Here is a 134,705-nt window from a genome sequence, read left to right as displayed (position 1 = left end):
TGAACGCAGAATTCAGAGGGCATTTGTTTTTTGTTTCCTGGTGATTTTAGGCCTGATCCTTCATTCAGTGAGGTCTGGCCTAATCCCTGAATTGAATGGGAGCAGGATCAAGTCCTTTGTGGAATACTGACACTGCATTAACAGAGTTTTCTGCATTTCTTTTCTTCGGGTGTTTTCAACAAGAACACAAAATGTGCTTATGGAGTTGATGTAAAAAAAAAAGTAGAGCAATCCAGGTTGTTCAGGTTACAAACTTCACAATCTCTATAGCTGGTGCTTAAACCAACCACAGTCCAGAAAAAGATTGAAATCTCCTCCCTAACAGTGAAACCCTTAACAACAATTTGGCCCAGATTTCAATCCAACTTCTATATTTGTTCAAACAGACGAGTGGGTAGGATGTGGTCTACTTCCGGAATGGTAAACAGGAAGCAATGATTTAGATACTGTCTCTGAGTCAGGGTAATTGTGCATCACATTGCCTGGCTAGCTACTCAAGAGAACCATGTTTCATTTCATGCATTGACCCCAATTTATTCCCTAATTCACAAAGGGCCCCTCACCTGTTGGTGTGAATTAAAAGGCATTACTGTTAGGGACAGAAGACATATCCTGTATGAAAGACTGTATAAACTTACCTACTGATGTGGATGGAAGTTCCTTGTCTTGAGAGGGAGTTTGTGAACCTGGATTAAGATGAGCAATACAAACAGAACATACATACAATTTGCTAAATATACACTTTACATTTAATAGAGGATGCGGGGTGTTTCAGTAAAAAAACCTACTATATTAGAACATTGGCTACTTTAGTGGATCACATATTTGTAGCTGGACTGCTGTGACATACTCCATTTCTGCTACACGCTGAAACCAGACAGAAGCTGTAGCTTGCGCAGAATGCAAATCCCTACTTTACATCAGTGCTCTGTAGTCTACGTTGACTGTCAGTATATTTCCAGGCGAATTTCAAAGAATTGATTTGAATCTAAAAAACCCTAAGGGACCTGGTTAACTAACCCACTGCCTGCCTGCTTGTGTCCTACTGTTGCTGTTGTGATCATAGGTTTAAAAGGTTGCAGTCAGGGCATGCTCTGTGAGGAGTCCTCAACTTTTGAGTGTGCCTTGGCCCGTGAGAGAGAGGATTGATAAGCCAGCTATCTGGGAAATGTGGTGTTTAGGTTTGGCACTCTGTACCTCAAAGCAGCACCCTGGAACCCCCATATTCACCCCAGTCATATAATTATGATATATTTCATACAAAGCATGCCATGTAAGATATCATATGACAAGTCATGATCTGCTGAAACCCATTGTTCTATCAAAATATGTATCTCATTAGTGTATATGAAGTTATGAAATTTTGCTGTATGATTGTTACTGAAATAGGTTGAAAGTTTGAGAGTCTCTACTGCTAGTCCCCCAGTGACAACAGGGGGGGTGATCCCTGCCCAGGATGGTGTTAAGTGACTATTAATCAGTAGGGGAGTTGTAAACAAGGGATTTATAATACTGTAAGAAGGCTGCACAAGCATCACACAATGTGGGTGGGGGGAGGAGGAGGGGATTGCTCAACTCTGTGACTCAGCAAAGCCCACCAGGACATGTCTGGGTCTGGGCTAGTGTTTTCTAGGCACATGGACTGAGGACATATAATGGGTGACAGTGGCATCATGCTTTTGCCTTTCTCCTCCCCCACCTATGCTGGAAGCAACAAGAACGCTGGGAAGAGCAAGGCTATGTCTACACTGCACTTTCGTCATTCAAACTTTTGTTGCTCAGGGGTGTGAAAAAAACCACAGCTCTGAACGACAAAAGTTTGAATGACAAAAAGCACGAGTGTGGACAGTGCTTCATTGGCAGGAGATGCTCTCCCAGCAACGAAGCTACCGCCCTTCATTCGGGGTGGTTTTATTTTGTCACAGGGAGAGCTCTCTCTTGGCGACAAAGAGTGGCTACGCTGCGCACCTTACAACAGTGCAGCGGCACAGACTTGAACTGAGGAGACTGGTCCCAGGCTTAAATGGGAAGCCTGTGTATTAAGAACTGTAACATCTAGTGGCATGAGAAAACTGCTTGACCCAAATTCTGCCTAGTCTAATAAGGTTTAAGATTTAGACTGTGCGCTTACCTTTTATTTTCTATGATCTCTGACCTTTTGTGCCTATCACTTAAAATCAAACTTTTTAATCAGTTAATAAATCTGTTTTATATTTTACCTAAAACAGTGTATTTTGGTGAAGGGTTTGGGAAACCTCAGCTCAGTTTACAAAGGCTAGTGTGTGTCCTCTCCACATTGAGGGGTGTGTGTGTGTGGGCTGGGTAATGAATTTATACTGGTTAGGCTTCTGACTAGGGCAAGATGGTATATCCCAAGACCTTGCTCTCCTTTCCCTCCCCGCACACTTCTCTCTGCCCCCTCCTGCATCGCTCGTTCTTACAGCTGGAAAAAGAGATGGGGCCATGGCTTCCTGCCCCTCCCCTGTGTTTCGGCATCCCTGCCATGGGTTTTAAAACACAGTAAGTGGCTGGTAGGACTGTGTGCTCTGCCTTTGTTTCTCCTGCAGTGAGTTAGCAAGTGAGGGTCATCACCCAAGTCAGAAGCTGCATTTGCTATCTTTTCTGGTCTTTTCTTTCCCCTTGTGTATGTTTTTGACTTGGTTTGACGTCTAGGAAATAGTATTGGACTTTAACAATAGCAGCAACAAGAAGAGCTCCAGCCCATCTCAACTAACTTTTTCTCTTTTCCCAAAATTATTATTATCCCTTATTCTGTGATTCCACTGGAATAATTCCTGCATATTTCCATTCAGATCACTTCTTTCTGAAGTAGAAAAATGTATCTGCTAACAGTTACAAACAAGCCAAAGCCCATAATAAAACTGAAGCTCCACCATTGTTAGAAATAACAGGTTATTCTGAATCCATGTTGTTGGGCATCAGATCATTTTAATTACATGTGCGTTCACAGCAAGAATCATTCTCAGTGCTTCCAGATTCCTTCCACTCAGAAATTGCTCCTTAAATAAGTGTCTCATGGTCTGTACAGATTTCTTCATTTACACCATCAGACTGATCATGCAGCAAAGAAGCCTCTGGAGTTTCAGGTGCTGCCATGCCTGCATGTTCTTCAGCATCATTTGTTTTAAAAAAAAACCATCATCACTCAGTAAGCAGCTAGTGACAGGGAGAATTATTTCATCTGAATGGGCAGGGCAAACACAGACAAGTTCCAAGTGATAGTTTGTGCAAACAAGATGAATGGAGAGTTGCTATAACTGTAAAATCATATGTATTTGTTTTCAGCTATATTTAGGCTCTGATCCAGAAGCCCTCTGAAGTCAATGGAAAGACCCATTGATGACAGTAAATTTGAATCAGTCCCTCAGAGAAGTAAAGTGGATCGCCAAAGCTCACGCAGGAACTCTATGGCAGAGCCAAGCAGATTAGTTATGGTTGTGGTATAAATGAGTGCACAGATTATATAAGCGGCAAAGAGTCCTGTGGCACCTTACAGACTAACAGATGTATTGGAACATAAGCTTTCGTGGGTGAATGCATCTGACAAAATGGGTATTTACCCACGAAAGCTTATACTCCAATACATCTGTTAGTCTATAAGGTGCCACAGGACTCTTTGCCGCTTTTACAGATCCAGACTAACATGGCTACCCCTCCGATACTTGACAGATTACATAAGAACAGAGTTCTCCCAGGGAAAGTAAGAGACAGAAGCCAGTGGGTCTGACTCCCTTATTACTTACACTGTTTTTACCATAATATAACTCAGTTGGGAACTGTGACACTCTCTACACCCTGGAGTCCCCATATTCACCACAGTCTTATAATTATAATATGTTTTGTGTAAAATATACCTTTAAAGTCTTGATCTGTTGAACACTGATATCTATTGGATTGTATGTGCTACCAGTGTATGTACAGTTATGAAGTATTGCTGTATGTGTCATTGATATACGTTGTGAGGTTCGGAACACCCATAACCAGCCTTTCAGTTACAACAAAGAAGTAGCCATCAATAGCCAGACAGCACTCTCCTGCCAACAAAGCTAATGCCGCTCGCGGAGTTGGAAGTATTTTGTCGGCAAAAGAGCTGATAAAATACCAACAGAGAGCGTTTACACACCCTGACTTTTAGCGACAAGACTGTGTCGACACAGCCTTGTCGCTAAAAGCTGCGTAGTGGAGACAAGCCCTAAAAGTTTAGGATTTAGAAAGCATGTTTCTATTTTTATTTCTTAAGGTAACTATCTCTGATCTTTAGCCTACCGTTTATAATCACTAAAAAATCTATCTTTCTGTAGTTAGTAAACTTATTTTAACTTTTTATCCTTATCAGAGAGATTTGTCTAAAGTGCTTAGGAAATCTGCTCAGGTTACAAAGGCTGTCCACTTTCCTGTGAAGAAGTGGTGAACTAGGTAACAAGCTTACACTGTCCAAGCTTCTGACCAGTGCAAGATGGTACAGTTCTGGGGTGCAAGACTAGGGAGCTGGGGGAAATTTGCTGGAGCCTCCCTATTAATGGCTCATGAGTGGCGGGGAGACCATTCATGTAACTCTGTTGGTTGTGACCCTGACTCTGGATATCTGTGTAAGTGCAGTGCCTGTCAGAGGCTTGTCGCTGGACATCAGCATCACAGCGTGAGAGACAACCCATGCTGGTGGGTTTAGGGGGCTCAGTGGTCCCACAGTCCAGGTTGCACCCGGGAACCCCATTACAGGAGGTAAAGGTTTTTACCATTATTGGTAAAGCAAAAACCCAACCCCAAATCAAACCCATCCCAAATAGCAAACCAAACCAATCCCATCCCAAATAGCAAACCAAACCCAACAGCTTAATTTTAATTCCGTTCTACTCCGCACTAATTCAGCCTCAACTGGAGTATTATGTCCAGTTCTGGGCACCACATTTCAAATGTGGACAAACTGGAGAAAGTCCAGAGAAGAGCAACAAATATGATTAAAAGTCTAGAAAACATGACGTGTGAGGGAAGATTGAAAAAATTGGGTTTGTTTAGTCTGGAGAAGGGAAGGGAACATGATAATAGTTTTAAGTACTTAAACGGTTGTTACAAGGAGGAGGGAGCAAAATTATTCTTCTTAACCTCTGTGGATAGGACAAGAAGCAATTTTTAAGAGTAGGTTAGACAAACCCTTGTCAGGGATGGTCTAGATAATACTTAGTCCTGCCATGAGTGCAGGGGACTAGACTAGATGACCTCTTGAGGTCCCTTCCAGTCCTGTGATTCTATGATTTTAGTGGAAAACTCAAGTTTAATTTTGGCTACAAAGCCATTTAATTAAATGCTGAAATGAAATCAGAACAGAATTTTTCTTACCCATTTTGCAACAGGACTGTAACATTGCAACTAGACATAACGTTAATTCAGTGCCCACTTAGGACCTGATCCTGCAGCCCGATCTGTGTGGATTATCCTACGTAGCGTCCTGCTAAAGTCAATGGAAAGATTCCCATTAGCATTAATAGGTGTTGGCCTGGGCTGATAAAAAGAAGCACAGGAATGACCAGCACAGGTTGCTCCCTCTAAGCTGCACAGTTGGCTGCTAGTCAGGTACAGTGATGCTGGGAAGGGAGTCCCGGTGGCTGGTTTTAGTGGGATGCTAGCTTGGCTCTGCCTGTGCAGATTATATTGCAGGCTTGAGGTCTTTATCTTTAAAATGCCTGGTGTACTTTATATATATTGTTGTACACATACATTTATCCTGCACAATGGATGAAACACACACATTTAAAATGTGAAAGGCTTGTTTTATTGACCATGCCAACCTCATTCCCACTGATCTTCCAACAGCAGCAGTGTGTATCTCTCTGGCCTTTAAATCCTGGCTCCTCCTTCCTTCCAGAATCAGAGTCTTAAAGTACTAGAACGGTTTTCATAACAAGTCGTACATGCCAGGGTGATGGTGGTGATGGAGTTGCCTTTACTATCCTATTACTCAAAAATTGCCCTGTTATAAAAATTATAACTTGCTCTTGAGTAATGAATATCAGACTAACCATGAATGTGCCTACATCATGGGATAGTGGAATTGGAAGAAGTATGAACAGCAGGATTTCTGAAGGACCCTCTTGACTTCTTATAGCTCTACCTTCAAACCTATAATTCATATACGGGAGAAAACGCAATTTTTGGACTCTTCTAGCAACTGAAGTAGGAATAGTCACTGCATATGGTTGTGTGCGTTGGGCAAGTGTGTGGGTGAGCGTTCCCTTGATTTCCCAGGCAGCCATGATGATACAAGCAATGAAGTGTATGAGAGATTTCATTTTTGAAAAATGTGCTTTGACAAAAAACCACCCAACAACCCACAGCTTTACATATGGAAGAGACTATATAAGACCCTATCTGCAAGAAGGGGGGGGGAAAAATCCCCGAACTTTAATTCACAGTGAAGTGTTGTCTGCTCTCATTAATAGCTCAACATTTATCTTATACATAGGGAAGCTAATACGGTTTGAAAAAACAATACAGAAGGGGCTCTACAGTGTGAGAAATCTAGTTATTGCCAAAGAAAAGAGGCTATTCAGATTGCAGATTCATGGCATCTCTAGGACAGAAATCATGTCTTCCTATGTGTTCGTACAACACCTAGCACAATGGGCCCAATCCTAACTGGAGCCTCGTTGTTATTGCAATATAAATATAAAATAACACGGGGAATACTGCCCCTCATGCATCACTATGAACAGCGGTGTGCACTGCCATTCCGCACACCACAGGTAGATCAAGGACTTCTCTTTCGCAAATGTTGACAGCATAGCTCCAGCCCATCATCCTGAGTCTTCTATAGGAAAGATAATGTACCATTCCCTAGCAAGGCATGGAAATATGGTCTACGGGAAATTACTATAAGGCAGGGTGGACAACTGATTGAAAGGCGGTAATCAGAGGAGTAATTATTAATGGTTGACTGTGAAACTGAGTAGCCGTATCTAATGGGGTCCCACAGAGGCCAGTCCTGGGTCCAGTACTGTTCAATATTTTAATTAATGATGCAACAGTAGAGTGGAAAGTATGCTTATAAAATCTGACAATGACATCAAACTGGGAGGGGTTGGAGTTTGGAGGACAGGATTAAAATTCAAAACAAACTGACAAACTGGAGAATTAGTCTGACATCAACAAGATGAAATTCAATAAAGATAAGTATAGTACTTTGCCCTTTGGAAGGAAAAATCAAATGCATAGCTACAAAGTGGGCAATAACTGGGTAGGTGGTAGTACGACTGAAAAGGATCTGGAGTATATAGTAAAAAGAAAAGGAGTACTTGTGGCACCTTAGAGACTAACCAATTTATTTGAGCATGAGCTTTCGTGAGCTACAGCTCACTTCATCAGATGTTTACCGTGGAAACTGCAGCAGACTGCTGCAGTTTCCACGGTAAACATCTGATGAAGTGAGCTGTAGCTCACGAAAGCTCATGCTCAAATAAATTGGTTAGTCTCTAAGGTGCCACAAGTACTCCTTTTCTTTTTGCGAATACAGACTAACACGGCTGTTCCTCTGAAACCGGAGTATATAGTGGCTCTCTAATTGAATATGAGTCCACAATATGCAGTTACAAAAAAGGCTAATATCATTCTGGAGTGTATCAACAGGAGTGTCGTTTGTAAGATATGGGAGGTATTATCCTGTCACTTTATTCGGCACTGGTAAGACCTCAGCTGGAGTACTATGTCCAATTCTGAGCACCGTACTTTAAGAACGATGTGCACAAATTGAAGAAAGAAAAGGAGTACTTGTGGCACCTTATGAAATGAGATGTAGCTCATGAAAGCTTATGCTCAAATAAATTTGTTAGTCTCTAAGGTGCCACAAGTCCTCCTTTTCTTTTTGCGGATACAGACTAACACGGCTGCTACTCTGAAACAAATTGAAGAGAGTCCAGAAAAGTGCTGCAAAAATGATAAAAGGTTTCTAAAACCTGTACTACGAGGAAAGGTTAAATAAAACTAGGCATGTTTAGTCTTGAAAAAAGAAGATGGGATGGCGGTATGTGAAATCTGATAAGTCTTCAAAATACATTAAGGGCTGTTATAAAGAAGACAGTGATCAGTTGTTCTCCATGTCCACTGCAGGTAGGAGGAGGAGGAATGGCTTAATCTGCAGCAAGGGAGATTTAGGTTAGATATTAGGGAAAACTTTCTACCTACAAGGGTAGTAAAGTACTAAAATAGACTTCCAGGGGAGGCTGTGGAATCCCAGTTTAGGAGGTTTTTAAGAACAGGTTGGACAGACACCTGTGAGGAATGGTCTAGGTATACTTGGTCCTGCCTCAGCACAGGGCACTGGACTTGGTGACTTCATTAGGTCCTTCCAGGCCTACATTTCCATGACCTAAAAGCCTAATCAAATTTTGCAAAAGTCACCAACTTTAGACAACTTGGGCTCCATTTTCAGACAGTGCTGAACTCCCACAGCTCCCATCAACTTCCACTCGAGTTTTGGATGCTCAGTGCTTTCTGAAAAATCAGACCCAAAGCACCTTACGTTGGGCAAAAACTGAGGCACCCGAACTGGTGACTTTTTTTATTTTTTAAAGAAGATTGGCCTAAAGAACAGAAATTTGAGCCAATGTTAGGTTATGCTGAGTTAGAGAGCTGTTATTTTGATCAGTATGAACAACAAGAGAGAATATGATCTCAGAAGTCCCTAGTGCTAATTCAAACTGTCAGTAACTTGAATAATATAAAAATAATTTGTATGAGCTGTTAATTAAATCATGACTTGCTCTAAAATGGAAAATTGAAGAGAGGGGAGAAAAAGTCTTCCTAAACCTAATATTCAGGAGCACATCACTGGGCTTTTTGCGTGACAAAGACTGAAACCCTTTAAGAAATCCTCTGATAGTAGTAGTCAGCTGGACTTAACACTAAAAACACTGCGCTTGTGGATTAAGCTACTGTTTCACGTTTTAAATCTTGTTGGTATGGTGTTCTGTTTTCACGCTGCCCCTGATCTTTTCTTCTTCTCCCAAACCTCACTAGAGCCCCAGTCCACAGGGAAGCCAAGATGCACACAAGATGCCTTATGACACCAAAACCCACTGATGTGGATTTGTGTTGTTTGCAGGAAGATGCTCAGTGTTATAGCAAGCAGCAGCTATGGATAGCAGCAACAGCTTCTTGTGTCTTCTTTTTTTTCATTACTTACTGACCCAATTTGATCTTCCTGTCATTATATAACAAGTTGGAACTCAATTTAACGTGACTAAGAAGGAAAGTTGGTCATGTGGTTAAGACACAGAACTGAGAGTTAGGAGATTTGGCTTCTGTTTCTGATTTTTTAGTGAACTTCCTGTCTGAGCATGGGTAAGTCATTTTACTGTTCACAAATCACTATAAGCAGGCCCGCCAATGGGGTGGGGGTAAAGGGGGCAATCACTCAGGGGCCTGGGCGATTTAAAAGGGTCCGGGGGCCCGCGGCTGGCTGCCACCACTGGCAGCGCAGCGAAGTTAAGGCAGGCATCCTGCCTCCCCTCACTCTGCGCCGCTCCCAGAAGCAGCCAGAATAGGCCTATGGCCCCTGGGGGACCAGGGGGGGTCTCCATGCACTGCCCCCACGCTGAGCGCCGACTCCACAGCTACCATTGGCCAGGACCAGTGGCCAATGGGAGCTGCAGGGGTGGTGCCTGTGGACAGTGGTGCACAGAGACCTCCTGGGCCCCCCTGCCTAGGAGCCACTGCCAGGAGGGCGTGCCAGTCTCTTTCAGGAACCACCTGAAGTAAGCGCTGCCCCTCTGCCCCTCTCCTGCACCCCAACCCCCTGCCTCAGCCTAAAGCCAGCACCCCACACCCAAACTCCCTCTCAGAGCTTGCACCCCACACCTCCTCCCACACCCAAACTCCCTCCCAAAGCCTGCATCCCACATTCCCTCCTGCACCCCACAGCCCTGCCCCAGCCTGGTGAAAGTGAGTGAGGGTGGGGGAGAGCGAATGACTGAGGGAAGGGGGAATGGAGTGAGCAGGGGTGGGGCCTTGGAGAAGGGGTGGGACAGGGGTAGGGCCTCAGGGAAGAGGCAGGGCAAGGTCTTTGAATTTGCACAGTTAGACAGTTGGCAACCCTACTGGGTGGGCATGTGGAAGCCCTGGCCCTGCTGGAAGAGCGCTCCCAGCAGCGCAGCTGGCAGCTCACTGGGCACCAGCCAGCACAGGTGCAGCACCGCCCAAATGTCAGGCGGACCACGTCTGCCCCGGTGCGGCTTGTGCATGCGTGGGGGCCCATTGACTGTTCTGGGGCCTGGAATTGCTGTTGGCAGGCCTGACTATGAGAGCTTTGCATGGAAGTTGCTATAGAAGGGCAAAGTATTACCATAACAATGAATATTGTGATTATTAATCAGCAACATGGGTTGCTTCAGTTTCATACACAGCAATGAACTTTTTATGCAAAATTCATAGTCAAAATCAGCAGCCTAGGGAACACTTTTACTGACTCCTGAGAAAGTGTGGGAATTGTGGGGCCTTTATATGGTAACATTAGCAGGATCCATTCTTCTGAATTTGTACTTAATCTTCATCTTCCGGCAGTTCTTCTGTGCATATTCTGCATGGTACTGTGTCCTTCTGACATCTACCAGGCAGTCTCTCTCTCTGCTGGCTAGGAGGCCGACTTGAGGAATGTTTAGTTAAAGAAGGAATTTCAAGATCTAGGGATTCCCTTTTATAAAAGTACAAACAACTTTGCCTAATTTTACATCACAGGCAGATAAAGGTGAAGAGAAAACAGGGATATAGTAAAACACAGTATTGTAAATTGCCTTTCACAAACACTAATGAAATAAGCCTCATAACACCACTGTTAGCCAGGTAACTAGTATTAATACAGTAATAAAAGGAGAAAAATAGTATATGATCATATTTATCTGTATCATAACATATATGAGAGGGGTAGCCGTGTTAGTCAGTATCCACAAAAACAATGAGGAGTCTGGTGGCACCTTAAAGACTAAACAGACTTTTCTGGGCATAAGCTTTCGTGAGTAAAAACCCCACTTCTTCAGATACATGATGCAGGCCCACTTCTTCCATGCATCTGAAGAAGTGGGTTTTTTACCCACGAAAGCTTATGCCCAAATAAATCTGTTAGTCTTGAAGGTGCCACTGGACTCCTCGTTGTTTTTATAACACATATGCACATGGTGGCCAAATTAAGGTTACACGGGCAACCTTAATTTTGGTATTTCCTAACTTTTCAGTGCATAACTTTGCTATCTTTTTGTTCTTTCAGTGTAGTTATTTTTAACGACAGGTTTCAGAGTAACAGCAGTGTTAGTCTGTATTCGCAAAAAGAAAAGGAGTACTTGTGGCACCTTAGAGACTAACCAATTTATTTGAGCATGAGCTTTCGTGAGCTACAGCTCACTTCATCGGATGCTGCGTGGAAACTGCGGTATGCATCCGATGAAGTGAGCTGTAGCTCACGAAAGCTCATGCTCAAATAAATTGGTTAGTCTCTAAGGTGCCACAAGTACTCCTTTTCTTTTTGTTATTTTTAATGTAACTTCTTAAGTTTTTTTAAACAATTAAAAATTGAAAAACCAAAAATGTAGTCATGTGGGACATCTCCATACCCAAGAGTCATCAACAAGGTTGGTTTTGAGATTCACAACAGTCCTCTACCACCTGCACTAATGGAATAACTGGAATAACTGCTAGCAGTAGAAGGCTATTCTTTTCTGTGCGCACCTGAATAAGGAATGGAGAAAATTTGCCAGTGGGTTTCTCAGCTATTTTACTAAATGGCAAAGAAATGTTGAGACTCAGGAAAAAAAGAGATCAGTTCCAGGTTCTGTAGGGGAATGTGCTCTTGTGTTTATAGGTCCTCCCTCCAGCCTCTCCCTGTCCTATTTTGCTCCCATCTGCCCTTCAAACCCCTGCCTACTCCCACCCTGTTCCTGCTCCTGTCCCCCACCCCTCCTCAGCTCCTGTCCCATTCCTCTTCCCTCTGGTCCTGCTCCTGTCCCCAGCTTCTGCTAATTTCCTCCACCGCACCCCTGCCATCCTCCCCAATCCCTAGTTCCTAGCCCTCCCACATCAGCTGCTCCTGCCTCTACACCCTGCCCCACCTCTCCGCTGGTTTCTGCTCTTCATAGCCTTACCTCCCCCTCTCCTCTGAACTCCCAACCTTCCACCTTGCATCTTTTCCCTCACATCTCTGCATAAGAGTTCGGCTGCTCCCTCCTTCCCCACACGGCTGGCATGTCTGCAGGGGGCATGCCGAGAGCACAGGAGAGAGAGTCTGCTGGCTCTCAGTCACTATGTCCAGCTACTGTCCCCCAGCAACTTGGAGGAGCAATTGCTAGAAAAGTCCTACTCAGGCCCTGCAGTCCCAGGCTGGAGGATGTTGTCTCTCTGTGGGGATGGCCTCTGTGCAGTCCAGTGGCAGATAGGAGCTGTGAGGGGGTGGAACATGCTCAGTGAGAGAATTTAGCTGCCAAAGTCCGACAAGTCTAAGCTTCTACTAAGCATGTGCAGATTTGTCAGTGGCTTATAACTTAGCCAAATGTGGGCAGTTTTACATGGGAACATCAAAGGCATAGTGCTGGCACCAAGATGGACCTCCTGGCAAGTTTTAGGTCCCTCTTCTGAAGCATAGAGGCACTAGAGCTTCTCAGCAGAAGAGTTAAAAGGATTTTCTATACAGGCAAAACACTTTCCTGTAACCTCATTTTTGGAAGGGACTGAGCCATTGTAGCTGAAACTTAAGTTGTTGGTTGTTGTTTTTTCAAAGCCTGAAACAGGTACCCAGCTTGGGAAATTCAGTGGGAACAGCTTAAATCCGGCAGTTATAAGCAACTGAAAACAGGATCTTACAATGGAAAATGTAATAGACACCACAGGTTATTATAGGCAGCGCTACCTGTCTGGGTTTTTTTTTAATTTTCAGAACTAACCGTTTAATGGAGAGTCATTAGCAAATCACTTGCACAGGCACGGACTTTTGTTTTTGCTGGTGGGTGGTCCTCCCCCGCCCCGGTGCAAGTGGCAGCCGGAGCCTAGGAGGGAAGAGGCCAAGCATGGGCAGGGCCTCAGGGCAGAGCAGTGGGTGGGGCCTCGGGGCAGAATGGTGGGCAGGGCCATGGTCTGGGCACCCGAAAAGGCCACAAAAGCTTAATCCAGCCCTGTGGGTGCTGAGCACCCCCGATTTCTTTCGGTGGCTGCACAAGCCCCGAAGCACCCACAGAGTCGGTGCTTATGATCAGGTGTCACAAGCATATTGTAGAAAGAGGTCAGCAGCAGATGTTAGGAAAAACAGCTGCCTGTGGATTGACAAGGTTAATGATTTTAAAAAGTCACCGCTGCCAAATTGTCAGTTGCTGGGCAACCCAAGATTGAAAAGAATGTTTGTTAAAATGTAAATGTCAATTACTCACCTTGTGTGTGAAGCTTACTTCGGGCTAATGAATATGTTAAAGATGCACTTTTTTTTTTAAAGCCACCATGGATAGAGAAGATGAAGCAAGGAGCTGTGGGCCAAATTCATCCTTGAATGAACTCTCACTAGAGTTAAACACCATCAAGGACAAATTTGACCTTATGTCTTCCACCCCAACTCCCAATTATTTGTGTCTGTTAGAGTCTAAGCTTTAGTCCTGCATCCTGTCAGTCTGCTTTTTTTTTCAGTAATAGGCATTTTAGAAACATCTCAGCCCTTGACTATAGCTTATTTTTAATAAAATACACATGGAAATTCAGTACCAAAATGGTATATTAAAGCAGTCTTCATACTGAAAGTTTAAAAGCACAAAAGTCAGGTGTCTGCACAGGCATTGCACATACAGTCAACTTCAGTGCTGACAATTCAACTCCATTTAGGGTAAATGAAGCTATGCCAGGCCTGCATCTGGTCACCTGTATATGAGTGCATGGATGTGTGAAGGATTAAACTCCATTGCTGATGTAATAACCTGGTCTATGGATTTGTGTACAGGCCCAAAGTCCAGAGTTCGGTCAAGAGGTCAGAGGCCTAGCAATAGCTAAGAGAAAGCAGAATAACCAATGGATATCTTGCTTTTGCTAAAATATGCCTGGTCAGCACAAGGCCAGATGTTGGGGGCAATAATTGTGTCTTATTCAAAGTTGCAAATAAAACAAAAAAGCCCTGTTTCTGATGTGTTCGTTTCTTCTGTAGGGAGATGTTCTTCCCACACATCCAACCTTGAGTTTATGAAAGGTTCAAGCATGTCAGTATAAGATATGGCCTCCTCCCACCTCCCTTTCCCAGGGATCAATGCCTGCCTTAAAACACAAATGAACAACTTGAAAGACAATCTCTATTGCCATATACTTTCACTGTTTCTTTGCTTTTACCCCTAGATATGTATCTGTTGGACAATCAAAGGAGCTACTTCATTCCTATGGACCCCAAATCAGAATTCAACATATATATTTTATACTAATACATTTATTAAAGTACTAATTAAATGTTAAATGTTAATTTGTCAACTTGAGACCATGGGTGGAGACATCATGTAACCTTTGACCATTGGCTACTGTGCTATCATGTCTTGCTGCTAGACCTATCTGGGGAAGTGGGACTGCCTACCCCGTCACTTTCCCCTGCCCATGGAAAATCCATATATTCCATTGTAATCAATTGATTGAGTGTGTCTCTGAGCCTAATAAGCAAGGTGACACTCCGGCAGTGCTGTACGTAATAAACTCCTGTGCTTGACCTCTACACGTTATGGATTTATGTCCTTCAATGTGAAACCTGGGTGACTTATCGACAGCACCTCAAGAGTCTGGAGAGGTGCCTCCAATGATGCCGCCCCCCATGATGCCTCCGGAAGATCCTTCGCATCGTGTGGGAAGACCGCCACACTGACGCCAGCATCCTCACTGAAACCAATGTGACCAGCATTGAAGGAATGACCCTCATGCATCCACTCCACTGGGCTGGACATTGTGTGCAGATGCCAAACTCTTGCCTCCCAAAACAAGTCCTCTACTCTCAGATCACCCATGGTCAGAGATCCCGTTGTGGTCAGAGGAAATGCTACAAAGACACACAAAGCATATCTCAAGAAAACTGATGGGGACATTACAAGCTGGGAGGAGCAAGTCACCAACTGACCCCAATAGCAACATATCCTCCGTCAGGCAGTGGCCTGCTTCGAGGAGAAGCGCTTTGCCCTTGAAGCTGAAAAGAGGGAGAGAAGGAAGGAAAAAGAAAGAACTTACTCCCAGCAGGCAGCTGACCCTCTGGGAAATGTCTATACATACTGCAGGCAGATCTGTGGTTCCAGGATTGGACTGCTGAATCATCTCAGGACCCATATGTACATCCATGGTTGAGATCATCCTCGAATCAAGGGATCACTGATGATGATAAGTGCAAGAATGTAACGGCATATACCAGCCCTTTAAATGATCCAACCAGATGCCTGATCTATGTACACTTGTATTTACACTACACAAAATATGAGGGGAATAGGGGTGAGAGGAGGATGGTTGAAACTTACTGGAAGTCCCAGACATAGTATTTTGGAGGGGTAAAGCCAATTCCTAGAGACAGAATTGAGGGTTAACGTCCCATAGGTATGATAGGGGAGAAGGCACAATTTTGGGGGCCAATCCTGCCTCCCTCCTTTGTGGCAAGAAAGCACTTTGCAAAGAATGGACATGATTTAGGGAGATATGCCTCTCCTCCATACCACATAGACCAGTACCATGATGGAAGCCTCCCGCCATCCACTAGCCATTCACCCCAGTATAGCAAGCAACACAAATGCTTCTTCAGCTTTGAGATTGGAGTAGCAGCCACAGAGCAGTTATACTGCTGTGGAGATATGTAGGGGAGGAGGAGATTTCTTCTGCCCCAACTCCAGAGGCACTCCTTGGCAGTGTATAGTCTAGCTGCTCAGCGTGTGCACTGAGGCCTTAGGCAGTTCAGACCTCTTTGTTTTAGGCTGTTTCCAGACTCAGGAAGACAAAACTGACCTTTGGTTCAAAGATGAATGGGCTTCTTCATAAAAAAAAGGTTTACTAAAATGGAAAGGTTATATTAAGCAGAAATTGACAGAGAAGCCCCTTACTGAGAGTGAAAAATTTGAGAGACAAGGTGGGTGAGGTAATGTCTTTGATCGGACCGTCAGTTGGTGAGAGAGACAAGCTTTCGAGCTTACACAGAGAAGTATCGGACCGTCAGTTGGTCCAATAAAAGATATTACCTCACCCACCTTGTCTCTCTAACATCCTGGGACCAACATGGCTGTCAACACTGCATACAACAAACAACAATGGAAAGTTTCATATTTGCACATGGATTTGGCTATCCCCAACATATAGAGAAATAAAACATGTTTACACTGAAGCCCCTTACACAGCTCTGGTAGTGTAAAGAGGCCTTTTTATGTCCCCTTTAAGGTCCTTTTACACTGTTAAGTGCTGTAAAGCAGCTTAAATGTAAATGAGAAATCAGGCCCAGTCTATGCAAGCCAGTTGAGTCATGATCAGGCCTTTTCAGCAAAATGTTGCATTAAGTAGCTCGTTATGCTGAATGCTTTTAAGCATTACACACAGGCCTGTATGTTTACTGGGCCCAGTAGTCAAGAGAAAGAAGATGGACTGTCAGCTGGGGAAAGCAAAGAAACTTTTTGTTTCCTTGCTTAAAGCTAATTTTAAAAAAATGTCACAGGCTTATTTTCTTCTCAGAAATAAATAAGGCAGAAATTGTTTACTAATTTCTGTAACATGGTTAATGCAGCATAATGATGGACTCCAATTTACACACATTCTGCCTTAATGAGACATGGTGATGTGTAGCCTGGTATTGGACTGCATGGCTAATGCATAAAGCTGCTTATTTCTGTGTAGGGAAACACAAGAAGTGGCTTTTACTCCATTTATTTACAGTAAGCTGACTGTATAAGGCATTTTAGGATTGATATCTGATGAGAGGGAAGTTAATAGGGCTAATAAATAAAGAGCAGTCACATGAAAACCTGCTGTAGTGACTCTATATTTAATTTATTTTTATTATAACAAACATTTCTATATCGCCCTTTGTCGAGCTTGTTAGTTGCACAGCGACCCCTCTCTCATCTCCCTCAGGTGTTGGGCCTTAGGGTTAGGGTTACTTTTCCTGGGATGGAATCATGATTCTCCTTCTCTCAGACTGGGCCTTGGGCTGCAGTACCCTGTCTGTCACAGGTCCAACTAGGTGCGGTACATGCAGTTCTTACCTTCCCAACTGGCCAAGGTCTCCTGGATATGGTGATCGAAGTATTGTTTAACCTTAATAGGCACAAAGCCTAACACCACAGAAAAAGGATTTTAAAACAGTCAACATGGATTTTGTTCCCTATGAGACCCAACTGGATGATATTTGTAAAGCCTTATAAAGACTGAAAAAGTGCTACGTGTTGGCAAATTGGCTCAACAAATGCAGTGTAAATTTGAGTGCCAGCCTTTCTTTGTGATCTGTCTAGCCTGCACACGGCAGATGTGTCTCTGCAGTGACTCCAGGCACATAGACATGAAGCATTCAACGTGCTCACACAAGATATATAATATAGTCCTTGCCTATGTTCCAAATTGCTGTTCAGCAGCATATACAGACTAGCTTGGGGCTTGTCCTCAAAATATCCTTGATTCATCAATGGCTACCAAGAGAACAGCAATTGACATTTACATAAACTCCACAAACTCAGTGAATATAAACAGGATTGATGTCATCCTCCGCTGAAATGCAGCCACCTCTGGATAAGCAGTACATAGCAACTCCATGCAGCAATTCCAGCAAAAAGAAAATGAAAAGTATGTTATCTAAACCGAGCTACAATGGGAATTTCAGGTAGGTAGAAAGTACATTGAGCAACTGGAATGTATTCCAGGATTAATACCCTACTCTTAGAGTGCTGTGAAATTTTTAATCAGCAGAAGAGATCAGGAAATCAGTTTTGTTACACCAAAGGCAGCACTTAGAATCATAGAATAACAGAGTTGGAAGGGACCTCTGGAGGCCATCTAGTCCAACCCCCTGCCCAGAGCAGGACCAATCCCAACTAAATCATCCCAGCCAGGGCTTTGTCAAGCCTGACATTAAAAACTTCCAAGGATGGGGATTCCACTACTTCCCTAGGTAACACATTCCAGTGTTTCACCACCCTCCTAGTGAAAAAGTTATTCCTAATATCCAACCTAAATCTCCCCCACTGCAACTTGAGATCATTACTCCTTGTCCTGTCATCTGCTATCACTGAGAATAGTCTAGATCCATCCTCTTTGGATTCACCTTTTAGGTAGTTAAAAGCAGCTATCAAATCCCCCCTCATTCTTCTCTTCCGCAGACTAAACAATCCCAGTTCCCTCAGCCTCTCCTCATAAGTCATGTGTTCCAGACCCCTAATCATTTTTGTTGCCCTTCGCTGGACTCTCTCCAATTTCTCCACATCCTTCTTGTAGTGTGGGGCCCAAAACTGGACACAGTACTCCAGATGAGGCCTCACCAATGTCGAATAGAGGGGAACGATCACGTCCCTCGATCTGCTGGCAATGCCCCTACTTATACACCCCAAAATGCCATTGGCCTTCTTGGCAACAAGGGCACACTGTTGACTCATATCCAGCTTCTCATCCACTGTCACCCCTAGGTCCTTCTCTGCAGAACTGCTGCCTAGCCATTCGGTCCCTAGTCTGTAGCGGTGCATTGGATTCTTCCGTCCTAAGTGCAGGACTCTGCACTTGTCCTTATTGAACCTCATCAGATTTCTTTTCATAGAATCATAGAATATCAGGGTTGGAAGGGACCCCAGAAGGTCATCTAGTCCAACCCCCTGCTCGAAGCAGGACCAATTCCCAGTTAAATCATCCCAGCCAGGGCTTTGTCAAGCCTGACCTTAAAAACCTCTAAGGAAGGAGATTCTACCACCTCCCTAGGTAACGCATTCCAGTGTTTCACCACTCTCTTAGTGAAAAAGTTTTTCCTAATATCCAATCTAAACCTCCCCCACTGCAACTTGAGACCATTACTCCTCGTTCTGTCATCTGCTACCATTGAGAACAGCCTAGAGCCATCCTCTTTGGAACCCCCTTTCAGGTAGTTCAAAGCAGCTATCAAATCCCCCCTCATTCTTCTCTTCTGCAGGCTAAACAATCCCAGCTCCCTCAGCCTCTCCTCATAACTCATGTGTTCCAGTCCCCTAATCATTTTTGTTACCCTTCGCTGGACTCTCTCCAATTTATCCACATCCTTCTTGAAGTGTGGGGCCCAAAACTGGACACAGTACTCCAGATGAGGCCTCACCAATGTCGAATAGAGGGGAATGATCACGTCCCTCGATCTGCTCGCTATGCCCCTACTTATACATCCCAAAATGCCATTGGCCTTCTTGGCAACAAGGGCACACTGCTGACTCATATCCAGCTTCTCGTCCACTGTCACCCCTAGGTCCTTTTCCGCAGAACTGCTGCCTAGCCATTCGGTCCCTAGTCTGTAGCTGTGCATTGGGTTCTTCCGTCCTAAGTGCAGGACCCTGCACTTATCCTTATTGAACCTCATCAGATTTCTTTTGGCCCAATCCTCCAATTTGTCTAGGTCCTTCTGTATCCTATCCCTCCCCTCCAGCGTATCTACCACTCCTCCCAGTTTAGTATCATCCGCAAATTTGCTGAGAGTGCAATCCACACCATCCTCCAGATCATTTATGAAGATATTGAACAAAACCGGCCCCAGGACCGACCCTTGGGGTACTCCACTTGATACCGGCTGCCAACTAGACATGGAGCCATTGATCACTACCCGTTGAGCCCGACAATCTAGCCAGCTTTCTACCCACCTTATAGTGCATTCATCCAGCCCATACTTCCTTAACTTGCTGACAAGAATACTGTGGGAGACCGTGTCAAAAGCTTTGCTAAAGTCAAGAAACAATACATCCACTGCTTTCCCTTCATCCACAGAACCAGTAATCTCATCATAAAAGGCGATTAGATTAGTCAGGCATGACCTTCCCTTGGTGAATCCATGCTGGCTGTTCCTGATCACTTTCCTCTCATGCAAGTGCTTCAGGATTGATTCTTTGAGGACCTGCTCCATGATTTTTCCAGGGACTGAGGTGAGGCTGACTGGCCTGTAGTTCCCAGGATCCTCCTTCTTCCCGTTTTTAAAGATTGGCACTACATTAGCCTTTTTCCAGTCATCCGGGACTTCCCCGGTTCGCCACGAGTTTTCAAAGATAATGGCCAATGGCTCAATCCTTTTGGCCCAATCCTCCAATTTGTCTAGGTCCCTCTGTATCCTAACCGTACCCTCCAGCATATCTACCACTCCTCCCAGTTTAGTGTCATCCGCAAACTTGCTGAGGGTGCAATCCACACCATCCTCCAGATCATTAATGAAGATATTGAACAAAACCGGTCCCAGGACCGACCCTTGGGGCACTCCGCTAGATACCGGCTGCCAACTAGACATGGAGCCATTGATCACTACCCGTTGAGCCCGACAATCTAGCCAACTTTTTACCCACCTTGTAGTGCATCCATCCAGCCCATACTTCTTTAACTTGATGACAAGAATACTGTGGGAGACCGTGTCAAAAGCTTTGCTAAAGTCGAGGAATAACACATCCACTGCTTTCCCTTCATCCACAGAACCAGTCATCTCATCATAGAAGGCAATTAGATTAGTCAGGCATGACTTGCCCTTGGTGAATCCATGCTGACTGTTCCTGATCACTTTCCTCTCATGTAAGTGCTTCAGAATTGATTCCTTGAGGACCTGCTCCATGATTTTTCCAGGGACTGAGGGGAGGCTGACCAGCCTGTAGTTCCCAGGATCCTCCTTCTTCCCTTTTTTAAAGATTGGCACTACATTAGCCTTTTTCCAGTCTTCCAGGACTTCCAAGGATCACCATGAGTTTTCAAAGATAATGGCCAATGGCTCTGCAATCACATCCGCCAATTCGTTTAGCACTCTTGGATGCAATGCATCCGGCCCCATGGACTTGTGCACGTCCAGTTTTTCTAAATAGTCCCGAACCACTTCTTTCTCCACAGAGGGCTGGCCACCTCCTCCCCATGCTGTGCTGCCCAGTGCAGAAGTCTGGGAGCTGACCTTGTTCGTGAAGACAGAGGCTGTCATAAAAATAAAGGGAAGGGTAAACCCCTTTGAAATCCCTCCTGGCCAGGGGAAAGCTCCTCTCACCTGTAAAGGGTTAAGAAGCTAAAGGTAACCTCGCTGGCACCTGACCAAAATGACCAATGAGGAGACAAGATACTTTCAAAAGCTGGGAGGAGGGAGAGAAACAAAGGGTCTGGGTCTGTCTGTATGCTGGTCTTTACCAGGGATAGACCAGGAATGGAGTCTTAGAACTTTTAGTAAGTAATCTAGCTAGGTATGTGTTAGATTATGATTTCTTTAAATGGCTGAGAAAAGAATTGTGCTGAATAGAATAACTATTTCTGTCTGTGTATCTTTTTTGTAACTTAAGGTTTTGCCTAGAGGGGTTCTCTATGTTTTTGAATCTAATTACCCTGTAAGATATCTACCATCCTGATTTTACAGGGGGGATTTCTTTATTTCTATTTACTTCTATTTTTTATTAAAAGTCTTCTTGTAAAAAACTGAATGCTTTTTCATTGTTCTCAGATCCAAGGGTTTGGGTCTGTGGTCACCTATGCAAATTGGTGAGGCTTTTTATCCAACATTTCCCAGGAAAGGGGGGGTGCAAGTGTTGGGAGGATTGTTCATTGTTCTTAAGATCCAAGGGTCTGGGTCTGTAGTCACCTAGGCAAATTGGTGAGGCTTTTTACCAAACCTTGTCCAGGAAGTGGGGTGCAAGGTTTTGGGAAGTATTTTGGGGGGAAGGACGCGTCCAAACAGCTCTTCCCCAGTAACCAGTATTAGTTTGGTGGTGGTAGCGGCCAGTCCAAGGACAACGGGTGGAATATTTTGTACCTTGGGGAAGTTTTGACCTAAGCTGGTAAAGATAAGCTTAGGAGGTTTTTCATGCAGGTCCCCACATCTGTACCCTAGAGTTCAGAGTGGGGGAGGAACCTTGACAGAGGCAAAAAAAGCATTGAGTACATTAGCTTTTTCCACATCCTCTGTCACTAGGTTGCCTCCCTCATTCAGTAAGGGGCCCACACTTTCCTTGGCGTTCTTCTTATTGTCAACATACCTGAAGAAACCCTTCTTGTTACTCTTAATATCCCTCGCTAACTGCAACTCCAGCTGTGATTTAGCCTTCCTGATTTCATTCCTACATGCCAGAGCAATATTTATATACTTATCCCTGGTCATTTGTCCAATCTTCCACTTTTTGTAAGCCTCTTTTTTGTGTTTAAGATTAGCAAGGATTTCACTGTTAAGCCAAGCTGGTCGCCTGCCATATTTACTATTCTTTCTGCACATCGGGATGGTTTGTCCCTGTAACCTCAATAAGGATTCTTTAAAATACAGCCAGCTTCCTGAACTTCAGCACCCAACGCCACGCAGGGGCTGTAACGACGGAATCAGAAGTGGCCCAATGGCTGGAGCACTGGACTGGGACTCAGAGTTTATTTCTGGATATGCCATTGGTCTGCTGGGTGACTTTCAGCAAGTCACTTTAACCTCTTGCTGCCTCAATTTCCCCATCCGCAAAATGGGACAAATTATACTTCTGTCCTTTGTAAAGTATTTTGAGATATATAGCATTTTTCATCAGTATAAGAGCTATGTATTAGTATGGTCTCACCTGGAATGGCTGAAGGCTACACACTAACTGAAACCAGAGAGAAATCCATCAGTCTGAACCTTGCAGTTTCTAAAATACGTGCTAAAAATGTGTGCAAAACAAGTTACTCTACCGAGTTTCCCTGAGCTCTGTTTACATCTCCTGGAGGAAAAGCAACAGTGTCTCATCAGAGCGTGCGACAGGCAGTCCTCCTAGGAAGAAACACCAGGTAATGGCTTGAGACAGTTCAGACAAAGGCCACAGAGGCTAAGTAAATGTCCTACTAGCACCTGTCCTTAGCAAGCTCCTTCAGCTCAGCAATATTGAGGAAGACATAAAAAACAAAAAAGCAATGTGTGCTTGCGTGGCTGATTTGCTGCAGAGCCACCATTAGGCTATGCTTTGTTGCTAAGTAGCCTTTGAAAATGTAATTTCTTCTGATCGAACAAGTCACCTCATTAATAGTCCTATATAATATGAAGTCCTTCCTACTCAGTGAAAGCTTCAATCACTTCTATTGTTCTACCCAGCAGCCATTTTCACAAGGCAAAAATGATGGATGAAAACATGTTTTGCACTTATATTAATGAAATCTGCTTAAAGCATTCTATTTTTTTGTGTGCTTCCTGTTAATCTCAGAAAAAAAACCTGTAATGTCTAATCGAATGTCCCTTGTGTATTTTTCCTGTATTTTTTTTTAAAGTACTAAATTAGGATGGAATAATCTAAATTTGAAGGAAAATGTGTAAACAAACAAGGATCGGGGAGATCTTGGCTTTATTTGGTGTAAATGGTTCCCTGCTTGCAGAGCTTTAGCTTTACCCTTTTCCATTATTTCTACTTTCTTCGGCAGTGATTTTTTTGCAATGATTATGGCGCAGCCGTGGTCAGGCTGTAGTTAAGAGTTGAAGCCTCGCTTCTTCTGATTATGAGCCCTGGCTTCAACCTTGTTGCCCTTCCAAGTTTCTGAAAAAGAAACCAGTCCCACTAAAAGAGAGACTGGGGAAATTATGAAGATACAGAATAAATAGATTAATAGAATATCAGGGTTGGAAGGGATCTCAGGAGGTCATCTAGTCCAACCTCCTGCTCAAAGCAGGACCAATCCCCAATTTTTGCCCCAGATCCCTAAATGGCCCCCTCAAGGATCAAGTTTACAACCCTGGGTTTAGTAGGCCAATGCTCAAACCACTGAGCTATCCCTCCTCCCTAAATGTGAATGGGGAGTAGCGGGGAGAGGAGATTGGATAAATAGTCCCAGTATTGGCCTGTTTGTTTCTGTTATCTTTTCCAATAATCCCAGGCCAAATCACTATTTATAGCATCTTCCTTTGGCCACATCACATCTGAATCCTGTTTCACAGAGAGGAAAAGATACACCCAGCCTTAGTATTTCATTTGTTCAGGAAGATAGACTGAAGGTAGGGTGCCTAACAGCCCTGTGTTCCTAGCGACATGGATTCAGGCTGGTAACAAGAGGCTGGTCAATATCCAGCTGCAGGAGAGCTGGGCATTGAAGAACTCAGAACTAATGTCACAATTTACACTTTGAGCTCTACTGAAGTTACTTATTTAGCCCCCATTACCAAAGTATTTAGGTGCCTACAGATGCAAATAGTGACTAGTGGGACTTTAAAAAGTGTCTAAGTAGTTTAGGAGTCTAATTTTCATTGAAATCAATGGGAATTAGGCACCTAACCTGCCCTCACACTTCTGAAAATCCCACTCGAGGCCTATCTGCCTCTTTAGGTGCCTAAATATGTTCTGAAGAACCTGATCCCAAGCAACTTGCCCAGGGTCATCCAGGAAGTCTGTGGCAGAGCAGCAAATTGAACCCTGGTCTCCTGAATCCAAAGATAACCCCTTAATGACAAGAACTCTCTCAAATAATATGGCAATGGGTGTGATGGAAATGCATCAGCTCTGAATAATTTATGAATACTCTATGTTGCCCTGGTTATTGGGAATTTTACTGTATGACCATGTTGGTTTAGTTAATGCATGCTGTTGGAAGCCACCCTGCTACTAACACTTAAGAGGGATTTACTTTTGTTCTACTTCCCAGCCCCTACTGAGCTCAATGGATGAGGGCCTTGTCCACACTACACCATGAATTGGCCTGTGTTAGGTGGATGTACAGCCATCGCAGTAATTACTGTGGTTTTTTTCATGTCCACACTCTCTTCCTTCTGTTGGTGGTGCACATCCTCACCAGGAGCGCTTGCACCAATTTAAGTTGGGCAGGGTGCAGAGCTGACAGCTCAGGCTCCTGGTGCTGGGCTGACAGCCTGGGCCCCCCATGCAGTGCTGACAGGTGATGTAAATAATGCAGTGTCTACACAGACATTGTGTTGCTCTACCTACATCAACCTAAATGCTACACCTCTCGTCCAGGTCGAGTTACTAGGTCAGAGTAGTGGGGGGATTTACACTGGCAGAAGCCACGCTATAGTGTAGACACTTACAGAGTCGATTGATTTAAGCTGCCTGATGATGTCGTAACTCTGTTGTGTAGAGCTGGCTTAGTTTGTCTCCTACTGAACACAGGGGAGCAAAGAGACCCTAGACTAGACACTCCCTTGAGCCGGGAGAGAGAAAGCTAAGGTGTCATAAATATAAAGGGAAGGGTAAACCCCTTTGAAATCTCTCCATTCCTGTTCTGTCCCTGGCAAGAGCAGCATACAGACAGACCAGACCCTTTGTTTCTCTCCCTCCTCCCAGCTTTTGAAAGTATCTTGTCTCCTCATTGGTCATTTTGGTCAGGTGCCAGCAAGGTTACCTTTAGCTTCTTAACCCTTTACAGGTGAGGAGCTTTCCCCTGGCCAGGAGGGATTTCCCCTTCCCTTTATATTTATGACATAAGGAAAACAGACTGACACCCAGAGGTTAGAGGTGACTGGGTAAAGGAGGCTTGCCTAGGGTTTTTGCCAAAAGATGGCAGGATTCGAGGTAAGACATTCACATAGACTGTTTGCAGTGTTTAGCTGTGTTTGTCCTGGGCTATGAGAGAGACAAGGTGGATAAAGTAATATCTTTTATTGGACCCACTTCTGTTGGTGGAAGGGACAAGCTTTCAAGCTACAGAGCTCTTCTTCAGGTCTGGGGAAGGAAGTAGTGTCTGAGCTAAATACAAGTTGGGACAGATTGTTAAGCCAAAAGGGGTAATGCATGTTGGAGGCGGTGACTTGAAATGTAGTGAGCAATTGGGAGTTAGATTGTTCTGCATAAAGAGTTTGAAAGTTGGTAATTAAGGGTAGCAGGCAGTGTGGTGTGTTATAAGTTGGTATAATGAGCCATAAACCCAGTGTTTCTATTAAGTCCATGAGTTTTGGTGTACAGCAGAGTTATGAACTTATGGTGCAAGGCTTGTACAGGTTTCCTTGAAGGACAAATATTGAAAGACCAGTTATTAAGTGCTCACTTTATGAAAGTGACCTGTGTGATATGATTTTTTTAATCTTTTATTTTTCTGTGTAAGTTTGAGTGCAGTGATTATGTGGGTGAAAGTTATGGGCAGTTGATGCACTGGAGGAGGTATACCACATGGTGTGGTAAACACATGTAGGACCTAAGAATCTTGAAAGGTATTGATCACCATAGCAGCAGGACGGCAAGTTTTGCATCTGGTGGGCTGCAGGGTCTGGTACTGCCTTGAGTTGGTGGGTCCTGGTCTGGGGGGGCGCTTGAAGCAACTCTGAACCAAGTTTAAAGTACAAAGGTCTGATTCCCCACTGCATGGTCAGCTTGTGGGGTCAGTGAATGCAGAATGAAGTGCTTCCATTCTGACCAGATAGCACTTACAGTTCTCAGGTTGGCTACAGTGAGAAAAGAAAAATTTGTGCTTGCTAGTTATTCTTCATGCATTATAGTATCTCTTCTATCATCTCCCCCAGATGCTCCTGGGACAATCTGCCAAAGGAGATTGTAAGTGTCTCATTGAAACAGGCAGCTCAAGCCACCATAAAAGGTGATGTAGCTTCAAGGACAGGAGAAGATTCTGGAGGCCAGAAAGAAGAGGATTTAAGGATTACCACCATTTTTGTTATATTGGGTGTGATTTTGAATCATTTAACCTTTTATTGACAAAAAAATAATTGTTTCTGCCTTTCAGTTGCCCAGATATGGGAAGAGATGCCTGGTATTAACAAAGGAATGTGCTTCTGCACTGCTAATGCAACCCTGCAAAGAACTCTCATACACACAACAAAAAGGTGTGAACTCATTCTTCCCACCCTTTTGCTCAGTGTAACGTGATCCTCAAAGCCCGATTTGAGCCATTTAGGGAATGTAACATTACCTAGACTGGGAATCCCTCCTCCCAGTGGCAGACAAACTTTTGCTAGCTCAGCTGGAGTTAGCATGCTAAGAACAGCAGCATGTGGATGCTGCAGCACTGGCTGGCAGCTCAGACTAGCCAGAGTCCAAGCCTGCCTGACCCCCTGAATTTAAGCTTGGCTAGCATGAACCAATTCCAGTGCTGCAATGTCCACACTATCATTCGTAGCGGGCTAGCTCAACCTACTGAGCTCCTGGGGGCCATTAGTAATGTACTAGCACCAGTCTGTTTACTCCTGCATGTAACCACACTGCACTGTAGCTATACCCTTAAATGCTTATTAAATCACAGCATTCTTCTTTAAAATTGTCTATTAGAATTCTTTGAGGGTGTCAGCAAGCATATGGACAAAGGCGAACCAGTAGATGTAGTGAACTTGGATTTTCCGAAAGCCTCTGAAAAGGTCCCTTCCCCAAAGGCTCTGAAGCAAAGCAAGCAGTCATAGGATAAGAGGGAAGGTCCTCTAGTGACTCAGGGCTTGTCTACATTTATCTGGGGATCAACGTGAGGCGATGGATGCATCAGTGGTCGATTTAGTGGGTCTAGTGAAGACCTGATAAATCAACCACCAATCGCTCTCCCATCGACTCCTGTACTCCACCGGATCAAGAAGAGTAGGGGGAGTTGATGGGAGAGCGTTTCCTGTTGACATAGCGTAATGTGGACCCCGCGGTAAGTAGATCTAAGCTACGCTATTCACGCAACTCAAATTGCGTAGCTTAGATCGAATTTCTCCTGTAGTGTAGACAAGGCCTCAGTAACTGGTTAAATAGGAAACAAAGAGTAGAAACAACTGGTCAGCTTTCCACAGTGCTAACGCAAAATGACAGATGTAATTCAGTGTTGATAAATGCAAAGTAATGCACATTAGAAAAGAAAAAAACTTAACTACACATATGAAATGCGGTCTAAAATAGTGTTACTACTCAAGAAAGATCTTGGCATAATTGTGGATGGTTCTCTGAAAACATTTGCTCAATGTGTAGTGGCAGTTAAGCTACAGCATGTTAGGAATAATTAGAAAAGGGATAGATAAGAGAAAATATCATAATGCCACTATATAAATCCATGGTACCACCCACACCTTGAGTACTGGGTGCAGTTCTGGTCACCCCATCTCAAAAAGATGTTAGAATCAGAAAAAAATACAGAGAAAGGCATAAAAAAAATTAGGGATTCATATGAGGAGCGAGTAAAAAGACTGGGACTGTTCATCTTAGGCTAGATGACTTGGAGAGGGGAATATGATAGAGGTCTATACAATCATGACGGTGTGGAGAAAGTGCAGAGACAGTGTTACTTGCCCCTTCACATAACACAAGAAGCAGGTGTCGCCCAATGAAATTAATAGGCAGCAGGTTTAAACACAAACCAAACAAAGTACTTCTTTACACAATGCAGAGAATCTGTAGAACTCGTTGCCAGGAGTTTTGTGAAAGCCAAAGCTATAAACGCGGTTCAAAAAAGAACTAGTTATGTTCATGGAGGATAGATCCATCAATGGCTATTAGCCACAATGGTCAGGGATGAAACCCTTCAACCTCTGACTGCCAGAAGCTGGGACTGGATGGTAGGGGATGGATCACTTGGTAATTGCTCTGTTCATTCCCTTTGAAGTTTATGGCACCGCCCACTATCAGAAGACAGGATACTGGGCTGGCTGGACCATTGGTCTGACCTAGTATGGTGGTTCCTGTTTTTAAGGAAATTAATTGCTTAACCTGTGAAAGTGTAGCATTAAGATTGCATGGTTAAGGGAGATTAAGTTCTAAACAGCACTGTGAATTCATGGCTGTTGCACATTCTGGACAGTTGAAGCTATTAATTTTAACATAAAGAGGACCGGTTCAGTGGTTATAGCACTAACCTAAGACTTGGGAGAGCTGGATTCAGGTCCCTGTTCTGCCGCATACCGTCTATATGACCTAGGGCAAGTCACCTGACATCTGTGCTAAAGCTCCTCATCTGCAAAATGGTGCCCTCCTTCACTGCTGGTGTGAGAATACCCACATTAAAAATTGACTTGGATACTATGGTAATAGGGCTACATAAGATAAGTATATTCAGCTATATTTTTAAAGAGGAATTCATAAAATCATGAAAATCTCCACACAAAAAAAGAAAAAGGTCTCATGGCATTAGCTTTAAATCACGAGATTTGAAAATCTGATACATTTGGGGTTCTTTGCCTTCTGGATCTTGATCTTTTAAGGTTCAGACATTCAAGCTTTTCTCCATAATGAGACTTAGAATTTCTCTCTCCACCCCCATCACTCCCCAAAACTCTCCCCCACCCCCCAACACATACATCCCAAAGCTGAAATTCTGCTGTAATCACAGAACTCTAGGAACTGGGGCTGTAAGAAACCCCCACAAATATAGTGCGATTTGGCAACACGTAGAATAGAAAATACTCCATGGGCCTGATTTTCAGAGTATCCACAGCTCCAGCTGAAGTCAGAGAGACTTATGGGTGCTCAGCCTATCTGAACAGAGCCTCCCCATGTGAAAGGAGGCTAAGTTCACATTGTTTTAGCGATCCAGTTTGTATTATGATGGAGCCTGGAGCCCCCCCAACTAAGATCAGGGCCCTATTGTGCTTGAGAGAATCCCTGCCCCAAAGAATTTACCATCTAAGTAGATAAGGACAGATGTAGGGTGGATGAAAGTTATCATCCCATCTGAAACATGGGAAATTGCCCAAGGTAACAAAATAAGTCTGTGCCAGAGCAGGAGATTCAGGATTCAGTCTTTTAAGCAAGATATGATCCTTCTCTTTAGGCTAAATTCTGCTGTTACTTCACTGTAATAAGTGGATAATATACAAGCAGTTGTGTGGGACGGGCCTGAGGGGAAGAAGGGTGTGTGTGGGGTGTTTTTCGAACGATCTCCTGAGGACTAGTCTGAAACATTTAAAACCCTAGGGAAGGTTTTAGTGGTTAGAGGGCATTATTTGACTCTTTTCCTTTATTAAGCTAAAAGCACACCCACCTAGTATGTGATAGCCTAAAGTTGCACTTGGCATTTCTAAAGCCAGATGATTCTTTTCATATTTCTCATTAAGTCCTTCTCTATGGAAGAAGAGAGACATAAATCTATACCAGCAAACAATATCTGAGCACTGTCTGAACACAGAAAGGAAGGATTAGAAGCTATTGTGTGCACGGGAAATGTATTAAATATTGAAATTAACCTACCAGTCCCACCAACCAAGAACAAAAGAATGGTGGAACATATTAGTTGGTTGCAAGTTAATTCTGCTGATGACAGAGGGGCTGATCCTCCTGTTCTCACACCTTGAGATCATTTACACCTGTGCAAAGTGAGCATAAAATGCTACCATATCTGAAAGCTACAATTTACGTCCATGGTGCACAGGTGGAAATGGTGCTAGCTCAAGGTGCTAGGCAGTGATATTCAGACAGAGCGTATCTTTCAAAATAGAGGTGTGGGAATAGATATATAAAGTAACTGAGCACTCACAGCTCCCATTAACTTCAGGAGAACTACTCAAATTGGTAAGGGTGACAAAACTGGTGGTCTAAATAGCTGCCCTTTTAAAAGGCTGAGAGCTAGCCTCCCTTTTTCTTGTGTGTCCAATACGCTGACAGAGACAGGAGATGCTCGTTCCCTTTGGGATCAGTGTTTCTGCAGAATTTCCTACTCCTGCTGTGCCTGGGGATCAAGAATTGGCTCTCTCTCTTAGGGGACACAGGTACACCTCCAGCTCTGCAGCATTCTTAACCCTTGCTGTGCCTGGCATCCAAACTTGTCTTTTTGGGGCATGCATGTACCTCCATCGTGCTCTTTAATGAAGTTTTCTGTCAGAGGAAACCACTTGCTGCATGAAACATTTCAGCTCTGATGACGATCCGTGTCCCCTGTACCACTCCTGCTTTTCAACGGGCCATACTTTGCGGGAGGGAGATTTTGTTTGCTGGACACATTGCTCAGTAACATGTAGGTCTCCAATACTTACATGGAGCCAGTTTCAGCATAAGTGGGGTAGGAGAAGAATTTTGCCCCATAGTAGGTGATTTGTAACCACTAAGTAGTTCCATGATTTTTGTTTGTGTGTTTACTGGCTTTTAGTTATCTTGTAAAAGGGCTAGCACCTCAGCTATGCCAGGGCATTACTCAGTGCAGCTACAGGTACGAGGGCAATTTTACATCACCTTTAATACCCAATACCTATCCAATACTAGGTTTGACACCAGTTTGACTCAACATAATTTAGAGCTGAGGGGGGACGGGGAAGAAGAAAGACAGGGATAGCTAGAGTATCAGCATACCAAAACATACCTCCTCTACAGGTGACAGAGAGGGTTGGTCTTTCTAGAGAAATCCCCATGTAGCCAGTTAAGCTACTGGATTTAACAAGGGAACAAGATCTGGAACTATATTTCTTGAAACAAATTCAGTCTCAGAATCACAGCAGACTTATTCTTCCCTTCCTAGATGGAACTAAAATAAATGAACAGAACTCACATACTAAAACAATTACATTTGTTCCTTGCTTTGTCCCTCCATTTCCTCCCAGGTCAAAAATCGAACCTGGTTATTTTGTCTATTTTACAGCCAACAGGAAAGGCTTTGTAATTCCCCTCATTTTCCTGCTTCTCAATCAGGTGGGGAAAAGGCTGCTTGTTATATTTTTGGGCTAATGAAGACAACAAAATGGGCTGAAAGGACAAAGGATCCAGTGGAAAGTTATAGACTAACATTTTCAGGAGCCTGATTCTTCTTGGATCCTTCTCTAATTTGCCCAGATGGAATGTCCCCAGCCTGAGAGGTTATGCCTGAATGGGTGAAAAAAGCAAAACACAAGACGATGAACACATTTTTGTAAACCTGATGGTCACTGGAGGGATGAAGGGTCTCAAAGCAGCGAGTGGGCAATGCTGTTGCTAGAACCTCTAGAGCCCTTCAGGCCCATGTAGCTTTTAACACATTCTCATTGGGAGTGGGAGGAAGGGAAGCGGTTTCCTTGAAACTTAAAACTAAATGGAAATTTAGGGCAAGAATTAAAAATAAGGAGTCATTGCACAAACTTTTGGGTGGCAGTTTTGTAGAAAAATACATTTGTTTTTCTGCTAGGTTAGAGGTGTAAGGGCTTTACTTTGTAAAAATAAAAAATGGAAGTGGAATGGTCAATAAAAACAGCTCTAGTATTACAACTATTGGATAGTCAGACTTCTAAAATTGACATCCAAACAAGGCCTAGGAAGAGTTCTATTTCAGGAGTTGGAAGGTTATGCCATAGCATACGATTTCAAACATACTACAAATCAAGTCCAGGTTGCCCGCAATCTAATGGGCTAGTTGAAAATGGTGTTCAAAGAGTAAAGAAATGAATAGCGATGTATATTTGCCATTAAGTTATAGAACATCACAATTACAACAAGGTTTATCACCTGCAGTTAAGCAGAAAGCTTAGAAACAGATTGCTTATTGGTTTTCTTATCCTTGTTGAAAAGGATAGATATACCTATTAGTCAAATTGACCTCAAAAGAATTATGATGATAGTTTAGCTAAACTACCTTATTTGAAACCAAATTATAGCATACATATCTATAATGGTGGGAACTGAGCTCAGAAAGCCACTGTAATAAAAGAGTTAGCATAAGAATGGCCATACTGGGTCAGACCAAAGGTCCATCTAGCCCAATAGCCTGTCTTCTGACAGTGGCCAGTGCCAGGTGCCCCAGAGGGAATTATCAAGTGATCCATCCCCTGTTGCTCATTTCCAGCTTCTGGCAAACAGAGGCTAGGGACACCATTCCTGCCCATCCTGGCTAATAACCACTGATGCACCTGTCCTCCATGACTTTATCTAGTTCTTTTTTGAACCCTGTTATGGTCTTGGCCTTCACAACATCCTCTGCCAAGGAGTTCCACAGGCTGACTGTGTGTTGTGTGAAGAAATACTTCCTTTTATTTGTTTTAAATCTGCTGTCTATTAATTTCATTTGGTGACCCCTTGTTCTTGTGTTATGAGAAGTAGTAAACAACTTCCTTATCTACTTTTTCTACACCAGTCATGATTTTATAGACCTCTATCATATCCCCCCTCAGTTGCCTCTTTTCCAAACTGAAAAGTCCCAGTCTTATTAATCTCTCCTCATACAGAAGCCATTCCATACCCCTAATCATTTTTTGTTGCCCTTTTCTGAAGCTTTTTCAATATATCTTTCTGAGATGGAGCAACCACATCTGCACACAGTATTCAAGATGTGGGCGTACCATGGATTTATATAGAGGTAACACGATAGTTTCTGTCCTATTATCTATCCCTTTCTTAATGATTCCCAGCATTCTGTTCACTTTGACTGCTGCTGCACATTGAGTGGATGTTTTTAGAGAACTATCCACAATGACTCAAAAATCTTTCTTGAGTGGTAACTATGTACCAGTTCATCCCCCATCTTGTAGTATTGGCATCTGTCTTCACGCCCTTGAAATAAGTAGCTATAATATGCTTTGTACTTGCATAGTGAATTAACCTTTTCATATCGCATTTCCATCTTTTCCACCCTACTTCATGTGTACTGCTTTGGGTTGTTAACATATTTCAATTAATATTAGTGCCTTTCACATCGTATCTGAAATGTGCAAATCTCATTTGCATGTATTATGTATTGAGGAGGTTATTTTCCATTTAGACTAGACCAAATTTAGACCTGACAGTGGTGTTGCATTGGCTTATACCAGGTTTGAATTTGGCCTGATTGCTCACTGTTTTGCACCTTGTACTGCCATTTACTCCAGTGCAACGGGAGCGTAAAGTGGGTGTAAAAAGTTAGAGTCACATCATGTCACCACTCAGCCTCAATTTTCCCATTTATAAAAGGAGGATTTTGCTCCATTAACATTTTTAAACCCCTTCAAAATTATTGGATAGAAGATCTATAGAACATTACAGTCAATTGTCGTAAGTCTTTACTATTTAACTGATGGTGATGTAGGCGTGGACAATTAATAGAAAGAATAACTAAGTCAAAGTTGCTGTGGAGGAGAGTGAAAGAATAGCCCTGACATCCTCTGACTGTACAGCATGTACTTGATCAGCATGGTTGTTAGCAGAACAGGTCCTTAATTTGCATATGGGATTCATGCAGTGAATATGTTTACAGGTACCATAACTTCTGACCTACTGAAAGTGACTTTGGTTGAGCTTTTGAGCAGTATCAGTTCAAATGCATTTGTCTTGGGTCTAATGATGAGAGAGAGGGTCTTGGAATATTCCTTTGATTTAGCTTTCCCTTGATAAATTCTTTACACACACAAATCCAGTCACTATCTTCTCCTACACAAATCAAGCTATTTCTCTTATAGGAGGAGAAGGAAGAAAGGTATTTAAAAATGGACAAAAAAAACCTGACAGGTGCTCAAAATACAGTTATGTGGATCAAAGTTTTCCAGTCTTATATTGAAAGTTATCCTAACTCACACAGACTTAACCTAAGTGACTTAGGAGCCTGTATTACACAGGAGGTCAGACTAGATGAGCATAGCCTTGGAATCTATTAGAATTTTACCTGTGCTTTGTATAAATTTGTAAATAGATTTCTTCAGATATCAGAGGGATCTTAACAGAAGCTTGGTTACGGATTGGTATCAGAAATAAACCCAAAGCTGTACCTAGCCAAAACAGTTTTGAACTTTGAGATAATCTGTCTCTGGCTCACTGGACTGGCACAAATTGTAAGCAAGACAGTTGAGTACTGAGCAATTAGGAAGCTTATCTTTATGTTGAACTTCATTATTTATTTTTAAGACACAAATTTCTCCTCATTAGTCCCGATTACACCCTTGTGTTACTCTAACCAAATTCCCCTCCTTCTTTGGTGTTTGGACATATAAAGTCATGGGGATAAATAGTGGGGGGAATCTGCTTGATGTCTTAGATATCTTTACACAAATGCAAGGAATATGGGGAACAAAACAAAGGACGGGAAGTATTAGTTCACAAGCTAAGGTTATAACTAATTGGCATCACTGAGACTTGGTGAGAAATCTCATGACTGGAACATTTATAGCTTGTTCAGGAAGGGAAAAGAGAGAGGAGGTATTGCATTATACAATAAGGCTATTATTTTTAGTAAGTCACGGACAGGTCACAGGCAAACAAAAAAAAATTCACAGAGCCCGTGACTTACTAAAACAACCATACAGGCTCCAGCCACAGCGTCAGCTGCTGACAGCTGAAGACATTACGGAGGTCCAGTAAAGTCACAGAATCTGTGATCTCTGTGACTAAATCTTAGCCTTAATCGTCAAGATTATGTACACTTTGAGGGCCAGAAGTAGGAGATAAGTAGACAAGTTGAAAGTCTCTGGCTAAAGGTAGAAGAGGAAAAACAAACTGGTGCAACATCATGGTATGTGACTATTTTAGACCACCAAATGAGGAAGTGGAGTCATTTCTAGACCAGAAATATTAAAAACCCCAAGACCTGGTAGTAAATTCCCAAGTATCTGCTGGAAAAGCAATATTAAACATCTTGTTTTGCTATAAGTTCTCGGAATATGTTGGAACAGCTTCTTGTTTCAGAAGGTGGAAGTACTAACCAGGGGGACAGCCATTTTAAACTTGATTTGACAAAGTGGGAGGAATTAGTTGCGAATCTGCAGGTTGAAGATAATTTAGGTGAAAGTGATTGTGAAATCATGGCAGGTTTCAGAGTAGCAGCCGTGTTAGTCTGTCTGCAAAAAGAGCGGGAGTACTTGTGGCACCTTAGAGACTAACATTTATTAGAGCATAAGCTTTCGTGGGCTACAGCTCACTTCATCGGATCATAGAATGGGACACACACACACACACACACACACGGTAGAAGTTGCCATACAACTGTAAGAAGCTAAATTAGTTAAGATGAGCTATTATCAGCAGGAGGAAAAAAACTTTTGTAGTGATCATCAAGATGGCCCATTTAGACAGTTGATAAGGTGTGAGGATACTTAATTTAGGGAAATACATTCAATATGTGTAATGACCCAGCCACTCCCAGTCGCTATTCAAACCCAAGTTAATGGTATCTAGTTTGCATATTAATTGAAGCTCAGCAGTTTCTCACTGGAGTCCATTTCTGAACCTTTTCCGTTGCAAAATTGCCACCTTTAAGTTTGTTACTGAGTGGCCAGAGAGGTTGAAGTGTTCTCCTACCAGTTTGTGAATGTTATAATTCTTGATGGCTGATTTGTGTCCATTTAGTCTTTTGCTTAGAGACTGTCCGGTTTGGCCAATGTACATGGCAGAGGGGCATTGCTGGCACATATCACATTGGTAGATGTGCAGGTGAGTGAGCCCGTGATGGTGATTAGGTCCTATGATGGTGTCACTTGACTAAATGTGGACAGAGTTGGCATCAGGCTTTGTTGCACGGATAGGTTCCTGGGTTAGTGTTTTTGTTGTGTGGTTGCTGGAGAGTATTTGCTTCAGCTTGGGGGGCTGTCTGTAAGCAAGGACTGGCCTGTCTCCCAAGATCTGTGAGAGTGAGGGATCATTTTTCAGGATAGGTTGTAGATCTTTGATGATGCATTGGAGAGGTTTTAGTTGGGGGCTGAAGGTGATGTCTAGTGGCATTCTGTTATTTTCTTTGTTGGGCCTGTCCTGTAGTAGGTGACTTCTGGGTACTCTTCTGGCTCTGTCAATCTGTTTTTTCACTTCAGCAGGTGTGTACTGTAGTTTTAAGAATGTTTGAGAGCGCGCTTGTAGTATTTATCTCGGTCTGAGGGATTGGAGCAAATGTGGTTGTATCTTAGACCTTGGCTGTAGACAATGGATTGTGTGGTGTGTCCTGGATGGAAGCTGGAGGCATGTAGGTAAGTATTGTGGTCAGTAGGTTCCTGGTATAGGGTGCTGTTTATGTGACCATCGCTTATTAGCACAGTAGTGTACAGGAAATGGACTGCTTGTGTGGCCTAGTCTAGGCTGAGGTTGATGGTGGGATGGAAATTGTTGAAATCATGGTGGAATTCCTCACGGGCTTCTTTTCCATGGGTCCAGATGATGAAGATGTCATCAGTGTAGCGCAAGTAGAGTAGGGGCGTTAGAGCAACGCTTCCTTAGCTCTCATCCCCTAAGTCAGCCATAAAAAATGTTGGCATACTGTGGGGCCATGAGGGTACCCATAGCAGTGCTGCTGACTTGAAGGTATATATTGTCCCCAAATATGAAATAGTTGTGGGTGAGGACAAGTGTTGCTTCTGGTATGCGGTCATTTATTTAGCTTCTCATCTGGTAATATAAATTGCCTCTGCTTGTCTTTCTGAGGTGCTGGGGCCATGGGTCTGCTGTGTTTTTTCTTATCAAAAGTTCACATTCTTGAGCCAAATGCCATTAATCCTCTGACAGTAGCTTTTACCTCTCTTCAAACCTGGTATTTTTCAGAAGCGGATGGCATATGCCATGTCTGGGATAACTTTGGCATCTCTGTTCCCAGTACGAAAAAGGAAGAGTGCTAACCTGTGGCTTAGGAGACTCAAGTTCAATTCCCCCCTGTGCTACAGGCAGGGCCAGCTCTAGGTTTTTTGCCACCCCAAGCAGAAAACAAAAAACCCCACACCTGGAATGCTGCCCCTAGAATTGTGCCTCCCCAAGCACGTGCTTGGTTTGCTGGTGCCTAGAGCAGGTCCTGGCTTCAGGTCAGGTGGCTCTCTTGGCTGACGTTGACCAAATCATTTAACCTGTCTGCTCCCTCAGTAGCACTTCCCTGCCTCACAGCTGTGAGGATAAATACACTATTGCAAGGTGCTCAGATACTTTAGGGGGAGTGCATATAAGTACCTGAGGTAGGTTATTTGTATTACAATAGTATCTAGAGGCATCCTGTTTGCAAGGGCACTGAATACACACATACAAATAGATAGTCCCTCCTGTGAAGAATTTACAGGGTCAACAAACAGGTGAAAGAAAGGATACAAAACACAAGAAGATGGGTAACTGAAGCACAGGTACATTAAGTGACTTGATCAAGGTTGCAGAGGAAGACTGTGGTAGAGCCAGGAATCAAACCCAAATCACCTAAGTTGCAGGTTAGTGCCTTAACTACAAGGCCATCCAGCCTCTCCCATTACTGACATCTATGCAGGTTGAGCTTGTTAAGTCTCTGGTAGAATTATTGCCCTGAGTATATGGTCTGCTGTGTTGACTTTCTGGCGGAAAGTCTCTCTCGGATGATGTTAAATACATCATCACAATAAATAAAATGCCCAGAAGACCAAAGGCAGGGAATGGATAGGTTTGCAAACTTCTCATGTTTGTCCTTTGACCTCTAGTGGAGGTCATTGTACTCACAACCTAAAATTAGACAAGACAACACAGACTGGAAATGACTACAAGGGAAGTGTAATGGAGGAAAGGCTCAGGGTAAAGAAGATGAACACATGCTAGCTTCGATGAGCTGTGTGTGCAATTTAAAGGCACTTTATATCCATTTCTTAATGGGGAAAGGGGGGGTGCTACTAGATATGCTAATCACTATTTTACAGGCTCCACCCATGCTAACTTATAGCACAGTTAGACACCTTATGGTGGTAGCAGCTACTGTGTCAGAGAGAGGATACCAGACTAAATGAACCACTGATCCTCCGATACAGTAGTTTCTAGGGTTTGTCCCCCATCATGGGGTTGCAGAGGTGGACTCCAGCCCAAGCCCCAACATCTACACTGCAATTTTTTGCCCCCTCAGCCTGAGCCCCCATCAGCTAACCCAGGCCAGCCGCAGGCATTTTATTACAGTGTAGACATAGACTAAGTACAATTGCAAGGAGAAATCTGTTACTGCTAAGATCCTTCCCGTATGCGGTTAACATTTGGAGACAGAAGACCACAAGAAGAACGTGCAAATATTCATTTAGAGCACAAAACAAGCTGAGTTTGGTGGTAGCTGCCACCCTTTTAAATTCATTTTCCGCAGATATCAATCTGTGCACTGGAACGTTCAGGGAGAAATGAAAGTCTTCTGACTACTCATGTGACTACGTGTGTGCGCAGGCTATTTTGAAAACAACTTCAATTCTGGTGACTTCTTTAAGCGGTCTTCTGTTTATAAAAGCTTTGGGTCCCTCACTGAAATGCTCCACCATGACTTTGGCAGCCAAATCAATTGAGTGAAGATCAAATTATGAAGATCCAATATTGAAAGGCACCAACACTAAGCATCTTATCCTGCCACCAATCACCCGAGCACTTTCCATGTAAAATAATTTGCAATAGCAAGTTCCCTAGTAAACTTCACAGTTTCTGGCACTTTTCCCTTTATGGGGTCAAAACCATGCTTGGGTAGGGTTTATTTCTGCAGGTTGGTGGGAATAAAAGTGTTCAAATGGTGTACATCTCTAACAGGAAGGTTTTGCAATGTTTCCTGAAGATGGGCAGACTCTGGATTTGCCTGTTCTCCTCTGGAAGATTGTTCCTGTCACAGTGCAGCCCCACCTGGAGCACCCTCCAGCATTAGGCCATAGCAGAATGGAAATCTCCCTCAGCGTCCCTTCTTCAGAGGGAGCCCCATGCAAGCTTTCTTGACTCACTAATATCCTCCTGAGAGCCAGTTTATTACCATAAATAGTACAAAGAATCCATAACGAAAGTCCCAAACAGTCCATTTCTCACATCCCATGGATATAATCCTTAAAATCTCACATCCTGTTGTCCATCAACATAGCTCATACCATGCTCCAGCATCTTTCAGCACCACCCAGGCTCTTCTTTGGCCTTCTCCTGTCTTTTTTTTTTAGGACCTTCAGCCCTTACAGGTGGAGGGCAACCCCACTCTTCCCAGTGGAAACCCCATAGCCTCTCAGCTGGGGATTCATCCTTACCAGGGGAGCATCCACCATTCCCCCAGGCCCTCAGCCCACTCCAGCTCTCCAGCCTGGAGGCATCAGTGCATAAGCCCCTCAGCTGCTCCCTTGCTATCACATTTCAGGGGAACTGCACTTGTATTTCCCCCTTGAGGCCACCCACTCTAGGATCCTGGCTCTCCAGCCATCTACTCTCTTTGGCAGAGACCTGTGTCTCCATCCTGACTGGGGTTTTTCCAGGCTGCACAGTTCCCTGCCTACACTGCGAGTTCCCCAGCAAGTCAGATGGCCCAAGCAGGCCTGCTTTCCCCACTCCTCAGACGCTATAAACAGCATAATTGCCCACAGTTATAAGTGCCCACACTTATTCTTCAGGTAAAAGCATAACAGAGAAAACATCAGAATAATAAAAGAACCTACATGTTTGCAAAAAGCTTACCTTAGATCACCCTGACCTCAGGCTCTGGCAGATGTCAGTCCTTCCCAACCTTCCCTAAGGATTCCCCCCACCCATGGGCAGACAGTCCTGCCCATTTGCTGGATCAAAAAGAAAGCCCCTGAGTCAATTTAAACTCAAGCTATTTATTCAGAAGTTCTATCTTTGTCTGTTGGTCTATTGGACTCAGCATAGTGAGCCTCTCCCCATGGTAGTACCTCTCTGGAGAGGTTACACAACTCAGGTGACTTTGCCTAATCACCCCCCACTGTTCATAGTTCCTAGAAGGCTGTGGTCACCCTCCTCCACATAATTACACACAATCCCTGGCCCACAAGGATACATACACTTAATGCAGTAAAGTTTCCCCATGTAGTACGGAATTGCCACATCTGCTTCAGCCCTCTCTGGCCCACAGCTTCAACTTTCCAGCTTTGAAGTCAGCAGGCAACTCCTGCTGCATTGGGGATATTAGCTAGCAAACCACTCTTGCTGCTCTTCAGCCTTCCCCAGGAACCAACTACAGCTTCCTTCGGGGACTTCCTGCAGGCTTCCAGTCTCTGGCAGCTCTCACCTGCCACTTTCTTGTTCTCAGGCAGCTCTCACCTATCCCTTTTCCTAACTGAACCCTGGACTGGCTCAGTCTTTCTCCATTTATATGACCCAGGTGATTGGAGGTCAGCTGATAGTCACAGGTGCACTGAGCTCTTCCTTCTTAAAGGGACAGTGTCACCCTGTGAGAGTTCTGTAGCCAAATCCCCCTGGACAGAGAACACTTTGTCCCCAGTTCTCACATGCCTCATCCTGGGCTTTGTGGCCTGCTGTGGGCCAGAGGAGCACAGCTGTCATGGGGGTTCCAGACTGAAATTAAGTCTTTGATGAAGCTGAGGCTTGAGCCGTTAGTTGTTTTGAAAATTAGCACCAAGGCCTTGAACTGATATCAGAAGCTGGCTGTGCTCCTGGCGGGGAGAGCAGGGACCAGATGCTACATTCAGCCACAAACAGCTACATTCAGTTGCGGCTTGTGCATTGTCTTCACGGTCCGCTTCAGATACGATCAACTACAGGAACCCAGCCTGGGGGTGACAAATGCATGTTGCCAGCTCCTCATCTGGGAGGAAGGGACAAAGTTTCCTAGCAAGCCAGAGATGAAAGAAGGCATTTCTAGAAACTGATGCTACCTGATCAAACGGGCTTAGCAGGGAGTCAAACAGGAACCTGAGGCTTTGCACCACTTTGTTGTGGCAATATACCTTCATGGAAGTTAGAGACAAGCCTTGGTAAGCTCTTCAAAGTGCTTCCCTTTTCCTACCAGCATTACTTCCGTCTTGCCTGGGCTTAGCTTGAGCGAGCTGCTCTTCATCTAAGAGCTAATTTCCTGTAGGCATTCTGCTCCCGTTTTCAGGACCCCCCTGCTGGAGCTCCGTGGGTCACTTTGCCTTTCAAGAGAAGGGAGGCACAGTTTCATGAGATTCTGTACAGGAGAGCATCTTTGGTCTGATCCTTGAGTAGCTTTAGGGTTTCTTGATGACAGCTCTGCTTTAAAAGGACAACTTTGTTTAAAAAGGGTGTGAGGCTTGCATCAGTTGAGAATTAAATATATAGGTGAGTGTCACCAGAATACTGTAGGCAGCTGAGAACCCGGCATCTCACTCTCTCTCCAGTGGTGTCATGGGGATATTAAAGAGAAGAGGGGATAGTACAGATCCCTGTGGGACCCTGCAGATATGAGCCTTTGGAGAGGAGGAGCAGATACCTGTCACTCCACCTGCTTGCTCTTCATGCATGGATACCCGGATTCACATCTGGTAGAGTCCCTTGAGGGCAGTGCCAGAGGCTAGACCAGTGGTCCCCAAACTTTTGAAGGTTGCCCTCCCCTGCCCTGCCCTGGAGGTGCGGCCAGGAGCAGAGATGTAGCTCGGGAGGAATGCGGACGGGGTAAGGGGGCTAAGGCTGGTGTCACAGCTGGGTGTGGGTCTGGGACCAGGAGCAGGGCTGAGGATGGGGGCTGGTATGGGGCTGCCCTTCCCTGAGTCTCTGCCCCTTCAAGGCCCCCCCTGCTCACTCCATCCCCCCTCCCTCCATCGCTCGCTTTCCCCCACCCTCACTCACTTTCACTGGGCTTGGGCAGGGGGTTGGGGTGTGGGAGGGGGGTGAAGGCTCCGGCTGGGGGTGCGGGATCTGGGGTGGGACTGCGGATGAGGGGTTTGGGGTACAGGAGAGGGGTCCAGGCTGGGGCCAAGGGGCTCAGAGTGCAGGAGGGGATGTGGGCTCTGGCTGGGGGTATGGGCTCCGGGGTGGGGCTGGGGATGAGGGGTTTGGGGTGTGTGTGGGCTCCAGGAGGGAGTTTGGGTGTGGGAGGGGACTCCGGGCTGTGCCGCAGATCAAATTTTTACTGGCCCGGTTGGTGGCGCCAACCGGAGCTGCCAGGGTTCCTTTTTGACTAGGCAGTCTGGTTGAAAACCGGATGCCTGGCAGCCCTACTGGGAGCGGAGCTGTGCCGAGCCTAGGGACAGGACCAGATGCAGGGCTGGCAGCTGGGGATGCAGCTGGGGGTGGGACCAGAGCAGAACTGGGGGTGGGGAAGGGCTGGGTGGTGCTCCCACCCCACCCCCACATTGGGGTTGGCCCAGGCCCTGCTGTGCCCCCCCCGAAGGTTCCGCCATGCCCCCCTAAGGTCATGCCCGACACTTTGGGGACCTCTGAACTAGGCTAACCTCCCCTGTCCATGGCAGAGGCCAAATCTGCAAGTAGAAGGGATCTTTAGACCACCTTCTAATTATCAAAAGTGCCTCAATTCATTCTCCAATTTTACACCCACAAATACCTGGGCTCTTTCATAGCACTTATTATTTGATGTCCATCTACCTGGCTACCCTCACACATCTGGTAGTCAGACACCTAATAAGTGCTATAAAATGTACCTGCAAGATTGATATTTAAAATGCATGTACAAAATCAGAGGGTTCTTCTGAAAAATCAGGACCTTCATATATAAGTGACTAGGCAGGAATCCACTCTACAAGTTTCGGATCTGGAGCCAAACTTCTGCCATATTTATTCTGGTCTGGGAATCTGGAGTTGAGGTGCGGACTATTATAAAGAGGAGCCAGCTGCAAAATGTGGACGTGATGCTAAACCCCTCGTGGTTTGGGGTTTTAGATCTGGGATTTCAGTTTGGGCCCATTCCCAGTAATTACACACCTATCCAGAGCGACTCAGAACAGTTAGTTCTGTCCTGGGTCTTTGCTGCTACATGCACTGCACAATCCTTGAATTGTGCTCAGACGTTCTATAACCAGCCTCCGGAAGCCCTGCCTGCTGGAGTGGGACTGCGACCCCCATGCACTGCAGCCGTACCCTGCCTCTTGTAACAGGGCAGAGCAAAGAGAAACCTCCTCAGCCCTCTTATCTCCATGCCTCAGACATAAAGCAATAAAAAGCCCCCTGCTCCAGAGCGTCTAGTTCCCTAGAGTTGCTGTTGGATGAGCTGCAATTGCTTTTTGCCCACTGCAGTGCACAGAGAGGGGATTTGCACAGAGAGGTTGCTTGACAAGCCAGAGAGCAGAGCGGGTGTGGGTGGAGGGAGGCTCTGGTAGCCAGTCAGGCTGTGAGTGTGCCGAGCTCTGACACTCCGTAGGGAGGAGCGCTTTCCCCATCTCCACTCTCCTCATCTCCTGCCAGGGAGCACAAGGGAAATGGAGAGATGAGAATGCACAGGGACCCTTCACATTGACTGCACCCCACCTCTCTGCCGGCACCTGTGGACAAATGCCACACACACCATGAGGAAGAGCCTCTTCACCGTCCCTACTAGCATTGCTTTGCCTTTGATTTAAATCTTTACCTACTGTACTTCCACAAGGGGCCATGGAGCAGCAATATCTCTCCAAACTCCACCCCACAGTGGATTACGGAGCAGGAGTGTTTCTTCTGATCATAGGTGAGTTCTCCCTCCTCAGTCACCGATGCTTGTTTAGGGAACAGGAACTGCCAGATTGAATCAGACCCATGGTCCATCTAGTCCAGTGTCCTGTCTCTGACAGTGGCCAGCACCACAAGCTTCAGAGGAAGGTGCAAGAATAGGCAGACGGGATAATCTGCCCTTTATCCCACCCCTGGTCTCATCCTGGTCTCTAATAGTTAGAGATTGGCTTGAGCCCTGATGCGCAATGTTTACTATCCCTTCCAGAATTTGTTGCCCATAATTTTGGTAAATTAACTTTTGCCAGCAGAAGGTCTCCTCTGCAGAACCAAGATTGTAAACCACCTGCCTCCATTTCAGCATCCCGGTGCTGGAGTTCTATGGGTCACTTTGATGATCAAAAACAGAGGCAGTTTTGTGGGGGTCTGTACAGGACAGCATCTTTTGTCTGATCCTAGAGTTGCTTAGGGGTATCATTTCTTTTTAAGAACAGCTCTGCTTTAATAGGACAAGCTTGTATAAAAGGGCGGGAGGGTTTTCAAATAGCATGTGAGTTTTATATAGCTGGCTATTTGTGTTTTTGAAGGTAGATTTACAATGAAGTACATGGGTACACCATACATATGTACCACACAGAGTGTGGCTTCAGCTCACGATCCTTATTACTTGTGGGTTTCTTGCACGCTTCCGAATAGCATCTTAGTGATCTGTTCGTTAAGGCTGGGATTTTCCAAAGAGCCTAAGGGTGTTAGGCACCCAACTGTCACTGAATTTCAATAGGATTTGACTGCTTAGCTCCATTAGGCTTGTTGGAAAATCCCAGTCTAAATTCCTAGCCGCAAAATAGGAGAGAGAGGGAAATAGCAAATCAAGGTGTATTTCGGAAATGATAATGTGAAGTGTTACAGAGGAGGGGGAAATATGTTCCCCAGCTGGGGATCTATGGAAAACAAGGAACACTGTGTATTTTTCAGAGGTTGGAAATTTCCCTGACGACTTCCCCTACAAATACATCACTGCATCTTTTTCATGAACACACTGCTACAGTCTTGCTTTTACAGCTAAAGGGAAGGCATTGTAAATAATGAGAATCTGTTGTTTCCTCTTTTCATTGCTGACTTTAGAGAGCATGTTCACAGTAAAACTTTAGATTAAACTCGTTGCTACAGAACCGTACTTGCTTGAAAAGAAAACAGACCCAATTGTTTGCTCTTGGTATTTTGGGCAGGCTTTAGTGATATTTTGGCAAGAAAAATGACACTAGAGTGTAGCAGTTTGCTAGGTGAAAACATCCTCCAGGAAAGAGGGGACGGCTTTGTTACTTCTATCATCCCCTGTGCTCCTCTTAGGCTTTTATAGGAATTTGCAACTTGTAACTATTTTCATCATTAAAATAGCCTGTCCCTTAACAATAGATTCTTAGTTCAGCCTAGGATTTAACTGAGTGAGGTGCTCAGATACTACCCTGATGTGGGTGGAATAAGGACCGATATTGGATTGAATAGAATGTTAGTTAGCTCAGTCTGACACCTTGTGAAACTCCAGTCCAAACAAGGTTAGTTATACTTTTGCACGTGCTAAGCTGGTCCAGTTAAAGCCTGTGCTTCCCTAACAGTTTAGCACATACTAAAAGTACAATTACTTTGCTTGGCTAGAATTTTCAGTGTCATCTAGCTAACTAACACCCCACCCTTAGCTCCTAGTCTAGCCATAGCCATAGTGCAAAGGAACAAACTCTGATGTTAAATCATTATTATGGGCTTGGGAGAAATATGAAGCATGCCATGTGGACATAATGGACACCATGCTACAAGGTGTTGAGTAGCATCCAATCTCAAGGGGTGTTGAATGCACTCTGAATAACCCAGGTGGCACTTAGCATAATGACCAATCAGGCCAGCTAGAGTTACCATATTTCAGGTTCCCAAAAAGAGGACACTGCTGGAGTGGCAGGAGCTGGAGGGGGTACCTGCGGTGGGGGTACTCACTGGGGGTGACGGGCAGTGTCACTCCCTTTCATGGTGGCAGGGTGGCTGGTGCAAGCCAAAGATGCTGTCATAAAAATAAAGGGAAGGGTAAACCCCTTTAAATCCCTCCCGGCCAGAGGAAAAACCCTTTCACCTGTAAAGGCTTAAGAAGCTAGGATAACCTCGCTGGCACCTGACCAAAATGACCAATGAAGAGACAAGATACTTTCAAAGCTGGAGGGGGGGAAGAAACAAAGGGTCTCTCTGTCTGTGTGATGCTTTTGCCGGGAACAGAAAAGGAATGGAGTCTTAGAACTTAGTAAGTAATCTAGCTAGATATGCGTTAGATTCTGTTTTGTTTAAATGGCTGATAAAATAAGCTGTGCTGAATGGAATGTAGATTCCTGTTTTTGTGTCTATTTGTAACTTAAGGTTTTGCTGAGAGGGATTCTCCATGTTTTGAATCTGATTACCCTGTAAGGTATTTACCATCCTGATTTTACAGAGGTGATTCTTTTACTTTTTTTCTTCAATTAAAATTCTTCTTTTAAGAACCTGATTGCTTTTTCATTGTTCTTAAGATCTAAGGGTTTGGGTCTCTGTTCACCTATGCAAATTGGTGAGGATCTTTATCAAGCCTTCCCCAGGAAAGGGGGTGTAGGGTTTGGGGAGGATTTTGGGGGGAAAGACATTTCCAAGCGGGCTCTTTCCCAGTTATATATTTGTTAGACGCTTGGTGGTGGCAGCGATAAAGTCCAAGGGCAAAAGGTAAAATAGTGTGTACCTTGGGGAAGTTTTAACCAAGCTGGTAAAAATAAGCTTAGGGGGTTTTCATGCAGGTCCCCACATCTGCATCCTAGAGTTCAGAGTGGGGAAGGAACCTTGACAGATGCAATGACAGACGTTAGTCAGCACCTCCCTGCGGGACCCCCTCCTGAGGGCTGAGAACTGGGTGGGTGGGATCCAGCAGCTGTGGCTTACAGGAGAAAGGACCAATCAGCTGCAGATGCAGGGGAGGGACCAATTGGGAAGTGGACCAATCAGGGCTCTTTTGGAACGGCAGATTGTCTGCTCTGCAAAAACTGGGGACATTTCCTGTTATTTTAAAAATACCGCTGGACAGAGAAAGGAGGCTCAAAAAAGAGACGTATGGTAACCCTGACTCAGAGCCCAGTCCTGCAGCTCTGCATGTAGAGGCCTGGGAATGTTGGGTCCTGAGTTCAGAAAAGAGAACTTTCTGATGATGTCAGCAGAGCTATTAAAGCTTCAGAAAGGAAGTTTATTCAGCGGAGATTTTCACTAAAAGAAGCATTGCAAAAACTGAAGAGTCTTATTAGGTGAAGGGTCAAATTCTGCTCTTTCTTCAGTAAGGTCACAGAATAAAGCAAACATCTGGCCCCAAAATCACTGTGTTTTGAACATCACAGGCCCGATTCATTGGTATGTCTTGGCAGCTTTGGGTGGCTCCAGCAAGGACCAATGAAGCCAGGTTTGTGGCTGCTTTGCACTGCAAGAGCTGTGCAAATAAGCCAGACCATATCAGGGAATCTGGCCCTGTATATTTTAAGCCAAGTGCATTTCTGTGCACTAGTTGTTTAGTTTTTTAAGATCTCACACAAATCCTATACAGATGGATCAGCACAGATCCTCTAGGCAAAAACAGTGCTTCTAGGTACCACAGGAAGGTCTGGGTTTGACTCTTAGTTCATTCTCACTGCTTTTACACCGACTCTAACAGACTGACACCACCCGAGAGAAGAGACGCAGCTGCAGGCAGGTCCCAGCAAGGACTGGGGGCAAAACAAAATGCCAGGTGCCTGGCTGCAGCAAAACAATGAGTGCCGTGATCAATTCTGCAGCATCCTTCACTAACAATGTCTGTTCAAGTCAGCTGCAGGGACTGACCCTGGGTCTGCCTGCACAATTATGAGGATAAATGCATTCAAGACTGTGAAGGGCTTTGAGATCTACTGATGAAAAGCTCTACATAAGAGCTAAGTATTATTATTACTACCACATGAACTTGATGACCAGGCCTGGCAGCTTACAGTAGCAGATGCAACCCTCTATGTTGTCTAGCCACTAGAGGGAGCAAAGAGCCACATCGTTAGCCAAATGCCTCCAAGTCTCCCAGCGACCTTAGTTCTGTGTCTGCAGGGACGTCCTTTCAGAAAAGTTCTTGTGGGGGAGGTGGGGAAAGCACAGTCATGTCCGCATCTAGAATATTATATGTGATTATTTTCATATCCTGCAAAGTCTGTGGAGGAGGGAGGGGTGAAAAGCGGAAAGACATCATGGAGAATATAGACCTATGAAAAGTCAGTGGAGCAAACCAAGGTTTTGGGGGAGGGCAACTGCCCTCTTACAAATGACTGGCACTGGTTGTGTCTTTCACAGCATCAAGCATATTACTGGCATGTCAACAAATACATCGATAATTATTACTATCTACACTGTTTTCTCCCCTCTCAGGGATCCTGACGATTCTGGGGAATTCAGCAGTCCTTGTTACTGCAGTGAAGCGCTCTTCCCATCTCAAGTCCCCCGAGCTGCTTATAATAAATTTAGCCGTAACGGATCTTGGAATGGCCATCAGCATGTACCCGCTGGCCATTGCCTCAGCATGGAACCATGCTTGGCTGGGAGGAGATGCGTCCTGTATATATTACGCCCTGATGGGTTTCCTCTTCGGCGTCTCCAGCATGATGACCTTGTGTATGATGGCTGTGATCCGGTTCCTTGTAACCAACTCATCCACATCTAATAGTAAGTAATAAAATACAACACTGAAGAGTGTCAAGGCTGGGTCATAGGCAGCCAGACTAGGGTGACCAGATGTCCCAATTTTATAGGGACAGTCCCAATTATAGGGGCTTTTTCTTATATAGGCACCTATTACCCCCCATCCCCTGTCCCGATTTTTTACACTTGCTATCTGGTCACCCTAAGCCAGACCTAGTGGTCAGAGCTGGAGTCCACAGTCAAGAGTTGAGAGTCAGCTGGGTCAGGATACTGGGAGATCAAAGGCAGGAGACAAACTTGGGATCAGAACCATGAGTTGGTAACCAGAGTCAGGCTGGGTCAGGAGACCTGGGGGTCAGAGACAGGAGTCAAACCGGAGATCAGATGTGAGGAGCCAAGCCAGGTTGGGATGCCAGGAAGTCAGGCTGTGGGAGACGCAGGAGGAGGAGGCAGCACAAGGTGCACAGTCCAGGACAGGGTGAAACGTGTTGTTCAGACAGCTTCCTATTCCTGTTGCTGGCTTAAATAGGGTAGGCAGGCCAATTGGCTGCTTTGGGACTCTGCCAATAGGACCTCAGGGGCAGAGCTTCAAACTGTGGCAGGACTTCATAGGTCCTGGGGTCAGCAGTTGTCAGCAAGCTGCCAAGTGGAGGGCTGACGCATGGCTGCTCCTGTGGACCTGGGTCATGACGAGTCATCTGGGGACCACAATAGTAGAACATTGGGCTGTTATGTTGAGAGAGCCAGTTTCAGGTCAGAGGTGGCTCCCAGTTCATCTTGCTGGCTTCTAAGGATCCTTTCCTTAGGCGCCTAATGCAGGACTGTGGATTACATTAGGCTGCTTGGTACATAGGAGCTAGGAATTGTATCACCCCAGTACCTTTGTGGATATGGCCCTAAGTCTCTGTTCCTCAGTTCTCCATATGTAAATGCAGGTGGTTCCTTCCTCCCATCCTTTATCTGTCTCGTCCATTTAGGCTGTAATTTCTCTCGCTAAGTACATGTACAGCACCTTGGACAAGGGGGCCTCTAGGTGCTGCTGTAATACACATAATGCCATAGTGATGATTTCAGACCAGAATTTGGTGCTTATCTGTCCTGAAACTCAGACTCTTTTAAGGTTTGTCTATCCCTGTTCCCTGGTGACCTGTTAGGATCCCCACTCGTTGTGTGGGTGGAAGCTGGGCATTTCATTAAAGTGATATCTTTGAGGTCCCTGAAGGAAGAGTGCAGCAGAAGCCACTCAGAACTATAAGCAATATGATAGCCCCTCTACAGCAGGCTACTGACAGCTGTTTCCAAGTAGGCTGCACTTCATTATCTTAAAAGTTGTGTTGTCAGCTGCTTTTAGGGGGAAATGAGTAAAGAAACCATATGGTAGAGGCGGCGACTTGGCTTCAGAACAGAAGAGACAGACAATAGCCTCTGGGGTGCGGGGAAGCAGAGTGAGTCCACCACGACATGTGCCCTATTAACTAGAATGAGTTGGTTCAACCGAGCATCACTTAACAAGTAACATTAGGAAAGCACCAATGAGAGACAAAGGCCTAGTTCCTGGCATTGCTATGGCTACTTTGCATTGGCCTGGATTTCCTGGCTACAGGGGAACTGGGCTGGTCGGAACCTGCTTCCTGACTCATGCACCCCCTACCTGCAAGGATCTGGCTGGGAGAAAGGGGTAAAACCAGAATGCTGCACTCTGGCGATCCTGGGCTGCTGGAATGGCCCCTTGTAGGCTGGTACGATTCCAGAGCAGCAGCCCTGCAGCTGCTCTTAGTTGTTCCAGGGACTAGCCTGGCATTCAGGGTACATCTACACTGTGATGAAAGACCTGAGGCATCACTGCAGCTGGCCCGGGTAAGCTGATTTGGGGTCACGGGGCTCTAAAATTGCAGTGTAGATGTTTGGGCTCAGGCTGGAGCCTGGGCTCTGAGACCCTCCCCACTACATTGCAATGTTCAGCTCTGTGGCCTGAGCCCGAGTCAGCTGACCCGGGCTCAGAGACTTGGTGCTGCGGATATTTTATCAGAGCATCGATGTACCTGCAGTGAGCCAACGATCAGGGAGCTTCAGCGATAGCTCAGCCACCTTCGCAGCACCATTCCCCGGCTGCACTGGATGGGAAAAGGCCAGTTTGAGGCTCTGGCACAGAGGGCTGTGAAAGCCAGGACACCTCCATTGACTTCCGCTGTGGTTGGCACGGTACAGCAACACTTATACATCAGAGGGCAAACAAAGGGCACTGCCCAATGGGTCCCACGGAGCAAATCTTTCATTCCTTTAAACTAGCCCTGAAATCATGGGGTTAACGTGAGATTCAGATGGACTTGCTGTTCCTTTTCTTCCAGGCAATACAATCAACAAGAACGCCGTTTGCATTTTGATTGCGTTCATCTGGCTGGGCTCGCTGCTCTGGGCCATTCTGCCTTTGCTGGGTTGGGGTTATTATGGCCCCGAACCGTTCGGCATCTCCTGCACGATAGCGTGGAGCGAATTCCACAACTCCGCCAACGGCTTCTCTTTCATCCTGAGCATGTTCATTCTATGCACACTCCTGCCTGCGCTGACCATCCTCAGCTGTTACGTGGGCATAGCGTGGAAGGTTCGCAAAGCATATCAGGAGATACAGAACTCTGACAGGATCCCTAATGCGGCAAAGCTGGAAAGGAGGCTGACACTGGTGAGTTACCTGAAGAGCCAGAACAGGTCAAAGCAAGCAGGGGCCCTGTGTGATGTGACCCTTGCAGGAACCCATCTAGCCCCCTTCACACTCAGTGAGTGGGACTCTCTTGCCCACCTTATTTTGCACCTATCTGAGGATCTGTGGCATTTCTCCAATCTGATCCAGCTAGGCTGTTTTTCATGGGTGGCGCATGAACCCCCCCTATTCGGGGAGGCTAGCCCCTGGCCCTGCCCCTTCTGCCTGAGACCCCTCCCATTCCACCCCCTTTTCCTGCCGGAACCCCGAGCTTCCCAAAGCGGTCAGAGGAGCTCCGTCCCAGCCGCCCTGAGCCCCAGCCCGCCAACCCCAGCCCCCTCAGCCAGCCCAGTCTAGGCCCTGCTGGCTTTGAGGGAGAGACTGAGGGAGGGTGGGAAGACCAGCAGCATGGGCGGGACCACAGGGGAAGAATGGGCTGCGGAAGGGGGGCCTCAGGGCGGACCCATAACTTGGCTGTTAGGGAAGGCTTAGCCTCCCCTGGCCTACTATACCTGTCACCCACGCTGTTTTTATAAGAGACTCAGAGTATCTGAGAGCTTCTGATGACTCCTTTCTGTGGCCTAAGAAGCCATAAAGAATTGAGTACAACTTTCCAAGCCCCTAAGGACTCCTCCCGCATCAGCTCCAGACAAGCTGACAGGTGCACAGCTCGTACCTTTTAACCAGTGCGAAAGACCCGGAGCGCCGCCGGGTGAGTAAAAGCACCGGAGTGGGTGGCGCCTTTTCTTTGGATCGCTCCCCCTGTTCCTTCAACAGGGGGAAATTTAAAAGGCGCCAGGACATTGACAAGGCGCCACTTGTGCAGCGGCCGCTGCCCCGCTCCCCCCCTAGCTATGCTACTGCCAGCTTTAATTCCCACCTCTGTCTGACGCGGAGAAAGGATTTGTGCTTGCGTCTCCCACATGCCAGGAGAGTGCTGTAGCCACTGGGCTGTGGGTTAATGTACACTGTCAAAAAGCTGCTCTCCTCCAGAGGAAAGGTGGGCAAAGTGATAGTTTTGCCTGCTACACAAGCATACGGTGTGGTTTAACTGTTGTAGCCATGCCATGTCTCCAATGGAAAATAGGGGGTTGATACAGAATTTGGGCGAAGTTCTTTAGCCTGTGCTCTGCAGCAGGTCAGACTAGGTGATCACAGTGGCCCCTTCTGGCCTTGAAATCCATGAATTCATGTTGGAAAGTGCTTTGAAAACCTCGGATGAACCCTAGCATGGAAGGGCTGAATGTTATTTTGTAAGATTAGGGAACAAAACATTAAGTTTTCCAACGTAAAGTACTCTCCAATTCAAAGAACTTTTATTTCCTCAACTTTCACCTGCTGGTGCATAGTGTAATTTGTCATTATTTTATTCACTTGTATGCTACAGTAAACAGAAGTGCCTAGCCCAGTTTCTGAGTACTCTTTGAGAAACTACATATAATAAAATAAGGAGGCTCTAGCAATTACCCCAGGATAACACTACCCCAGAAGCAACATATAGCCAAGATTAATTTAAGGCCCAGATGCTCAAAGGCACCTAATTTCCACTGATTGGGAGTTAGGTGCCTAAATACCTTTGAGGATCTGGGCCTAAGAGAGGTACAAGGTTAGACATGTCAGTGTTGTCAATTCTTGCAATTTTATTGCAAGTCTCACAGTATTTGGTGTTTTTCTTAAAGTCCCAGCTCCTGGAGTTATGGAGTGATTACCTGAGAATCTCAGCTTTTATTTAAAAGAAAAGTTTCTAGCCTCATGGTTGCAGAGAAAAGCTGGAAAAGGTGACCCATAAAGGCTCAAGAATTAGAAGGCAAATAGAGAACCCTGAATGTGTTGTTTAGTTTTTTTTAAATTTTCAAGCTTGTAAAGCTGTTCTACTGATTTTAGGGACCTGACTCATGAACTTTTAATACTCGAGGCTGGCAGTTGTAGGAGCCTAGAGTTAATGAGCACAGATGAGAGCTCATCACTTTTGAAAAATCAAGCCACTTATTAGGAGCCTTAAAACACAGCTAATCAGGTTCCTATTTATTTAAAATCTTGGCCAAATTTAATAAACACCATTACCCAAATCACCTGCAGAACTGCCCCCCCTTCTAACCATCCTTCAGCCTCACCCATCTCCTAAGTCCCTAGAGACCAGGGAGACAGCTGGGTCTAGCAGCACACCTGGACCACTAGCGAACCTGACCTGGACATGGAGCAATAGGAAAAGCAAATTCTAAAGATTCAGGCCCTAATGGGGCATACCCTTCTAGTTGCCCTGACCCTCTGCTGACTGCAGCTGTGGCAGCCTCTCATGAGGAGAGATGTAGTCTTCTAGATAGTAATTGCTGTATTAGAAAGAAGTGATAAAAGCACTGATGCCTAATTACTCTTTGGAGAAAGTCATTACTGCGTGATTCCACCCCATAGTTCTACAAATTTACATAATTTGTTCTCCCCATCCCCAACCTTGGACAGCAAGGGTTGTTCAGTCTCCAGCTGCGTTCATTTCTTGGCCTCAGCTGAGATGGCGACCAAGGCAAATCAATTCGTGCCATTCCAAAGTGCTGGGTTTTGTGATGGGGATGCTTGTCAGCATTCATCAATTCAGAAAGGAGACCTCGTAGTTAGGTCCACAGGGGTTTGATTTATGCTCTGATAAATGATGACGCTCTGATCATGCCCTACCACTGGTAAGACCCAGCTGGCCTCCCATCCCAGGGGTAGGTGGTGCATGATAGACACACTCATGCATTGTGCGTGACTCACCGATCTGTGCACGCTCCCACCCAGGGCAGGCTCTGTTCCTCCGGTGCCTGCTGCTGACAGCCAATCTGGCATTGCGGGAGTTTGCTTCTTCTTGTGGCTTGGCCCTCCAGCCAGGTCAAGTTCAGTCTCCTTCTGGGGGAACAGAGTCCCACAAACAATGGTTGATGATGACCTCAGGCCAGGTTTTCAGCCTCCCATGAGCTCAGTGGACCCTCCATCCCTTATCTCTGGGCTTTTAATAGTTCTTACACTCACTGGGGGCTTTCACAACACTCTCCTTGGTGGCCAGCAGAGGAACCCAGGCCCACCCTGTCCTCTGGGTTCCATGTCGGGGACCCTGTAGCAAGCAGCTAAGGTTTGCTCCCTCAAGCTCCTTGCTGCTTCCCTGTACCCATTCGCTGCCTTGTCCTGTCCCTCAGCCTTTTTCCCCAGCTCTCTTCAGAGTCTGTTCAGACGCTTATATCAAGCAACTCCTCCCAGGCCTTTCTCCCTGCAGGGCCGCTTCCTGTCTTTCTATCAAGGCTCACCACAGGGCCTTGCTCTATCCCTCTCAGTATCTCGCCTGGTCTTTTACCAGAATTTCCCCAAACCTTCTCCCCTCAGGCCTGCTGGCCTCTCTTTTACTCCCCTGAAGTCCTTCCTCTCTATTAGCCACCCCAGCTCCTTCCCAGCTGGGTCAAATCCTAAATTAGGCCTGGCCCACACTCCAGGTGCAACTAACATACTCTTTGCTGGAGTGGTGTACACACCCCATCACAGGAGTGCAATGATAACCAGAAGGTGTCCTGCCTCAGGATCAGAGCCATGATTCATTAATTTGTTCTATTCATGTAACTAACACTGTGGACAGACATCCAGAGAGCACTTGGGTCCACATTGGTTTCAACAGCATGACTACACTGCCATGAATTATATACCTCATGTACTATGCTGCCCGTTAGACCTACATTATACAGCAATGCCCCTGATTTATGCTTGTATAAAAGTCTCTCCAGTCATGCTGAAATGGGTTTAGACCATATTAAGGTATCATTTTGAGTAGGGTTCTGCCTTGTAGCCCTACAGTATTTTTCATGGACATAGAGACCAGATGGTGCTGAGTAAGGCTGGTCAAAAATTTTCCATCAAAGCTTTTTTATGACAAAATTGAGGTTTTGACTAAACAAAGTTGTTCATTAAAAATTGTTTTCTCTGTATGGAATACTGAAATATTTTGAGTCAGCAGTTTCTCACGAGAGTTGTAGTTCAGGGCCCTTATACTTCCATTCGCCGTCATGGTCCACGCTCTCTGGCCATACTATACCTCCTGTGACGTACCACAGCCAGGGAAGGGGAAAAGCGGTGTTAGCTGAGGACTGAACACACTGTGCCTTTTTCAGATGGCTGTGTTTGTCAGCATCGGATTCCTCGGTGCCTGGACACCCTACACAGCAGTCAGCTTCTGGTCAATCTTTAACTCCAGCAAATCTCTACATCCTGTCATTACGCTACTGCCGTGTCTGTTTGCCAAGTCTTCAACAGCTTATAACCCTTTCATTTACTACGTCTTCAGCAAAACTTTCCGGCGTGAAATTAAGCAAATGAAGTGTTGCTGTGGCTGGCGAGCTCACTTCTTTAACACGGAGAACTCAATCGAAAACCCCATGTCGATGATGTGGATGGGTAGAGAAAACGCATGTGTTTGTCCAACTGCAAAGGCGAACAACGGGGAGGCCTCAACCCAATAAGCAGCAGAGCTGGCTTTACAAACACAGCAGAAAAGCCTGCTTCATCCTGTATTATAGGGAATCAGTACAGGAGGGCCGTCATGATGTCTGTTATGATAAATTGCTGTCGTAAATTGAGTGACATGTTGTGAAGAACTATGATTTATTTTTAAAGTTAAGCAGCAAGGAAAGAGGTGTTTTGAAGGACTTTCACTTCATGAAAATTAAAATATTAGTGGATTCCTCTCTGCCCTAAACCAAACGAAACCAGCTTTAGCTTAACTACTGTGGAAGAATAAGTACTGTGCTTGAAAGAGGATTTACTGGTTTTTATTTTTTTCCTTATGCTTTTGACTTTATGCTGGAATCTCTGTGCAGCTCATGATGGTGCCTCAAGAGAAAACAACTGATAATACTGGAAGTTGACACCCCGCTGCCCCAAATTAGATGCTTTTAAACAAAGAAGAAAGAGAATATGCCACTTCCCCAGCAATAAGAAAGGACGAACATAGCGGAACCGAGAACACTCATCAGCTGGAAGAGAGAGCTACAGGATGCAGCAACTGCTTGCAAAATGGCCATTTTAGGGCTACAGTGGCTTGCCTCTGCCAAATTTAAAGGGCCAGTCTCCAGAAAGGCACGTCAGGGCAAGGATTCTTTAAGAGGGCGGGTCTAGACTGAGGCAGCTCAGTAGGAATGAGGCAGTCTTAGAGAAAGGGTCTGCTGCTGCAGAACACAAAAAGATGTGAACCGTGAAATCATCTTTTAGGATAAGGAAGCACACAGGATACTATTTGTCAAAGAATGACCATTCCTTTGACACCGGTGCCTGTGGTGTTCCTCCTAGACTGGAACCGAGTGGTGAATAGAAGCAACGCAGCTCTGACAGTGAAATGACTCAATTTTGAGTGGAAGTCCTGTGACACACAGCAGGAGGTGCAAGGTCACTGTCTTGTAAGGGAAGGGAGAGTAGCGATAGCAGGCCGGATTCTCTGCTTATTCTAGTGTAAATAGGGAGGTACTTCATTGAAGTCAATTAGAGGAGGAGTCTCAGGCCCCTGTACGTTGACAGGAGAAAGGACAAAGGTGAGGTGTAGTCCTGTGAAGGGGAAGCAAATCCCAAGGCTCTTCGGTCTGCAAAGTTGAGGGTTGGCAAAGAATGGGTGTGTCTGAGGAGACATGGGTTTAAACACGCTCCTCCTCATGTTAATGAGTTGCTTAGCTACACTCATTCACTCTTTGCTTCACTTGTGCTACTAAACAGAAGTTACATGGGCTCAGATGCTTTCTAGGAAATGATCAGTAGAAGTTAGGAGCCTAAATACCTTTAAGGATCCAGGCCTAGATGTGCATGGGTCATATTCAAATTAGTGCAGAACCCCACTCCCTGGTGCTCCCTCCTGTCTTGCCCATCACTTTTTGTCACAGTCTTTTACACACGAAACTCAGTGGAGTTTGTCGTGAATTTACCGAAGAAACGCTGTTTGTTGGAAAATGCTGATTTGTCGAAACTGAGCCCATTCGTGGGAAATCTGACAAATTTCCTGGCTCAAAAAAAAATTTAAACCTCCTCCCCCCCCCCCAAGTTTTGAAATTGTTGAAACCTCCCACTTCCACGTTTTCTAAATGAAAAGTTCCAGTTTTTGGTTTGAAATGACTTTTCATTCCAAAATGTCAGTTAATTTATAGTAAAAAAAAAAAAAAAAAAAGTGAAAAGTGAAACAGAGTTATCAAAATAAAGTGTTTTGATTGAGGGCATCCATTTTTTTTAACGATTTTCAGATCCTAGAGCTTGGGCTCTAGCCCGACAACAGAAGTCTACACAGTAATTTAACAGGGAAAAGAGGGGTCGGGGGGGGGCAGATGCATGTAGGGGATAGGCTGAAGACTGGGGAGTGAGAGGAGCAGACTTGTTGGAGTAGGGAGGGAGAGAAGGAAGGCAGGATAGTTACTGTGACATCCTGTAATTTCCAATAATATCCTTTAAAGCCTTTATTGTATTAGTTTATATATTATTGCAGGCTGACACTGTAAGTAACCTCCTGAGTGGTGGAGATGTGACAGATGTAAGACTGAGGAGTTCAAAAGACTATATTGAAAATGTGCCTGACCAGTATGGACTTTTGGGTCAAAGGGTATTAAGTAGATTTCCTGGGGAATCCCTAAGGCAAGGTTAATGCTAGTTCCCATCCCTGGTTATGCAAAACCCCAGCCTTTCAAAGCTATGCCCTGAGGAGGAGTTCATTGCCTGCTGATTACCCATAACTGAAGACCAAGCTCAAAGGCCTGAGCTGTATAAGGAAATGGCTGATCTGCCCAGTCGACATTCTCGTTCTGGAGCTAATATGGATGATCTCGTAACCATAAGGAAAACCCAGTTGTGGATTTGAAGGACTAAAACCTTCCAGAGCCCTAAGCTGGAATAGGAAAAAGAAAAGTACTTGTGGCATCTTAGAGACTAACAAATTTATTTGAGCATAAGCTTTCATGAGCTACAGCTCACTTCATCGGATGCATGCAGTGGAAAATACAGTGGGGAGATTTATATACACAGAGAACATGAAACAATGGGTGTTACCATACACACTGTAACAAGAGTGATCAGGTAAGGTGAGCTATTACCAGCAGGAGAGCCAGGGGGCAAAAGACCTTGCGTAGTGATAATCAAGACGGGCCATTTCCAGCAGCTGACAAGACCATGTGAGGAACAGTGTGTGTGTGTGGGGGAAATAGTTTTACTTTGTGTAATGACGCATCCACTCCCAGTCTTTATTCAAGCCTAAGTTAATTGAATCCAGTTTGCAAATTAATTCCAATTCAGCAGTCTCTCCGTGGAGTCTGTTTTTGAAGTTTTTTTGTTGAAGAATTGCCACTTTTAGGTCTGTAATCGAGTGACCAAAGAGATTGAAGTGTTCTCCGACTGGTTTTTGAATGTTATAATTCTTGATGTCTGATTTGTGTCCATTTATTCTTTTACGTAGAGACTGTCCAGTTTGGCCAATGTACATGGCAGAGAAACATTGCTGGCACATGATGGCATATATCACATTGGTGGATGTGCAGGTGAACGAGCCTCTGATAGCGTGGCTGATGTGATTAAGCCCTATGATGGTGTCCCCTGAATAGATATGTGGACAGAGTTGGCAACGGGCTTTGTTGCAAGGATAGGTTCCTTGGTTAGTGTTTTTGTTGGGTGGTGTGTGGTTGCTGGTGAGTATTTGCTTCAGCTTGGGGGGGCTGTCCGTAAGCAAGGACTGGCCTGTCTCCCAAGATCTGTAAGAGTGATGGGTCATCTTTCAGGATACGTTGTAGATCCTTGATGATGCGTTGGAGAGGTTTTAGTTGGGGGCTGAAGGTAATGGCTAGTGGCATTGTTATTTTCTTTGTTGGGCCTGTCCTGTAGTAGGTAACTTCTGGGAACTCTTCTGGCTCTGTCAATCTGTTTCTTCACTTCAGCAGGTGGGTATTGTAGTTGTAAGAAAGCTTGACAGAGATCTTGTAGGCGTTTGTCTCTGTCTGAGGGGTTGGAGCAAATGTGGTTGTATCGTAGAGCTTGGCTTAAGGTCTTCCCCCATCCCCCCTCCACTATCCTGCTGGTAATAGCTCACCTTACCTGATCACTCTTGTCACGGTGTGTATGGTAACACCCATTGTTTCATGTTCTCTGTGTATATAAATCTCCCCGTATTTTCTACAGCATGCATCCAATGAAGTGAGCTGTAACTCATGAAAGCTTATGCTCAAATAAATTTAAGTCTCTAAGGTGCCACAAGTACTCCTTTTCTTTTTGTGGATACAGAGACTAACACGGCTGCTACTCTGAAACCTTTCGTTTATGCAAGGCACTCAATTTAGCCATATGGAGTGGAAATCTATCAACTTCATGAAAAAACTGGTACAGATACAGACAGACATCATCTTCCTTTCCAAATGCAAACAGATGGACATCGTACCAAAAGGATTGAAGGTAAAAAATCCATTACAATCTACATACTACACAGATTATGCTGACAGCTTGTGCCACACACTCTCAAAGAAACTGCGGAACCACCTGATCAACATCCTCTACAGCAAATAGGGAAAGATTAAGAATGAGCTCTCAAGACTGGATACTCTCATGGAAAAACCAACCTTCCATACAAACTTTCTCGTGGCTGGACTTTACAAAAACTAGACAAGCCATTTACAACACACACTTTGCTTCTCTACAAAAGAAAAAGGACACTAAACTATCTAAATTACTACATGGTTCCCTTAACCCACCCAGCAATATTGTTAATCTATCCAACTATACTCTTAGCCCAGCAGAAGAGTCTGTCCTATCTCGGGGCCTCTCCTTCTGCCCCTCTAGGCCCACGAACATGATACAGTTCTGTGGTGACCCAGAATCCTATTTTCGACATCTCCGACTCAAGGAATATTTCCAACACACCTCTGAACAACATACTAACCCACAGAGACCTTCCTACCAAGACTACAAAAAGGAGGATTCTGGGTGGACTCCTCCTGAAGGTTGAACCAACAGACTGGACTTCTACAGACTGCTTCCACCGACGTGCACGGGCTGAAATTGTGGAAAAGCAGCATCACTTGCCCCATAACCTCAGCTGTGCAAATACATTTGTTAGTCTCTAAAGTGCCACAAGTACTCCTTTTCTTTCTGCGGATACAGACTAACACGGCTGCTATTCTGAAAGCTGGAATAGGTGAGACTTCTGGTAAGCTTTCTAGCATGCATGTGGGTTCTTTTATTGTTTTAATACGTTTTCTCTGTAATGCTTTTATCTTAAGAATAAATGTGCTTGCTTAGAAAGAGCTATGTGCTAATTTATAACTGCAGGTGATACAATGGTCATAGCCTTCACAGGTGCTGGCCTGTTTAGGCAGTCTGACTTGCTGGGGATATCACAATGTAAAGCAGGGAGTTGTGCAGCCTTAAAATCGCTGTTCAGGAGGGAATGACACTCAGATCTCCGCCCAACATAGGTGATGGCTGGGAACTAGAAGCCTAAAGTGGGTGCCTTTATTGGACCATGAAGGGGAAATACAGGTGTAGTATTACCCTGAAACTGTGGCACACATCATTATCTCTGAAGCTGGACCAAGAAAGCAATGAACTAGGTTTTAGAATGAAATTCACCCCTTCCTGCTCAAAGCGCACGTAAGCAGGCATGGAGCAGGGAACTGAAGAGTAGTGTGTATGGTGGAAGCAGCAGCCAGTGACAAAGTAGACACTTGAGAACCATAACTGCTGCTCTCTGCCAGATTTAAAGGGCCAGCCCCCAGAAATGAACACTGGGGGGAAAAGAATCCCATAAACTGGCTAACATGCAGTGGGGAGCGCAGACAGTCCCTAAATAGTGCTCTGGCTGAGTTGTAGCCCTAGGACTACTCACGGTGTGTCAAGGTAAGTGCATGCATAAGGATTGGGGCCTAAGTGACTCAGGAGGACTTGGACTCCTAAATCACACAGGTGCTTTTGAAAATCTGGAGCACCCATGGAGAAAAATTAGCAGGTGCTCAGCCCCCCACCAGCAATCAAGCTCCCCCTACCCCCACCTCGCCTCCTCCTCATCCTCTCCCAAGTGCACCGTGTCCCCACTTCTCCCCCTCCCTCCCAGCGCTTCCCACCCCCCTCTGCTGCCTAACAGCTATTTGGCAGTGCTTAGGTCTTTCCCAGAGGGAGTGGGAGGAGCGGGACCACAGCATGCTGAGGAGAGGAGGCGGAGAAGGGGGGGGGACTTGGGGGAAGGGGGTGGAATGGGGGCAGAGCGAGGGCGGTACAGGGGCAGCGACAGGGGCGGGTCGAGCACCCACCGGGCCGAGGGGAAGTCGGTGTCTATGGCTAGGGGAACCCTTTGCCCTAACATGAAAGTGAAGAGCACTCAGCCACAAATATGAGTGAATAAGTCATGGTTACCCTAAATTCTGAATTACCTCAATGGGAGCAGGATACAGCCCAGAGGATGTAAAAGGTTTTGAAGAGAGATTCTATTAAAGGTCAGATGAAACAAGAGATGTGCATTAGTTAGCTGGCTAAACTCAGAGAAAAGCAAGCTGGATCATATACATAATTGAGAAGGGGGAGGGAAGTATATGCAGGGAGAAAGAAATAAAAGCAATGCAATAACTGAACACAGACGTCACAAATGCACATGGCTAGGCTTGTGCTCCTGGCCAGGAGGCTGCATCCCATCCTAAGGCAGAAAGTGGTGGTTTTTACTTCCGTCACTCGTTGGGTGTCCAGGAGCAGACATCTGCCACAGGTCAATACGCCTTTCTCGAATCAAACTGACAGAGCACATAGTCTAGTTTTTGATTGGGATCAATATTGTTAACTTTATTTAAGAAGATAAAGAAAAGAATGCAGCAGTGTTTCTGAGCAGTGGTGAGATTACATGTACACACGCACCATCCAACAGCCTATTTTAATTAAAGATCTCATCAATTTCAATCCTCGTAGCAAGTAGGAGAGGATATTGATGGGACTGGTAAATTCAGCAGGTCGTTCATCCAGCTGCGGGACACTTCACTTTACATAAAGGATGGACTTGTCAAGCCTCCCACAGAATAATAATAATAAAGAGAAGGTACTTGTAATGTCAGGGTAAGATGTGACGCAGTGTGTAAAAATGTCAAACAACAGAATGAAAGGGGATGAGGTTGGACATGGGTTGGAACAGCAGGATCTCTGCGACAAATGTGGGAATTGTCTGATTTTTTTAGGAAGTCTCTTTAGGACGCTGTACTCATCACCTTGGCCTGGTTACCCTGTAGGTGCAGAAGGGTTAAAATGCTGCTCCTGGGGTAGAGCAGGAGACCAAAGGGTTTGTGTCATGCAACTGTCTGGGATTATATGAATGAGTTCTTAAGGACTGGCTGAAACTAACCCATATCAATGGAGAATCCAGAAGACAAAGGGACCCTCAATGCCTGCATAATTAACACAGTGGGACCCTTTCAACAAGGGAACTCAGGAGGAGGAGGAAAACGGACCAAAAGGTTACAGAAGGCTGTGAGCCCAGTTCTTATCACTAAGGCCAAGTCTACAGGGGTGGGTGGAAGGGGAAGTAGAAATGCTGGAGGGTAGGGATAGGGTCCAGAGTGACCTAGAGAAATTGGAGTACTGGGCTAAAAGAAATTGGATGAGGTTCAACAAGGACAAAGTGCAGAGTCCTGCATTTAGGATAGAATAATCCCATGCACAGCTACCGGCTGGCTAAGCAGCAGTTCTGCAGAAAAGGATGTGAGGATTACAGTGGAAGAGAAGAGGAAGTTACTCACCTTGTGCTGTAATGATGCTTCTTTGAGATGTGTGTCCCCATGGGTGCTCCACTTTAGGTGTCTGTGTGCCCCTGCACCTCTAATTGGAGATTAGAGCACAGGCAAACCCCTTCTCTACCACAGAGCCCTATAGAGAACTCTGAAGTAGAGGGGAGGAAGGCAGGTTGTGGAGTACCCATAGGGACACACATCTTGAAGAACCATCGTTATTGCACAAGGTGAGTAACTTCCTCCTCTTCTTCGAAAGTGTCCCTATGGATGCTCCACTTTAGGTGACTCTGGAGCAGCACTCACCCCTGGAGTCTTTTACTACAGAGAGTGCTGTGGAGTCAAAGATGGTGTCAGCAGCCAAATCTTCAGTGATCGCATAATGTTCTGCGGAAGTATGGACAGAGGCCCCAATCATTGCTCTATAGACTGGGGAGATAGGGGTATCCCTATGGAATGTGATTGAGGTAGGAACTGATCTCATGGAGTGCGTATGGACGGAAGCAAGCTGCGCCCTTACTAAGTGATTAATGCAACTAGAGACCCATTTGGATAGTCTTTGAGGAGATATCACAGAGCTTTTGGATCTTTCTGTGGACGAAAGGAAGAGTTTAAGGGATTTCCTGAAGTCCTTAGTCCTGTCCAAGTAGAATGCTAATGACACAGATAAGGAAGAGACAACTGCTCGTTCAGTCAGAGGCTAAAGGTGGTAGAGAAGGAAGTGAGGGGGGTTCGCCTGTGCAGAGCTAAATAGCCTTGAAGCAGACCACGAGGGAGGGAGAGCACATGCACGGGCTCAACAAGACACCGCTACTAAAAATCTCAGATTAGGTGTCTGTGTGCCCCTGCACCTCTAAAGTGGAGCACCCATAGGGACACTACTTGAAGAAGCAGCTGGATATGAGTCATCGGTGTGCTCTTGTTGCCAAGAAGGCTAATGGCATACTGGACTGCATTAGTAGGAGCATTGCCAGCAGATCGAGGGAAGTGGTTATTCCCCTCTGCTTGGCACTGGTGACGCCACATCTGGAGTATTGTGTCCAGTTTTGGGCCCCCCATTACAGAAAGGATGTGGACAAATGGGAGAGTGTCCAGTGGAGGGCAACGAAAATGATTAGGGGGATGGGGCACATGACTTACCCGAAGAGGCTGAGGGAACTGGGCTTATTTAGTCTGCGGAAAAGAAGAGTTGGGGCGTGGGGGGAGATTTGATAGCAGCCTTCAACTACCTGAAGGGGGGTTCCAAAGAGCATGGAGCTAGGCTGTTCTCAGTGGTGGCAGATGACAAAACAAGGAGGAATGGTCTCTAGTCGCAGTGGGGGGAGGTCTAGGTTGGATATTAAAAAAAACTGTTTCATTAGGAGGGTGGTGAAGCACTGGACTGGGTTACCTAGGGAGGTGGTAGAATCTCCATTCTTAGAGGTTTTTAAGGCCCGGTTTGACAAAGCCCTGGCTAGGATGATTTAGTTGGGGTTGGTCCTGCTTTGAGCAGGGGATTGGACTAGATGACCTCCTGAGGTCTCTTCCAACTCTAATCTTCTATGATTCTACAGTAGAATCTCAGAGTTATGAACCCAAAGTTATGAACTGATCAGTCAACCACACACCTCATTTGGAACTGGATGTACCCGATCAAGCAGCAGCAGAGACAAAAAACCAAAACAAATATAGTTCAGTACTGTGTTAGATGTAAATGACTAAAAAAATGAAGGGAAAGTTTTTAAAAAAAGATTTGACAAGGTTCAGAAACTGTTTCTGTGCTTGTTTCATTTAAATTCAGATGGTTAAAAGCAGCATTTTTCTTCTGCATAGTGAAGGTTCAATGCTGTATTAAGTCAGTGTTCATTTGTAAACTTTTAAAATATCTCAGATTAACTCCTTTCTTGCAGAGGAGACAGAAGTGAGGTTTCAGGAGGGATTTGCCTGAGGAGAAGGGGGTGGCTTCACAGGATAGTATGGGGAAGGCAGGGCAACACTAGAAAGAGGTACCCACGCATGTATGGAAGAACTGAAAGGACCTGGAGGCTGGCATCGTTTGTGGAGCAGAGGTTGGAACTGGAGGCTGGAGCAGAGCCGTGCAACCCCATCTTCGTTCTGGCCTCCCTAAGCACGGTGGGACTACACTGGTTCTCTGCTGCATTTAGGTGTTTCCATGTCCCTAGAGGAGGCAGTGCAGGACCTGCTCCTTATGACATAGCCACACAGTACAGTGTCTGTATTTGCAGTTTATTTTCGTATACTTTTCCAACTAAAGGAAAATCAGACAAAGATTTGCTCCTTAGACTTTACTGCATTAACATCCAAATGCCACTAACTCTACTGGATTTGACCACCTCTATGCTGAACACAGGTGGTTTTACCTGAAGGTCTCTGGGCCTAAAGCATCTGCCAAATATATGACAAAAAACAAACAAAAAAATGTACATGTAAAACAGACCAATTAGGGTAGTGGAGTAAAAATCAAGCAACCCCGACACAAAATATTAGAATAGATATTTTATTTAGCTAAATTCTTGAAGCAATCTGAATACCTTTACTGAACTCCCTTGTACTTTTAGAGACAATTTTTAAATACAGTCATACGAAATATTCCTCACAGATAGAACATGACTGAGAAATTACAGCTTTCTTAGAAAGCACACAAGGCACCAGGCATTGTAACCAAAGCTACATGGCTAGCTCTTCCTAGCTGATGATTGATCATGTACTGTAAATGGTTATTATAAGGCTGATTTTGTGGCGTGATGTTTCAGTGTTACATTGATTGCTGCCTCTTATCCAGGCACTTCTCAATATCGTCAAGCACCTGTACAGCTGCCTTTGGAATCCGAGTCCCAGGACCAAACACACTGGAGACACCAGAGTCATAGAGGAAATCATAATCCTGTTCAGAAGGAGATTTAAATAGTTAAATACTGGAACATGAACTATATCCTTACAGGTTTCAGAATGCATCCGATGAAGTGAGCTGTAGTTCATGAAAGCTTATGCTCAAATAAATTTGTTAGTCTCTAAGGTGCCACAAGTGCTCCTTTTCTTTATACCCTTACAGCATCTATGAGTAATTCTCCAAAGAGCACTAAGATTGAAGGCTTGCAACTGCTCCCAGAAACAGGCAGCATTCACTGGGAACGGCAGAATAAAAGCTCAAACATACAACATAAATTCTGAACAATTTCACTGTAAGGGTTCTGTCAGTTTAATGTCAGATTCCCTGACATTTTCAAAGGGACACGGAAAGCGGCTCCGATATTCTCTCACTTCTCCATCTAAACTGGTGTGTGGTGTAGCTGTGCAAGGTTAACAGAAGCTATGTTTCACCCAAGAGCTGGCTGCATTTAATTATTATTAAATAATTATCAAAATATGCAAATTATCATTAATTTTCTGTGGTAGCACCCAATCTATGTTACGAGTTTCCCAAATGCTTAAGTACAGTCCTTACTCCAACGAGTTCACAATCTAAGGACAAAGGAGTGAGAGAAATCAGGGGAAAGAGAACAATATGTAATTTATATACTGGTCAACTTGATTCATTTCAGGCAGCATAGAAGAGGTTCCTAAAGGGACTTAAATGTGAACAGGAAAGGGGCTTAGAGGAGCTCAGGTGGGTTAAACCAGGCATTAGAGGGCTTCGTGGCAGAAGGCATAGAAGTGATTGTGTGGGAATCTGAAAAATGGTGAACAACCTCGGGAGCACCGGTGGAGTGGAGGGATGGCCAACACCAACCCTGCCAAGGGAGGACAAGTACAGAGAACCAGTAAGACTATGGGCTATGTATCTGTGTTAGTATAGTGCCTCACGCAGTGGGGTCCTGGTCTCTGACCGGGGTTCCTAGGTGCTACACACAATACAAATAATAAAGTATTCTAAGACAAGATCTGGCCTTTAATTAGCAAAGTGCTTTACATTCCTTCGGGAAGAAAGGTACTATAAACAAAATAATATTATTCTGAAGATTCCCCTCTACTCTTGAAGTAACAGGCTGAATAGATCATTCCTGCTTCTACTTGTAGTGCACGCAGTTTTGGAAAGTGACTCTTGCTCCTCCACCATAGCTTCTGGCTTATATATGAGTGAAGTACTGCTGCTTAGGAGGACTAAAGAATAGGCCCATCTAGTGGAAACATTTGCACTTGGCAGTACAGCAGCATCTGCCCCTACATAAGTCAGTCACGGAAAAAGGAAACTACTCTACACGGTTCATTTAACACCTGTGACTGGTACGTGTAACTGTGGTGAACCTTTATTTTTTCTGAGCAGAACAAAATTCCAAATCCTTTAGGGGAGAACTGAGTTGGGAGCATACATCAAATATATAGTAAGCCCAGTTGCCTGATTTACAAAGTGCAACAGCTTTCAGTGCTGAACTGAATAATTCTAATTTTTAAAAATCGGGAAACAGTTGAAAAGTCCATATGAAAACAACCCCATGCGGCTAGTTGTTTTCTGAACAAAAGCAGCTTAATGCTTTATTCTGCCAGAGCGTTACAAGTTAAGCCAGAACAGTTACATGTGACAACCCAGGGCTTAACTTGCATGAAAATTGACATCAGCAACCTTTTTCTGTGACTAGCATGAAACTTGAAACTGACCCTAACTGACTCTTGTGTAGGAAAGCCTTCAGCATTGTAATTCCCCTATGATGTTAAGAGTGCATAGCAAATAGCTAACAAAACAGAGCAGGCTGAAACTGAGTGTTCTTACGCTGTAAGGTATATTTGTTCCTGAAACAGATGCAGAGCAGTACCTGAGGGGGGATGACACCTCCACACATGACAAGAATGTCAGGCCGGCCAAGTGCCTTCAGCTCTTTGATGAGTTCAGGAACAAGAGTTTTATGACCTGCAGCTAATGTGCTCACACCCACACAGTGCACATCAGCATCTACAGCCTGCTGGGCCACTTCACGGGGTGTCTAAAGAGAGAAATTAAACAACAAACAGCAATTCGTGCTAAAGTGACTGCTGAACAAGAACTGCAGGGAAAAAAGCTGCATTCAAAATACACTTTAAGGGACAGATTTGATTAAATAATACCTGAAAGAGCGGGCCTATGTCCACGTCAAAGCCAATGTCTGCAAATCCTGTAGCTATAACCTTAGCTCCTCTATCATGGCCATCTTGACCCATCTTGGCAACAAGAAGACGAGGTCTGCGCCCTTCACGCTCCATGAACTTGTTTACTCTATTTAAAAAAGAGATTTTATTCTTCTACGTCACTGTCATTCATTAAAAGAGTCTAAAAAAAAAAAAGACAGGCTACTCGTGGCAACTCCTGCACCTTACACTACACTAGCAACCAACTTGGTTGGTTCATGCAGCATGCTCACCATTTTAGTATTTCACTTTGAATGGACAATGACAGGTTCCCTTTATAAAAGTGCTTTGAGTAATAAAATGTTGCTTAGTTTGCAGATTTGTTTTTTCATTCCCAACCCTGCTTTGCTGCTCTTAATGAAGCAAAAAATCTTGTACTATTTGGGGCGCTGATGTATAAAGCATGTCCAACTTTAAGCACGAGCAGTTTCATTGACTTCAAAAGACCCTGAGTACCACACACACAATATAGACCTCTGTTCTAGAGATTACAAGTGAAGTGGCCTATAAATATGACTTTGTCCATCTATTACCACTGCAGTCTCTAAAGCATAAGGATGCTAATCCTTTTACTCTGCTCTGTTAAATAGGAGTCATCATATTAATTCCACTAATAATGAAGTGACAGATTTAGAGCAGCTCTGTAAAAATTTATGAATACTGCTGTTTTTTAAGCTGTTTGCTGCATGAATATATTGGTTTAGTTTAAGTGTGGGCTCCTTGGGAAAAAAACAAGCAGGAAGGGAAAGAATGGTTCAAGATAAGACATCCATCATCAATCACTTGACTGTTGTTAAGAGACAATGACAGAACAGGAAAAGGCCAGGAACACAGGAGAACAAAAATACTCCATCAGGTTTCAAAAGGAACACTCTCTCTCTCTCTCTCAAGACAAGGGGGTATTTGCTCAAGGGAACAAGGCTGAGAGACATGCACCTGCTGGGGTTTCTGAAGAAGTTAAGCCCCGCCTCAGTTACCACCATGGGATTCGTAACAGTTTAGGTAAAATAGACATGCATGTAGATTGCTTGTTGTTTTAAAATCCTGCTCTCTCTAATGCTCTGTTCCTTCTGCAGAACAATGACTTTAGTTTTAAGAAGGCTGCTTTGTTCCTGGGCACCAACTATCCAAGGGAAGAACTGCAGGTGCTTGAACTCAGACCTGCAGGATAAGCACAGTGGATACACAGGGTACTGTAGTCCAGGGTTTGCTCTCAGAGTGGGAGAACTGTAAAATTACACCCTGGGACAGGTAAAGGCATGAGATCTGACACCTGAGGAGGAGCACTCAGAGTCCATAAATGGGACAGAGGTGCCTCTATGCCTGTAACTGTGACAGATGTATAATACTCATGATGTTCGTGTACAGAAAAGATGAGCAGTAGGCAAGATACATAAGGAGGTATGGAAAAAGTGTAGCTGCGTCCACTGAAAAACACAACACTACACGTAAATTCGTGCTTTTTTTTTTTTTGCCTTTAAAAAGAGATGCTTCCATCCAGCAGCAATACCACCTTCAAGTCATGCTGTGGAGATCACCAGCATGACCCAATCAGGAGTTTCCTTTTTAGGAATCTTGCAACTCTTAAGGTAAAGTGCAGGGTCTACAGCAGTTCTGAGTGGAGATCATCAATTCATATTACAGAAACACCTAATAGAGCACCTCAATCACCTCACCTAAAATGCTAGCAACAACGCCAGAAACTGGAAAAAGACACAAATGGTATCTGTTTCTCAAAGACATGTAAAATTCTGCTCTTGGTGATATGAATGTGCAACTCCCACTGAGTTTAACTAAAGCTGCCTGAAAGTATCCAAAGGCAGAATTTGGTCCTATAACATTATAGACATTATTGAGAGTGAATGTGGGTGCAAGAACAACCTGTAAAAACCTGTTTTTTATGTTTAGTCATACATATAAATTCCTGCATTGTTCTGCAAATATGCTCAGAGTCCACTATTATGGAGCCTTCACGATATGCTGTCTCATTACATAGACTGCACCATCTAGGGATTCTAGAGGATCACACATGCAACACAAATGTCTAACATTAACTATGAGGTCATTTCCTTCTTCCTGACCCAGCAGCGAACTCTCACCTATTGATAGCATGAAGAATTTCATCGCTCTCCCCAAACTCCTGGCGGTAAGCTCCGCTGACCATTCGGTCACTGGCTCTGTGCTCCCCAAACACCTTCTTCATTGCCTCGGTTATTTCTCCAACGGTACACCTAAAATACACAGAGTTAAAATGTTAGTATCCTTAGGAGACTGAAATCAAAACAATGCAGAAATCCCCAGCAACAGCCTGATGATTAATCAGAAGAGCAAATTCAAACAAACTGCTGGAATAAAAAACCTTCACTGCTGTCAGGGCCGTCCTTAGGATTTATGGGGCCCTACGTAGTATTATTAAAATGGTGCCCCTATGCGAACGGCAGCCTGGGCTCTCAGCCCAGGCGGGAGGAGGGACGAGGCAGCAAAGGATAGCGAGACGCTCGGCCCGCTTCACGGTGGCGGAGAGTCACAGCTCCCCACAGACACTCCCGTACCCTCTCCCTCATGCAGAATGGACATGCAAAAGGTACCTAATTAAAACCACTAAACTTGGGAATAAGAAATGTCAGTCACAGGTTTTTCGATATGCCCTGAAGTTTGTCAGACATTTATTTGCAAAAACTTTGTAGTAAGGGTGAGTCAGCTGTCTTGCTGAATACAACATTAAATATTATGGACTACACGATGCAGCTCTTCTCTGTTTTACATTTTCTTAATCAGTATTTCTAAGCTGATTTTATATTTTAAATGTACTCTTAAGCCTTCATAAAGTAATCATTTCAGATTACTACATATTTAACTCACTGAAATTAATCAGTCACAGTCATAACAATGTTCATTGCTTTTAGAAAAAGGGAACACTAATTTACTTTTATATGATCTCCATAGCAATAGACATGTTTATGAAATTTCACCAACTTTAAAAAATATGTTTCCAAAGATTTTAGGCATAACAAAGGATTTTATATCTTACTAAGGTACCGATTTTGCTGGAGGGTTCTCTTAAAACTAGTTCAGCAGATAGTCAGAAGTAAAGAAAGGGAAACTCTTTGTCCAGCTATCTGGAAGGAAAGGGGTGTTGTCCCTTTAAGGGCTGTCTTCAGGGGGAGGGGGGGAGAGGGAAGGGGGGATGAAGGGAGAAAGGGATGGACAGAAAGGACAGGACGACTTTGGAAGCAAGTTTTTTTCCCCTATAGTAATTAAAATGTGTATTTTAGATAAAGGGGGTCTTTTGAAGGATTTATTTAAAAAACTATGTCTGAAGATCCAAGCATTTAAGCTAAATATGATAGTGCATCTAAAAATCTATGCAAGGATTTTTTAGAGATGTGATTTTCACCAACTAACTAATGAAATATTTTTAAAGCAAATTTTAAACTAAGGTCTTGTAGACGAACATGTTCTGAGTAAATATTACAGTAATGCACAACAGCTTTTGTCAGTAAATTCAGAGACTGACAGTATATACCTGGGCATTGGCAAATGCCTGTTAAACGGCTTCATTACCACTTGACTTTAACAGTTTCAGTGTTGTGCTAATAGATCTGGCAGGCTGGAGGCTTTTTCACTTTTAAGTTACTAGATCCCCTCAGGAGTAAGAGTCACCAGGCTGCAGCAGCCAGCTGGGAGCCTGCAGGAAGGGTCAGAACAGGGATAGGAAGAGGTGGTGCCCCAAATTTTCAGGTGCCCTTCGCAGCCGCATATTCTGCATATGCCTAAGGACAGCCCTGACTGCAGTCAGTCATTAGTAGCCATCTGAAGAAAGAACATTCTGAGGTCTGAGTAAAATATGTTACACTTAATGTGCTCCGATGTTTTTCCCTGTACTATATCTTACTTGGCTACTAAGACTTTCACAAGCTGTATATATGTAAGCGGGGGAATAGTCCCGCTATTGTGGGAAACTTTCCTGGTGCACTACCCTGGTGAAGTGGGCTCGCGAAAGGATCTGAGTCCTCGCTCCCACTTCCTTTACCGAGTGACCTCCCTGCCCTTGAGGACTCCCCTTCCACTCTCCTGTCTGGCAGAGTCCCCGTAACCCCAACAAGGGTGGGCCCAGGATTCCTGGGGGTCTTGACCCCCAACCCTGTTGTGGTCACCTAGGACAGGGGCTAGGGTGTCCCCACTCCGGGGTACTCTCTCTGCACTGGGCACTTCTCTGACCCACTGACCATTACATACAAGTTAAAGCAAATGCAAGTTATTTAATCAACAATTAAATTTTAAAAAGAATAAGGAAAAATGGGAAAGGTTAAAGGAAACACATCAACCTGCTCTGTGGCAGGGAACAACACAAACAGTGTCTCTGGAATATCAGGGCAGTTCACAGTCTGTTCCTTGTAAGTCCCAGGCCTCCTGCTCAGGCCCTGGCTGTGCTGCAGGGATGCTGTGGTTTGGACACTAACTCTGGTGGTGGCCACATGCTCTCAGGCTCTAAGTGGTAGGACTCTTCTTCCCAGTGTCACCCCCGCCTGTCGGGGTTACGATCCAAGCCTGGCCTGCAGAGCCTCTTGGCTGAGGCATCTCCCTGTGCTGCGCCTTCTGCCCAGGGTCCCCCTCGCTCTCCCCAGATGCTCACCACACCCAGCTCCACCACTCTGTCTCTGCATTGCTGCTGCTGCTCTGCCTCCAGCTCCCAGGGCTGCTTCTTTGGCCCCTCTGTCTCTGGTTGCTACAGCTCTGCTCCCAGGACAGGTCTGCTCTGCAGGCTGCTTCTGTGACTCTGCTCCCAGCACTGACCTGCTTCCTGGGCTGCTTTTCTGGCCCCTCTGGCTCTGGTTGCTGCAGCTTTCTTTCCAGGGCAAGTCTGCTCTCTCTGGGCTGTGCCTCTGGCTTTGGGGCTGCAGCTCTGCTCCCAGGACAGGGTCTGCTCTCTCTGGGCTGCTTTTCTGGTCCCTCTGGATCTGGCACAGCTCTGCTCCCCAGCTCAGCTTGGGCCCCTGCTTTCTCCTTAGCTCAGCCCCACTCCGTCTGACCCAGGCAAATCCAGCTCACATGGAGGACAGGACCTCGCTGGCCTCCTGACTCTCTGATTAGCCTGCTCGCCCTGTCATTCAGGCTGACCTGGAGCATTGGCCTCTCCCCATTGTTCCTGGGGACTATCAGTCTCAGGGTCCTGATTTCCCATAGACCTTTCCCTTTTTAGTACTGGCAGTTGGCCAACCAAAACACCCCCACTGAATGTTAGTAAGGGCGCAACAGTCCCCTTACATATATTTTACTGTCCTACACACTTCCTTCTATATATTGCTCAATTGATTGAGATGTAAGCCACAGCTTCCACAGCACTGTTTTTCCTTCAGTCTCCAAGATTGTGCATCTTTTCCATCATACTTAACTTCTTATTTTTCCAAATCTTCTGATTTCTCAATCAACAGCTGCTTTGCTTTGTATGAGGACAACTCAGAAAAACAGTGCTGGTACAGAACAATGCTATTCTTAGTTTTTCTATATTATTAACAGCAACATTTGTATTTGCTGCAGCAGCAAAAAAGCTGGGGCCCACTCTGCCAGGTGCAGTATAAACATAATAAAGGACAGTTCTAGCCCCAGTGGCTTACAGTCTAGTGCAGAGGTGAGCAAACTGTGACCCGCGGGCCGGCCCCTCCTGCCCAGCCCTTGAGCTCCTGCCCGGGGAGGCTACCCCCCCCCGGCCCCTACCCTCCTGTCCCCCCTCCCCCAACAGTCCCAGCTCACCGTGCTGCCAGTGCTCTGGGCGGTGGGGCTACGAGGTCCTGCTGGGCAGCGCGGCTGTGAGAGCCGCAGGCCTGCCCTGGTGCTCTAGACTGCGCGGCGGCGTGGCTGCCAGTCCTGGTGCTCTGAGCGGCATGGTAAGGGGGCAGGGGACGTTGGATAAGGGGCAGGGGATCCCAGGAGGGCAGTCAGGGGACAGAGAGCGGTTGGATGGGGCAGAGGTTCTGGGAAGGCAGTCAGGGGATGGGGAACAGGTCGGGCTGGATAGGTGTGGGAGTCCCGGGGGGCCTGTCAGGGGTGTGGATAGGAGTTGGGGCAGTCAGGGGACAGGGAGCAGGGGGGGTTTAATGGGGATGGGGCTTGAGGGGGGGGTTGGATAGGGAGTGGGCTGTGGACAGGGGTTGGGGTGTTCTGAGGGGGGCAGGAAGCGGGAGGGGGCAGATAGGGGGCGGGGGCCAGGCTGTTTGAGGAAGCACAGTTTTCCCTACCAGGCCCTCCACACAGTTTCAGAACCCTGATGTGGCCCTCAGGCCAAAACGTTTGCCCACCCCTGATCTAATGAATTCCATTTTTCTGTGAAAAATTAATTAGTTCCCCCGCCCAAATTTATAGTACATAACCTGTGGTGATGGGACAATACTGTGCCCAAATTATAGTGGCACAGAAACCAATGGCAAGGGATTGACAGAAAAAAGCAAGCTAATTAAGAAGAGAAAGAAGCTCCTCTTCAGAAGTTAAACAGCTCAGCTATAACCACCACCTCAGAAGTGCTCTCTGACCCTGCTAGGACAAGGACTGAAACACAGGTTTGCATAATGGTATGAAGTAGGTGAGTGAGCAAGCTAACAATTATGTATTTCAAAAATATATTCACTGGCATATATTAGTATGTATTGAGATGAAAAAAAGAGAGAGGGGAAATAGACACACACACACAAAGAAATGCATATGACTTGTTGCAAACTTAGTCAAAGTAGAAAACAGACATCAAGCATGTTTCCAAAGCACAGTAATTATAAATGCACAAATAAAGACAATATCCCATTCAATTACACTGTCTTTCTACCATCTGTGCTGTAATCTTTTCTCAATTCATCAATACATATATACCATTTGGCTGTAGTTAATCACATTTAATCCTTTGGAACATGCAAATTTTGTACTATTACATTTAGCTATGAGGAATGCTCTTACTCAAAATTGTTTTTATGACCTAGTTAAAGAGTAAATACCTCTAAGTCTTAAAACAAAAAAATGTCAGAGGACAATCTGGATATCACTGCTTAATATCAGTTTAGACAAGCTGTAACTTCTCCTCCATATGCTTTTAATAGGAGATAGTCAGAGTTGGTCAGAGATGGCCAAAGTTCTAATGGGTATTATCTGTAATCCCAGCCGTCACCTTCAGCCCCCAACTAAAACCTCTCCAGCGCATCATCAAAGATCTACAACCTATCCTGAAGGACGATCCCTCACTCTCACAGATCTTGGGAGAGAGGCCAGTCCTTGCTTACAGACAGCCCCCAACCTGAAGCAAATATTCACCAGCAACCACACACACCACACAACAAAAACACTAACCAAGGAACCTATCCTTGCAACAAAACCCGTTGCCAACTCTGTCCACTTATCTATTCACGGGACACCATCATAGGACCTAATCACATCAGCCATATTATCAGAGACTCGTTCACCTGCACATCTATCAATGTGATATATGCCATCATGTGCCAGCAATGCCCCTCTGCCATGTACATTGGCCAAACCAGACAGTCTCTACGTAAAAGAATAAATGGACACAAATCAGACGTCAAGAATTACAATATTCAAAAACCAGTCAGAGAACACTTCAATCTCCCTGGTCACTCGATTACAGACCTAAACGTTGCAATACTACAACAAAAAAACTTCAACAACAGACTCCAACGAGAAACTGCTGAATTGGAACTAATTTGCAAACTGGACACCATTAAATTAGGCTTGAATAAAGATTGGGAGTGGATGGGTCATTACACAAAGAAACTATTTCCCCATGCTTATTTTTTCTCCCTACTGTTACTCACACCTTCTTGTCAACTGTTGAAAATGGGCCATCCTGATTATGACTACAAAAGTTTTTTTTCCCTCCTGATGATAATAGCTTACCTTAACTGATTACTCTCGTTATAGTCGGTATGGCAACGCCCATTTGTTCATGTTCTCTGTGTATATCTATCTATTTATATCTTCCTACTGTATTTTCCACTACGTGCATCCGATGAAGTGGGTTTTAGCCCACAAAAGTTTATGCTCAAATACATTTGTTAGTCTCTAAGGTGTCACAAGTACTCCTCGTTCTTTTTGCTGATACAGACTAACACGGCTACCACTCTGAAACCAGCCCTATGCTTGGCATCCAATATGTCCTGAAGATGACTTCCTAATGTATTCACAGGAATCCAAAAGTAAATCTCATGTAGATCTCTTGCCTCCAGCAAATCCTCAGCTATCTTTTGCTCTGTCCTTCCCACACACTACTTTTAACACATCTGTTGTATATTTGGCAGACTTAGCTATGTGATTATAAAAGGTAACTACTGAACACCACAGGCCTAAATTCCACTCTACTGTAAATGGTCACAAGTCCTACTTTGTGGACATAAGTAGGACTTGTGTAGGACCTGAGCTGAATATCACCCTTTATTGGCCTGTCTTCACTAGACAATTACACCAAGTTAGAACAAAACCTTACCTACCAGGACACTGGCCACAACTTTGCTATTATTATAAAGAGTGACAAATCATATTCAACACTGTATCAGCTGGTCATGGGTAAAGCCTGGCTAACTAATCCCAGTTAAGCATATATTTTCATGTTAGTCAAGGTGCACATCTTTTATCTTATGGATACTGCAGGTAAACCTTTCAAAAATGCCTAAGTGACTCAGGACTCTTATGTATTTTGGACAATTTTTAAAAGTGCTTAACTGGAACTTCTGAAAGCATGTTTACCCTGAAAATAAGGCTATTCTTATTTTTGTGAATTACGTATTTTATTTATAATTCATCCTAAAACTTTAAAATACACTGCAAGAAAAGCAATAGTCTAAACTGTTTCTCTTTGTGCTGTTGTAAACCAGAGGTCCGCTTAACCAGGAGATCTTCAATGATCTAAAATTCAAAAAAGAATCCTACAAAAAGTGGAAACTAGGTCAAATTACAAAGGATGAATATAAACAAATAACAGAAGTATGTAGGGACAAAATTAGAAATGCCAAGGCACAAAACGGGATCAAACTAGCTAGAGCACGGGTGGGCAAACTATGGCCTCATTCAGCCCATCAGACATTTTTATCTGGCCCTCGAGCTCCCGCCATGGAGTTGGGTCGGGGGCTTGCCCCACTCTCCCCACCCAGCGCTCCCCAGCCCCCGACTCACAATTCCCTTGATAAGCACCATCTTCCGGCACACATAGCCACACTGCGTAGACACGACTTCATCTTGCTGTTTCCAGGATCAAAACCCCGCCCCTATGTGGCAGTTCCCCGCCACGTGGCAGTGCACCCAATCCCTTCCTGGTCTCCAAGCTGGGTCAGGTTGCAAAAGTGCTTTGGAGGACAGGATTAAAATTCAAAATGATCTGGACAAACTGGAGAAATGGTCTGAAGTAAACAGGATGAAATTCAATAAGGACAAATGCAAAGTACTCCACTTAGGAAAGAACAAATCAGTTGCACACATACAAAATGGGGAATGACTGCCTAGGAAGGAGTACTGTGGAAAGGGATCTTGGGGTCATAGTGGACCAAGGTAAATGAGAGCCAAGAGTGTAACACTGTTGCAAAAAAAGTGAACATAATTCTGGGCTGTATTAGCAGGAGTGTTGTAAGCAAGACACAAGAAGTAATTCTTCTGCTCTACTCCACGCTGATTAGGCCCCAACTGGAGTAGTGTGTCCAGTTCTGGGTGCCACATTTCAGGAAAGATGTGGACAAACTGGAGAAAGTCCAGAGAAGAACAACAAAATGATTAAAGGGCTAGAAAACATGACCTATGAGGGAAGATTGAAAAAAATTGGGTTTGTTTAGTCTGGAAAAGAGAAGACAGAGGGGACATGATAACAGTTTTCAAGTACATAAAAGGTGGTTACAAGGAGGAGAGAGAAAAATTGTTCTTCTTAACCTCTGAGGATAGGACAAGAAGCAATGGACTTAAATTGAAGCAAGGGAGGTTTAGGTTGGACATTAAGAAAACTTCCTAACTGTCAGGGTGGTTAAGCACTGGAATAAATTGCCTAGGGAAGTTGTGGAATCTCCATCATTGGAGATTTTTAAGAGCAGGTTAGACAAAACACTTGTCAGGGATGGTCTAGATAATACTTAGTCTTGCCATGAGTGCAGGGGACTGGACTAGATGACCTCTCAAGGTCCCTTCCATTCCTATGCTTCTAAAATCAGAAGAACAAGAAACATAATTCAAGCACACATCTACATGGAAGATGCACCCTGCTTTAAAAGGGAGCCAGCAATCTGAAGTTAAATGTTACTAGAGCGATCTTCATCTAACCTCACAGCTTTCTTCAGAAGGAAAGAAAGGTGTTATGCCACTATCAGCCAAGAGAGTGCTTTAAAACAGAAGCGAAAAAATTGACCATTTGTATCCCAAAATCCATTTAGGTCAGGCTGCAATCTACCGAGACAATGTCTGGCGCTACAGATCTGGGTTCTGTTTTTGGATTGGTTGCTGACTCATCACATGACTTTGGCAAGTCACTTAATTTTTCAAAAATGCAGTTTACCTTTCAGCAACATTACATCTATTTTACAATGTCGTCAGAGAAATAAAATTGACAGCTTGATTTTCAGAGGGCCTGAGCACCAACAGTTCTTACTGAAGTTAATGAGAGAAGTCAGCATGCACCTCTTTTATAGATCAGGCTGTTAATGCTTGTATAGCATTTTGCAATCCTAAAAGGTGCTATAAAACTGAAAAATATTATTAAATTAATGAACAGGTCCTTGTGTCTGAACAGGAGCAGTTATTTTCTCGGAGGCATTAGTGGCAACATAAAACACAACGGAACCACCAAGTCAATTTCACATATGTGCTGATGGATACTATAGATTAAGTATTTGTGGCTGTTTGGTAGCCCATTGGCCTCATAAATTTAGGTGTGCATTTCTAATCAAACTCTGTGAGGCCAATGGACAGAAACAGATTTTTTTTAAAAAAAATCTGAATTTTCAAAATAAGTAAGTGTAGGGGGTAAATTTTAATATGAAAGAAAGAGCTACGATGCCAGCTAATCAGGATTTCTTTCTGAATGAACTAACAATTTACCACTAGATTGTCATTCTTAAATAGCTACATAATTGACATTAAAGCAGAACTGAGTAACAGACTGAAACCTGGGCTTCATGGTTTCTGAGTAAGATGCATGGAAAACTAAAGTAGATTGGTGAAATAACAAAGGAACAAAATTATTGTAAACTAGATTTGTTAAATCTGGAGAATGTATGATTAATGACATGTGACAGACTACATCTAGCAGGTCTGATATGAGTTCATTTAAATAATTGGTCTTGCATATTTAAATTGATATGTTTCTATATCCTGAGTCATGCCACATGTAAAGCACCTTTCTCCCTTTGTGTGATAATGAAGTACTGCACAAGGAGTTTACATCTGCTAGCTCCAGAAAGGAAAATATTAACCCGCAATGCGTAAGAAGTTGGTGTTCTCAAGAGTCTGACTGGAAGAAAGTATAAGCATTGACAATGAACCTTTTCAAAGACGAGAAGGAAGATGGGGAATAATTAATTCCATACTAAAGAGGTACATGAAGAGACAATGGCCTCACATTTGTGCATTTCAGAGTTGGAAGAGAAATGTAATCACTTGACAGCGGTTTTATCAAGTGTTCTCATCAGACCCTCAAATATAAAGCTGGTCTTTGGGAGAATAAAAGTATACTCTCTGTAAACTGAATGAGGATTGACGAACATATTGTTCTGGGATATGTTTTACACCTCTCTAGGATACTGACCTAAGACAACCTTTGAACTTTGGGTCAGACAAATTAAGTTTTTTGCTGAACCATAGATAATATTTTCAATACTCTAACATATGGGTATTGCTTCTGAAGCAATATATTTGGCTATAGTTTAAAGCAGCTTTTGTCACTACCTTTATATTATGCTTTCCTCTGTTACTGCAGTTTACCAACAACAGCTGATTATACTTAAGAAATCTTTACTTGGCTTTGGACTTCTACTAATTGTGTCATTTACTAATACATACTTCTGAGAGAAGCTATATCTGACCTCAGGAGACAGATGGAAGTAACCAATGTCCTCCCTATAAAGTCTGAGGAGGTTGTGATCAGCCTCCAATTGTGAGGGTCCAGTTCGTAATGTGGGGAGAATCAAATGACCTGAACACCACCAGACAGACACTGTTATAATGAACATGGGCTCCAATCCCAGTCAAGTGGGTAGAACCTTGCACTCAGTCTTACACTGTTGAGTTAAAAACTACCGTTAGGTTTTGTTGCTCAAACCATATTCCTAGTAGGTCTAGTTAGTTATTTTCAAACTATTTCACACTAACAGATCTCAGTTTTTACAAAACTTTCCATTACTTTGTAACTAAAATCCATTTAGTTTTGATTACTCAGATTCAAATGCAATATTATATATTCATTTTATTTTCTTCTACCTCCACAATTTTAAATTCCGCTAAGAGTCAAATCATCCCACATCCCTGTCAAATTTAATCTGAATGTTGAAAGGTAATTTAGATAAATATGTAGGCTCACCTAAAGCCCATCCAAGAACTGAAATCCCAGAGATAGTTTTCCATCAGCTGTCACTGACTATTTAAATCATTTTGTTCATTTCACAGAATCAATGTGTCATGTTCATAAAGGTCAACAAGAAAATGTCAATACTCATTCATCCACATTTATTGCAATGCACCCATATCAAATAACTACTGGAAAATTAGCGAAATGGAGGAAGAGGGAAACAAAGTCATTTCAGACTCTGTTTTAGAAATTCAGGTTTCTTTGACAAGGATTGTGACTCATATTTGCATCGTACTGGTCTATATTTATAACACCAGTCATTTCAACGGGTTCCAAACTGTTTAGAATCTAATCTGCTGCTTCTGCCAGGGTCAGAGGCTGGCATCTTCTTCCCTCCCCCTCTGCCCATCTCTGCAGGGGCAATCCTTTCCCTGCTGTTCCTGGGAGTGTAGGTAGCTGGGTTCTCTCTTATTCTGCATTCCAACCATCTATTGCTCTGTTAATTTAAACATTAAACTGGCCCTTATGTCCAGAGGCTTCACTGGCTAATAGGAGCAGGATGTGACTCTACTGGACACTGATTGCTGATTATTGGAAGGGTCTTGCAGTGCACCTACTGCCTATAGATAATCCTTAATTGCTAAAGGGTTTTCTCCATAACCTCTCAAAAGGCAGGGGACCCACACACATGGGGTTTGTTAATCAAAAGTAAGGTTCTATAGTGATGTGTTTACTAGTGGTACATTCATCTATTAGATGAAACATTCCAAAATATTCTTCTGCACAGGCATTAAGTAGTGCCATTGATTATCAATCTCTTATTAGTCTATCTACTTTCCAGTAAACATTTGTCCACATTTCCATACTAGTCAGTGCAGTTCTGTTCAACAGCACAGTGCTTAAGGACAAGTATACTGCAGGACAATAACAAAGCTACAGAGAACTAACTGGGGAATTATGATGATGACATTAACTCCTGTGAGGTCCAATATTACCTTCCAGTGATGTTGCCAACTCCAAGAGTTGTGATGACATGCTTCAGAGGGAGTTGTGACAAGCTCTCCTCTTTTGAAAGGAGATGTTTGCACATATGGTTGTTGCGGATGAAGTAGTGGTAGAATCAGAGTGAAGATGGAAGGCTAAAGATCTGCTCTAAGGATGTGGATATGCAATTAAGTTTGATTTGCTCATTTTTGGCCCATCCACGTTATTAAGGGGCACTTTCGGCACTGTGACTGCATTAGAAACCTCCAGGAGCACATGCAGAGGACAAACGGGAGACAGTCCAAAGACCAAAACTCAGCTTGAAATAGCAACTAAGGGTATGTCTATACTGCAATAAAAGACTTGCAGTATGGCCGCAACTGGTCTGGGCTCACTGGACTTGAGCTGCTGGGCTTTAATATTGCAGTGTAGACATTTTGGCTAGGGCTGAAGCCTCGGCTCTGAGACCCCCATGAGGGGGAGTGTTTTAGAGCCTGGGCTCCAGCCTGAATGCATGCACTGCTATTTTTAGCCCCAGAGCCCAAGCCCCACGTGCCTGAGTCAGCTGACTCAGGCTCCGAGACTCAGTGTGGTGGGTTATTTTTAATCGCAGAGTAGACATAGCCTAAACCATTGTTAATGTGGCTGAGATGAGAATGGTGAATGACTACAGAAGATGCTTTACTACTTGAGACAAAGACAGCAAGTGCTTTTGAATAAAGTAGATACGAGTTTTCTATATTAGTCAGAAATGTTTTCACACCAATTTGTGGTGCAAGGAAGGAGGAAAAAACAGAGTGTGATAAGATTTTTTTTCTCCATCCCTTTTCACATCTCAGACACTTTTCATGCTCTCTGACCCGTAAAACAGCAAAGCAGTACATCAAGGAAACCCGTTCATAGTCTGAAACTGATAAGAGCTTGAGCTGTAAACAGAATTTGTGTCAACAGCAACTTTTTAGGGGTAATTTTATTCCCAATATTGCCCTTGAAAATAAATTAATCATAGTTTTAAGAGACTGAAAAAGTAGTTGTATTTGGCTAACACCACCAAACCACAGCAAAGGGTATGCCCATCTGGGCCTCTGAAACACACACCTTCATGGTCAAGGATATTATCCTGCATTAAAAAAAAAAAAAATGTATCCCATTTAAAAGCCAAAAGGGTGTATCTATCTGTGATGTATTAAATATGGCAACTTACATATCCAAGAATTATTGGAAAAGTTGAAAGAAATAAAAGGAGTGGATGTGTCATTACACAAAGTAAAACTATTTCCCCATGTTTATTTTTTCCCCTCTCCTGTTCCTCGCACGTTCTTGTCAACCGCTGGAAATGCCCATCTTGATTATCACTACAAAAGGTTTTTTTTCCCTCTCCTGCTGGTAATAGCTCACCTTAACTGATCACTCTCGTTATAGTGTGTATGGTAATGCCCATTGTTTCATGTTCTCTGCGTATATAAAATCGTCCTACTGTATTGTCCACTGCATGCATCCGATGAAGTGGGCTGTAGCCCACGAAAGCTTATGCTCAAATAAATTTGTTAGTCTCTAAGGTGCCACAAGTACTCCTGTTCTTTTTAAAGGGAAACAGTCAACTTTTAACACTGGTTACGTTTTCCAACTTTTCTTACTCTACCTCATGCGTGCTGCTTCCACTGCCAGTGCCAATAGGTTGCCTTGACCTGTGGCAGCACATTCTGTTAGTGCAGTGAGACACTGCTGGGCTGCTGCTTCATCTCTGCTTGCTTTTACCTTAGATGAAGGAGAGAAAAATACTCAGTTCAAGTAAGCAACTATAAGGCAATCAAGGAATTCCAATATGAGCCTGGTAAGGTTCCCTGGTCGAAGATGCCTGTATTGGAATCAAATAAGAATACAGCTATCATCAGTATGTTGAAGGTTGCTACTTTATTGTTGAACCTCCTCGGTGCAGATACTACATATTATACCAAACTGAATTTTTTCTTTTGTCATCTTGACAAATATCCAGCAGAGGTCATGATCAGACCAAACTCATCTCTCTGTGTGTGAGGGAGGATTTGAACCCAAGCATCCAATGGTAAAAGGCTCGAGAATCCACTACATCATTTCCTTCTTGCTGGAAAGAGCCATGGTTTAATTTAAATTCAGTTTAACTTTTGTTTAATCTAACTAAATAAGGAGAACAATAAGCAAAATGCAAAGAATCTAGATTTCAGGAATCAGCCTCAGAGGAGAAACTGAAGTGCTACAGACAGCGTCTGTCTCTAAATTGCTGAGTTTAAGAACAGTTTGGCGCTCTTAAAAATGTTTTTTTTTTTTGGCAAATAGAAAATTCACTGAAGAAAATTTCACACAGAGCTACTTAAAATACAACAAGAATTTGCATTTTCAAAAAAGTACCACCTACCTTTTCAAGCTTCTCAATCTGCTTGGTTCGGACTGAACTGTTATCAATAGCCAAAACTTCAACTGTCTCTTCTTTTTCTAACTGGTACTTGTTTACTCCAACAATTACTTCAGAACCTGTTGATTTCCCACACAAAGATCAAGAATTTAGGCTATATTCAAAACTGCTGAGCTTTTTGGAAAGGTTACAATATTTTATATAGCTAGGTAAGTGATTGTTTGATGTTTTAAATGAAATACTATGTATTTTAGGCAGTCCTACCTTCCAAAGCATTTAAAACTTCTCTCAAGAAAGGATTTAAGTTTACACTTGTCACATTTTATTATGAAGATGATCAAATGTAAGAATATTTGACTGTTTTTTATGCTGAAAAGTGACATGTAAAAATGGCATGTTCTTTCTCCTTAAATCTACCTGCAGTCAGAATCACATCTACTTACTTTACTAAATATTTTTAATGACAGGAGCATCGTATGTAAGACATGGGAGATAACTGTTCCACTCTACTTAGCACTGGTGAGGTCCTAGCTGGAGTACAAGGTCTACTTTTGGGCACCACACTTTAAAAAAGATGTGAACAAACTGGAGAGAGAGTCCAACAACCAAATGGAGAGCAAAAAATGAGGAGGAAAGTTTGAAAGAACTGGGCATGTTTAGTCTAAAAAAAGAGAAGATGGAAGGGGGACCTAGTCACAGTCTTAATAGGTAAATAGATACACAGACTATGCTCAGAGATTGTGCCACACTCAGAGAAACTGTGAAACCACCTGATCAACATCCTCTACAGCAAACAAGGAAAGATTAAGAATGAGCTCTCAAAACTGGATACTCTCATAAAAAAAACCAACCTTCCACACAAACTTCCTCATGGATAGATTTTACAAAAACTAGACAAGTCATTTCCAACACAAACTTTGCTTCTCTACAAAGGAAAAAGAACACTAAGCTATCTAAACAGCTACATGCCACAAGGAGCCACAACAATAGTTCCCTTAACCCACCCAGCAATATCGTTAATCTTTCCAGCTATACTCTTAGACCAGCAGAAGAGTCTGTCCTATCTCGGGGCCTCTCCTTTTGTCCCTCCACCCCCACGAACATGATACAGTTCTGTGGTGACCTAGAATCCTACTTTCGACATCTCCGACTCAAAGAATATTTCCAGCACACCTCTGAACAACATACTAACCCACAGAATCCTTCCTACCAACGCTACAAAAAGAAGGATTCTGCGTGGACTCCTCCTGAAGGTCGAAACAACACTTCTACACAGATTGCTTCCATCGATGTGTATGGGCTGAAATTGTGGAAAAGCAGCATCACTTGCCCCATAACCTCAGCCGTGCTGAACACAATGCCATCAACAGCCTCAGGAACAACTCTGACATCATAATCAAAAAGGCTGACAAGGGAGGTGCTGTCATCATCATGAATAAGCTGGAATATGAACGAGAGACTACTAGGCAGCTCTCTAACTCCACATTCTACAGGCTATTATCCTCTGATCCCACTGAGGATTACCAAAAGAAATTACACCATCTGCTCAAGAAACTCCCTGAAAAAGCACAGGAACAGATCTGTGCAGACACATGCCTAGAACCCTGACCGGGGTATTCTATTTGCTACCCAAGATCCATAAACCTGGAAATCCTGGACACCCCATCATCTCAGACATTGGCACCCTAACAGCAGGATTGTCTGGCTATATGGACTCTCTGCTCAGGCCCTATGCTACCAGCACTCCCAGCTATCTTTGAGACACCACCGACTTCCTGAGGAAACTGCAATCCATCGGTGATCTTCCAAAAAACACCATCGTGGTCACTATGGGTGTAGGTAGGTGGAATATTGAAGGGGGGACAGAGGAGAGGGGCTCTGTGAGCTGCACTTTAATGGTAAAAGTTGGCTACCCCTGTTCTATACACATCTTAAATTACTACTGAGCAGAAGTTCTCAGACTGTGGCCTATAGTGCATGTGAACGCTTTCTGGGGGTCCATAAGATTCCCCCGTTTTGCCTGCAAAAGTTGTGCACTTATGAAGACTTTGACCAATTTTAGTATAGATACACACATGATTTTTTAAAAATTGGAACAAGGATGGTGGGGGAGGGAAGGGACTGGATTGCTAAGTATGATGGGTGTGGAAACTTTCATCTCTAAATCAAAGTCCTAGTCTTTGACAAATAATGTGAAGATGCTTTAAATCTCAGTTTCCTCAGAAACTACAATGTATGACCAAACAATTTAACATTCTATTTTTAGCTGACTGGGGTTTTATAACAGGTTGTGTTTCCAAAGTCGACTAACATTAACTGCCTCGCATTAACTAAAAGACTATAACCACCATTTAAAAATAAATTCATCTTGGTAGAAAAAAAAAAAAGACACAGAACCTCTGTTTGTTGTTCCTTACTACTCTGAATTAAAGATCTCCTTTAAATGTATTTTCCAAATAAAAGAGATCATATAATAAAGCTCCTTTATTTGGTGGTTTCTGTACCTTTTCTATTTTTTTTAATATTTGAAATGAGATTAAGAAAATGGAAAGTAGACATATACCAAAGGGCCGGATTTTCCTCCAATCCAAGTCAATGGGAGTTTGGCCATTGTTATAAGAGAACAAAAGTTGCTTAAAGCTCAGATAGAAATTTTGCCAGCCACATTCATTAATGACATCTGCTGGCGGTTATATTTTTACTTCAATAGCCATGATTTAAGATACACTATTACAAAATTCAGGCAAGTTCATTGCTATTCATTGTAGGATATTCCTTCACCATGTGGTCTAAAGCTTTGTCTAACCTAGTTTTAAATGTGTCAAGCAATCTGGCTTTCATCACTTCCTGTGGGAGATTATTTCACAGACTAATAGACCCTTCTCAAGAAGTTTTCACTCATATTCAACCTAAAATTTCTCATTTTATTAATTACATTCCATTATCCCTAGTCTAAGAAGTGAAAATTAATTAAAACACTGTTTAAAGCTCAGATCTCCAAACAAAAAAACATAACATTTTAAAACAGTACCTCCGGAGTTAAGTTCTCTCTCTCCCCCACTCTCTGCCCTTACCAGAATCGATCCTGGCTTGTCGTCGGGCAGCACATTCTTCAATCCGGAGTTTGGGAATTCCCTCAGCTACAGCTTTGGCCATTCCACCCATTTCTTCAATCTCATTAATAAGCTAAGAAAGGTAACGAGAATAAATTAAGAGAATGGTTAGTAGCAAGATTCATGAAACCCACTTTTTACAGTCAGTATTATCTAAATCCTTATTAGTACAATTACCTAAAAGTCTCATGCTTTAAATTAATAATCTACCTATATTTGTATAATTTAGCTTTCTTACTTTAAACACAAAAAGAAAAAAAACAGTGTATTAATGCATGTTATTTTACAAAGCAAATAAGAAACAGATTTCCTGCTCCTTCACCTCTGCTCTTGAACGGTATCCAATTTGAGTCCCACATCCTGCAACTAACTCTTCTTGGGCAGAACTTCTGCACCCATGCAGAGCCACACTGACTTTAATGGGGCTCTGTATGGAGTCCCATGATCCCCTCATATGGAGACAGTTGCAGAATTAAGGTCTAAAGCCTCAAACTTGCAAATGGTTATACTTATAACTTTACCCATCTGAGTAGTCCCATTGACATCAGTAGAACTACTTATGCAAGTAAAGGTTTCAGAGTAACAGACGTGTTAGTCTGTACTCATGTCCACGCTAGAACGACGGTTATTTGTACCACGTTATCTTCAAGTCTTGCTCTGCTATTGCTGCAGGCTGTGCCCTGCTGCTCTTCTCCCCACAGCCTTAGCTCCCACTCCGTAAACCCCCAACCTGTTACACACAGGGTGTTTAAGATGCTCTTCCACAATACACCCCCTGAGGTCTTCTGGCAGGAAGTGTATGGGGAGGGGAAGAGATGCTGTACCAAAAAACAGTTCTAATCCTTATAGTCTCAGGTAGATTGCTGCAATCTATAGACTGCAGCACCTTAGTTGAGATTGTAGACGCTTAGGTGTGCACATGGGTGGAACATCTCACCTTCATTTCCCATTGAATTTCCCTGGGAGATGCAAGCACCCAATCAGGATCCTATTAGAGGGCACCAAAAATCAGAGGTCTCCAGACTTAACAGGTCTGGCTCATTTGTCCAATGTGGAAATATTTCCCTTTAGAATGTGTTTAATTCCAAATATGTACTGTATTCTCCTAGGCCTTAACCTAGCAAACTCCTGTATTAGCAGGAGTGTTGTAAGCAAGAAACGAGAAGTAATGCTTCTGCTCTACCCTGTGCTGATTAGGCCTCAACTGGAGTATTGTGTCCTGTTCTGGGAGCCACGTTTCAGGAAAGATGTGGACAAATTAGAGAAAGTCCAGATAAGAGCAACAAAAATAATTAAAGGTCTAGAAAACATGACCCATGAGGGAAGATTGGAAAAATTGGGTTTGTTTAGTCTGGAAAAGAGAAGACTGAGAGGGGATGTGATAGTGGTTTTCAAGTACATAAAAGGTTGTTACAAGGAGGAGGGAGAAGAATTGTTCTTCTTAACCTCTGAGGATAGGACAAGAAGCAGTGGGCTTAAACTGTAGCAAGGGAGGTTTAGGTTGGACACAAGGAAAAAACTTCCTGTCAGGGTGGTTAAGCACTAGAATAAATTGCCTAGGGAGGTTATGGAATCACCATGATTGGGGATTTTTAAGAGCAGGTTAGACAAACACCCGTCAGGAATAGTCTAGATAATACTTCGCCCTGCCATGAGTGCAGGGGACTAGACCAGATGACCTCTCAAGGTCCCTTCCAGTCCTATGATTCTATAAAACCACTTAAATGCATCTGTAACGCTAGGCAGTGAGTAGTCCTACTCACTTCAATGGGACTATGCATGTTTAAAGCTATACTCATGCGTAACATGCTGTGCTGGATTTGGACTTTAATGGTAGGGAACTTAAAAATAAATGCAATACACTGTTCCCTTTTAAGAATCTACTCTCACACCAAATAGCTGCTTAAAAGGCATTTCTTAAAACAGTCAGTGCCCTGTAATTAAAAAAACCCTGCAGCACAACTGACCTTTAAAGCAGCCTCACAGACATCATTGGTAAGGGATTCCATCAAGTAGGAACCCCCCCATGGATCTGCCACTTTAGGAATGCCAGACTCCTCCTGTATAATAATCTGGGTATTCCGAGCAATGCGAGCACTTTTCACTGTAGGCAAACCCAAGGCTTCATCAAATGAATTTGTATGCAAAGACTGAGTACCTCCAAATACGGCTGCCATTGCTTCAACTGCAGTACGGATAACATTGTTGTAGGGATCCTAAAAGCAAAAGGAAATCTCTGAAGCACGAAGTGGCTGCCATGTAACTGAGATGGTTATTTTATCCTCAAACAAATGGATTGAAAAAAGTGTTAGGTTTTTGGTATAACTGGATCATAAAAATGTATATTATACAAAAACCAGCCAAATTAGAAAAAGAAAAGAGCAGTCATATGAATGCCACCAAATTGATACATATAAGGAACCTTCTATTGAAAGATGAAGATCCACAAACAAACATCCAAATTATAAAGGTATTGGCCAAGTAAATAAAACAATATCCTTCTAATCCCTCGTGGCATCTCATAGGTTTGTCATTCAAATGATCAGACAGTTTTTGATTTCACATTTCTAGGTGGATTCACTGTTTGTACTTATTCAGTGCCTTTTATCAGAGGGCCTAAAAAAGCCACTGCTTTAAGTCAGTTAATAAAGCCGCTCTTTTATTATACTTATTTTACAGAAAAATAAATGATTTGTGAAAGGTCATACACCAAGAGCTGAAAAAGAATCTAAGCAATTCCAACCCTCCCTCCAAGTTCTTTGCTCTACATACTATCCCTTACTGTTTTTTTTTTTTGACTGCTTTAGAACCTGTTGAAAGTTTTTAATCTAAATATCACTTTTTCATTTTGTTTAGAGTAATAATTTAGATGGAGAATACATTTATGCATATCACAAAAAAAGGCTATGTTACTTTTTCATTTGGAAAAGTGACAGCAACAGGATTTTGAAAAGATTGTGTTGAATTAGCTGCCACAGAATGCTCATATTAGTACAATGAATGCAAGGAACTCATTAACTTGTGCAAATAAAATTATACAAATACTACAGAATTAATAAAAACGACATTTCTCAGTTCAGTTTATCAAGTTCCACATACATAACTCATTTAAAAACCAGGCACAGCTCTACTTCTCCACAGATAATACACATACTGAGGTGATCTGAGGGGACGGTAGAATGATTAGATTTAGACAAAACTACAAAAAATGAATTCCGATCTTGTACAGAAGGATTTTCCTCTCTTTAGCACATGGGACTGGAAAGACTAAAGAAACAATTAAGGGAGGATGCCAAGATGGAAAGCAAACAGGAAAGCCCAGAAAAAAAAAAAAGTACACTTTAGGCATGAAATTAGGATTAATTTATTTGCTCATTAGGGCACTTCTTTTCACACAATATCTGCCCCAGGAGGAAGTCTGTACATTTCTCGTACATAACAAATGTGAAACATACATGGCCATATTCAGGGCAGCTGAACTTCTCTTCAGGCTCATTCACACAAGAAAGTTTAAGTAGTTTTAAAAAAAAATGATATAGTTAAACCAGTGCAAAAAGGTTGTGTATGAATGACTTATTTTGGTTTAGCTCAAATCAACTGGGAACAGGTGTATCTAACATATGCTGGATCACGTCTTGTTTAGACAAAGCCCTTACATTCTGCCCATTCACAAACATGGACATTACTGCGCAGAACAGGCTGTGGGAAGGGTTTGTAAATCTGCACTCTAGTAACACTTGGACAATATTCAAACAATAGTTTCTATTCTATCTAACCAGTAGGATACATCAGTCACCATAGTATGCAGTTGTCACTAGTTTAACCTGTGACTGGAGTTGATTTAAGTTCTGAATTCATTTGTGGTGTCTCATTTTTTTGTGGGGCTGCATCATATTAGCTGAGTCAGCATATTTTGTTGATGCTGCCCCTTAAATTTCTGATTTGGATATGGACATGATGTCAGATACAAAACATTTCCAGATGAAAGAAATACAGATATTTAAATGAGAAATGTTTTAGTCTGATCTCTTTTAACTTAGTCACAAAGTCATCCTGGGCAGCATGTAAATGAGGACATCACAGAGCCCCAAAGCTATTAGATCTGCTACACTGCTGTCTCAATAAAGCATCAGACGGGCAGGCATACAGTAAAAGCTGTGTTATCCAGACCTGTACCAACCGGAAAGCTCTATAAACTGACATTTCTAATCTTCATAGAAAGTTCAGTTTATAGTCCAGTTGGTGCGGGGCTGGCAGACCCCCTACCTGGCTCCGCGTGGCTCCCCAGAAGCAGCATGTCCCTGCTTCTCCTAGGCGGAGGGATGGCCACGAGGGGTTTGGAGTGCGGGTGTGGGGAGGGGCATGGACTCTGGAAGGGAGCTTGGGTGTGGGAGGAGGTTCAGGGGAAGGGGTTGGGCGCAGGAGAGGGTGCGGGATGCCGGACCCAGGGGGTGCTCACCTCAGCTGGCTCCACCAAGTGGCAGCCTGTTTCTGCTGTTCCTAGGCAGAGGCATGGGTAGGCAGCCCCGAGCACCGGCTCTGCAGCTCCCATTGCCCGAGAACTGCAGCCAGTGGAAGCTGTGGGGGCGGCGCCTGTGGGTGGAGGCAGTGTGCACAGCTGCCTGCCGCGCCTCCGACTAGGAACAGGTCGCCATTTCTGGGGAGCCGCCCGAGGTGAGCTCCCCCCAGATCCGGCATCCCACACCTCCTCCTGCACCCAAACTCCCTCCCTCTTAGTTAACTGACATTTTTCACTTACTGGCACCCTCTATTTCCCCAACATGCTAAATAAAAGAAGCTTTTACTGTATTAGTATGTATGAATCAGTAGAACAGTTTTACTCCTAAGAAGATCACATTTGTAGAAAAGCATTTAAAATTCAAAATCCAACCTGCTCGGTAAGGGACCATCCTGAGGTCTGACAATGAGCTCTTAGAAGAAGAGATTTGGGTTCCTTGGGCTGAAACATTTTCTCTATTAATTGAGCCCAAAGCCGTCGCCCAGCTCTTAGCTTAGCTATTTCCATGTAGAAGTTCATACCAATTCCCCAGAAGAAAGACAGTCTGCAATAAGAGCACATGTCCAGGACTTTAATTGTATAGGATAATGAGCAATATAGTTCCCAGAATTCTCCATTTTTATTGAGGAAGAACAGCAGTCTCTAGGATCACCATCTGGCCCTAAAAAGAAAAGGAGTACTTGTGGCACCTTAGAGACTAACCAATTTATTTGAGCATAAGCTTTCGTGAGCTACAGCTCACTTCATTGGATGCATACTGTGGAAAGTGTAGAAGATCTTTTTATATACACACAAAGCATGAAAAAACACCTCCTCCCACCCCACTCTCCGGCTGGTAATAGCTTATCTAAAGTGGTCACTCTTAGTTTTATTTTTGAGAATACAGACTAACACGGCTGCTACTCTGAAGGCTGTCAAAATAAATAGTAATTACCTACTTCACAGGGTGGCACAGAGACTTAATGCTTGTAAGGATTGGCTGGGATGATTTAATTGGGGATTGGTCCTGCTTTGAGCAGGGGGTTGGACTAGATGACCTCCTGAGGTCCCTTCCAACCCTGATATTCTATGATTCTATGATTTTGAGAGAAAAGAAATACAATGCATTGTCATGAAAGTTTCAGAAGTGTCAAGGATGCAATTGGCACACAGAGTTACCCTCTCGACCCTAAAAGTGCTCTCTTCGAATCAGGTTTCAGGCATTCTGACAGGGCAATGAAGGGAAGTTCACACAGTTGCTGTGTCTGTCAGTGGATGAAGGTCTTAATTTTCAAGAGAGACTAATATGGCAACTGAAACACAATTAAATAAAACCTGTCTAAATATACAAATGAGGGGACTGGAGAACTTACTTCACACAAAAGAGACAACATTACAGCTCACTGTAAGTCCTGATCTTTGAGTTCACTCAGCATGCAGAGTCTACTGTCCAAAGGTTTAAGAATCTATTTCCCAATTCAGTGAGAGTCTAACTCCAATTAGAATTAATGGAAGTCACAAACATACATTAAATATGCTTCTTCTAGGCCTTCTGATTAACCTCAAGTGTTACATTAATTTAATATTGGATACCTGTCAGCCTACATAGCGCCATCTCTATTTGTAACTTTTCATAATCTGCAGTTATGATCAGGACTTGTGATTCTGGTGTCAGTCTGACAGCATCTAGAGTTGAACAAAATCCTTGGAGCCAATTCAAATTATTACTACTAAAGAAAATTGATACCTAGGCATGCCCTCAGTTATGTGAATTCTCTTGTGATATTAACAGAATTTTTAAGAACATTTCAAACAGTGTTTTGTTGGTTGAATATAGAGAGGCATAAATAAAACTACAATATGAAGAGACACCAGAGGGCTGCAATACCTGTTGATTAGAATCATAGAATCATAGAATATCAGGGTTGGAAGGGACCCCAGAAGGTCATCTAGTCCAACCCCCTGCTCAAAGCAGGACCAATTCCCAGTTAAATCATCCCAGCCAGGGCTTTGTCAAGCCTGACCTTAAAAACCTCTAAGGAAGGAGATTCTACCACCTCCCTAGGTAACGCATTCCAGTGTTTCACCACCCTCTTAGTGAAAAAGTTTTTCCTAATATCCAATCTAAACCTCCCCCACTGCAACTTGAGACCATTACTCCTCGTTCTGTCATCTGCTACCATTGAGAACAGTCTAGAGCCATCCTCTTTGGAACCCCCTTTCAGGTAGTTGAAAGCAGCTATCAAATCCCCCCTCATTCTTCTCTTCTGCAGGCTAAACAATCCCAGCTCCCTCAGCCTCTCCTCATAACTCATGTGTTCCAGTCCCCTAATCATTTTTGTTGCCCTTCGCTGGACTCTCTCCAATTTATCCACATCCTTCTTGAAGTGTGGGGCCCAAAACTGGACACAGTACTCCAGATGAGGCCTCACCAATGTCGAATAGAGGGGAACGATCACGTCCCTCGATCTGCTCGCTATGCCCCTACTTATACATCCCAAAATGCCATTGGCCTTCTTGGCAACAAGGGCACACTGCTGACTCATATCCAGCTTCTCGTCCACTGTCACCCCTAGGTCCTTTTCCGCAGAACTGCTGCCTAGCCATTCGGTCCCTAGTCTGTAGCTGTGCATTGGGTTCTTCCGTCCTAAGTGCAGGACCCTGCACTTATCCTTATTGAACCTCATCAGATTCCTTTTGGCCCAATCTTCCAATTGGTCTAGGTCCTTCTGTATCCTATCCCTCCCCTCCAGCGTATCTACCACTCCTCCCAGTTTAGTATCATCCGCAAATTTGCTGAGAGTGCAATCCACACCATCCTCCAGATCATTTATGAAGATATTGAATAAAACCGGCCCCAGGACCGACCCTTGGGGCACTCCACTTGATACCGGCTGCCAACTAGACATGGAGCCATTGATCACTACCCGTTGAGCCCGACAATCTAGCCAGCTTTCTACCCACCTTATAGTGCATTCATCCAGCCCATACTTCCTTAACTTGCTGACAAGAATACTATGGGAGACCGTGTCAAAAGCTTTGCTAAAGTCAAGAAACAATACATCCACTGCTTTCCCTTCATCCACAGAACCAGTAATCTAATCATAAAAGGCGATTAGATTAGTCAGGCATGACCTTCCCTTGGTGAATCCATGCTGGCTGTTCCTGATCACTTTCCTCTCATGCAAGTGCTTAAACCTCAGTGTCCGGAGTACCAGATCTCACTCCTTGCCACTGCAATCTTATGCTAGTTAAAAAGTCAGCCTGTGACATGGAAATTATCTTTGTTACTAGCACAGTTAGGAATGTCAGAGTCCAAACGTGAAATTAAAACCTAGAGTTTCTATTCATTTTCCAAAAATCAGCTAAGTACTTGTGAATTTGTTTTACCTACCTTGGTGCAAATTCATCAATGGTAAGACCAGCTTGGAGTCCAGTTCTGCAGTACTCCAATCCATCAGCTATAGTATAAGCTAATTCCAATATGGCATCAGCTCCTGCCTCCTGCATATGGTACCCACTGATTGAAATGGAATTAAATTTTGGCATGTTCTGTGTTAACAAAAAAGCAATATTGCAGGGAGGGCAGAATCAGATAATTGTACTATTAGGGCTAGATTCGCAAAGAAACTTAGGCACGATGATGGCGAGTGCTCTAACCACCAGGCTACAGAGTCATTCCCATCCTTGCTCTCTCTTTGGTGCAACCATTCTTGCACAGTGGAACAGCTTCAACATTTGGCTAGGCACTTACCAGAAAGGTGGTAGATCCTGTTCAAATTCCTTTACCCACTCAGGTAGACCGGGGACTTGAACCAGGGGTCTGCCACATCCCAAGTGAGTACCCTAATGACTGAGCTAAAAATTATGAGGGAGGTCCTACTCCTCCTCACCCATCGCCATTTTATGTAAGTTTGTCTGAAGGGCCCTGAACCGGTAAGTGAGTTCTGAGCATGCTTACTGGATCAGGCCCAAAGGCAAAATAGGTTGAGGAATACCTTTGATCTGCTACTTCATTGCTGTGGGGATTACAAATTCAGCTGACTGGCATGGAACAGCATTGGCAAAAGCAGAAACAGGCACCTAGGGAACATTTACTCCAAAACTAAGATGCTGCACAAGTTTAAGGGCCTACAGGGCTCAGGGATAGCTGAGCAGGGCCTTTGTGAATCCCAGTGGGGACTGATTCTGGGATTTAGGTGGCTGAAGTGGCAAGTTGGTGCCTAAGTTCTTTTATAAATCTAGCCCATAATGCTTAAAGACAACCCCATTCATTGTAAATTACAAATCAAAAGTAAACTTGTTTCTGGCCAAAGTCTTCTACTTAGACATTTATACTCTACTCATCACCTTGATATTCTGCTGCTTTTCCTCCTTAATATAGCCAGTTTGTTTCTACTTTTCTGCCCCAACAGCTAATTAGTTGTTTGAGCTTTAATTATCTCCCACCACGATTACTAAAACCTCATCCTCTGGTCTCCTTGATGGTTACACTGTCCCCCTCAAACCTATCTAAAATGGTACAGCCAAAATAGTCTTCCGCAGCCAACATTAAAACCACTCTTTTTTAATCCCTCCACTGGCTCCCCCTTGTCCTGCATTTCAAAAATATCGAACTTCTGCTTGTATTCAAGACTCTGCAGCACTCTGGCCCAGCCTTCCCTTGTCTCCTACCTTTGTCTTCTTCCATGCTGACCTCTACGCACAAAACAACCTGCCAATCCCCATTTGTCAAGCTTTCTCCAGTGCACCACGCACATCCTTCCTAAATCTCATTTCTTCCTTGCTGTCTACCGATAGTGATTAATATCTAATTTTCCCCAAATGATCAAGATGTACATACCCCATTGCCATATGATCTTATTATTGTAAACCTTGTACTTCCCATCCTGCATTGTTTGTTACTAGCTACCATGGTATCTTTCTCTTTGTTCTGTAAAGTGTCTTGTGCACATTTGGGCACTGCATAAATAATATAACAGAAGCGAATTAAAATAAAGAATACCTTTGATGTGTACTGGAAGATGTCAGCAATGATCCTCATCGATGGTTCTGGAGGGAAAATGTATGTATTTCGAACCATGAACTCCTTGAGTATATCATTCTGGATTGTCCCAGTAAGCTTGTCTTGAGGCACCCCTTGTTCTTCCCCAGTTACGATGAACGTGGCCAAGACAGGAATTACTGCACCATTCATTGTCATGGAAACTGACATTTTCTCTAAAGGAATTCCATCAAAAAGGATCTTGGTGTCTTCCACCGTATCAATGGCAACTCCAGCCATTCCAACATCACCACGGACTCGTGGATTGTCTGAATCATAGCCACGGTGGGTTGCCAGATCAAAGGCAACTGACAATCCTTGCTGTCCAGCTAGGTTCATGAAAACAAACAGTAAAACAAGTTTGCTTTAGGAATTGTAATTAACTTTATTTTATGTAGTCAAGGTCTCAACTGATCCAATTTGTGGTGTCACAGGCTATCTTCAAACTTCTCTGGAGGTCTATTAGTTTCTGTGGAATTTAAACTTTCATTCAAAAAAAGTTTCTAACTCTTACTGTGGTAAAGATAATCATGTTTTCAATGTGCATCAATGCAGCTCTGAATCTGTGGTCAGAGAATGAAAAAATAGCTTTTTAGGGCCAATTGCTGGCACCAAGTAGGGAATAAAAGGCCCAAAACATAGTGGAGCTGCCACTGGGCAGCAGAAACAAGCTCTGTAGTGGGGCGTCATGTCATGTGTGTTATGTAGGAGGTCAGACTAGATCAGAGGGGGGCAAACTACGGCCCACGGGCCACATCTGGCCTGTGGGACCCTCCTGCCCAGTCCCTGAGCTCCTGGCCCAGAAGGCTAGTCCCCAGCCCCTCCGCCACAGCCTCAGCTCACTGCGCTGCTGGCACAATGCTCTGGGCAGCCTGGAAGCGCAGCTGCAGAGCCACGGCCTGACCCGGTGCTCTGGGCGGTGCACCTGTAGCATTGCCAGCCACTGATTCTCCAGGCAGCGTGATAAGGGGGTAGGGGGTATTGGCTAGAGGGCAGGGGAGTTCAGGGTGGTGGGCAGGGGGCGGGTGTGTGGATAGGGGTCGGGACAGTCAGAGGGCAGGTATCAGAGGGGTTGGATGGGAGAGTGGTCCCGGGTGGGCAGTCAGGAAAGGAGGGGGGGCTTGGATGGGGCATCAGGGGGCAGTCAGGGGTGGGTGGTCCGGGGCTGGTCAGGGGACAGAGAGCAGAGGGCAGTGAATGGGGCAGGAGTCCCGGGGGGGGGGGGGGGGGGCATCAAGGGACAGGGAGGTTAGATGGGGCAGGAGTCCCGGGGGAGCTGTCAGGGGGCAAGAAGCAGGGACGGAGGGGGGTCTGATAGGAGGCAGGGGCCGGGCCACACCTGGCTGTTTAGGGAGACACAGCCTCCCCTATCCAGCCCTCCATACAATTCTGGAAACCCGATGTGGCCCTCAGGCCAAAAAGTTTGCCAACCCCTGGACTAGATGATGGCAGTGGTCTCTTCTGGCCACAGAATTTATGAATGGGGAATTTAATGGTGTTACAGAGGCAGTATCATGGAGCGGCCAGTATATAAACTGCTATTTGTATCCAGAATCTTACACTCTCCACTTACCAGCTGCTGCTAAAACCCATGAACTGTACTAGTGGCAGTGACGTGGGTATATAACCTCTCCATGTCAAAGCACTAAGTTTAGAGGAGGATTCCTTTTCCTCCTGTACTTGCACTTTGTGTAGGAGATTCAACATTAAGTTTTCATAGAGATATGAACTGCCCCCAATTCATCTAAGGGGGATGTTATCTCTGAAGCCTAATGATAGAAATGTGACACACTTCTTTCACTGTTGATCATGTTTGCAGGAACATCCAGCAATTCTGGGATTGTGGATAGATAGAAAGTATCATCACTCCACCACCATGCAGTGCAATTATACAGAACTTTTCACTGAGTATTTCCAAATAATTACACAAGATTAAACATTCCTGTTAGATGGTTAAGTATTAATATACCCACTTACTGAAAAAATGTGTGATATGACAATGGCAGAAACAGGAATACCAAAAACCCTGACTACAAATTCATTTGCCAACCACTAGGTCAGACTCCCACTTAAACACTTGTATAAAAATATATTTGTAACATTCTTGCTCCGTGATAAAACTATGGTTTGAGGACAACATTTACACAAAAAAGCCTTTCTGAAGAATAAGTTGTGAAACAAATACTCTGTATTTGGAACTTTTTAGTTAATGGGACTTTCACTATTGTTTTGACTGGTAAAATTATACTGCCCTTCTCCTCAATAAAATTTTGGGCTGTATTGCGGGCAAGAAAAAAGATGTAGTAGAATGAGCCCAGGTGGCTCATTTCAACAGTGGCTGAATTACTTCTGACATCCAGACTGTTATAACAGTATATTATTTCATTGTATAGAAGAGATTGGTTAGGAAATTTAACACTTTGAAGAATTATTGGGAAATCTGCTCTCAAAAACCTGAAAATGTCATCTCTGGGAAACTGGGTTGCCTACTATGCTCTGAGCTAAGCTGCTGGATATTCCTAAAGTGTAAATTAGGGATGTAAAACATTAACCGGTAAGCATTAGTCTTACCGGTTAACCGCCTTAACTGTTAGCTCCAGCCATATCGGCTAACCGTTTAAACAAAAAAAATTTTAATTGTTTAAATGGTTAACTTTTAAAACAGTATTTACATCCCTAATGTAAATATATTTAAAATGCACTGTATAATAGTTAAATCTAGAGTGCCAGGATGAATATTAAAAGTTTAACTAAAACTGACAAAAAAAATTAGCAGGTTTTCCACAGCAAATTTGTCCCCTATAGGGCTATGACACAAGACTAAGTTGTTCCAGGATCTCTGCACTATCCTTGCTAGGCTTAACCTGGAACGCAGCCCAGCTGCTGCCTTTACGCAGGCAGAGATAGAAAGGTTAATATTAGCTTTACCCTTGATGTTGTCCTTGTAGAACTTGTTGCTCTCCTCCACTGTGCTGAAACCAGCATATTGGCGGATAGTCCATGGCCTGTAAGTATACATAGTGGGATAGGGTCCCCGAGTGAAAGGCTTCACTCCTGGCAGCTCCTCAGGAACGTTTTCTGTGTCCCTTCTGGAGTATAAAGGCTTGATGGCAACTCCTTCTGGGGTGTGCCATATCAATTCCTCTGGATTTTTGCCCTTCAGCTGCTTTTTAGCCATAGCAGCCCACTCTGGATGCAGAGGTTGCCGGTGTAGGGAGCGCCACATGATCTTGGAGTGGTGTGGCCAGAGGCGCAGAAGCCCATCCTTGGCCCTCAACATGTCTCGCTGTGTGGGCCACCAATGTGAGAAAAGCTGAGGAAACTGAAAGTATATAAATAAATACTGTGCATTGCCATGTTGTCTTTCATGGGAAGAGCTCAGGTGGGGGGAAGCTGAGTCACACAGCAGTTCAGTGGCTTGCCTAAATTCCCACAGCGAGTCACGGCCAGAGACAAAGGATGGAAACCCCTCCCCGAGGAACACTCGACCTCAGAACAACTATACAGGGAGTAAAACGAACGCCCCCCAGCCCCGAAACCAGCTGGAGGGAATTCAGTAGAGACAAGCGCAGAGCCCGGCCCTTGGGAAGGAAAATCCGGCGCGCAGCTGCAGGTCCCGCAGCAGTGCGGAAAAGGCAAGGCAAGGCAAGGCAAGGCAAGGCGGGGTGGGGTGGGGTGGGGTGGGGGGGGCAGGCCTGACGGCGGATCCCAAAGCGAACAGGAGCCGGCCGGGCGCGGCCGTGGCAGACAGGGCTGGGGCGCGTTAGCCGGCGGGCGTGGGGCAGGCGCAGCTGGGGAGGGGACTCCCGGAATTAAAGCGAAGGGCCTCGCGAGCAGCCCGGGGGGGGGGGCTGACAACAGCCGTGGGGAGGTCGCGGGGTGTTATGCAGCGGCCGGGGGCCCACAGGAGGCTGCCAAGCCGCCGGGGCGGAAGGAAAGGGGGGTGGGGGAGGGGATTTAACGGCCGGGGCCCGCTCCCCAATGGCGTCACGGTCGGGACATGCCCTTACCCCCAACCCCCGTCCTGCTCCTGCTACCCGTCAGCCCCAAACCACCCCGAGTGCGCAGGCGCGCTGGCTTGGCCTCGGTGTGCGCATGCGCGCTACAGCGCGGGAACGCTGTCTGTAACGGCTCGGCGGCGTTCCGCCGGGCACCTGGTCTGGCTCTGGGGTCGTTGAGGAGGAGTGGTGAGTCTCGGAGGGGCCGTGACGGGCCGCGCGATGGGACTTTTTTTTCGGGGGGTTGGTCAACGCGACAGCATCAGGTAGCCGTGAGGTGAGAAGGGGCGTTAAGGTGGCCGAGACTACATCTCCCGGCATGCAGTGTGCCCACTGGAGTAAACGTTCTATGGCCGGGGTGGCGATGCATGCTGGGGGATGTAGTCTTTCATAGCGTCAGGGATCCCCCTTCCAGTCATAAACCGTATGTTTATGGCCATATCTCTCTCAGCCCACCCAAAGGGGGCCCCAGTTACTCAGATTAGTCCTACCTACTGTCACGACAGTCCCTTATGTCATGACAGTCACTGCCAGGAGACCCAGCCCGGTGACCTTCTCCCAGGCCATGACTGTCACCGCTGCAAGAACATAATCTCTATGTCATGACAGTAGCTGCTGCGAAAAAGGGCAGTGACATGGTCTCTGTGAAGTCACGAGAGTCCCCCCTGCAAGGCTCTCATTGTCCATCATGTCACGACAGTCACTGCCACAAGACTCAGCGTCATGACATTGACTCCCATGTCACGACGGTTGCGGCCAGAAGCCTTGGCAAAGTGGCATCAGCCCTGTGTCACAGTAGGAGCCGCCTAGGAGAAGCGGTAGGAGGAGGATGTAATGTAAATAGTCTTTGTAACATGCATGACATTAGTGTTTATGATCACATAACAAACAAATGTTGGCTAATGGGTCTGGGGAGTAATGGGGGCAAGGGTGTCTGTGGGCACATGTAGAATATCCAATGGCTTCTACATTAGGCAGCAACTGGAGACATTTACCAAGGGAGCGATGCACTCAAATACACAAAAGGTTATGCTGTATTCAACATAGACTTCCTGTTCAATAGATGTGTGTTTTGCACTTCTTTATAGATTATAAATCTCTGTCTCTGTTGACCTCTACTTCTCTCCCCACTGCTTTAAAGATCATGAAACATCACTGTGCTCGTCCCCCTAAGGCAGGGAAGTCTGTCAGAGAAGGAGCAGCACAAAAGAGGAGCAAGTCACAGCAGCACCCAGAACCTTCCAGCAAAAAAGCAGATGGAGGACAAAAACGGGGACAAGAGAAAGAGGTCATTACATTTCAGACTAATCAGCCCAAAGAAATTAAATTATTCAAGTGGGAAGAGAGAATATGCCATCCTTCTACTAATGTGTGTGTGTGTGTGGAGGAGAGCTTTTCTTTGAATATTTGCTTAACTTGAGCAAATATCCACTCTGTTCAAGATAAGCATGCACCTCTTCTCTCTGCAACACACAGACTGACTGGAAAAGACATGAAAAAATCCTCAGGGCCTGGAGGAAGTAGCTATCTGAATTTTATGTGATTGGCCAGGAGGGGGCAGTGTAGTCCCATAGCTTAACAAAACAGAACTGACCATTCATCTATTAAAGGGATGTATTCTAGAACTCATTAGTGACTACATCGGGGTGGCCAACCTGTGGCTCCAAAGCCGCCTGCAGCTCTTCAGAGGTTAATATGCGACTCCTTACCTAGGCACTGATTCCGGAGCTGGAACTAGAGATGCTAACTTTCCAATGTGTTGGGGGGTGCTCACTGCTCAACCTTCTGCTCTGCCCCAAGCCCTGCCCCCGCTCTACCCCTTCCCCCAAGGCTCCTGCGCCGTACCCTGAGCCTGCCATGCCTTCACTCCTCCCCCCCCCCCCCCCGGTAGCCTCCTGTGCACGTGAAACAGTTGATGGCGGTGGGGGAGTAGGTGCTGATTGTTGGGGGCTGCCAGCAGGCACTGGGGAGTAGATGGGAGGCTGCTGATGTATTATTGTGGCTCTTTGGCAATGTACATTGGTAAATTCTGGCTCCTTCTCAGGCTCAGGTTGGCCATCCCTGGAGTAGGTGATTAGAGCAATAAAATCTTAGCTCAGTAATTTCTTGGAGAAAGTGGATCACTTCTGGCTCATGGTCTTCAGGGCACAAGATTGACACAGACAGCTTTCTATCTGAAAGATGTTCCTTGTCACAATCAGCCTTATGAGCATCACGGTCCCAAAAAGCTGTTGAAAAGAGATTAGGAGAAATAAGCCCCTACATTTTCTCATCTGCAGACTTGCTTCTGTAATGTGAGAGTTAAAGAGGTCTGGTTATAAGTTGCTTCCTCCTGTTTAAGACTGAAAGAGGCCTGCAGAACTTGTAAGAGATATGCTCTTATTTGAGAATGTGTGCTCCATGACTATGGCTGCACAAACCAGAAAACAAGCCTTTACTACAGGAGAGGCGACCAATGGCAAAAGGCCATTGTCATGTAAGCAAATGCCTCCACAGTCCTTACTACCAAGTGGGTCCTTGGTAGCAAGTGGATGGTCCCATACACCAGAAAACATTTACAGGCAGTCCTCGGACTTACAACACAATTGGTTCCTGAAAATTGTGTCGTCAGTCGAAGCGTCATAACTCGGAACTGCAATCCACTCCATTGCGGAACCGAGCATCGAAAAGTCAAAACCACTTGTCATAAGTCAATCAGGGTGTCACTTCAGAAGCATCGTAAGTGCCGTTAATCGTAAGTCAAACGTCGTAAAGTCGAAGATTGCCTGGACACATTTCTTTCTGTGGTGTAAATTTTCCTTTTTACCAGGTCACACAGCCAGCCAAGAAGAGAGAGAAGCGACAGAGGGAGCAGTCCCCAGAAGGTACAAATTTCCTTATTTTCTGTGCATGTCTGTATCCCATCAATATTTTAGTGCTTTGCCCATAAATCCATACTCTGAAGCAACACTGAGAACCGGAAATAACTCATAAGTTTTATCAAAATAGGATTACAAATAGGCCTCCTTTTTTTTTCTGTGCCTGACAAAAAATAAATTAGCCTCTGTATAATCTTAGCCAAGATGCATTTCTATTTCTTATTAAAATATATTATTTTACTTCCAAATAGTATGTTTCTTTTCTGTTGCCTGCTTGTGGTGGGGCCTGTGTGTGTCTATCAGGACCACAAGGGTCCTCATTTTAACTTGCTCCTGATCCCTTGATGGCTACTGGATTATTGTGTACATGGTACTTAATATACAAAGAAGTAGACAAGGTCCCTGCCCTCATGAGTAGGGCTCCATGTCTGTCACACAGGTTGTGGAAGTCACGGATTCTGTGACTTTCTGCAACCTCTATCACTTCTGCAGGAGCCAGTGTGACTGGCCCCAGGGCTACCTGCTCAGGTGGCCCTGGGATAGCCACACCACCCACTGCTTGAGCGGCCCCGGGGACAGCTACATCAGCCACTGCTCCAGCGGCCGTGGCCCCCGGGCAGGTGGCCAGCTGGAGCAACTGCAGTCTGCAGCCCTAGGCAGCGGTCCCTGGCCACCGGAGCATCCACGTTCCGTGGCCCCTGGCACTTGGAGCCACTGGCCCCAGGTACCCCCTCCCCCCAAGTAGCACTCTTCCCCTGCTCTCCCCTCCCCCCAATATCTAGTCACCGGTATTTTTAGTATATGTCATGGACAAGTCACGGACAGTGAATTTTTGTTTATTGCCCGTGACTTGTCCATTACTTTTACTAAAAATACCTGTGAATAAATTGTAGCCTTACTCATGAGTTTACCATCTAAATCTATTCCTTTTAGAACCTTTAAAACTGCTCCTTAATCAGTCTGGAGAAGTCACTGCTAAGTGACAGAAAACATTCCCTTCTCCTTCTCAAATAGAACATGCCATCTCTGCAGCACTTCCAACTTCTGCTGCATCCATCAGTTTAGAAATCAGGGCTGGAAATCAAACCTGAGTCAGTCATATATTGGTGCCTAATGTCACTAGCTCAAGTGTCACTGGGGAGGAGGATGTGTTATGGACCAGTAGCTAAAATAGCTTCTTAGGGGCTTACTTCTCAATCCTTTCACCAGTTTTATCAATTATGTTGGGAGGAAATCATAATAGAATGAAAGCTTCTTAGGGCAGGGACCACATATCTTCTGTGTGTTTTACATCACCAAACATACTGTCAGTGCTTTAGAAATAACTACTACTGACAGTGTGGACAGGGGTCTGAGATGCTGTTTCTTTGGGGCAGAAAATCTGCTCTTGAGTTGATAGCTCAGTCATTTGGGGGTCAGAGAAGTAACTGATTTACCATAAAGTTTTTTATCCAAGTCCGATAGGTCACATCTTGACTGTTTCTCCTTCTCTCTGTCTTTCTGATACCAACAGAAACAGGTTCTCGGGGCACAAAAAAGGTGAAGTTGGCCCCTGGCAAAACAGCAGCATGGCAGCCACTCCCAGCCAGTAGCATCGACCACCTGGGAGGCATGATGGATTCAGTAATATTGCAAGTATCAAGCACCACCGCATCTCATCCCTCAGCCAAGGCTTCAACCACATAAGACCAGGAATCTCATTGTTTCCTCAAGTAATTAGGAGGCTTAATGTAATAGCTAGTAAAAAAATCATTCTGAAAGTGTCCGAGCAACTAATCAGTTCTTGAGAATTCAAAACACTGTAGCACAAGACACCAGGTCCATCTGGTACTGGAACTCTTCATTTAGAAAGCATGAGATGAGATTTGGAAGGTGTTCTCAGCCTGGGGTAGAAAGAGGCCTTGAGACATTTAATAGATAGTGGGAAAAATAGACATACCCAGGTAAACTGACAACATAACTGGCTATATTTGCAGTTCAGCAATATTATTTCATGGAAGCTCTGCTAGATAGTCATGTCTTGTGTGACATTGCTGATCATATAATCCCATTCTAGGAAGTTCCATATATATATATATATATATAGGTTCTGTGGGAGAAATTAACATTTTGCTTTTTCCTTCTAGATCCATTCTAAGTAAATCAATACAAGAAAAAGATGACATTCAAAAGCACCTCAACCTCCTGAAGGAAAGGTAATGAGTGGTATGGAAGAGACCTAAGGGCTCTCAGTGACTTTGTAATGTATACCTAGAAATGTTCCTTCACTCCCGGGAGCTGTCACCTTCAGGAAATCTATCAGAGGGAAGCTGCTGTATGATCAAGAAAGGGAAATCTCAAGAGCATATTTGCTGAAGTGGATGAACAAGATTTGTTCAAAGTGGCAGAGCCTCCCTTTAACCACCTTATATAGGCAACAGGCACTCAGACAGCATTCCTGAGAGCTGCTGGAATGAACTATATGCTCTAGAACTGTATTAGAAAGTGAGATATTGAATTTGGCAATTCAGAGCCACGATCATTTTGTGACATCAGCGGTTTAAAAAAAAACAAAACCCCTCACTCAGGTTATTAAGAGCTGTGACCATTAATAGCATGCGTGGAGAAGGGTAATCTCGTGTTGGGCATAAAGTGCAGCCTTCTTGTACTTCATTGCTCAGATAGCCAGTTATACTGTGAAAGATTTGTCTTCCTTTGGAGTGGCGATTACTGGCTACTGCCAGAGGCCAATACCAGACTTGATGGACCAACATGAGACGCCATCACCTGATTTCTGGAGGTGCTGAGTGTTCGCAGCTCTGATTAACTTCAGGGAGAGTTGTGGGAGCTCAGCATTTCTGAACATCAGACCAAGCTATTTCACACTGGACATCCAAAAATCAAGGCACCTCCAAAATTAATGGCCACTTCTGAAAACAGGTGTAAAGCTCTTGCTCTGACATGTCTATGTAGTATCTTTAACAAAGGCACAGGACACTGTATAAAGTTACTCAAATGAATGGGTCCAAATTGGGAAACAGGAAGTGCTGCACATAAGCATTTAGTTAGTTTTATTTTAAATGGTGAAACCATCAGAACAGCACAGATAGTACTTAGAAGTAAGTTTCATATCCAGGAGCATAGCCACAACATAACCCTAGCTCCTAGTACCTTTATATTATATCAAGAACAATTAAATAGGGTATTGATTCTGACCTCCAGTAACTGAAAGGGGTTATAATGTTTGTCTTAAATCCAAGGCTATTTAGTTCTTTGCAAGTTAATGTTGTATTTACTGAGACGCAATGTAAATATTTTATGATGGGAATAATTTATTGACATAGGTCAGTGCTTGTAAGCATATGGGCTGTAGCACTGGGTATGAGTTCCATCCTGAACTTTTATAATTAGACATTACTGCAGTAAAGACTTACGATAATCCAGCCTTAAAAAGATGACATTTATGAGCAATTCCAGCTCCTTCTCCTCTCTCTTCCCCCTTCTCCCCCCTCAAAAAAAGAGTCTTGGCTTTAGTAGATGGTAAAAAGATGACTGAGCAAAGGTACAAAGAATTAGCAAAACTAAAGGATGAACCATTACGAATACTTGTTTTAAGCATCAGAATCCTCAGTGAAAAATCAATTCACATGTCAAAACTGATCTTCATTGGTTTAAATAATTAGAGCCCTTCACAGATGCAAAAATTTCCATCCACACCCGATCAGCATCCGCAATAATTAGCTTGTATCCGATCCGCACTCCACCTTTTATATGTATCCGCATCAGCGCCCTATCTCACTGAGAGCCCTGCAACAGATACAAACATTTGGATCCGCATCCAGTCTGCAAAGATGGTAAACACCACAACTGCATCCATGGATATAAAGCAGATATCCACAAATTTGCAGGGTTCTATAAATAATAACACTAAGCACTTCCACAGCACTTCACAAAAATTAATTAATCTTAAAGACCTGAGAATAGTACTAACCTACTTAACCTTACGGATGCCAAACTGAGCCAAAGGGATTAAGTGAGACCACAGCAGACAACACCGTCATAGCCAAGATAAGACTTCTAGAGTTGCTGGCTCCTAGTTCTGTGCTCAGGCATCTAAACCCACACCACTCTTGAAAGAGAATTTCAGCCCACTCTCCCTTTTTTCTTTCTTGAACACTTTGGGCCCTTTACTTGAGTGAGAGAAGCTCTGGGATTGGTATGTGATGAACATGTCGTCTCCCTATACAGGTCTTTAGTGGGTTACCTTATTTTTAAGGAACAAACACGTGATGCTTTTTTATATATATATAATCAAGGCTTCTGAGACGTTACAGGACCCTGAAGGTGCCTGTTGGGAAGCTAAGCAACCTGAAAAATGTGCCGAGTCTTAAGGTGGCAGAGAAAGAGAATCTCTCATTCAATGAAGAGGCTGTGGCACTACTGCAGGTAAGGGAGACATGGGGCAAAGGGGGTATGGGATAGGAATAAAAAAAAGTATAAATCCTTGTTCTGCTCCCCAATAGATTCTAGCCTTTCAATGGAAGGACCATTTACTCTAGGGGTGGGAGGGGAACTTCAGGTGTGCATGTTCTCATTCCTGAGCTTCACTTCACACTGCTGCATTGAAGGATCCCAACTGTGCACTGGAGAGACTACAGTCTCCTGGGATGAGGAGGAAATTCAGTCCAGGTTCACTCAATCCTGGTCTTATTCACCTCTTTTATCAGGCACTTTGTTTAAAAAAAAATTTCTGATGTGCATCACAGTACAAAGGGGACCAAAGACGACACAGGGAATTCTAGACCAGTCAGCCTAACTTCCATACCTGGAAAGATACGGAAACAAATTATTAAACAGTCAGTTTGTAAGCATCTATATGATACTATGGTTATAAAGAATAGCCAGCATGGATTTGTAAAGAACAAATCATGCTAAATCAACCTAATTTCCTTTTTTGAGAGGGTTACTAGTAGATGGGACCTGGAGTAGTGGGTAGGGTTAGGTCCCCCCATCAGCCACTCGGGAAGTGGCCTTAGCCCCCAAGAAGGGGATAAGACTCAGAACTAAAAGTCTTCACATCATCTCTGGGCCTGTTGAAATTATAGCTTGGAGGACATGGCTTTCACTGCTCCTTTTCCTGTGGTGGGGTATGGTTAGGATCCTAAGGCTTCCAGCAGGGAGCCTCAAAGGGCCTGATATACCCTATCACAGAATGTTGTTTGTAAGACATGGGAGGTAGTTGTCCTGCTCTACTCGGCACTAGTGAGGGCTCAGTTGGAGTACTGTGTCCAGTTGTGGGTGCCACACTTCAGGAAAGATGTGGACAAACTGGGGACAGTTCAGAGCAAAAATGATAAAAGGTTTAGAAAACCTGACCTATCAGGAAAGGTTAAAATAACTGGATGTGATTAGTTTTGAGAAAAGAAGGCTGACAGGAGGACATAAGTCTTCAAATATGTTAATGGCTGTTTTGAAGAGGATAGTGATCAGTTGTTCTCCATGTCCACTGAAGATAGAACAAGAACTAATTGGTTTAATCTGCAGCAAGGGAGATTTAAGTTAGCTATTAAGAAAGACTTTCTAACTAAGTGTAGTTAAGCACTAGAATAGACTTCCAACAGAAGGTCTGGAATCCCCATCATTGGAGGTTTTTAAGAACAAGTTGGACACACACCTGTCAGGGATGGTCTAGGCATACTTGGTCTTGCCTCAGCACAGGGGATGGACTGAATGACCTCCTTTCCAGCCCTACATTTCTGTGGTTAGGTAGTAATATTTGAGCAGATCTCTGATGTGCAGTTCCCCTTGTTATGGTAGTTTGGGATAACACAAATTTACAAGTAACCACATTGCCTGTTTCTTGCTGGGGTGGGGGTGTAAATTTGGCACATAATTGGATTCTGTGGTGGTGATCACTAATCTAACTGATTAGTAACCCAGATCCCTCATCCTTTCAAGGTCTTCACACAAGCATTCTATTAGACAGTGAGATTTCGTGCTGTGGTTACTCTGGAGGCTGAGATGCAGTGGACGGTGTAATGAGGAGGCGACAGAATTTATAGTGTGTTGTATAGTGTCGCCCCTCTCCCCGTGAAACTCCATAGTGGTGGTGAGTAAGATAGCACAAATGACCACTATGACTCAAACTGGTGACCTTAAAATCTGTTCCTGCTTCCTCTTTGTTTCTTAGACTAAGTCGAAAAATGGCTGTGGATTATCATTCCATATTCTAATGCTACAGGGAACAATCTATATCCAATTTGACACTTCCACAGACAAGCAAATCACTGTCTTTAGCTCATCTGCCACAGAGCAGGAAGGAGGCAGGGCTCTGTGCTTGATGGAAAGTTAATCAGGAAGTGCTGTGTAAGGCCACCTACCATGAAGAATCATTGTGTTCAGTTTTAAAACAAAATCCCACCAAACTTGCTGGCAGACGAGGAAGTACTGAAGATGCTGAAACAATATTTTGTTATCCACGTCTTGTTTCTATTGGATTTCTGCCTCCACTGTTCTTGCCTGTGGGTAGCAGGGAAAAAGAGGCATCCTTTCTTATGTTATGGAAGAAATCCAATATGGCATGTTCTGGGAAGGACAAGAAAAATTACAGCAAAAAGAAAAGGAGTACTTGTGGCACCTTAGAGACTAACCAATTTATTTGAGCATAAGCTTTCGTGAGCTACAGCTCACTTCATCGGATGCATACTGTGGAAACTGCAGAAGACATTATATACACACAGACCATGAAACAATACCTCCTCCCATCCCACTCTCCTGCTGGTAATAGCTTATCTAAAGTGATCACTCTCCTTACAATGTGTATGATAATCAAGTTGGGCCATTTCCAGCACAAATCCAGGTTTTCTCACCCTCCGCCCCCCCCCCCCACACACACACAAACTCACTCTCCTGCTGGTGAGTGAGTTTGTGTGTGTGTGTTTTTTGGAAAAAGGGGGGGGGTGAGAAAACCTGGATTTGTGCTGGAAATGGCCCACCTTGATTATCATACACGTTGTAAGGAGAGTGATCACTTTAGATAAGCTATTACCAGCAGGAGAGTGGGGTGGGAGGAGGTATTGTTTCATGGTCTCTGTGTATATAATGTCTTCTGCAGTTTCCACAGTATGCATCCGATGAAGTGAGCTGTAGCTCACGAAAGCCTATGCTCAAATAAATTGGTTAGTCTCTAGGGTGCCACAAGTACTCCTTTTCTTTTTGCGAATACAGACCAACACGGCTGTTACTCTGAAACCTACCAAAAACTACAGCGTACGCAGGTGACAGTCCGTGCCTGTGCCTCTCACACTTCATCTGCTTCAAACTTCCCCTTTCCAGTGTTTTGTTCTTATGGTTTACTTTAAGTGGCAACATCAAACATAACCCTGAGCTGGCTGTTCAGAGGGATTTTCCCCTTTGAGTGTCTTTTGGAGGCAGAAATAACCTTCTGAATTGGAGAGAATAGGAGCCACCTGGTCTGTCATTGAGTCAGTAAAAGAACTCAACATCTCTGCATAGAACCTGACATTCTATTACATAAATATTATTTACAATATCATTTTCAACTTCTCAGAGCATTTGTCTTCCTCTCTGATTCCCCTGCAAGAGTTCATGTAGATGCATAAGGTGGCTGTCATCATGGTATTTTAACAGGAGCTTATCTGGCTTATTTGGCTCATCTAGTCAAACTGTGTCTAACAGAAGAGCAGCTGTGGGGTTGGGAGAAGGTGAGACTGGATTCTTAATTCCATGCTGGAACTGAATCCAAGCTTCTTGTTCACAGACAAAGATCAACGACCAAGTCGTAATAGAGCTCTTTTGTTGCTTCATACAAATGCTGTCAGGTGATAGAAAAGACTTCAATCCTTTTAATTCTGTTGATTTCGTGTTCTTTCTTGAGCATCCGTGTTTGTCAGGGAAGTTAAAGATAGGACAGTTTGGGTGGGACTCTAGCACAATGTTTTGCATATAAACCGTTTTTAAATGTATTTGTTGTATTCTTTCCATTTTAACCCAGGAAGAAATAACAACAGCTGTGCAGACTGCTGAGAACACAGACGAGAATATTCAGAGCCTGCAGGACAAAATCCAGAGTCTCAGGAACCGGTTGGAGGAAGCTGAAGACAAGGCTAAGAAGGTATCTTATAACAAGATTTGCTGCATTGATCCCAGGAGGGCATATTTCTGGAACCAACCAGTACATGATCCGTCAGCAGAGGGCCTTGTGTAGGAGAGACACACCTGGGATTAGGAGTGTGCATTTTCAAGGATTTCTAAACATCAGGGATTTCTGTCTTTCAGGATTAAGAAAGTAGGAGGATGGTGGCACATAAAGAATCTGTTTGCATCTGTGATCACATTTTATTTTTCTTGCTTCTCTAGGTGTTCCAGAAAAATGGTACAGGAGTCCTCAGCCTTCCAGAACTCCCAAAGCACAGTCTGACAGCACCCACTCTGCAGGTGAGCAGGGACAGGGCACCATGTTTTCAGAGACCTCCCAGCCAATGAGGAGGAGACAACAGAAGCCATACTGCCCTTTCTAGCGGGAATTGTTAGCATTTCCCCTCTCCTTGGCAGAGCAATGTGTTTTGCGTTTGAATAGTCTGTAAACTACTCTGAATAAGAACTGTCTGCCTATCCCTGATCCCAGAGAGAAGTTTATTAAATGGTCCCTTGTGAGATATTTCCATCCAAGTGTTAAGGATCACTACCCTCATGTCACCTTGTAGACAGTTGGGACTGCACTGGAAATAAAGTCTTATTGGATGGAATTTCTCCTGGACTCTTAATGGCTTGTCTACACATAGCAGCAATGTGCAATGGGTGGGAAGAGAGGGAGGTGTGTGATTTCTAAAACGCACTCTCATAGTGCGCAGTGTTGCTCCCTGTAGACGTGCCCTAAGTGAAATGGTTAGGTCTTGTATTTCTCTCACCCATTCTCCATTTTCCTTCCTTTCTTCCTTCTCAGGAGGAGATTCTGAAAATCCAAGACCAGAAAGGTATTCTGAAGGACCTAAGCACCATCCAGCACTCAGCTGAGATGAAGAACATGTTGACCCTCCTTGAACAGGCCTATGAGAAGGTGGACTCCCTTTGAGGAATGCATACACAAAGTTATGCTGAGGCAGGCTTTATTTCATGGTCCAGCAGGTGTTGATCCTGTGACAATTTTTTTGCTTCTAAAGACTTGCCTTCTGCAATCACCAAGTGTCTATTAGTCAATCTTTTATCAGCTAGGTGTTGGCACAATATATTGATTGTTGCCTAGTGGGACATTAGTGACATGCTGCTTTTTCACTTGCGTAAAGAGCAGACATGTAGAACCTAGCTCATCCACAGAAGGACCACTTTTAAATAGTGTATATATTGTCTATTAATAAACTGGGTTATGGCTGATATTTTCCATTTTCAAACATTTTTTTTTTGTGGTTCAGAGAACTGACTGACTAGAGGGAGATTCCACTAGCTCTAATATTGCATTGAAAGGTCTGGGTTTCTTTTCTTGTCTTTTGGAAGACTAGGATTGTTTCATTATTAGGTCTGTCATATCAGAGATATGAATTTAGTACTTCTATGGACTCAACATTCACTCTAAAGAGAAAATAAAATCCTATTTGAAGTTGAATGATGTAATAGATATTTTATTTAAAGAATAGTTACTAAGCCACAATAAATACTCCTTTTTTCAAGCAAAATTAGGTCTGTCTTTAAATGTAAATCAAAACACCTATGTGGGAACCTGAAGTTAAAGGATCAACATTTCATTTGATCAGCTGGACAGTATTCCTTAGACTCTTAGTCCACTGCATAACAAAGGCACTTGCATCTGGTTCAGTAGGGCCTAGGTTTATCCTGGGAAATGGGCAGGGATAAGAAAAGTTTATGGTGCAAGTCTCAGAGTTCTGTACTCACCTCTTATTTCATTAATTCCCAGGAAACCTTTAGTTTTGGAAAAGGAAAACAAACTAACAAATGCATACAAGAGAGGTCAGAACCTGGAAGGAAATGCACATTTTAATGTCTTAACTTTTCCTGTGCTACTTACATATCTGGGGTTCCAAATGAGGAGTTTCTAGGAATGATGCTGATGATTTCCCATACGTGGCTTAAAACTTGTTGCTGCCTTCCCCTCTCTCCAGCCTGAGGGGTAAAGAATTCCACCCCCAGCAGTTTTTCCAATTTGAAAGGGTACAGCCTCCCTATTGGTTCCCCTGGTCAGGTGCCAACTCAGGTTAAGCTTCTCTTAACCCTTTACAGTTAAGGCAATTAGGGTACATCTGCTAAGGAGGATTCTATAGCTACTAACTGGCTGGGTGTCCATAAAAGGGAGCTACCCCCCTCATTTATCACAATGACAAAGTGCCTCTCCTTTTGTCTTCAGCTGGCTTAAAGATGTCCTCTCCACCCTGAAAGAAACTGGAACAAAGGACAGTAACTACAGGGGTGTAAGTGATTGCTGGACCCAGACTAGGAAGGAGCCCAGTCTGTGAAAGAAGCTTATGGAACATCTCTGTAATCAGTTTCTTAAATGTATTCGACTTAGATTAGCATGTTTTGCTGTGGTTACTTGCTTTGTTCTGTCTGTCATTACTTGGAACCACTTAAATCCTAGTTGTTATACTTTTGTTTGTTAATCCAGAGTAAGTAATACCTGGGGAGCAAACAGCTGTGCATATCTCTCTGTGATATAGAAGGTAGACAATTTGAGTTTACCCTCTATAAGCTTTATAGAGTAAAATGGATTTATTTGGGGTTTGGATCCCATTGGGACCTGGATGTCTGGGTTTTAGAGACAGGAGCAAGTCTTGAGCTGTTTTCAGTTAAGTCTACAGGTTTGGGGCACATGGTTCAGACCTTGGGCCTGTGTTGGAGCAGACTGGCTGTCTGGCTCAAGGCAGGGTTCTGGAGGCCCAAACTGGCAGAAAAAACTGGCTCAGAGGTAGTCTCAGTACATCAGGTGACCATCCCTGTCAGTGGTGTAGTCAAGCAGGATCTGTGCACAGCTGATTGCTTTGAGACATTGGTAGTGATTTTAAGTGTGGTGGCTAGAGAACAGACCAAGTGGTTACTAGTTTGTTTTCTGTTTTGATTCGGGTAAAGGACATTAGCACAAGAAAGCAGGAAAATGACTACCAGTGAGGCAGCTACAAAACAAGAGCTGGCCAGACTGAAAGCAGAAGAGAAGGCAAAGGACTGTGAGTTTCAAATGAAGCTCAAAGAAGCAGAGGCAGCCAGGGAGAAAGCTGCTCACAATAGAGCCATGGAAACCCAGAGGTTAGCCCTGGAGTTCAGACACTGGGCTTCAGTCTCAGAGGCTAGCACAGCAAGATGCTCAGCAGGAGACAGAAAGAGGCAGCTAGCCTTGTGGGACAACAAGGTGATGGCAGTGGGTGGATTGGCTGAGTTTGTAGACTCTTACGAGCAGTCACAAGCTGCAATTAAACATAAACCATTGGCAGAGGGGGGTACAGGGTTGGTGGAAAGCAGAATCACCATTTTTACCCAGGGGGGAAAGGAGGCTGGGCATTCACCTCCCCATTCCTCTGTTACTCATCCCAAATCTCCTGTACAAGCAGAGGAGCCCAAACGGTGCTATCATTGTACGTCCACTGAGCAATAAATGTCCTTGGCTGAGTGGAAACAAGCAACAGGTAACAAGTGAAGCTGCTGCTTTTCAGAGCACAGGGGTATCCCATGCTACTTCCTCTTTCCACACAGGATTTGTAAAGCTTGCTTTTACACAACCAAGCAGTGAACATATGTATGCTGTTAAACTTAATGGCGAAGTGCTCCAAGGATGGAGAGATACAGGTGCAGAAATTTCTGTGGTCAGGAGGGACCTGATCCATGAGAAGGGTTTGTTACCAGAGAAAATGGCAGAATTAGAATAGGTGGGAGGTTACCAAGTCCTTGCACCTTTAGCTAAGGTACACATGGAAACTGGTGATTTGCAGGCTGAACTGACTGTTGCAGCAGTAGCACACAATTTTGCACCATTTCTACTGGGGAATGATTTTTTTTTTTTTTTTGATGTGGCAGAATCTCTCAGGGTTTGTTAGCAGCAAGAAGGAATCTCGTGCTGAAAGCCCTAGAGAGGAGGGTAAAAGTGTCTCTTTAATTGCTCAGTGGTAGCAGCAGGGATGGTTGTAACCAGTTCCTGTAAGCCCAGGGCTCAAGGCAAGTCCCTGCGGGAGCGGCTGGATAGAGCTAGCTCCTGTCCCATGATCATCTCCCTGGGGGAGGAGAACTTTTCACCTTGTAACAGGGAGGCCTTCCCAGCTGCTGACTGCCAGGAAGTTGCAGGTCAGCAGGGGACAGGTCCTGCCCCAGGGTGCACAGACATGCACCCCAGAGATGGAAGTTGGGGTCCTGGTGACTGCTGTAGTGGGAACAGATCCCAAGGACTCTGTAGCTGGAAGCAAGCCCAACCCAAGTGAAAGGGGTTGTGGATTTTGCTGGACCATGAAGGGTCTGTCATAACTCATAGCCTACAGCTGGATCAGGGTCACCTTCCCTCTCTGGGCTCCCCTCTGAGGCAGCCACTATGTCCCCCAAAAAGGAAGTCCAGACAGAAGGTGTGTGTGCGGGGGGGGGGGGGGGGGTCAGGAGGGCCTGCCCACCTTTTGTAGGGAGGCTTTCCACCAGGAGGAGTGTGCAGAATCTGCATCTGAAATGCCAGACCTCTCACCTGTGGATCCAGTTTTAAGGAAAGACTGGGGGTCAGATCTCCTGGAGGAGAGTGTCCACCCAGCTGACCTGTTGGGATCAGAGTGGGGTGACCAGGGGGATTTTACCAAACCGAAGCACTCCATTACAGAATGTTATTCCTTCTACCCTTGTAAAAGATAACACTGTCTCTTCAAGGCTGGGGGAAGAAAAACTTTGCATTTGGGAAGCTTCACAAAGGCATGGAGTCCAACCAAAAGAAATGTACAGAGGGAGGGGCTGAGGGCAGGCATGGCTGCAGTGCACCCTTTCTTTGCCAAAGCCTCAAAGACGTGCCTGAATTGAGAGCCTCCTCCAAAAAGACACTGTCTAAACCCCTACCATGGTACACAAAGGAATTGGGGAAATGCAATAGACACTGAACAAGCTAAATTGTGTGAACAGCGCCTGTCCACCGTAGATTTGCTGTTAAATCTTGTCTTTTGCTACTTCATCTATGGGTCAAGACAAAGGTTAATACTAACGGTAAACCCTTTAAAGATGTATAACATACCTGATTTGTGGGGAAAACTTTTGTACATGCTAGGGATGGTGACAGAACAGTCCCACAAGCGTGTTGCTTTTCAGCTTATACCTGTAAACAGGCTGGAACCTTGTACAGCAACAAAAGCATAACAGGCCTGCGCTGCTGTGTGGAAGGAGAAACTAAAGCACACTGCCTCATAGCATTGGTGGCTAAATGCCAAAACACCTACACTTTAACAAATATTGCTAGCTGCATACTGTTAGCAAACGGGCAAAGAAAATGGGCTCAGAGGTAGTCTCAGCACATCAGGTGACAGTCCCAAGGGGGTCTCTGTTACCCAACCAGTCAGTGTCACATTAGCTAGCCTGTAGGCATCTGGTAAAGAAGCTGATTTAAATGATACATACCACAGTTAGTAGTTCTGCAATTTTGGATTTGAGTTCCTTCAGAACTCTTGGGTGAATACTGTCTGTTGCTGGGGACTTATTACTGTTTAATTTACCAATTTGTTCCAAAACCTTCTCTAATGACACCTCAATCTGGGACAGTTCATTAGCTTATGCTGCACCGTTCCTTGTGCAATGCAAGACAGTATAATTGTGGGTTTACGCTCCAGAGGGGTGCATGCCTGAGTAGCTGGGAAGTATCCTGACTGGAGCCTTCCTATGTAGTAGCTGGTTAGAGTGTCTGCATATGTCCCTACCTGTATGTGTGCTGGTGAAAGTGCAGGCTGGAGCCTGGAGAGAGCCTGGCAGCCTAGAGAGGGCTTGGCAGCCTGTCACGGCAGTACAGTGTAAAGGGAACCCAGGCTGGTGGGTCAGGGGGACTCAGCAGTACCCCAGTTCCAGGTGGCACCCTGAGAGGAACCATCACAGCCATGGTCACACTTTTTTGGTCATCTTACTATGCTTTTAATTTGGAGTATATATTTAATTTGAGTCTTTATTATGGTGCTTTTAAAGTTTCCATGCAGCTTGCAGGCATTTCACTTTTGTGACTGTACCTTTTAATTTCCATTTAACTAGTTTCCTCATTTTTGTGTAGTTCCCTTTCTGAAGTTAAATGCTACTGTGGTGGGCTTTTCGTTGTTTTTTTCCCCCCTCACAAGGAGAGTAATATAATTAAATATATGGCCACAATTACCCACTTAGAGGCAATTCTTGATTTAGTCCTCCCTTTGTGGGTTCCAGGACTAGTTGCTCCAAGAAAGTCATATGGTGTTTAGAAACACTATGGCTGTATCCTGTCCTGAGGTGACATGTACTCAGTCAATATGAGGATAGCTGAAATCCCCTTTTTATTAAGTGTTTTTTTGTTTTTTTTTTAATAGCCTCTCATCTCCCAGAGCATTTTACCATCACCATCCTGGTCAGGTGGTTGGCAGTACGTTCCTACTGCTATGCTCTGATTATGCAAGCATGGAATTTCGACCATTGAGATTTTTGTGGTACAGTTTGTTTCGTTTTAAGATTTTTACCATATTTGACTCTCTGTGCTTTCTTTCACGTATAGTGCCACTCCCCCCACCAGCATGACCATAGGGCTGACTCCAGGGGTGCTCCAGGGCTGGACCACCCATGGGGAGAGGGGAGCGGGGGAAGGTGGGTGCTGAGCACCCACTGGCAACCCTGCTATCAGCTCCCTTTTCGCCCAGCACCTCCCACCTGTTGCAATCAGCTGTCCTGCAGCATGCAGGAGGCACTGGGGGGAGGAGTAGGTGCGTGGCGTGCTCAGGCAGTGGCAATGTGGCCCATGCCCAGGGACCCCAGTCAACTGGTAAATCCAGTACCCCAGCATTTTTTTAACAATATTTGGAAAGCTCATTAAGTGGTCCGTCAAGACCCTCTGTGATTTTTTCAAGTGGTCTGTGGGGAAAAATAAGTTGGACTACATGAACAATCAAAGTACCTCACTTTCTTTTTTTTCTTCATCCTCCAAGTAATAGCAAGTAAATGAAAATAATGTTCTTGGCTGGGTCACAAGGAGGGCCCCCGAAAATGAAGCTGAGCACAGGGCTGGGGGGGCCCACCAACTCTAAATCCACCCCTGGCTGTCACGTCACCTGGGCTGGGGATACTGTGTCAGCTGATCCACACAGTCGCCAACCTACCTGGGCAGTACAGCAGACATGGCCCTGCCCACTGCTTCCTCTCCCTAGCCCACCCACCACTTGCGCTCTCTCTCTTTCTCTTCTCTTCTCTTCCCTCCCTGCCCCCCCATTTAGGCTTAGCCCTTTCACTTTTAAAAATAATTGCTTGCCGCTCCCCATCTCAGGCCTTTCTGGCAGCCCTGTAGAACTCCAGTAGAAAACGGAACCCGAGTGTCCAGTTAGCAGTGCAGACCGGAAACTAAAAGTCCAGTTATAGGAATAACCGCATTAGCCTCCGCTCCTCCCACTCCCAACACCCACCCCAGAGGGCTGGAAGAGAGGAGGGGCAGCTCAGTGCAGAGAGAGACAAGAGAATGGGCTAGAACCAGGTAGGTACCCGCTCTATGTGGGCGTGGGGGGATGGAGATCCTGTTTCTCCCTTCCCCCCAGCCCTGCTGTGCTTGCAGTTTGCCCCTCCCTTGACCCAGGGACTAACCCTAGCTCCTGCCCCACTGTGCTTTTGCCTCCACCCCCTTTTTACAATCCTTCCCTGGGGGGGCCACAAATATGTTTGGCGCCAGGCCCACAAGAAGTTAATCCAGCCCTGCCAATGGTGGGGGGGAACCTTGGAACAAATTTGCTGCCTAAAGCCCTGGCTGGCAGGTGGGGTAGGGGAAGCCCCTGCAACCTGACCCCAGTAGCAACACCAGGCAGGGAGGGGGGAACTGCCGCCAGGTACTGATGCCAGATTCTCTTTGAGCATGTAAAAGCCACGCTTCATCAATGGTGATTTATGGAGCGGATTAGGGGGCTGGGCTCCCTTACTACTTCTATGGGCTCCCCCTTCTGACTTATTCAAAGGCGCTGCATTCTTGCGGGGGATGCAGTGAGGGGACTGTCTGGACTCCACGGAGAGGGGGGGGCTGCTGGAGCAGTCAAGGGCCCTGGGGCCAACCCTCCAAGGGGAGGGAACTGACCACAGCTGGTCCCGCTGCCAGGGCTTGCGCTTCAGTGGTGGATTCCAGGTTCCTGTGCCCCACTCCGGAGAAGCACCTTGGTCCTGGCAGGAAGTGAGAGATGCTGCCTGGTGTCCTGGCCAGCAGCAGGCTGGGGGGGGGGGGGGAATGAGGAGAAGCGAGGTCGGGGACTGGACCACAACAGGATGTCAGGCCCCTGGGGAGCTACGGGAGGGAAGATGGTGGAGGATGGGAACTGTCATCACAGGGGATGTTGTGCGGGGGGCAAAGATACAACTCTGCCAGTCTAGAAGCTCCACATTCAGGAGAGGGGTCTGGCTGGGTGGGGGGGGGGGGTGAGAGTGGAATGGGGACAGGCAGCAGCAGGGCTGGAGGCAGTGAAGGGGATATTGGAAGAGAAGTGGAGTAAGGGAGTTAAGAGGTGATGGGGGCAGGACTAGGGGAGCTAGGAGTCATGGGGGTGGGAGATGGGCTAGGGGAGGCAGGAGGGGAGTTAGGGGGTGTCAGGGGAGGCAGGTTTGAGGTGGAGACAGAAGTCTGATTGGGTGTAAGGGGAGTGGCGGGAAGAAAGAATGTGCACACTCCAGGAGAGGGCCCTGAAGGAGGAATTATGAGTCAGGGAGGCAGCAGAAAGCATGTTTTGGGAGGGTAACTGGGGATATAGGGATAGGGCAGGAGGGGCGATTACATGTCCAGGAGGCAAGGGCAAAAGGAGGGAATTAACAGGCAAGGGAGATGTTGGGGGGGGGGGGAAGGGAGGGGAGGGGAGGGCAAAGGGTAAGTGCAGGGGGAAGAAGACCGTCCTTCTGCAGCTCAGCTCAGCAGCATAGAGGATGCCAGCTTAGGAGCTGGCCAATGGATACTCTGGCACTTTGCTCAACATTGCCTCCAGGAGCCAGGACTGTCCCCATTCGTGAAGGGCCCCCCTGCTTTTGCCCCCATAATTCAAGCACTGCATCTCATATGAGAATGTGTAGAGGAATCACTCCCTGCTCTGCAGTAATCAAGAAGTTGATGTCTAAGACAGAAATACCATATCCATGATTGAAGACTGTCCAAAAATCTTTTAGATGTTTTTCATTAGGATTAGGCTTTATGGCAGTTGAACCATAAAAGATGTGAGGAAGTTCTGTGACCACCACAACCATCTAAATCAAATTGTGATCTAGCTAGCAGTGAGCAGATATTCAATGAGCTATAACTTAGTTTTCCCAGTTATCAAGAAAAACATTTTTCTTCTTTAAACCTGTGGTTCCCAAACTTTTTAGTAATGTGGCTCTTACAGATATTTTCAAATTTAGTGGCTCCCCACAACTGAATACCGTTTTGTTTTTTTAACCAACTGAGGACAGAAGATTCTAGAGTTCAGGACACTAGATTCAAGAGGGACACTATAGCTTGGATTTTTGCAACCTTATTCAATTCCAGTTTAATTATATAATGTGATCTGATCTGGGTTTTTAAAACTGTCATTTGAAATTATGAATTTTTTAGCATGTCTGGACACAGTCTAAGATTTTAGTGAGAAAAATGGGCCTGTCTCAAATTGCATAGTTGCACGATGTTTGGCTAAATTTCTGTTAGCTGCAGATGTAAGTCATTTTCCAAGTTTAAATATTTCTGTACTTAATTTTCCCAGAATTAATTCCCAGAACATTGCTGAAAACCCAAACGTAGATATAACTTGAAGTGAATGGAAGCAGCACTTTCATAGCTTCATCACTGAGTTCTCCATACTCTTCTTTAACAGAAATCTAGAATTCCTGGTATTTTAGATATGAAACCTGGTCTTTAGCATAGTGATCACTTGACAATTCTATGAGATTTTGTTGAGCTATACTTAACACCATTCCAGCCTTAACTGTTATCAAGAATCCAACAGGTATCAGGAGATCATGTTAAACACCAGGAAAATATCCATAATGGGAATACAATCCAGACAAATGAGTAATTATTTGGTCTTGAGCATTTTGATCCCTTTCACTCTGTTCTTTTAAAAAGTCTAACAGCAGAAACATCTCAGCAACTCCCTTTTCAGTGGGGTATGTCCAAAGACAAAGTTTCTTTATGACTTCCTGGATTTTCTTTCATATCTAGTATTTGTTTTCCTATCTTGAGGAGTTTGAGTTTAGTGCATTCAATTTGCCATAGATACCCACCAGACCCTTGAAAACAAATGACCCATTGATCTCCCACCCCCCACCTCCGAGCCTCAGCAGAAGCCTCAGGGCTGAAGTCTCAAGCCTGGGCATTCCCCTCATATAAGGATACATATGGATAAGACCTATATATGTCTAGCTGTTCCCACTCAGGCCATTGCTACATGCTTTGGGAAGATGCTGGTGCTGAACTGTTCCATGAAACTGCAGATGCTGGAGAAAATGTTAATGCAGAACTTCCCCAAATCACACAAAGTAATAGATCTGATCTTCTCTTTTCTGAGCTATCTCCTTTGGGGAATCAGAATGTTGGGCAAGATGGAAGCAGAGCCGGGGGGGGTGGGGGAAGAGAAGTTTCTTTGCTACTACAACTGACTATCAAGGAAGCCTGTACCTGAGAGCAGTGGATTCACCAATGTGACGGTGTAACCCACTGCTCAGTGTGTGTCTAATGGACTTCCCTCTGTGTCTGATCAACAGAGGACACAGATCTGTTGGAGAGCCTGATTCTTTAGCTCCAGCTCTTGGAATTTGTGCTTTTAGCTCTGGGAGTCCTTGGTTCAGTCTCATGTGTGTCAGCCAAGATGGCAGGCCTCAAAATGGTCTCTCTGGTTCTTAATGTTAACCCTGCAACGTTAACTATGATGAGGATGGTATAGGCCAGCTATACCTTGCAGCTAAGTAGCAGGTTCTTAGATACTGGATAAGGGTCCATCACCCAGGGCTTAGAAGGGAAAGATAGTGTACCTCCCTATCCCATAATGCAAATGGATAAAGAAGAGAAAAGAATAAAGTAAACAGATGACAGCTTTTATTTAAAACAGAAACAGTGAGATGTGGTTTGATAGTTTGGGTTTAAAACCCAGGCCCAACCAAATAGATACCCTGGCAATAAACAAATAAACCTAAAACAAAATCCCAGATACTGCACCATTTCTAGGTGGTGGTAGGCAGTAGATGCTAAGACGCCATTGTCATGGCCAACTGATGGACCCTGAATCTCAACTGCTTCTTAGTAGGAGATCAACAGGATCTGTTGATGCTAAAGAAATGCCTGGCTCTGCAATCATCGCAGGATGAGCCATCAACAGGACCTCTGTACCTTTCTCTGAAAAGAATGTGGGGTTCAGAGATTGGTAGCACAGTCTCAGTTCTTAATGCTGTTGTCTTCAGTTGCTGCTCTTCTGATCTTCTAGTCCACGTAGCTGCGCAAATACAATGGTACTGTGGCTGCCTCTAGGATGGACAGCAACAAGGCAGCGGGTGCTCAGAGTTCATATAGGCACAAGTGCACCAAAGTTCTGAGGTAAAACTGGCAGCTCCCCTGGTGGAACCTGTTTGAACCAATTCTGACTGTTAGCTGCCTTTTCCACCATAGTTCCAAAGGGCCTGAAAACTTTAGCAAGAAGCTAAACAAAGGGCTGTTTGTCAGGCATGCCGTTTTGAATTTCAGACTCCATATCCAATACGTGGTCAAATACCTTAACCAAATGTAAAGGCATAAAGTACAACTTATTCTAAAGCACAAAACAATTTATAATCTCTACTTCATGTTACATTATCTGGCAGGTTTATGGAGCAGTGCTGAATATCAACAAAGGAAATCCCTTCGGGAAGGAAGTGGTGGTGGATTCGTGGCCAGATTTCAAAGTTGTCATCATCAGGCAGCAGATAGAGGTAGATCAAAACATTTTTTTAATCTGAGCTCCAGAAGAGCAAATGCACTGTGGAGCCTGTTGTGATTGAATCCTTTCCTTTAGCTTCTTAGGTGGTGTCAACTTGGAGTGGGAAGGGAGTAGCAAGGCTTGCACTCTCCAACACCCTGCAGAGTAGGTGACTTGGCTGATTCCTGGGAATATAGTAGATTAGATTCTTCACCATTTGAAATCCTTAAATCAAGACTGGATGTCTTTTTGAAAGATGTGCTCTCTCTAACAGAAGTTACAGGCTTGATGTAGAAATTACTTGGTGAGGTTCTCAGGCCTGCATTGTGCAGGAGGTCAGAGTAGATCATAATGGCTCCTTCTGGCTTTAACATCTATGAAATTGTGGAGAATGTATTGAATGGGGAAGAAAAAAGTGCAGTAACACAGAGGGTTTTGAAGATTTCAGATGTGCAAACAGCTTCATAGTGAATCCAAGCTTTGTTTTTTGATTTTTTTATTTCCATGTGCATTGTTTTTTTAAATGAGTCACTATTTATCTTTGCCTACACAGGGCTCCAGGGTGGATTATATGAAGCATCCAACACTGACTTGTTTAGACCTACCAATAATGTGAAACTATCCTCTTTCCAGATGTTTATCCTCCCAGACCCTGACATGCTGCCAGACGTCAGAACTCAGTATGTCCAATCACATCCTTCCTATTTTCAATAAATATGATAATACTTAGCTCATATCTAGCACTTTTCATTAGATGTTAAAACAGGGGTCTCAAACTCAATTTACCGTAGGGCTAGTACCAGTCCTCAAATCCTCCCAGCAGGCCAATAATGTCACTGAAGATGGTGTTCAGAAAAGAAAACGTTTATATTATATTTTTATTTTGAATTTATTAGCAATAAAAGGGTCATACAACGTTATACAATTCTTCGCGTGCCAGAGTTTTTAGTGTTTGCCAGACACCTGGCAACACTTCAGTTCTGTCAGTTTGACGTTTGGCCTCAGTGGCTGAGCAGTTGAAACCTTCAGGATTGCAGCAAGGTGGGCGTCAGATCGTTGTGTGTTCGATTTTTTTGACTTGTTTATATTCATGGTGGGGGCGGGGCGGGAGGAGAAGTGGTGCTGACTCTGCCCGGTGCCTAGTGATGTCCCTCTCCCCCAGCCAGTGGGAGCTGCGGGGGCAGTACCTGTAGCAGACATTGCCAGCAATGTGCCGGCGTGCATCTCCTCTGCAGGCCACAGTGGGGAGGTTCTCTGACTGCAGATGACTTTGAGACCCCATCTTAAAGAGCTTTACAGATGTGGAAACTGAGGCACAGAGAAGTGGAGTGACTTGACCACGGTTCCCCAGCAGGCCAATGACAGAGCTGGGAATAGAACCCAGGTCTCCTCAGTCCTAATCAAATTCTCTATCTACTAGGCCACAATAGGCAGAATGGTAGGTCATTGGGACACAAACTGGCTGAATGAGGAAGAGCCTGGGAGTGAGGAGGCAACTCCAGGAAGTGAGAGGCACTCTGTGTGTGTGTGTGTGTGTATATATTAAGGGTCTTAATTTTTAAGAAAAGACAGACCTTGAGGTGTGTTGGTAACCATGATTGATTTTTTTTTTTCACTCTCCAAATCAGGTCCTCAACTCCCTCTAAAGGATCATGGGTGGTGCAGTCCAACAAGCATTTCTTGTCCTTAGAACTGCTACAGTTAAAACCGTTTAAAACATCATGTGCACATATTACAGGGGTGAGCAAACTATTTTGGCCTGAGGGTCACAGCAGGGCTCCGTAACTGTGTGGAGGGCCAGGTAGGGAAGGCTGTGCCTCCCCGAACAGCCTGGCCCCACCGCCTATCCAACCCCTCCCACTTCCTGCTCCCTGACTGTCCCCAGTCAGAACCCCTGACCCATCCAACCCCCCCTTCTCCTTGTTCCCTGATCACACGCTGGTCCTCACCCCCATCCAAACCCCCCTGTCCCCTGACTGCCCTCCAGGACCCTTTGCCCCTTTTCCAACTCCCCCACCCCCTTGGAGCACCAGGACTGCCAGCCGCCATGCCACTGCGGCCAGACCCAGCCACTGGAGCACTGGCAGCATGGCGAGCTGAGGCTGTGGGGGAGGGGGGACAGCAGGGGAGCGGCCAGGGGCTCAAGGGCCAGGCAGGACGGTCCTGTGGGCCGGATGTGGCCCGCAGGCCGCAGTTTGCCCACCTCTGTATTACAAGCTTACTCCCAGGACTCAGACATAACACCTCCCTGGGCACCTGGCAGATAAGGACTGGACCTCCCATCTAGACTTCTCATGCAGCAATGGCACTAATCCTCCAATCTCTAGCCTGGCCTAGCGCTCTTTAGTTTCCTTTTCTGAAGTAGAACAGGAAAGCCATTGAACTGGGAAAGATGGCTCTAATTCTGCTTCAGTGGCTTAAGGATGAAGTATTCTGCCTAACGCATTTCCTATTCCTTCTCCCAGGATGGACCCTGCACCAAGACTGGCTTACCTTGATGTCTCTTATACCAGCCTGCTGAATGAAACCTGGTGACGGGGAGGCAGCGAGCAATGCCAGGGTACATTGCCAACCTCATTCACTGCTTCCCCAGCATCTGCGTGCTAGATGACAATGGACACCCTGTCTCCTGGAGTCTGACAGATCAGTTTGCCACCATGATTCACAGTTATACCCTTCCTGAGCACCACAGAAAAGGTTATAACCGTCTTGTTGCCACCATGTTAGCTAATAAGTTACATAGCCAGAGCTTTCCAGTGCAGGGTAACGTCCTAGAGGAGAACATACCAGCTACATCATTGTCTAAAAGCATGAACTCTCAATGTCTGCCCTGCCAATTTTTCAGACTCATCCACATGCCTTTCTGGTTTTTAGCCAGCCCTGACCTATAGTCTAAGCACCGGTATAAGTTATTGGTTTCCTGAGTATTCACTTACCTCCTCCACTGCACCTAGGTGAAATATTACAGCCTCATATGGGAAATCAGACTAGATCATAACAATCCTTCTTCTAGCTTTAAAAATCTCTCAATCTAATATACGCTAATACCCGTCCACGGCATCTCAGTTCAGCAAATCAAACAAAGGTAGGAATGGATTCAAGTCCAGCATTTTGTTGCTGTAGTCCATCTCCCCTGCATTCCCTCTTATTAAAAAAAAACAACCCAATTCCTTTAGTTAAGCGACCTGTCTTATAAGATGGCCCATCTTGTCCCGGAGTATACATCTTTTATTAGACCAACCCACAGTTACTGGACAAACCAGACCTCTGACCCCTCCTGGCCTCTTCAAGTGCACCCCATCTAGATCTCAGGCCCTGGGCTGTCACTTGTCTCGGGAAGGGGGGGGGGGGCAAAATAACATGATTCTCCCACTCTCAGACTAGGCCCTGGCTTGCAGTCCTCTGTGTATCCACCTCAGCAGACATGTCCAGACCCTATAGTTCTGTTCCCTCGGGGGGCAATGACAGTGGTGACCAAACAGCCTCCTTCAAGCAAAGTATTATTTAGAACAAAAGCATTTCAGAGAAAAGTGGTCTTTAATAATAAGGCACACTACATGCCTCTCTAGCTCACCAGGTGGTTGTCTTACTACAGACTCTATGTGGAAGATAAACTTCCTATAGACGCTTCTGCAAAACCACTCTGTCTGTCAGCCTCTCTCCTCCCTGTCAGAGCTCCATGATATTCTCTGGACAGCCCTGGAGACTTGCTCCCCTTCCCAGGGCAAGGCACTATGGATATGCCTACACTGCACTTAAGAGGTGTGACTGCAGTTCCTGTAGACATGCCTGAGCTAGCTTCAGTCTAGCTAGATCAAAGGTAGCTTGACTAACAGTCGCAGGATAATCACAGCAGCCAGGAGGTGGGATAGGGGGGTGAGGGTGCGGAGTCCGGGTACATACAGGAACAGCTAGTGTGGCTGTCTGCCCCTGCTGCTATTGTTACTCAAGCTAGCCTTCGTCTAGCAAGATCTAGGAGAGCTCTGGTATGGCTACATGTGCTGCAATCACACCTCCTAACTGTAGTGTAGAGATGCCCTTTAATCTGGTAAATCTATCTCTGGCAGAACAATGTTTACAACTCAGAGGCAGAGGAGCCATGATCCTTGAAGCTTACACTTGAAAGGCAATGGGCCAAGTGTATGTCTAAGTGTTCTTATCTGAGAAGCTCCAGTATTGCTTTGCTTGGCTGTTTGTTCCTCCCACAGCCACTATTGTATAGTAAACATTTCACTACCACAACATAAATTATACAGTCTCTCAATAACTACGTTCTATCACTCCATAGATTAGCACACAGCAGCTCCATGACTGTCACGCTCATCGTTTCACACTAGCAATGATTAAGCAATGAATGGCACTGGTTCCTGTGTTAACAGAGCCCATGGGGATGTTCACAGTACCTAGGAATGTGAACTCCTGCGTTGGGCCTACAACAGTTTAGCAACAATGCAGTGGGAAAATTGAATGGTATATTAAATACAATGCTTATGTTAGCAGCCTCCCTTTGTGTATTTGGGACACATCTGATTTAACTACATTTAACTACATAATTTAGCCTTGCCCGGACCCCTCCTGGAGGTCAAGGATTGCGGCGAGAACCGATGCCCAGCGCGCACCGGTGAGTTCATCGGGGGCCTCGGAGGAGACGCGATTTGATCGACCCCAGAGGGCACAATGGTGCAACGCACTCATATAATGGAGAAGCTGTTGTGGACGGCGGTAAAGAACCGGTCCCTTAAACATGGGGGAGGAGCAGCTGCAGGCCACGGTAAAAAACCGGTCCCTTGGATAAGGTAGGAACCTTTTAAAATCCGGATTATATGCTCTGTTGGAACCTGGGGATGCCCAGAGTTACCCTGTAGGTATGGGACAGGGACAGAGCTCAGGGGTTAGGGCACGGTGTACGCCCCTAGAGTGCATTCTAGCAAACTGAAAGGTATTTGGTGCGGATCCAATGACTAAGAGCCAATTAAAACAATTCTGTACAGTTGACTGGCCTCAATATCAACTAGAGGACCAGAAGTGGTGGCCACCAGAAGGGTCAATTAATTACAACATGATCCTCCAATTAGTTTTGTTTTGTCAGTAAATGGGTAAATGAAATGAACATATGTATGCACATTTGTTTCTGACTTTATGTACTTAACCAGATATTTTACAGCGCTGTAATCTGACTCCAACTGGTTCGGTAGCAGCTAATGTTAGTCCCCAGACCCCCACCCCCACTGTAATGGCAGAGCCGGTGTCCCCTTCGGCCCCCACACCCCCACCGTATAAGGGTAGGATGCCTCGGGTTACAGAGATTGCCCCCTCGGTGGGACTCTATCCTTTGCTTACCGAGACTGTTGTGGCTTGCCCAGGGGCAGACGGACGTCAGGCTACCACTATGCAAGTTTACACCCATGTGCCATTCAATCCAATAGATTTAGCAGCTTTTAAAACACAGGCTGGGGAATTCTCAACAAACCCAAGCAGGTTTATTTCAGTCTTTAAGGGGTGCCTCAGTAGTCACAAGCCGATTAAGACGACTGTAATATCCTCCTGAGAACCCTGTTGTCTGAGGTGGAGAGGGATCAGGTTACAGCTAAGGCAAGGGGAGCGTCAGCGTTCAAGCAAAAAAAAAAGAAAGGAATCTATCTGTCAAGTTCCTCTCCAAATAATTGTAAGCGGCTCAGGGCATTTCTGGGTATGGCAGGCTTTTGCAGGATATGGATCCCAGAGTTTGAACTGTGGGCTAAACCCCTGTACGACTGTGTAAAAGGAGCAGATCATGACCCCTTCTATTGAACCCCAGAGGCTGATAGGGCATTTAAAATCCTGAAAAGAAAATTAATGGAAGCCCCAGCTCTGGACCTGCTAGATCTCTCTAAGCCGTTTCAGTTGTATGTACATGAACGAAGGGGGGTGGCCCTAGGAGTGCTTACACAGCTGTTAGGAGCATGGAGACATCCCATGGCTTATTTTTCTAAGCAACTGGATCAGGTTGCAAAGGGTTGGCCGGCATGTTTACGGGCGGTCGCAGCTACTGCCCTAGTGCTTAAGGAAGCAAAGAAGCTAACATTGGGAGGGGTTATGCAAATCTATACTCCCCATATGGTCCGAGCCTTATTGGCTGCAAAGGGAGGGCTTTGGCTCACCCAGGCTCGGATTGCTCGGTACCAGGCTAAGCTGTTAGAGAACTCTGAAGTCACCCTACAGCCTTGCCCCTCCCTTAACCCAGCCACCCTCTTGCCAAAAACAGAGGAACAAAAACATAACTGTTTAGAGATCATAGATGTCCAGTACTCCAGCCGTCCGGATTTAAAGGATGTACCCCTCCCAAATGCAAATTATAAGTGGTACACTGATGGTAGCAGTACTGTAATAAATGGGCAAAGGAGGGCGGGTTATGCTGTTGTGACCCTCCATGACACTGTGAAAGCTGAAGGTTTGCCTGCTGGGACCTCTGCCCAGCTTGCCGAACTAATAGCCCTGACCCGTGCACTTAAACTGTCAAAAGAAAAGCGGGTCAACATTTTTACTGATTCAAAGTATGCTTTTGGTGTGCTGCATGCTCATGCTGGCCTATGGAAGCAAAGGGGAATGCTGACAGCCCAAGGCTCCCCAGTCAAGTACGGGCCCCAAATCCTCCGGCTCCTAGAAGCCGTACAACTCCCCTCGGAAGTGGCGGTGGTACACTGTAAAGCCCATCAAAGGGAGGATCAAGATGTGGCCAGAGGTAACGCCCGGGCAGATAAAGAGGCTAAGCATGCTGCCACCCTGCCATCCCCTCAGGCTGAGAACGCCCATATGCATGACCTTATCCCATCAGTAGGGAAGCTTCCAACCCCTCAGTACTCTGGGGAGGAGAGACAGCTAACTAACAAACTCAGTCTCCGGGAAAAGGAGGGATGGCTCCATTCCCCAGAAGGGAAGGTCCTCTTACCAAAGGGCCCAATCCGGCCAGTGCTTCAGAAACTACATCAAACCACTCATGCTGGCAGGGAAGCACTTATCCAGCTAATGGGAAAATACTTTATCACTTCCGGACTCCGACCCCTGGCTGCCTAGGGACAAGCAGACTGCTTAGTCTGCCAAAAAAATAACCCCTGACCGGGACATCCTGTGCCACCAGCTGCCCTGGAACCCACTCCGGGCCCCGGACAAGTGTGGCAAATGGACTTTACTGAGTTTCCCCGGACCCAAGGGTTCAAATATCTCCTTGTCATAGTGGATTGGTTCAGCGGATGGCCAGAAGCCTTCCCATGCCGTAACTGCACTGCCAGGACAGTGGCCCTCAAGTTTGTTAAGGAGATTGTTCCTCGCTTTGGACTCCCCCTGTGGATGAAATCTGACAACGGGACACACTTCACGTCAAAAATCATTCAAAGCATCTCACATGCCTTACAGATCCCCTGGAAACTCCATACGCCCTGGAGACCGCAAGCCAGTGGGGTAGTGGAGCGTACCAATCAGACCCTTAAACGGCATCTCTCAAAAGTGTGCCAAGAAGCCTCACTGCAATGGCCTGATGCTTTGCCCCTCGTCCTACTCCATATCCGCATTCTCCCTAAGGGTAGATTAGGGCTCAGTCCCTTTAAAATTATGTTTGGAAGGGCATGGCCTATGAATGGCACCCCAGTTCTGTCAGGGGAATGGGAGTTGGGTAATGGTTTTTTGTCACAGTATATGTGTTCCCTGTCTGCTGTTCTCTTGTCTCTTCACAGGTATACCAAGGATTCCCAGCCTCTCCCCTTGGACTCTCCCGTTCACTCCTTACAGCCTGGTGACTCTGTGCTTGTTCGCACCTGGAAAGACAAGCCTCTCCAGAAAAAGTGGAAAGGTCCCTATACCGTCCTGCTGATCTCCCATACAGCGGCAAAGATCAAGGGACACAAGAACTGGATCCATCACTCTCGTCTGAAGGCAGTACCTGCCCCCTCGTCAGCAGGACAGTGGACCTCCAACCTGCTGACTCCTCATCTAGTGAGATCTCGAGCTAAAGCTACTGTTTAAAAGACACAAATAGCGGGCACCTTAATGCTAAAATGGGCCCACCCAGGTACTAAAGACCCTGGGTTGGGAAAACTCTGGTAATAATTAATTGGGTAACATTGTTATTCTCTGTATTGGCATTTCCAAACTGTGCATATCGGGAGCATAACTCCTTTGTTTTGCTTGCGCACCATGTTGCTAATTTAACAAACCAGACTGATTGCTGGGTATGTGCTCCAACTCCACTATCCCCCAAAACGGGAATGCCCCTTGACATGCTGCCCTTGACCCTTGCAGAATTAGCCACCACCAAAGAGCAGAAAAGAACGGACTCACCGTTCTGAAATAAGACCTCTTTACAGCAAGCCACCTATCAGGACCAGAAGTATTCAGTTGCAGTACTCACTGTGGGAGTGTTATGTTTTACCCGAAACCAATCTGATCACTATGGGCATCCTGTGGAAAAGAGCTCCTGTGTTATTACACAGTGGGCTAATGGGTATTAAATAAAGACCAACAGGGGAGGCCAGCAGTGTGGGTATAATGATTCCTCCCCTTTTAGGAAAACTCTTACAAATAATCTTACCACAAAAAAAAAAAGGGTTTGGAAATATAACTTGCCGTCCAATTAACATCTCCAATGTAGCAAGCCAATGGTGGGTTTGTAGTGGTCCCTATGGCGAGTGTAATTTAAACGGCACAATTAAAAATGCCCGAGACACCTCTGTTGAGTCATAAAAAAAGACCCTGCGGCGACTAACTACGGCATAGGAGGGCAATATAAAGGATCCCCTCACAACCAAAAAGCTGGTAGGGTGCTCTGTACTGAAAATAGCGCCACTGTTTACCGGGCCAGCCATGGCATGCGTAGGCTGCTATACTATAAGGCTACAGATGGTACTTGAGAAAGTGGCCTTAGAGTTAGAGGACTCGGTTAGTAATTTAGAGTCAGCAGTAAAAACGTTAAATAAAAAGGTACAGCAGCTCAGGACGTTTTCCCTCCAAAACAGGCTGGCTTTGGACTATCTCTTGGCATCCCAAGCAGGGGTTTGAGCCCTCGTCGGGCCCCGATGTTGTGTATATGTAAATGATAGCAGTTATAAAATCTATAAAAAGGTGGTACAGGCTAAAGCCCATGCCCGAGCCGGAGCACAAATTGCCTATACTGCCCCAGAGAACGATTGGTTGCAAACCTTCTTTTCAGGCTGGGGTTTGTCGTCTTGGCTTGGTGGTTTATTTAGCCTGCTATTAAAAATTCTCTTTCCTGTATTGCTTATATTACTGGTATTATGCTGTGCAGTATCATGTGTCAGGGCTCTTTTGCAAAAGTTAATATGTCATTCTCTTCAGGGCTATCACAAAGTGCTTATGCAAAGTCATATTGTAAAAAATAAGTAGCCCAAGTGAGAAAACTCAGAGCCAAGGCTGTTGAGTGTTCTCAAAGGGGGGAGTTGTTGGGAACACTGGGGCATGGCCACTAGGTAACTCGAGGGGATGGAAGACCACGAGTGTCGATGAAGCCCCCTCGCACTAGGCCCAAGTGTCCTTGGCCCCCCCGCCTGGAGGCACACACAGCAGTTATGCTAAAAATCTGCAACAATATGTTGCAGAGTCAGACTGCCTAAAACTAAGCAAGGCCAAACAGGGAAGATATGGAAGAACAATGCTAAATAAAGCAGCTTTATGTATAGTTTAACAAATAATACAGAGAATCAGGGAACTAGCTGGGAACTGGATTGGCTGGCTATATGGATACTTGAAGCAGCTTGCTATTGGATAAGTATGCTGGGAAAAAGAATGTATAAAAGCCTGTGTAACTTCCTGCTCTGTTGTACAGGATTTGAGATTCAAATCTCCCTGTACCTTTTTAAAGCTTCAAATAAACTTTTCTGCTTCTCCACCCCGTTGTGATTATTGGGTGTAGCACACCGGGTAACAAACCAACTCAAGCTGTTGTTCAGCCTCTCGGCACTGGGTGCTGGCAACACCCCCAAGAGACATCAAAGATAAAAATATGCTGAATGTTAATCAAAAGAGCAGTTCTCAGGTGCTGCAAAGATCTCTCTCCTGTGATGCAAAAGAAATGGCTTTTGGTTCTTTCAGATGTTACATTCAAATGAATTCTCATCAGCAACAAGCTAATATGGGTCCATCCTTTAAAAGACATTTTATCTGCGAACAATGCCAGCATGAATACAAAGATAATTTTGAGATGTCACTTCCATCTGGTCACCCAGCGTATTACGTGCTGGAAGTCTGGGATGTATTGTCCAATTTAGGGCCAAATCTCACGAGTACTTTCTATTGAAGGTAATGAGTGGTTCTGCATGTAGCCATTTTAAAAAAAAAATCTCATTGCATTTTTTGCATGAGAATGGGAAAATACACTAGGACAAATCCTAAATTTCCCCTCTTTCTGTAATGGTGTTGTCTTCTACATATTAGCTACTACCCTGCACCCCAAAGATGTTGTGTTTCAGTTTGTAAAATGCTTTGGGAATGTTATAATAATTGGGCCTATAGGTTTACCTTACTTGTGAGCCTGACTGTGGGGAAAAGTCAATACAAGTTCATGGTGACACAATAACCCCCAGAGTCCACTCACTGCTGGGATGCTATCTCCTGGCCTCTCTGGAGATTAGCTCTTTCCAGGGCTGATGCTCCCTTCTGCTGCTTGCTTCACATCCTACTACCTCTCTCTCCCCCATCCATGTGACTGCACATGCTTCTTTGTGACTTGGCCCTCTGCCCTGGTCACTATGCATCTTTCCCTATTCTGGGGTATCAAAACCTTTCCTAACA

At 44.7% G+C, this 134,705-nt stretch overlaps 4 protein-coding genes across 8 annotated transcripts; 3 read left to right on the top strand and 1 right to left on the bottom strand.

The window, feature by feature from the left end:
* Positions 1 to 44,156: 44,156 nt before the first annotated feature.
* Positions 44,157 to 56,096, top strand: LOC140908372 (opsin-5). The gene is made up of 4 exons (XM_073335350.1): positions 44,157 to 44,229; positions 48,651 to 48,944; positions 51,269 to 51,600; positions 55,749 to 56,096. Exons 1-4 carry the CDS (start codon positions 44,157 to 44,159, stop codon positions 56,094 to 56,096), a joined length of 1,047 nt encoding a protein of 348 aa, XP_073191451.1.
* A 9,734-nt stretch (positions 56,097 to 65,830) lies between these two features.
* On the bottom strand, positions 65,831 to 101,094 carry MMUT (methylmalonyl-CoA mutase). Of its 3 annotated transcripts, XM_073335751.2 has the most exons (13): positions 101,024 to 101,094; positions 99,942 to 100,335; positions 96,975 to 97,342; positions 95,364 to 95,521; positions 92,363 to 92,534; positions 89,439 to 89,687; positions 87,433 to 87,544; positions 84,362 to 84,477; positions 83,609 to 83,724; positions 70,547 to 70,678; positions 68,388 to 68,535; positions 68,099 to 68,266; positions 65,831 to 66,231 (listed from the first exon to the last, which is right to left on the bottom strand). In XM_073335751.2, exons 2-13 carry the CDS (start codon positions 100,291 to 100,293, stop codon positions 66,103 to 66,105), a joined length of 2,220 nt encoding a protein of 739 aa, XP_073191852.1. In that variant the 5' UTR covers positions 100,294 to 100,335; positions 101,024 to 101,094; the 3' UTR covers positions 65,831 to 66,102. The 3 variants fall into 3 exon arrangements, with proteins under 3 accessions (XP_073191852.1, XP_073191853.1, XP_073191854.1); XM_073335752.2 differs by lacking the exon at positions 89,439 to 89,687; XM_073335753.2 differs by lacking the exon at positions 92,363 to 92,534 and having other exon boundaries at positions 89,630 to 89,687.
* CENPQ (centromere protein Q) lies at positions 100,364 to 113,806 on the top strand. Of its 3 annotated transcripts, none has more exons than XM_078852046.1 (9): positions 100,364 to 100,658; positions 102,153 to 102,299; positions 103,821 to 103,875; positions 105,383 to 105,500; positions 105,996 to 106,064; positions 108,165 to 108,294; positions 111,863 to 111,982; positions 112,228 to 112,305; positions 112,814 to 113,806. In XM_078852046.1, exons 1-9 carry the CDS (start codon positions 100,473 to 100,475, stop codon positions 112,940 to 112,942), a joined length of 1,032 nt encoding a protein of 343 aa, XP_078708172.1. In that variant the 5' UTR covers positions 100,364 to 100,472; the 3' UTR covers positions 112,943 to 113,806. The 3 variants fall into 3 exon arrangements, with proteins under 3 accessions (XP_078708172.1, XP_073191859.1, XP_073191857.1); XM_073335758.2 differs by lacking the exon at positions 100,364 to 100,658 and adding an exon at positions 100,965 to 101,200 and having other exon boundaries at positions 112,814 to 113,581; XM_073335756.2 differs by lacking the exon at positions 100,364 to 100,658 and adding an exon at positions 101,252 to 101,829.
* Positions 113,807 to 122,439: 8,633 nt separating this feature from the next.
* On the top strand, positions 122,440 to 133,803 carry GLYATL3 (glycine-N-acyltransferase like 3). Its single transcript, XM_073335349.2, is given in 6 exon segments — positions 122,440 to 122,517; positions 123,832 to 123,939; positions 124,480 to 124,538; positions 126,392 to 126,480; positions 126,483 to 126,623; positions 128,485 to 133,803. Coding segments are annotated over 6 exon segments (576 nt in total). The 3' UTR covers positions 128,586 to 133,803.
* Positions 133,804 to 134,705: the final 902 nt, after the last annotated feature.

This window comes from Lepidochelys kempii, chromosome 3 (genome assembly GCF_965140285.1).
Source record: "Lepidochelys kempii isolate rLepKem1 chromosome 3, rLepKem1.hap1, whole genome shotgun sequence".
Classification (NCBI taxonomy): Eukaryota; Metazoa; Chordata; order Testudines; family Cheloniidae; genus Lepidochelys; species Lepidochelys kempii.
This window is presented reverse-complemented; position numbering and strand designations above follow the sequence as displayed.

Bases quoted from the DNA above. Each gene is read 5' to 3' on its own strand.
- LOC140908372 (XM_073335350.1), top strand. From the start codon at position 44,157: ATGGAGCAGCAATATCTCTCCAAACTCCACCCCACAGTGGATTACGGA. The intron at 44,230-48,650 runs GTGAGTTCTCCC...CTCCCCTCTCAG, and splicing joins AGTGTTTCTTCTGATCATAG to GGATCCTGACGATTCTGGGG. The intron at 48,945-51,268 runs GTAAGTAATAAA...CTTTTCTTCCAG, and splicing joins CAACTCATCCACATCTAATA to GCAATACAATCAACAAGAAC.
- MMUT (XM_073335751.2), bottom strand. From the start codon at position 100,293: ATGTTGAGGGCCAAGGATGGGCTTCTGCGCCTCTGGCCACACCACTCC. The intron at 70,679-83,608 runs GTAGAGTAAGAA...TGTGTATTTTAG, and splicing joins GTGGAAGCAGCACGCATGAG to GTGTACCGTTGGAGAAATAA. The intron at 68,267-68,387 runs GTATTATTTAAT...TTCTCTCTTTAG, and splicing joins ACATAGGCCCGCTCTTTCAG to ACACCCCGTGAAGTGGCCCA.
- CENPQ (XM_073335756.2), top strand. From the start codon at position 101,614: ATGACAGTAGCTGCTGCGAAAAAGGGCAGTGACATGGTCTCTGTGAAG. The intron at 105,501-105,995 runs GCAAGTATCAAG...TTTTCCTTCTAG, and splicing joins ATGATGGATTCAGTAATATT to ATCCATTCTAAGTAAATCAA. The intron at 106,065-108,164 runs GTAATGAGTGGT...TATATAATCAAG, and splicing joins CTCAACCTCCTGAAGGAAAG to GCTTCTGAGACGTTACAGGA.